Source organism: Podarcis filfolensis (genome assembly GCF_964270895.1).
Source record: "Podarcis filfolensis genome assembly, chromosome: 2".
NCBI classification, from domain to species: domain Eukaryota; kingdom Metazoa; phylum Chordata; class Lepidosauria; order Squamata; family Lacertidae; genus Podarcis; species Podarcis filfolensis.
Window position 1 is genome coordinate 79,364,079 of NC_139605.1, and position 144,179 is coordinate 79,508,257.

Consider the following 144,179-nt stretch of genomic DNA (forward strand, 5'->3'; position numbering starts at 1 on the left):
GTCTATTAAGGGACCACAGAACGGTGACTTGAGCTATAGCCATGCCTCTCACAACTCACACAGTTGGTCTCCCTTCTCATCACTTCCATATTTTATTTTTACTGTTACAGGGCTTTTAAAAACAAGATTCTTTCAAGAACGTTATAGCTAATGATAACAGGAAGCAATAAAATTTCATTTAGTGGTTGGAGCCAAATTCATGTCTGGGGTTTGGGTGCTTATAAACTTGCGTGCTTTTAAACACCTAATTAAAACTATCATAAAAAGCTTACAATTAGTAATTTTACTCTCAATCAGCCATCTGAAAAAGCAGATTTTAGATCCTGGCCAAATCACCATAAATGTTCTGTGAATGATCCTTAATGATTCCTTAATTTCAAATAGAAAGAAAGAGAGGGAGGGAGAGAGAGAGAAAGAAAGAGACAGAGAGACAGAGAGAGAGACAGAAAGAGTTCCAGGTCACCATGACTACTGTTATGTTTAGTAATATGCAACTTCTTCTTGTTGTTGTTCTTTCTTGGATTTTCTTCAAATTGTTCATAGTAGCATAACATATTCAATGTTGCCTTGACCTAGTGCTAATCAGTATCTGCTTTTAAATCTAGGCCATGGATGAAAGCCTCAAGTCCAGGGATAAAATGTGCCCCTCTCAGGCCCTCAGGATTTTCTCCAGGCCATACCTATTCCAAGGCCACACCCCCTTTCCCCAGGCCACATCCTTCAGTGTCTTGTTCTGTACCCTTTCTGGGTGCTTTTGCTTGGCTGGAATGTGCCCTTGAACTGTGTTAATGTCTCTTGCTTGCCTAAATGCAGGACACAGAGGTAGGAGTAGAAACTTCTATCTTTAACTGTACAAATGTCTCAATCACACGTGTTGCTCCACCCACTCTGGCCCTGCCGATCACACGTATGTGGCCCCTGAAAGGTTGCCCATGAGGGGATATGCTGCACAGACTGAAAATATTACCCATCCCTAATCTAGGCGGACAATTCATTTCCCTGCACTGGGTGGCATCATTCTGAGTTTGAGTTTCTCACAATTACTGTCACCCACAAGCAAGATGGCATCTACAGTTACTGCATTTTTACTTCCAAGTGATCTAACTGTTATAGGCTCAACATGCATGGCAGAGGGTGGGGGGTAGCATTGTGGTGACACTTTGCACCTTTGACTTACACATGTTCATTTCCAGGCCAGATTCAACTAACTGGTTCTGCTAGCAAAAGCCAGAACAAGGACTCTTGCTAAGACATTAGGGCTTTCACCCTCTCCTCCTTCATGCCCAAGTGCCTCCCACAAAGCCACTCTGGAGGGTTGGAAGATCCCACATTGTGCAGAGTGGAGAGATCATTCCATTGGGCAGACGGAAATGCTTGCACCAAAGAAATTATCTCCTTAGTGCTAAGAGGAACTTTACCCTCTGTAGCTTCAGTATCTGTAGAAGCAGTGCTATATGGTAATTCAACAGTTACAAATTTCCCCATGTCTACTGCGCATCAAATTTGATTTTTGTCTACCATGCATAGGTCTCCCAAGACACACCTGGAAGCCAAATTACAATTATCTTACAATAATCATAAACGTGTGAGCAGTTAAGAAAATGCAAGGAAATAAAGGCCCAACAGAAGACGAACTAGCAGAAGACTAAATACTGTATACAGTGGTACCTCGGGTTACATATGCTTCAGGTTACATAGGCTTCAGGTTACAGACTCCACTAACCCAGAAATAGTGCTTCAGGTTAAGAACTTTGCTTCAGGATAAGAACAGAAATCGTGCTCCGGCGGCGCAGCTGCAGGAGGCCCCATTAGCTAAAGTGGTGCTCAGGTTAAGAACAGTTTCAAGTTAAGAACGGATCTCCGGGACGAATTAAGTACTTAACCCGAGGCACCACTGTATTTCCAGGCCATTCTGGAAAACAAGATGTGAAACTGTCTGATGATCTAATCACTGCAGCCTTCCATGCCTTATGTACAAAAGAATATTGCTTCTTGAGATCATGATTAGTAGCATTTATTCTTGCGGAGATGTGGTGCTGAGATTTACTTCCTTCACCATTCATTCTTCAGAACTGTTCAAGGGACAGAAGCCCTGTCTTTGGTTGCATCTGTTCAACCTAAAAATATTTCCATTGCCTGGCAATAAAAACAGAATGGGCAGAGACAAAATCTTTTGCTCTCACTGTACCACAAATTTAAAACTGGTTCAGTTCTCTAATCCTAGGCAACCCTGAGAATTCACATTTTTGTGAGGGGTGTGGTCTAACAATCTTAATTAAAACAACAATGAGAAGAAGAACCCCAACCTTTTAAAAAAAAGTTAAAAGGCAATTAAAACAATTTTGAACATTTTAAACAATTTGAGAAAATTATATTATGGGATGGCCCTTGCCCTTGCCTCCTCCTGAAGCCAGTCATCCCCTTCAGGGGTGCCACTACCCCCAACAGCCCAAGTCTTGATGTAGCCTCCCTTCCCTGGTACATTGAGTCCAGGTGGGCTCTCAGTAAGTCATTCAGCAGGGTGCCAACCAAAGGTGCAAAAAGGCTGGCTTTCTCAAGAAAAGGAGGAATTCTGGAGGTAGGCCAGATTTACAGCTCACTTCCTCCACTGATGGTTTCTGGCTGCTGTGAAGCCTGAGAGCAGAGCGTCAGCTCATTCACTTTATTTGCAGGGAAACTGGACTAGTTGGCTCTAGTTCTGCTCACTGTTTCTGTGCGCTCTGGTTTTTGTCACAGTGTTCCATTGTTCCAGAAGCGGTTTAGTCATGCTGGCCACATGACCCAGAAAGCTGTCTGTGGACAACCACCGTCTCCCTCAGCCTGAAAGCGGAGATGAGCGCCGCAACCCCATAGCTGTTTTTGACTGGACTTAACCGTCCAGGGGTCCTTTACCTTTTTACCTTACTGTTTATATACGGCAAAGCAGTTCCTTGGACACTCATACCTGATGATAGTAAGTTCCATCCTTTCTATCCTCTTCCAAAATTCTTGCAGTGTTCCTTTTTCTAACTTTGCAAAAGGCACTTTATTGGCCACACAGCTCATAATTTTCAATATGCACTTAGCAATTTATTCAGGGAAGATTGGTATTTAAAAATTCAATCAATCTGTCAAGTCTTATACTGTTGTTAGAAGATTCCTTAATGAGTGATATGGTATACTGATCTGAAAAGTAATCCTTTAAGTCAATTATTAATATAGCTCTCACTGTCTCCTCAGTTTGCAAAGGGTCAAATCAATATTTTATTTAGAACTTTTAAAATATAAATCATGCTCTTTTAAAATTGATTTTTGGAACCAAGGTGGGGATTGGCTCTAATTTGCATTGATTAGGGCATGGTGTCATTCCTTTGGTTTAATCCTAATTTATATTGAGAGATAAGAAGAATTACGTGATTTAATTTAATGGAGGGGGGACATCTAATAGTTATGAAACAAATATGCATGCAACTCGTCTCTACATATGTGTTGCTTTCTCTTCAAGAGAAATAACTGTAGGAAGAAACAAAAGTATAATTTGCATATGAATAAAGGGATATGTTTGATTTTTTAAAGGTTCCGGTTCTAAACACACATGCTAGGGAGTAAGTCTTGCGCCTAAAGACAGTGAGACTTACATGTCTAGTATTGTGCTATTAGTTATTCTCAGAAAGTCAATGACAACATGGTGATTTACTTTGTTTCAGATCCACCTCATACATATGAAAATGCCCCAAACAGCAAGACCGCAGGGGTTATTTCAGTCATTATATCTTAAAGATGTCTCTGCAGGAACAGTCATGGGGAAAATATTTTTATTCCCTCTACCTGGTGGTTGTGGGCCTCTACACCCTGATTCTATGCATATTTATTTGTACTTAAATTCCATTTAAATTCATGGTACTTACTCTCAAATTCTTGTGTGTAGGCTTGCAGTCATTACTGAGCAGACCTTTTATTCATTTCCCTTTGAAAGAATGCAGTGTATATGGCTTCCTTGCAAAATCTAAATTCTGCACAACAAAGGTCTTCTCTTCAACCAACCCAACACAAGCACAATGGTGTGATATGATACTCAAAAACATAATAATCCAGTACAGTATAAGTAATTATTACTATAAACATATTGTTCTAACAATTGCTTATGCTGGATCATCCTGTTTCTGAGTCCAGTAATAGTATCATTTTTAAAATATTAGGGTTTTGTGTCTGTGTTGCGTTTATTTGCAAAAGACCCATCAGTGATAATAGCCTCTTCAAAAAATAGGTAACACAGGAGGCTCATAAAAAATTTTAAGTTGTGGTTGCTACTGTTTCTAAAGCAAACTTTATTTACCCCCCATGGTTGCTTTACAATGATGCCCAACAGCTATCTGTTTAAGGATCTTTCAACACTTACCATTTTTTGTGGTATAGTTGCTAATTTTTTGGCATGCTGCTTTACAGTATGATTATTTAGCTAATATTCCAGGAAAATGTCCTTTAAAAATGCTTTTTCTTCACACACAAAATTGACCTTTGTGAAAGATTCAGAATTGATCCTCAATAGTTTAATTTGTGTTGCATGTGTACAAGCACCATCCTGCTTTCATTCAAATCCCTTTTCCATATTCATAAAGCTGGCTAAACTGTTAAAGCAAAATTAGTCAAACAAATCTGGGTACTGTAGTTTAAGGATTGCTGGGATTTGTAACTCAGTGTGGGGTAAACTACAGTGCCCAGAATTCTTTGAGTAAAAGAATGTGATTCAAAAGTGCTTTAAAGGTACACAGCGTACATGGCCTGAATGTTTATTTTGGCTTTTAGTATGAGCTGAGCGGTAGAAATTTGAAACACCAAGGCACTCAATAAAAACCATCATACAGGAGTTTGAAACAGCTCAGGTACTAAATCTTAGGGCACTGCAATGTCAGCAACAAATCAACTGTATCTAACTCTTGAGAACCTTCTGAATTGAGAGTTTGGGGAACTAAGTGTGCTGGGGGTGGGGTGAGGCAGAACTTTCTGCTGAAATGGTTGCTTGCTCGTGACCAAATACTGTTTTGTTTTTGTTTGTTTGTTTAAAAAAAAGATGGAATCCAACTATACTGTTTGAGAATGTGAGATTAAATTGGGGAGAAGGGAAGAGAGAGGATGTGGATAGTGAGCAAGGAAACCATGGCAAAGGAACACAATCCCTGTGGGTGGTATGTTACACAATTTAGGCACAACTCATTCTGAAGGAAATCAGCCCTGAGTGCTCCCTGAAAGGACAGATCCTGAAGCAGAGGCTCCAATACTTTGGCCACCTCATGAGAAGCGAAGACTCCCTGGAAAAGACCCTGATGTTGGGAAAGATCGGGGGGGCACAAGAAGAAGGGGATGACAGAGGACGAGATGGCTGGACAGTGTTCTCGAAGCTACCAACATGAATCTGACCAGACTGCGGGAGGCAGTGAAAGACAGGCGTGCCTGGCATGCCCTTCAGTCAACAAAGACTCCCAAAGTTCCCTATGTAGAATAACCATGACAAAAAGCAAGACACAGGGTTACAGCCTAAAAGACGGTTGCCATATTTTGAAGAGCAAAAAAGAGGATGCTATAATAACTCTTATTTTAAATACCCCTACTATATGAAGGCTATAGAAGCTGTGATTTATTGCTGAGGGAGACAGGAGAAGAGAAGAGGAAAGCAAGTCTTCAACCACCAGTTATGTCTACAGGTATGTCTCATCCAGAAAGTATAGCAAATTTTGGCAAATTTTAAAAAATCCACCCGGACAGAAAAGTTACCCCTAAAAAAGAGGATGTGTCCTGGAAAAAGAAGGCACATGGCAACCCTAGGCCCTAAAAGACACAGCAGCAGATGGTGTAGTTTGGGCAGCAGTGCTCTGACCTCCAGCTGATCTTGTCACTGCTCCTTACTGGGAGATAGAGAGGGAGGGACAAGGTGACAGTGAGGCTGGTGTTGTGTGAGGTAAACCACCAGAGACTCTCTGCTGGAGATCCAAGTTGCATACACCTACAAGCCACATCCCCACTCCTTCAGGTGTGCATTCATAGGAAGTGTGTGGAAACCATTTCACATTTCTACCAAATGTAGAGGTTCCAGGGACATGAAGGGATCCCAACCACAGAAAGGCTTCTAAGTGTGTCCAGCCAAATGTAGCTAGAAGTCTTGGTCTGAGGTAGAGCCAGACATGTGTGTGATATTGCGGGTGAGGCTTGCATGTGCACCCCCTTTCCAGCTTAAGCACTCGTACGTGTACTCAAATGACTGAAAAGGGCTAACACTGGCACAAAATGAATATGGAATACTAGCAGCAATAACTTTATTGGGAGATTGACAGGTTGGGTCCTTCCAAATGTCGTTCTTCGTTGACCATTGGTTATGTTGGCTGAGGCTGATGGGAATTAGAATTCAACAACATCTGGAAGGCCACAAAGTTGCTCAAACCTGCTTATATATCTCTGCTAACCAAAACCTCCCACTCTTTAAATATTACCATTCTAGCGCTCTTTTCAGCAGCAGTATATCCAGCTGGAGCTAAAATCAATGTCCCATTATGGTAAGAGCACCCCCCATCATGGAGCCAAGGATTTTAAACTACCTTAGGCCTTCTGAAGTTCCTGGTTGCCCGATGAGCTAAGGAGATAGGCTCTAATTGTTCTGCTCCACTTGATAAAGAAGTGTTCTATCAAGATAAAGTTTGCTGTAAAAGGAATTATCTCAAAATAAAATTAAATATGATAAAAACTCAATTTACCTTGATACAATTTATCAGTGACTCAGTGATAAGGACAGCAATATCAGGAGAGGAATGTAATGAGCTTTGGGGAGTGCTGCATTACAGATAACTCAGTTTGGGGGCAGTGCCTTTGTGTACTGTAGGTACTCAGTGAAACCCCAGATGTTGGCTGAAATAGCTGTTAGTGTGGCGGCATGTGGGCAGAAGAGTGGTATCACACTAAGCAGCCACCTAGAGATCACTTTGAAAAATTGCTGTCTTTGGAAATTCCAGAATAGCGCTTGTACATTTTCTACTTCTTTTAAGGTTTAGTTCACTCCCACTTCAACTCAAAAATAAAACGCAGTAGGAAGGGGATCCTCCCCAGCAAGGCTTATTTGTGAATATGAATGGTTGCTGCACAAGAGCCCTACCAGATTCCTTTCTTTCACAGCTCCTGTACATTTCAATTGGATTCACACAGAGGAACATCCCATGAGATTATTCCTATGTCTTCTTTTATTTCAAATAAATAATAATATTAGAAAAACCCAGTGTAGCTCAGTGGGGACTGAGCATGCTCAGTGGTCATGGAAAGCTGTCTGACTATGGTCAAATTGGGGATGGAGGGGTGGGGAAGGCCATGGAAAACTGAGGAGGGGAATGGAATAAGTGATTGGAATCCTGACCAGGAGCACTCCAAATGTTGCTGCAGGTTCCACTGGTACTTCTTGTACTGGGAAACGGATGGCACTATGGTCTAAATAACTGAGCCTCTTGGGCTTGCCAATCAAAAGATCAGTGATTTGAATCCCCACGACGGGTTGAGTGCCTGTTGCTCTGTCCCAGCTTCTGCCAACCTAGCAGTTCAAAAGCATACCAGTGCAAGTAGATAAATAGGTACCGCTGTAGTGGGAAGGTAAACGGAGTTTCCTTGCACTCTGGTTTCCATCACAGTGTCCCGTTGCGCCATGAGTAGTTTAGTCATGCTGGCCATGTAACCCAGAAAGTTGTCTGTGGACAAATGCCAGCTCCCTTGTCCTGAAAAGTGAGATGAGCGCCACAACCCCATAGTCACCTTTGACTGGACTTAACCATCGGGCTCCTTTACTGGGATGCTCCTGTAGAGATATTATGGGGGTATTCAACTAGGTTGACTGAAGAAGACTGATTGCCGAAGAATTGATGCTTTTGAATTATGGTGCTGGAGAAGACTCTTGGGAGTCACATGGACTGCAAAAAGATCAAACCTATCCATTCTTAAGGAAATGAATCCTGAGTGCTCACTGGAAGGACAGATCCTGAAGCTGAGGCTCCGATACAGTACTTTGGCCACCTCATGAGAAGAAAAGACTCCCTGATGTTGGGAAAGATTGACGGCACAAGGAGAAGGGGACGACAGAGGATGAGATGGTTGGACAGTGTTCTTGAAGCTACCAGCATGAGTTTGACCAAACTGCAGGAAGCAGTGGAAGACAGGAGTGCCTGGCGTGCTCTCGTCCATGGGGTCACGAAGAGTCGGACACGACTAAACGACTAAACAACAACATTCAACTAGGTTTTACACAGAGCAAACCCAGTGAAATTAACAACCATAACAAAGGTAGATGTTTTCACCTCAGTGGGTCTACCACCCAATGGCACTGCCACGTAGATCTCCCATCATCTGAAACATGTCCTAAAAGAGACCCTGGTATATAATCTCTTCATAAGGGAGATGCTGATTACACAGTGAATAAATGAGCTGCTCCTGCCTCCTCCTCTGGTGGTTCTTTGAGCATCCAAACCTTAGAAAGCATCTTAGAAAGCATTGTACAGGCTGCAGTCTTCTACCCATGTACCTGGGAGTAAGCCCCATTGAACTCGTTGGGAATTTTTTCTGAATGGACTTTTAGAAGTGATACGCACTTGAATAAAATGAACATTTTAAAGTTTAGATCGGGGAGGGGAACTTCAGGATCAGAGGCCCAATTAGCCCTCCAGGCCTCTTCATCTGGCTCCCAAGACTCTCTCTCAGGTTACATTCCCTCTTCAGCTGCTGCTTCACACTCTACTGGAGTGATTTTACTTGGCTAGAATGTGTCCTTGAATTCTGAAAATGCTTCTTGCTTGCCTAGATGGGGGAATAGAGAGGGACATGTGAGTTTGTATAGAAACTGGCCTACTATACACAGGTAAAATTTGCATGTGCTGCTTTGCTCACTCTTGACTATGGCATGTGGCCCCCAGATGGGGTTACCCACAGACAATGTGGCCCTTGGTCTGAAAAGTGTCCGCCCCCCCAGCCCTAGCTTAGATGAATTCAGTTCTCCCTCCATTTTCAAATGTTTTGGAAAAATAAAACTTAATTTTAACAACAAGGGGGGGGGAGACCCAAACCTCAGCCCAATGAAACAGGTGCTAATAATTCTAATTCCATCAAAAACAGACTTGTCAAATTTTTCATTAACTTAATCAATATTTGATTATACAAAAATGGCTTCTTGCGCGTCATTTGCTTTTCCCGCAGGATTAAAGCAGGCAGGGGCTGCGGAGTGTTTGCGAGGCTAGTTTCTTGGCACAGGAAAGTCATCTACTTATCAAATTAATGAGTATGTGGGAGAGTTTCCTGAATGGGTAAAGTGGATGAATAATGAATCTTCTCCCATGGCAAAAAAAATGAAGAAGAAATCGCAATAAATCAGTTACAGAATTATGTCTGAATGTAGAACAATAAAAAATTAAGGGAACTGGGAGGCTAAAGAAAAACAAATTACAAAATCCTAACCAGTTAAGCTATGTAATTGCTTTTGTTACAGCACTACTTTTCTGTAATAGAAATCATCATTACACTCTGTAAAAGAATGCAGGGTAGTCTGCATTAAATATGATCATGGAGATGGTCTTTTACTGATGTTCCTGATTTCCCCCACTGTGGGTGGGGAAGCTTTCTTACTCATTGCCCCTAAAGACTGTATTATATGGTGAATATTTATTAAAATAGAATAAACAATGCCATAAGCATGCATAGTGTTGTTGTTTTCTTTGTAGCTCAATATTTCCACTTTTTCATAGTCTAAGGAACATGCATTCCTTGGTTATTACTACTGCACACTGTCCAAGAGATGTGAATATTATATGACAGAAGGCTGTGCTTCTCTAAGCTTCCTCATAGCTGTTAAAGCATAAGCCTTCAGTATTCAAGGGCCAAGTCATGCATTATGTTTGTAGTTGGGGGGCCATCTCTGACAAAGCCATTCCTGCTTGTAGGTTGGGGTGGGTATTTGCCTCCATCCCACGCCTCCTTGCTAAGGTGGACTGGGAGAAGCTCACCTCTGATTGGAGGGGGTTGGAGTGAAGAGCCACATGGGCTGCAAAGCCCAATAGGAGAGGGGTTGGAGTCAGCCTTTTTATGCTGTCTCTGCCCAAAACTAAAGCTTTGTCTCTCACACAACTGTGCTCATTCTTCCTCTAAAGCAGGGGTCAGCAACCTTTTTCAGCCGTGGGCCGGTCGACCGTCCCTCAGACCATGTGGTGGGCCAGATTATATTTTGGGGAAAAAAATGAACAAATTCCTATGCCCCACAAATAACCCAGAGATGCATTTTAAATAAAAGCACACATTCTACTCATGTAAAAACACGCTGATTCCCAGACCATCTGTGGGCCGGATTGAGAAGGCGATTGGGCCGCATCCGGCCCACGGGCCTTAGGTTGCCCACCCCTGCTCTAAAGCAACGTGGTCTGGGCTAGTCACCTTTTATGGGTCTCGTGTTTTTAAATCTGCTTTTAACTCCAGGGATGTGGCAAGTTCTGGCTTGCTGTAGTTTTTTCCCTTCACTTTTAATGATATACTATAAACATATTATATTTCTTCCCTCTCGCTCTGGTTAATGGTTATTGAATAGATATGCAAAATGAAAGTCAAAATTTAATGCAATCAAGTGTGTCCTAATATTCAGTTCTTTTGTCGCATACATTAATTATTAATTATTGCAACATTTCCCCTAAAATAGAGATCACCGGGGGCAGGGCGGGAAGAGTGATTTGCCCAGATCTTTCATTCAGTGTTCAGAAATGTTGTTTATAGAGCTGGTTTCATTAACATTTTTTTCTCTTCATATTGTGTCAACGGCAGTCATTTTTATGCAGCGAATTGCTATGTTGACTGTGCTGCTGTTCCCACATGTGACATCGTCAGATGGATGAGGCACTTATGAAAATGGCATTTTAAGCTTTGGGAGATTGGTGTATCCAGCTCTGCGGTATATGATTTCTAGAAGTAATGTCAGGCAAACTTGGCAAAAGATGTGCATAACTTTAGCAGAGAGATTGTGACTGCAATCCCATACTTACCTGAAAGTAAGCTCATTGAGCTCAGTGGGACTTAACCTCTGAGCAGACATGCTTAGGGGTTCACTTAAAGTGACCTTAGTAGAAAATACCTGCTGCTTAATTCCCCTCCCCCCAGCATAAATGGAATTGTTGCAGTGTGGAATCGTTGCTGGGCTGTAGGGAGCCAAAGGGAATCTTTGGAGTGCTGAATCTTCACCCACCCACCCCTATGATATCTGATAAGGAAGGAAGGCTGGTTTATTTATACCAAAGCTGCAGAGAATAATGCCTGAGAAAATATGGAATGTTTGTTCTGTGGGGTTTTGCTTGGGACTTGCTCTTGCTGACCACGGTGACCACAGACACCTCATGATTCCACACTTGAGCTCCCTGCTGATGCAAGCCATCAGTGCCAGTTCTGATTTAAAGTGTCCTGGGCTTACCCTGATAGGGCAATCTAAACTAACACACAAACAAAAGCCCCACACAGTTGTGTTACATAAATTCACCATACGTAATCACAATCCAACCAAACCGATGAGGGACGGGCACATTCCCCTCAGCAAAAATCAAAGAGGTTGTTAATAGAAGATGGCTCTTTCCCCTCGAAGCTCAGTTCCAAACTTTAGACCCTGTCACGCCTTCAATGACATAAATGAGCCCATGAAGCCCAGTGAAACATTTCCTACTGCCCCCTTCCCACTTACTTGGTAGGGGTGACAACGAGAAGAGGTGTGGCTGGAGGACTTTCTATGGGTCACCATACCATACATGTGGTGCAAAGATCCCTAGGAAGTGTAATTTCCTGGGTACTCACCAGTCACACTTGGGGACTCAGACACCCAGGAGAATTACATTCACCAGAGTCCCCCTTAGTGCCTTGGACATTTACAGCATTCAGGAGAGACCTTTCCCAGCACCCGTCCAAATGCAAGTGAGGGTGGGGGAATGGCATCTGTGGTAGCTGTGCCCCTGGATATAAGGTCAGTGAATTAGATGCAAGCCAGACTTCAAATTTGGAATTTGGAATGGCTTGTAATTGGTTCCTTTTCCCGCCAGGTGGGGAGAATTGACCATTAGAAGGCTCCATGTTTCCTAATTTCAGCGCCATCACTTTTTGAAATCTCTTCCTGCATTGAAATCAGCTCTTGCCCCCCCCCTCTCCCCACTGACATTTGGCTCCTCCTCTTCTGATGTTTGAAACTTTTGTTGAAATATGTACCTTTGGCTCTGTTATCATCACAGTTCACGAGCTGTTTTCGATAATAAAAAAAACATTCCACACACACATAAATCCCCATGTTTTGCTCACACCCACATAGATATATAATATTCCAAGAGAAGTGTGCTGAAGCGAAGGCTGATGCTGATTACTAGGAGGGCAGGAGGGAGGGGAAGTAAAGTGATCCCAATAAAAAGCAATAGTACAGAACTAAAAAGCATAAATACAGACAGGAATCAATGAATATTTGGCAAGCCATTTTCTTTCTTAAATAGGTGACAGAATGCATTACAGAAGTATTTTCTCTCTCTGCCTCCGCTGAAGTGTACTAAAAGCCTACCTTATTGGCGCTAACCCAATAAGCTTATTTTTATAGAGGGAAAGATAGACATAAATCTAGAATAATTCATTGGGAGTTCTTTCTCAGAACCTTTAAAACAGAGAAGCAATGTTTCTTTTTGGTTTGGTTTCTCTCTCCCTCTCCCTCTCCCTCTCCCTCTCCCTTTCCCTCTCTCACACACTCACACAGCCGTATTAGTGGGGGAGTTTTCCTTTAGCCAAGAGCAGTGATGGCTGAACGAAACTCTCATGTACAGGGGCAGTCTACCTCTAAATGCCAGGTTCCCAGGGACAAATAGCAGGAAGACTATCACATTCATGTTCTGGCTGTTATTAAGACACAATGGTGAACTAGAAATATATTGATTTGACCAAGCAAGTCTTGCAACCTTGTTTCAATTGAACTATCTCATAATCTAGGATAAGTAGCCTAGTTTGGCAATGCTGGTGCCTGCATGATGTCAAAGGGTGTGTGTGTGTGTGTGTTATTCACTGTTTATCCTCATTTGCCCTTTGCATTCTGCTTTCCAATGGATATTTTCCTTTCAGCAGGAGAGGGAGAAGGACACAGACATGCCCAATAAAGAGATAACTTGTCATTCCATCTCATCTGTGGCCATTCATCCAACAAAATGTCTCTTGCACGTGAATGGAGGCAATTGGTGTATTATTCAACACTATGTACAGCATCTGCCCCTGTGCCATTTATGTCTTCCCTGTTTTTGAAACTGTCCCAATCCTGGTTGCATGGAATTGCAGGGCTGAGCAGCAGTCGGGAGAAGATCTTGCTCCCTTCCCATCTGTTCCAATTGTTTTCAAGTACTTCAAGGCAAATGGCAATAGGCCTGTGCAAAGAGTTCAAATCAGAGCCAACATGAGTGCCAGCAGAATTGTGCTGGCAAGAACTAGAAGGATGGTGGTTGCCCTCTCTAGAGTAGATTCCCAGTAGATTTTGGCAAAGTTGTTTTGTCTAAATCCATGCCCAGCAAGCTGCTTGGCTATTGTTTTGGTTCCATTCAACTATGATTGAGAATGTCCTTGCACAATAAGGAGTTATGAAAGGGCAGGGGAAGACTTTGGATAATCCTTCATGAAACATGTCTTTGCTTTTAAATGAAGAACAAGGTTTTAGAACACAGCATGCATGACATCTAAAAAAATTAAAACGCAGCACTGCACGTTTAGGTGCAAATTCTGAGCAATCTCGTTAATGGCTTCTAATTTTACTATGCTCTAGTAATTTGGCTTCTCCCAAACAGGATCCACATTGTGTAGACAAACACACACATTGCTTATGAGAGCCTGGGTGATGTAGTGGGTGGAATGGAAAGCATCCACTGAGGAAATTTGGGTTCAAGTCCCTGTTCAGCTATGATGGTTACTGGGTGTCCTTGGGCCAGCCATGATCACCAATGGCCCATTTGATTAAATGTTCTGATAAGGGATGAGGAACAGTATTGTGGAGAGGGGATTGGGCGCATGGTCCTCTAACCCAGATGACTTCAATCCTGCTTTCTATAGGGGAACTTGGTCACAGAGCTAATCTAGCTGCATCTCTACCTACCCCACAGCTAATGTCACATGTGAAGTCACAATGTGTGGCAGTTGGGAATGGTTTGGGGGGAAATGGTCTTGTGGGCCAAATTGGTATCCATGCTGGGCCAAATTAGGCCCGTGGATTGGAGGTTCCTCACCTTGGTTGTCATCCATAGATCAAGGCTAGGGAATCTATGGCCAAGATGTTGTTGAACTACAGCTCCTATCATCACTGACCATCAGCCATGCTGCCTGGGGCTGCTGAGAGTTTGAGAAAAACAACATCTTGAGGGCTGCTGGTTCCCTAGCCTGGTACAGATCATGCTTGTGCACTTTGGGCTCATTATGGAAACATAATTACTCATGTGATCAGGGTTGCCACTTACACATTGCCCCAAAGAAGAAATCAATCACCAAAGATAGATGGTGAAAGAGTATACAGCAGGCATAGGCAAACTCGGCCCTCCAGATGTTTTGAGACTATAACTCCCATCACCCCTAGCTAACAGAACCAGTGGTCAGGGCTGATGGGAATTGTAGTCTCAAAACATCTGGAGGGCCGAGTTTTCCTATGCCTGTTATACAGCAAAACTCATCATAATGGAATAGGCTGTGGCCATGGGACCGGTGTGCTTGCTTACTTTGCTTCCTAGATGCTGTTGATGTGAAACTCCAAGTCCCTTCTCTCTTTCTCTTTACACCAGATTTCGTTCAAACAGCCCTTGAAACAAAGTGTCTCTGTTAAGTAGGGCACATGATCAGGCTAACATGAAGCCATTGGGATGGTGTAGCCATGTTGGACGGAGAGAGCAACTTTGACCAAATGTGTCTATGACATACCTTTTAGTCTAAGGGGATGTTCACAAGTTACATTAGATGATGGCATGGACTATGTGCACAAACAATTAAGTTGTACACACATTTAGTAATTCACATGTAATGTTTAATGGGTGGTACTCTCTGTACCTGTATACACAACAGTTCAACTGAACAAGTCAAAGAGTGTACACTCTTCCACACAAACATTTGTACATGTGTAGAGACAGCTTCTTATCTGTGTTCAGTATAATGTGTGAACAAGCTCTAAATTACCTAAGAGGAGGATAAAATACAGATAACCCGTATGTAAGTCACCTTGTGCTCTTCGGAGAAAGGATGGGATGCAAATCTGAAATAGATAGATAGATAGATAGATGACAGATAGATGATAGATAGATAGATAGATAGATAGATAGATAGATAGATAGATAGATAGATGATATAGATAGATAGATAGATAGATAGATAGATAGATAGATAGATGGATAGATAGATGATAGATAGATGATAGATAGATGATAGATAGATAGATGATAGATAGATAGATGATAGATAGATGATAGATAGATAGATAATGTTTTCTGTGTTGATTTTTATTGTACAAGATGCTTTACAATGCTTATTTTTTTATTCTTTGGGCTGAGAGACAATGACTTGCCTTAAACCACCACATAAGATTGGCTGCTGAATCCCCTCACTGAAATGAAGATGTTTACTTGTATTGTATTGTATTGTATTGTATTGTATTGTATTGTATTGTATTGTGGACATGTATTGTGGCTCAGCTGTTGGTTTCTCGAAACCAATGCCTCTCGAAAAGGCCTCATCACCTTCGACATCTTTTTCATTCATTCACATCTGTTGTCAGGTTCTTTGCCAAGCAAGCGAGGGAATGCAAAATGTCACCATGACTTGTATTGTAAAGGCACTTCAACACATGAAGCTTCTGGGATGAAAGCATCCAAAATGCTAAGTCAAGGCTTAATGCTCACCAAGGCCATAGTACTCTGTGATGTCTTAAGCCTGAGGCAGTTATTTCAGTTGGTACAGTTATGGCAGTTATTAACAGCCTGCCTCAGAGTTAGTCCATCTATAACACTTTTTGTCTTAGATACAAATCTCTGTAATATGTATTAGTACCATAAGTAACACCTGGCTTGAATATTTAATCAAACAAGTGCAAGCACACTGAGCAAAAATGATTTACCATATTTTTCACCCCTTAGGGCACACCGGCCCATAGGACACACCTAGTTTTTTTTGGGGGGGGGGGAATAAAGGAAACAATTTTTTCCTTTATTTCTCCCCCAAAACCAGGTCGGGGAATCCAAACCAGGTCGGGGATCAGCGGGATGGCGGCGCTCCGCCACCCCACTGTCCCCCGAGCTTGTGGGGCTGGCGCTGGGGAGAAGCGCGTTTCTCCCTAGCGCCAGCCTCCAAACCAGGTCGGGGGACAGCGGGGATGGCAGCGCTGCACCTCCCTGCTGTCCCCCGAGCTTGTGGGGCTGCCCGATATCTGCCCGAAGCCCGGGGCACGCTGTGCAGCACGCCCAAGGCTTCGGGATGCAGGCTGCTATCCGCAAGCCTTGGGAGCCCAACGGGAACTCCTGTGGAGCTCCCAAGGCTTGCGGAGAGCTTCCTGAAGCCTGGAGAGCGAGAGGGGTCGGTGCGCACCAACCCCTCTCGCTCTGCAGGCTTCAGCGAAAGCCTGCATTTGCCCCATAGGACACACACACATTTCCCCTTCATTTTTGGAGGGGGAAAAGTGCGTCCTATAGGGCGAAAAATACGGTATTTAAACTTACTGTCTTGCATAGTTTTTATAGGAGGGAAAAGGGAACTAATTAAAGAGTCAAATGACCTGGGTTCTGTTCTGCAGAACTCTGTAAATGGGAATGAGAGTTTAATTCCCACAAGGCCTAGGGCTGCTTGTCTGTAATCAAAATTTTAAACCTATACTGGCCAAAATGCTCAGCTCCTTCACCTGTACAATAGCCTCTCCTTTTCTTCTTCCCTATTCACCTTTGTGTCAGCCATTCACACAAATATATACTTAAGACTCAGTGGTGAACATCAGGCATGAATTGTGAAACTTATATTTATTTGGGGGCTGAGCTGATGGTCGCGATGATTTACTGGATTTTTTTTTAATCTGCCTTCCACCATAAGGTCCCAGGACAGGTAAAAGTACAATATAAAAATACAACATCAAAATCAGTTAAAACAATTTCAAATAAGAAAAGTGTGTGTGTGTGTGTGAAGGTGCCAGACATACCTCTGCAGGGAGGGATTCCACACCTTTAGGCAGTGATGGCCGAACTTGGCCCTCCAGCTGTTTTGGGACTACAATTCCCATCATCCCTGACCACTGGTCCTGTTAGCTAGTGGTGATGAGAGTTGTAGTCGCAAGACAGCTGGAGGGCCAAGTTTGGACATCACTGCCTTAAGGAATGCCCTCTCTCGGGCCACCCCATTCTCGTGTTCTGACGGTGGCAGAACCACCAAGATCTCAGCACCTAAGACAGTCTAGAGGTGGTCCTTCAGATGTATGGGACTTAAGTCATTTACGGCTTTAAGCACTAATGTTAACACTTCGAGCTGAGCCTAGAAATGAACAGACAGTCAAGTGCAGCTATTTTAAAATGGGGTCTGTATGAGTTCTAAATGAAACCTGGATTGATCTGGAAGCAAGATGAAGGCAGAAGCACACATTGGGCTTATCCACATTTACTGTTTGCCCCGCGGTTTCTAGGCACAGGCCCGAACTTTAAAGCTCTGTGTCTGAGTGCTCTTTAGAGCTGAAGCACAACAAATGAGAAATTGGGTTTTCTGTGCATTTCTGTTTGCTCCAATTCAGCGGTAAAGAGTGGGTTTTTGCAGGGAAAGCACCAGAGAGAGAAACACACACTCAGACACAGAGCTTTAAAATGCAGAGGAAAAGTAAGTGTAGATAAACCCATTATGGTAGTGTTGTGATTCCCTTTTGGGGTGGCACAGAAGAGAAGACTTAAACCTTTCCCTAGTGCAAATTTCCCACCAACCACCAGCTCTATTTACACTAGCTGAGATAAAATAATAATAATATAATAATAATTTATTATTTATACCCCATCCATCTGGCTGGGTTTCCCCAGCCACTCTATAAAAGCACTTGCAGGAGGAATTTTCAACAATAAAATGAGAGGAAAATTTTCAACAATAAAATGAGAGGAAAAGCCATTAGAGACCTCCTACACCAGTCACTCAATTCAAATTTCAGCCATAACAACTGTTTGTTTTATCTGCTCCCCCCTTCCCTTATTAAACAACCACATTATTCTGTCCCAAGTTGATGAGAAGACACAACCCTTTGACGTTCATAGAGCAATTCCTTAGTTTGATGTGCAAACATTTTTACGTTTCGCTCCTGTCTAATATGGCAACTCTTTTGGAAGTTCTTATGACATTCATCCTGCTCCCATACAATACTAAACCCATGAGCTCAAATGTAAACAATCAAAATCCATGGCCCTTTTCCCTTCCCAGAGAGCTTTGTACTTTAAAATCTCAAAAAACAGAAAGGGATAGAGAAAGAACAAAAACTATACTTTCCTTTTATCACAGGATTATCAAGGCTTGGCTTGTGGCTTTAGTGCATCTGAGATTGGCATCTTAATGCTAAGCAGGTAAGAATCAAGCTGTGTGGAGCATTCACATATTGGATTCAGCCAAGAGAGCCATATAGTTGTAGGTAAGCTATTGACTTTTAAATATCTCTTAATGTTACATTCATTTAGAAATGTGCTCTTAAGCAATTTCGCTGTAATCCACCAGGCCTTCTAATTTACACTTATCTGTATAGGTAAAGAGGTTTTGTTTGCATTTAGTAATGATTCAACCATTAGTTTGATTGAGCAATGGCTAGGTTTTAGTTCCTCCTGGCAGTTATTGGGCAATTCATTTGACCATTTCTGAAAGTGTGGCTATTACTCCAGCTTGTGCAAAGGTGATGATTGTGTGTCTTCTCGGAGGTGTACTGGAGGAGCAATCATTTCCTCCAAGGGTGCTGCATGGAACAACAGACAGAGAAAATGCCATGATTGAAAATCCAAGCTGCAGCAGAGTGGGAGATGAAGATTGGCAAGGTTTATGAGGCAACTGCATGCGATAGAGAGAGAGAGAGTCCAGGCAAGACGGCTTCACTGATCTCACTGATACCACTAATTGAAAGACTGCTGCTACCTAATTACTGGAGCCTTGGCAGGACCTTACATATCTAAACTGCCTTAAACGGGGATAGTGAGGCATCTGATCAAGGTCTGTATTTTAAAATGAGCTTAAAGATATATTTGCAAATGTTTGTATGTTTCATGCCAGGCAGAAACCAGCTGGCTAAGTACTTTGGCAGTTGTTTATCTTCTTGCTCTCCTGAACAAGGGCCCCCCTGATTTATAGCAGTAGCAGGAGACAAGTTTCTCAAAGCTGTAAAAGGGAAATACAGGCTGGGAGCAAATGTTACACTGACCCTACAAATTACAGAATACAATCAAGCTGCAAAAACACTAATTAAGAGTTGGTAAATAGTAAGATTTATTGTTTAACAGAAAATAATACCATGTGCCTCCCATCAGACTCTAGCCATATTTTCCTAAGGTTTAAGGTATACTGAGAGAGTTAAAGGGCAATAAATTTTGGGAAGAGCTAATGGGAAAAGCAGCTGACTGGGAAAGGGGGGTGTAAACTGAAGAGACTTCTTTTGAAGCTGTTTTTACTGAGTTCCTTTTTTACTTTGCAAAGTCCTTTTCTTCTAAAAAGCTATCTATGTTATGTATGAGATTTGTTGGCTTAATGTAATTATGCAAAGGATTTAGAAAGTAAGAAATGTTAGATTCTTATGTTAGATTCTTATTTCATTGATGGTGTGTGAGAATGTGAACCCAAGATCTCTGTTTAGATAGAATTTAATACCATGAGCCATTTGTTTTAGCCATTTGTTTTGGAATGCAGGGGCAACAGGGGCAAAAGGTGATCTGGTAATTAAGGTGCCTTGTCAAGGCAAATGTAAGATATATGGCTACTTGTCTGCCATTTATGGATAGAAGGAAATATAGCTCTTTGTCTCCCATAAAAGGTAATAGGAAATGGGTGTATCTTTTATGATTGGTTCTAGCAAACAGCCAATAGGAATTTCAACCAGGCTGATTGGACAGAGCAGCCAAAGGAGGAGCAAGGGGGCTGGGCTGAGGAAATATAAGTGCTGGCCATCAGGGCTGGAGTGGGCAGAGCTTTGGTAACCATATACCACTGTGTCTATCATTTATTTGTCTGACAAATAAATTATTATTTTAATTTCTCTATTGCTGCATTGAATATTTCATTCCAGCTAAGCGTTAACCACAAGCAGGGTGCTACAATAGGACACTGGTTCTTCCAGCTCAGTATTTTCTAAATGCTGACTGGCAGTGGCTCTTCGGGGTTTCAGAGAGAGGAATTTGCCATGACAGGTACATGACATCTGCAGCTGATGCAGATTGAACCAAAAGAATGGACTCCCCTGATTGGACTTGTGGGTGAGGCCCGCCCTGACTGGAGGGTCCAACATGGCTGGAGGTGGATGGCACCAGGTGGCCATTCCCTTCCCCAGCCATGCAAGACCAACCATGGCTGCACTGTGTGGCAAACACACCCTCCTCCCAAGCCCCAGGTGAGCGGCTATTCCTACTTGAAGATGCCTACTTGAGGAAGATGCCTACTTGAAGAACAGATGGTCCACCAATAGCTGCAGTCACTTCCTAATGATCCAGCCCCTGCGCTGCAGTGGATTGTTGAGACACTTCCTGTTTCAGTGGACTGAGTTGCAGATGACTATATTATATAGGATTCCAAGGTAATGTTCGCCTATAATATAGAGGACATTTTCAGGGTAGAAACAATATGCGGTACTTAACATTTCCCTGGGTGCTATTTTTCTTGGCAAACCCTTCTCTCTATTTCTGAGAGAAAAACAACCCAGGATAAGGTTTTTTGCAGAAGAAAAGCAATATATGAGAGAAGAGTTAACGAAACCCCTCCTGCCTACTACTTTTCCACTACGAACACCCTCTCCACTTTGCATTGGATATTCTGTGTTTTGTCACCAAGCATCTAATTCCAACCTTAATGGATATTTTTGAAAGTCAGTAAGTCACCCCAGGTGTTATATTGAGGAAATGTATGGAACTGTTGAAGGAATAGAGACACAGAGAAGCATGTGTACAAAAAAGGTTAATAAAGTAAGATATTTCTTTGCTTATCTTTATTATATTGTCAAGGTTTTATTTTGTAGGCTTACATGACTGGTATTACAACTATTCCTGTGACAATAGAAGGTGGTAAATTCAATAATGACTATTCTTCCTGAAATTGTTTTGCCCCAAACAGGAGATGTAGCATTTAAAGAGGAGCAGATACAAAACTGTGACTTCTATAGCGGCATTTGGAAAAGCAATTGCAAAGGCAGACAATGTGGAATGGAACAGAATGTGTATTATCTTTTAATAAGTTAGAATGGCATACGGACTCACTGAAATTTCTTTATACACCTGGAGTTTCATGGACGAAACAGACTGTTTGGTGAGCTATAGGTTTATATGTGCGCACCAAAGTCTACACTGGCAGTAAAGTTTGCGCTGGTGCACTATTTCCAAGGTGGTTGTCAGGAAGGAGGAAGACCATCTGTGACCACACAAAAAGACTAATATTCAAATAATAGGTACCTATCTTTTAGGAACATAAGAACCTGCCTTATATAGAGCTAGACAATTGGTCCATCTAACTCAGTATTATCTACTTTGCTCAGGACCACAATACCTCAAGGACTGCCTTTGCCCATATGAACCAACCTGGACACAGTGATCATAATCTGAGACCCTTATTCATGTGTCTCCTCTATGAGAGGTCCAGAGAGTGGCAATATGAGAATGGGCCTTTTCTGCCATGACTCCCCACTTGTGGGATGCTCTCCCCAGGGAGGCTCGCCTAGTACCTTCGTTACATATATTTAGGCAAAAACATTCCTCTTCTCCCAGGCCTTTGACTAATTAAGCAATCTATGGCCTTTTAAACTTGGCTAGCAGTGGTTCTTCACATTTCAGATTTTCAGATAAGGGGCATTCCCAGCCCTATCTGGAGATGCCAGGGACTGAACCAGAAATATTTTGTCTACAAAGCAGATGATGTACCACTCTTGGAAAGATAATGTTATAGAAGACTCTTTAACATTTTATATAAAAGCAGAGCTCCAATAATGCATCACACTTGCGCTTCCACCTTACCCTTCTGCCTTTACACTGCCACCCCAATATGAAGAACTAAAGCCCTTGGGAGACTAGCACATTGCTTAGCGGATCATAGCTATAACAGGCATGTCCAACTTTCAAGAGACTGCGGGACTTCCGGGTCAGCGCCATCGTTAATGGCGGATTCCCTCTGAGTCTCGGAGGGATCAGCTCCGCGGGATCGGGTCTTACCGCTGCGGCAAAGCGGGGGCCCTTTAAAAATCACAGGCGGGGGAAGCCTGTGAACGTGGGGACTTGGCGGGCACCATTTGCGCCCCCCCAATTTGCGAAGGGACCCTTTTAAGGGCTCCGGAGCGGGACGGGGTGAGCGACGCGGTGCTGAGAGTCAACTGCTTCTTCCGCAGAGTGAAGCCGCACAGCCGTTATCGGAGAGCGCTGACTTTTTCCTGGGACAATTGGACTTTGAAAGCAACTACCCGTGAGTAGGATTAAATTGGATTTAAAAGGAGAAAGAACAAGTTAATTCGACACCGAAGCGGGAAGGTATAAACAGGAAGTCTGCCTTCCTTTCTTATAAACAGATCAAAGCAAAGAGACTGTAAAGCGGAAACTTGGAAAGACGTTTGGAAAAAGACTTAAATCTTAACATCAGGAAAGCGGTCTCCCCTCTGGATTGCAGGAGGGGGGGGAAGGTTTGAGTTGTATTTACCTGCAAAAAAAGGGGAAAAGGAAGCTAAAATCCGCTGCCTAAAACCTGGGAACAGACTGCCCCTAGACAAGGAAAGCCGCTCAGTGGAAAGCCTATTGGTAAGCAGAGGACTTTTGACAGCTAGCTCTGCAAAAGAGATCGTGTTTCTGGACTTCTCCTGGTTTTAAAGTAACTGTCTAAGTGCACTGAAACTGTTGTTTTTAAGTGAATTGGGGGACTTATAAGGACTATCTTTGTTTTAAAAAGTTGCAAGCTTTGGCTGTTACTGTGTCCCCCTAGAGGAGGATTGACATTGTTACAATAACAACTGGGTTAGAGGAAAATTCCATTTCGAAACAAACTTTCAACTGTGGGATCGACCTTGAATTCTCATGAGAGTGTTATGGCAGATGGGAGAGGAAAGTTAGAGCTGGCGCAGGAAAAAACTACTAGGTCTGGCAGACACTATCGGACAGACACTGCGCAGCAGCGAAGGGCTTCAACATCTGGAGCATCTGGAACATCAGGGGCTGCTCCTCCACAGGTCAAACCAAAAGTTATGTCGTCCGAAGACATTTTGGCACATGCACTTGGAAAAATTAATGAATCTTTGGAAAATTTAGCTAAGCAGGTAGCTGAGACAAATAAACAAGTAGCTGAAGCATCAATTAAAATTCACCTGAATACTACAAGCATTAATAATTTGGGACAGAAGGTGAATACCAATACAGAGTCTATTGAAAAATTATTACAGGAATCTGCTTCGACCCGAAAGATAGCTGAAGAAGCAAAAGATATCGCAACTGCTACTCAAGAGAAGATACCACCAGTATATAAGCAATTGGAGGACCACGGTTTGACATCGTCTATGATTGAATTGAAAGAGAAACAAAGAAATTTAAGAATCAGGGCTGTACCAGAACGTGAGAAAGATAATCTGGCTGACTTTCTTATACAGGAATTTACAGATTTTTGGCAACAGGACTTGGGGAAGGAAGAATTTAAGATAGTGAATGCATTTAGACTTGGAAGAGGACAAAGGAGGAACAAGGTGAGGGACGCTTGATTACTCTTCGAACAAAAGAGGAGAGAGACAAAATTTTGAACCTGCACTATCAAAGGACTTTGGAAATTCATGACTCAAGTGTGGAGATATTTAAGGACATTCCAAAACATCTTTTGGACTTAAGGCTTAACTACGGAGACCTAGTTGCCCTGTTGAGAAGAAATAGAATTCTCTTTAGGTGGGAATTTCCTCAAGGCCTATCCTTTAAATACAAAGGAAGAAAGATAAAAATAAGATCAGTTAACGATAAAGACAGGTTTCTGAAAGATCACGAAGAAGATCTACAGAAAGAAGCGGAATCTGGAGAAGAGCCAAAAGCACTGGAAAAAGTAATACTAGACATAGCAAACATCTTTTGGATTGCATGGTCCAGAGAAAGAGACACCATCGACAGAACAAGAACAGACACTTGGTGCAGTCGGAGGCAAAGCGAAGTAACCCCATCATGGCTCTGCAACTTTTAAGTTGGAATTGTAACGGTCTTAACTCTCCTCAGAAGAGAAAAAGTGTTTTTCATTTACTAAAAAAGGAACAATTGGACTTGATTTGTCTACAAGAAACACATGTAACAAGGTTACACAGGAAACTACTTATTAATAAGAGATTGGGACAGGAGTTTATCTCATCTGACAAAGTTAAAAAAAGAGGAGTTGTGATATATGCAAAGGAGAGATTATTACCGAAATTATTCTTTAAAGATGAACAAGGAAGATTTCTGGCAATTGAAATTCAAGTTCAAGGAGAGAAATTTCTGATTGTAGGAATTTATGCACCGAATGAGGGGAAATCTGAATTCTTTAAAAAGTTGCATGAGACCTTATTGGATTATTTGGATTACAATCTGATTTTGATGGGGGACATGAATGGAGTAGTATCTACAAACATGGACAAGGCACAAAGACAGGTAGTTACCAAGGATGGTAGACTACCAAAAACATTTTTTGAGATAACAGACAATATGGACTTAGTGGATATTTGGAGAATAAAGAACCCCTTGGGAAGAGAGGGAACCTTCTTTTCTGAAGCCAAGATGACATGGACTAGAATTGACCAAATATGGGTAACTAGAGGAATGGCACCAAAGATAAAGAAAGTGGAAATCTGCCCAAAAACTTGCTCCGACCATAACGCTGTAAGGATGGAGATGAAGCAAATATCAACTGGCTCCTTCAGATGGAGGATGAATGACACCTTATTTAGAGATGAAGAAGTGTATAAAAAGGCCCAAAAAACTTTGAGAGATTATTTTGAAATAAATATGAATACCAATGTAGAAAAAAGAGTAATCTGGGACGCAAGCCAAGCTGTTATGAGAGGGTTTTTGATACAACAGAATGCAATAAAGAAGAGAAGTCAAAATGAGAAGAAAGATAAAATTTTGGAGAAAATAAAAGAAAGTGAGAAGAAATTGAGAGCAAAACCAAAGTCGCAGGAGATTTTGAGAGAAATAAAATTATATCAAGTACAATATATGGAAATGATGAATCAGGAAATAGAATGGAAAATTAAACAAATGAGACAAAAAACATTTGAATCAGCTAACAAATGTGGGAAATTGCTGGCTTGGCAAATGAAAAAAAGACAAAAATTAAATACTATTACAAACTTAGAAGTGGAAGGAAAGAACATACATAACCCAATTGAGATTAGAAACTGTTTCCAGAGGTATTTTAAACAATTATACACACAAGGGCTACAGAAAGAAATGGACATAGACCGATTTTTGAAGACAAATGGATTACAAAAAATCTCTCAAGAAAGTAAATTAATGTTGAACTATAAAATATCTGAACAGGAAGTAGAAGGTGCCATTCAAAATATGCAATTGGGCAAATCTCCAGGACCGGATGGGCTGACTTCTAGATATTATAGATCTTTGAAAGAGTGGCTATTACAACCTTTGAAGGAAGTCTGCAATGAAATTCTGGAAGGGAAAAGGGCACCAGAGTCGTGGAAAGAGGTGTATATTACACTTATACCGAAAACAGAGACTGAAAAGACTCAGCTTAAGAACTACCGCCCTATATCGTTACTTAATGTGGATTACAAAATTTTTGTTGACATTTTGGCCAAGAGATTGAAAAAAGTATTGATCGAAGAGATTCATAAAGACCAAGCGGGCTTTCTCCCGGGAAGACACTTGTCTGATAATTTGAGGAACATAATTGATATCTTGGAAAAACTAGAAGTGAATATAAACACTAAAGCAGTTCTGATATTTGTGGACGCGGAGAAAGCTTTTGACAACATCTCTTGGAGTTTTATGAAGAAGAACCTACAGGGGATGGGGGTAGGCCAAGGTTTTGAAAATGGTATAGGTGCAATATACTCTGAACAAAAGGCTAAATTAATTGTAAATAATGTGGTGACGGAAGAATTTAAGATAGAAAAAGGGACACGACAGTGGTGCCCAATCTCCCCATTGCTTTTTATATCGGTCCTGGAGGTTCTGCTGAATATGATTAGAAGGGACCAGTTGGTTAAAGGTATACAGGTCGGAGCCAAACAGTACAAACTGAGAGCATTTGCAGATGACTTAGTACTGACGTTACAGGAGCCAGAATCTAGTACTAAAAGGGTTTTAGAACTAATTCAAGAATTTGGTCAAGTGGCAGGATTTAAACTGAACAAGTTAAAAACTAAGGTTTTAGAGAAAAATTTAACACCGATTGAAAGAGAGAGGTTTCAGAATGAGATAGGCTTGACTGTGGTTAAGAAAGTGAAATACCTGGGGATTAATATTACAGCCAAAAATGGGAACTTGCTTAAAGATAATTATGAAAAATGTTGGACGGAAGTGAAAAAAGACTTAGAAATTTGGTCGAACTTGAAGCTTTCACTGTTGGGTCGTATTGCTGTGATAAAAATGAATGTATTGCCTAGAATGCTGTTTTTGTTTCAAACATTGCAAATTGTGGACAAGATGGACTGTTTCAAGAAGTGGCAGAGAGATATTTCTAGATTTGTCTGGCAGGGCAAGAAGCCCAGAATAAAATTTAAGATATTAACTGATGCAAAGGTAAGGGGTGGATTTGCCCTGCCAGACTTTAAACTTTACTATGAATCAGCAGCCTTTTGCTGGTTGAAAGAATGGCTGCTTCTGGAAAACACAGACATTTTGGACTTAGAAGGTTTTAACAATGTATTTGGATGGCATGCATATCTGTGGTAAGACAAGGTCAAAGCGCATAAAGTATTTAAAAACCATATCGTCAGGAAAGCATTATTTAACGTTTGGATAAGATATAAGGACTTATTGGAAAATAAAACCCCAAGGTGGCTGTCACCAATGGAAGCAAAAGCCCAGAAAAAGCTCAATATGGAGGCCAAATGGCCGAAATATTCGGAAATTTTGGAACAAGAGGGAGATAGACTGAAACTGCAGAGTTTTGAGAAACTAAAAAACAAAGTGCGAGATTGGCTTCATTATTATCAGATAATGGAGGCATATAATTTGGACAAGAAAATTGGCTTCCAGGTGGAAAAATCAAAATTAGAAACAGAACTGTTAGAACCCAAAACTAAGATTTTGTCAAAGATGTATAACTTGCTGTTGAAATGGAATACTCAGGATGAAACGGTGAAATCTGCTATGATTAAATGGGCACAAGATGTTGGACATAACATTATGTTTGCTGACTGGGAACAGTTATGGACTACAGGTATGAAGTTTACGGCATGCAATGCCTTAAGAGAGAATATTATGAAGATGATATACAGGTGGTACATGACCCCAGTCAAGCTTGCAAAAATCTATCATTTGCCCGATAATAAATGTTGGAAATGTAAAGAAACTGAAGGTACATTCTTTCACCTTTGGTGGACGTGCCCAAGGATTAAGGCTTTCTGGGAAATGATCTATAATTAAATGAAAAAGGTATTTAAATATACCTTCCTGAAGAAACCAGAGGCCTTTCTTCTCGGTATTGTCGGCCAATTGGTGCCAAAGAAGGACAGAACTTTTTTTATGTACGCTACAACAGCAGCAAGAATACTCATTGCAAAGTATTGGAAGACACAAGATCTACCCACTTTGGAAGAATGGCAGACGAAGGTGATGGACTATATGGGATTGGCAGAAATGACTGGCAGAATCCGAGACCAGGGAGAAGAGTCGGTGGAAGAAGATTGGAAGGAATTCAAAGACTATCTACAGAAATATTGTAAAATTAATGAATGTTAGAATGATGTTGGATAGAAATTAAGTGGTTTCCAGCTGTAATGCTTTAAGAGAATATGAAAAAAGGGTTATAAATAGGTAAAAATCTAATGGTAAGGATTTGCTGAACCAACAATTTGAAGTGGAATACAAAAAAGGGAGGTATGAGGAGGTCCGGGAAACAAGCTAAAGGAAAATAAGCAATGGAAAATCTGTGTGTTTTTAACTATTTTTATTTTGTATTTTTGTTATTTTTTTCATTTTTATTGTAATACTTTAAAAAATCTTAATAAATATCTTATAAAAAAACAACAACTTTCAAGAGACTGCGATCTACTCCCACTATAAAAAAAGTTGGCAGTAATCTACCCCGCGATCATGATCAACCTGTTGGACATCCCTGCCCTATAATAGTACTAAGAGGATTTTCCATAGCACAATTCCCTGTGTTTCCTATCAGGCCACTATGCTTAGTTCTTCCCTTTTGGAGCTGATCCACTGATACACAAGGGACTAAGTGGAGCATATTAACTGTGGGCAGCTGTCTGAATTTGTCCCCACTGAGTTCATTGTGACATGCTCCAGGTTAATGTATAAAGGATTGCAGCCTTCGTCAAGAAATGTCTGGAAAACATATTTTCTCCTTCTTGTCTCAATGATCTGGTTGTGACATCACATTACATGACCAAGCCCCAGGCTGATGCAGTCCCACTTTCCCTTCTCCAGCATATAAGGAGTGGATCAGAATGTATCACTGTCATTTTCAGTTAAGTACAGTTTAATATTTTGTCTGAAACCTTGTTGGCTTGTTTCAGTAAGCTATAGTTAAGAGCAGCGATGTAAGAAGGCATTGTTTTACATTTTGCCCTGTATTCATCACACACAGCACTGCTTCTGCTCTGCTACAGAGCATCTTCCGCCCAACACTACAGCATTCATTTTACTGTCTGCTGTGGTGAGATAATGGGAATTACATAAATTATACTGCCATCATGTTATTCTACCCTATTCATTTTGATGCAAAGGAGACACAATGCAAATGGCAGTGGGAGAGGTAATCAGTTATGTATCATTTGCACACCAAAAGCAAATACTGATCAAATTCACTGGATTGATTTTTGTTCTGGGTATGGGATGAATAAGAGAACATCAACAATTTCTGTTCCCATTTCTGTTTTCGTCCATATTCTCCAACATTCCTGGTTAATCTAACCACAGTTTCCTCAGCTTTTCACATAATGATAAACTGCAGTTAATTAAAAACAAAAGAAAATATGTAAAAGCTTCTCATCTCTTCCTTGTGTCCACACTGGAGGATGCTGGTGGGCCTTTGCTCATGCACATCAGGCTAAAATATAAAACTCTGTCCAAACACAACCAATGAATGGTATGCCAAATTAATTTCTGATTTCCAGCCTTAAACTATTTAACAAAGCAAACAGATGTATTCTTATATAAAATTCTTAATTGTAACCTGGTGCTCTCACTATCTGAAGGGATGTGATCATTTGATTCAACATGAAAATGTGACTATTAATCAATAAAGATTCTAAGCAAAGATATGTGTACCTGGGTGCTTAACTAGATTAGTTTGCAAACCCAAGGCAGATCTTCTCCATCTTCTTTATTAACAGTAAGGGTAAAGGGAACCCTGACTGTTAAGCCCAGTTGTGGATGACTCTGGGGTTGCGGCGCTCATCTTGCTTTACTGGCTGAGGGAGCCGGCGTTTGTCTGCAGACAGCTTCTGGATCATGTGGCCAGCATGACTAAGCCGCTTCTGGTGAACCATAGCAGCTCACGGAAACACCGTTTACCTTCCCACCGGAGCGGTACCTATTTATCTACTTGCACTTTGACGTGCTTTCAAACTGCTAGGTTGGCAGGAGCAGGGACTGAGCAACAGGAGCTCATCCCATCGCAGGGATTCAAACCGCCAACCTTCTGATCAGCAAGCCCTAGGCTCTGTGGTTTAGACCACAGCGCCACCCGCTTTATTAATACCTGAAGGCAAATCATACTCCAGAGTCTGGGTGAAGAAAGCAAAATTTGTACAATATGCGGCAAATATCATTTATCCAGGGATCTTAAATTTGTCTGCATTTTATGCAGTGATACATTCGTGAGTTTTTTAAAGCCATTTGCAGAATTAAAGTAATTTCTGTAAGTGAGTCATGTGCAAAGAGGCAAGAACAGACAATGTGGCTCCCTCCAGATGATGGGATTTGGAATCCAACAACATCCCTGACCACTGGGCAGCACCAACAACTTTTGGAGGACAACATGCTGGCTGCCTCTGCACTACAGAAAGTATAGGAGAACAAGATATATACTGCAGCATAAACATTCAGTCAAATTAGGCAAAGAACAAGCGTCAAGTATTTCTTTGGTGTTTACCAGCAAAGTGAGGAACCTTGTAAGTAAGACTTTCACAGCAGGTATCCACACTAGGTGTGCTTGTCCATATAACCTCAGAGCAATTCTTGTGGCATCAAGTGCATCTTCCAAGAAGCAAACAGCTGCTCCTTTGTATGTCATAAAAGGAACTAGTTGAGTAGGCGGTAGATTTCTCCTTGACCTCTACAAAACTATTAAAAATAAAAATAAAAATCAGGAGTTGGGTTACATAAGAGGTCAAGAGTTCATTTCTTCTTATTTTATTATTAGTAATTTATCGTTCAAAGGGCAATGGGCCTCAGCAGAAATTAAAACTTTAGTTGGACACATCTCTGAAGGACCAGATGGAATTACCATTTTAAGTGGAAGCAAATAAGATGAGAGGCAGACATAAGAAGTCCGTTCATTACAGTCTCAGTGATTAAGGAAGCGAGACTTTCACCAGAAGAAAGAGCTTTGATGACTGAAGCCCTTATTCATCTACGTCATTGTGTAATTTAAGCTGTAAGCTTGCATCAATCTGTTATACAACAGGCACTTATGAAAAGACTTGCTCCAGAGTCCACCGGCTCCCAAGCCATTTTAAAGAGTTACTAAAAGGCTTCACACCAGGAAAAAAAATGTTCCTATATTTTCCAAGACTGAAGGACTGTGCTAGGACATGTATTAATTTTGCACAAGAAAGAAATCATTTAAAATTTACTCTTGCCTTCAGCAATAATTAATGATGAAGTAACTATTAATGGGACCTTTGTGGAGTATATATCCCACCTGTGATTTCTAAATTCCGTATTAAGTGTAATGTCTTAAAGGAAACTCATATTCTGAAAGGCAACTGGAAATTTTTGTTGGAAAAGCAGAAACATGGGGATATTTCTGCTTTGAACTATATGGTTAGCAAAGATTCTTCATAACATACTAGGAGAGAAGAGTAGCACGAGCTGCTTTTATGCCCATATGAGTTTTAGCTGATCTAATAACCATTCCCTTAACTTCAAGGTACCCCAAATCTGTGACTCTATTTTCTTCTCCATATCCAAACTCATCTCCACCTTTCATAGGGGACTTTATGTTATCCCCAAAGGACCAGAGATGCTGATGGAGACGGGTTTGAATGAAAACTTGGGGACTCATAAAAGCTCACTTCAAGTGAGAAGAGAAATTTTAAAGCCCACAAAGTATTCTCCAGCATGGTTCAAAATCTGAGCAGGAGAAGAATTACTAACCCCAGACATCTGCTAGTCTGCTTAAAAGTCTTCCCTGCTAGTCCCTGACTCCCCAAACACTTCCCTTTACTTTCCTGTCAAGCAGTAGCAGCAGGGAAAGTGGAGGAAGGATACTTCCCCCCTTCTCTTCCTCCTCCATGTCACCATGATGTGCTAACTTCTCAGTAGTGAGCAATGGGTTCCTGAATCAGTCAGAATGCTATCTCCTAAAATGAGTTATTTGGGGATACTGAGTTCATGAATTAGCCTCAAAGCTCACACCATTCTGAGCTTCAGGCCTTGGCCTGCTCCAGATACATGGTGAGGCCTGGAGGCCTTACAGATCCCTCTGCCATCTTCATTATACCAAAACCTATTTTCCAAAAACAGCAACTCAGAAAGAATGGAAGCACTTCTCCATGGGCCTTTATTAGTAAAGGTAAAGGGACCCCTGACCATTAGGTCCAGTCGTGGCCGACTCTGGGGTTGCGGCGCTCATCTCGCTTTATTGGCTGAGGGAGCCGGTGTACAGCTTCCGGGTCATGAGGCCAGCATGACTAAGCTGCTTCTGGAGAACCAGAGCAGCGCACGGAAATGCCGTTTACCTTCCCGCCATAGCGGTACCTATTTATCTACTTGCACTTTGACATGCTTTCAAACTGCTAGGTTGGCAGGAGCAGGGACCGAGCAACAGGAGCTCACCCCGTCGTGGGGATTCGAACCTCCGCCCTTCTGATCAGCAAGTCCTAGGCTCTGTGGTTTAACCCACAGCGCCACCTGCGTCCCATGGGCCTTTATTAAGTGTTTCTAATTTTCTCAACAGGTTTTGTGTAGACACAACCAGCTACCCCTCACTGTGAGTTGGAAAGGCAAAGTACTGGAGGGGTTAGAAAATGGGAAGTTTTAACATGAACTAATTCCAACTCTTGTTTCATTTCAAAATGTTAATGAAGTTATAGTATCTAATCCTGAACAGCAAGTAAAGACTATCAAGAGTATCTTATCCAAAGTACTTCCTATATTATAAGCACTCACCTGTTCAATACTCCCACGTCCTCCAATCAAGTATCACTGTAGGGAGTAATCAACACAGCTCAAGTTAATTTAGGACATTTTATCCATACAGTATTAATTGCCACTACAAACAGATTAGAGATAGCTACTTGATAAAACTCATAGATCACTTTGTTTCAAGATTAGGGGCATGCATGTGTTCTGCCCAGGGAATAGAAATTACCCTTTCTTTGCCCTTATACATAGCACACAAATTACTCTTCATGAAAAAGATACACTCTGCTCTATTTTACATTGATTTATGGCTCTCTCTGCTTGGATTTCGTTTTAAAAATGACTTATCTCTAGAATTATTTTTGGACAAGAGAAATCCTTGTTGGAGACCTGGAGCTTTTGATGCATGGGTTAGCATCCAAATGAATGACCCCATTTAATGAAAACTTACCGAGAAATGCTGTGGAAGGGTTCTTCTACAACTTGTGTTATCTAAAAAGTTTGTGAAAAGATAGGTAGTAAGAATTAGTAAAAACCGCAGGAACAAAATGCAAACTCTCCTACCTCTCAGCTGAGAACAGGAAGTTCTGGGTTCTAGCTCTTTAGCTGAGGGTAGTCCTCCCTGAGCTGCTGCTCTCCAAATGTTCTTGAACTGCAACTCTAATCTGCCCCAATGGTCAAGGATGATGGGAGTTGTAGTCCAACAACAACATGGCACCGGATCAGGGAAGGCTGGTCTTGGGACTCAAAGTTAAGGTGTATAAGGGAGGGATTGAAAAGGATGAAGAAAGAAACAGCAGTGTGATCACAGTGACTGGAAAGGACAGCAGCTCAGTGCAATACATGCATTGTTTACAGGGAGACCCAGGTTCAATCCCTGTCAATGCAAATTAAAAAGATTTCAGGTAGCAGGAGCTGGTACTAGTCAGATTAGACAATAGTGGTCTAGATCAGAAATGGAGAACATGTGGCCCTCCAGATGTTGTTGTGCTGCAACTCTCATAATTTCTGACAATGTTAGCTGAAACTGGAAGGAGCTGGAGTCCAAGAGCATCTGAAGGACTACAGGTCCCCCACATCTGAGCTAGATGGAGAAATGGTCCGTCTGGCTTAGCACAAGTAAGGTTCATGGGCCCAGACAGATAGTTTCTCTTGGTGGGCCAGACAGTGAGGCAGGCATACATTCCTAACTTAAAGTTCTCTCTCTCTCTCTCTCTCTCTCTCTCTCTCTCTCACACACACACACACACACACACACACACACACACACACAAAGACAAGAGTGGAGTGCGCTTCGTTACGTGAATGGATTTTTAAAAATAGATTCATCCCATTCTGTCAGAGAAGCCACATATACTGGTCCCAGAACTAAAAGGATATTTCATCTGTAAAATGCAGAGCTAAAAAGGATGAAAGAAAGATCTAACAGGATATTTCATGTGTGTTAGTGGTTAATTTTAACATTTTAGCTGCTGCTGTTAGTGTACCTGGGCTATTTTTTAATTGGTGGGTTTTGTTTGCTTTAGTAGACATAGGTTGTATATGTGTAAATAATATGGTAATAAAGGCATCACAGACCCTGCAGTGCCTCATTGTCCAAAAGGGAACACAGTCCCTGGTAAGTGCTCCTGCTATACCTGAAATTCCACACTGCTCAGAGATTGGGGTGGCATGTAAAAATACGTTTTAAATGCCACTCCCCTGAGGGAGAGGTTCCTGTCTGTGTCCAAACCAAGGTAGGGATTTATTTTTCCTTCAAGAAGGAGGTCACAGCCAGGAGAGGGGAGACATCAATTGGGGCCATTCAAGTATTCCTTTTGAATGCTTCAAACATTCCTCAGGGTTTTTCAGATGTACAGCAGGATTAGTTAAAGGGCACCACTGATTTTCAGGATGACCACCAAACGATTCAGCCATCTCTGAAAACAGTAGAGGTGATTCTCTGCAGACTACTGTTTAGGAATCACTACCCCATACAGATGTGCCAACACTGATGGGATGCTATGATTCTATACATGACTGTGGCCTGATGGGAAGTCTTGCTTCTAAGCTTCGCTTCTGCATATGATGCTGCACAAACCGTTCTAAGCTGAAACATTCCTAGAATGTTCAGTTCACATTGAGTTCGTACCTGACCTGTTCTTAATGCATAGTTGACCACATCTACGGATGAATGCTATATCAATCACTAGTAAAAGTTTAATAAGGAGGTTTTCATGCCTGTCTAGTTCTGTGCTCCCTTTCCCAGCCTTTAATCTATCGGTGATTAATGCCTATATGCAACCTTTTGCTTTGTACTTGTGTTAACCAATCAGCAATAAGCACATATGTGGCAATGCTGTAATATTCAATAAAAGAGGCTCCTCGAGACTTGCTCGGGAGATGCCTCCCAGATGACACTCGCTACCTGTCTGTTGTTATTTCAACCCAACACAACACCTGTGTTTTGATCATGAGGCCTCTCGTTACAGCAGCACTTCCTCTTTTTCACAGCATCAGCATCTCTTAACAGCCCTTAGGTTACCATTGTAATTCCATAATACAGGCAATCACTGCTGAGAGCATCATACTAAATACAAAAAGGGAGAATAATTGATAGTATTTATTTGTTTGTAATAGCCATCTCCAACACAGTGGTATACTGATTAGAATGAGTTATGAGCTGCTCCTAAGTTGTCTGATTATTATTATTATTTCCTTTGAATTCCTCTCTGCGTACAAGTGCCTTGCGGCATCCTATCAGCAGGATCTAAAGCATGGCAGAGCTTCACTCCTTGCTTTCTGTGGCACTGCACACAGTCAAGTCTGCGGGGATTCTGTCGAGATAGATGTGATGAGTTTTTCTCAACAACAAAACAGAATTTAGCATTTTAAGGTGGCTTAGGCAGAGGAAGTAGAGAGCAACAGAGAAGCTGTGTGATGTAATGTTTAAAGAACTAGGGAGGGCTGGGTTCCAAAGCCATCAAGCTCATTGGGTCACCTTGGGCCAATCACTTTCTCTCATCCTAGCAAGATTATTGTGAGGATAAAAAGGTAAATTCCTGCCATCCTGAGATCCTTGTAGGAAGGCTGAGATAAAAAACTGTAATGAACAGAAATGTACCCATCTTCTCTTCCAGGAGATGCCCAGTAACAAAATTAATATTGTCGTAATATAAATGGCAGGGGCCTAGCTCTGCTAACTTCCATATTTTCAGAATAATCAAGTAGACTACAGACTAGGAACTAATAACCCCATTCTTTGTCTTGGACATTAGTTAGTAACTAGCACACAGCTATGTATCTTGTATTTGATCAGGAAAGCTATATTCACTTCAGCAGTTTGGGTCTGTGCAGAATCTGGTATGTCTAACACCATTAATTTGTGTTTAGGTGTGCCTAAATGAATAGGATCAAACGGTGAGTGGCTTTCCTCCCTCTCCTCTTTCAAGTTCCAGCATCTCAGTGGTCCATACATTTGTGGTGTGATGAGAGAGAAGACACATTTTTCTCTTGTTCCACACTGTGAGCAAAAATTATCACATTGCTAGTGCTGCATGATATAAGAGTCACTCCTGATTTGCATGAACTTTACCCCTTTGGGGATAAGGGATGGTTTGCATATGTCACCCACACTTTAAAAACAAACTGCAAACCAAATGAAACCTAATGTTTATTTCCCAGTTGGTGACTAGCCAATCCATAGAGTTTTATGAAAGTTATCATAGATGGAAGAAAATGCATTAATTATGTGATTCTGAGAACTCACCACCACCCCTCTCCTTGGAGAAAAGCTGAATCTAGTCCGCTAAGGAAACATACCGGCATACTGTAGAGACCAGCAAGGTCTAAATGGACCTTGGGTTTATTAGATCCGCAGTAAAAACCAATATAGCTTTGTGTTTCTATGATATAATGCTTAATAATTATTTGCTATTAAACAACACAAAATTCAAAATAATGCAAACAGAAGCTGTTGTTGTTTTAAAAAAGTAAGCACATCCTATATACTAAAAACTAATTTTCCAATCTTGGATCCTAATGATTGCATCACCCCCCCCCAACCCCACAAGTATTATCAGGCTTGGAGAAAACTCCAAGGTTAGCAGAAATACTCTCAGTCAAAAAATCCTTGGGAAGAGGGGACTTCCAAAGCAGCCCAATGAGGACTGTGTATGCTCAGTGGTCATGGAATGCAGCTAAGTACCTTATGGAACATAGGACACTGTCTCAGGCAGCATCAGACCATTGGTCCCACTAGCTCAGTAGTATTTACACTAAGTAGCAAAGGCTCTCTAAGGTTTCTGGCAGGAGATGGTTCAAGACCTGGAGAGACTGGGATTTGAATCTGAGAGCTTCTTCATGCAAAGCAGATGCACTAACATTCTGCTACATCCTTTTCCTCAAGAGCCCTGTCTTCTCTCACATCTGGCTGCCTTAGTTATAATTGTGTAGGAGGAATAAATGCTATACATTTTGGAGGAACTCACAATGAGAGCTAAAGTTTTCCCTGATATTACTTTCACCAGTAATTCATTGTAAAAAAAATATGTGGATGGAACTACCAGAAAAGGGATCCAAATATTTTAAACAAGCTCTTTCTTAGAGGGGCTTTGAAGAAATGCTTCACTGTCGCGTTCTATATGTATATATATTGCTGTGCACACTGTCAACAATTGATAAGCACTAACAATATAAATAATCATGTCTAGCCGAGTGTGAAAGTCACACATTTGAATATATGTTTGCATATGCATAGGGGATTTCTGGCTTTAACTCAATAGAGGGCAGAACAAAGTTTCAGAACTCATGGAGAGATTTGCAAATCTTTGAAACAGCTGCTTTGGAAAAGAATTCACCAGGAATTTTCCATTCATGTCAAGTGGTTAGATAGGGAGCACACACTTTGTGTAGTCATAATTTGCCAGTTTGTGTCACAAGATTCTGGAGTGTGCTGCAGTAGTTTCTGCTCATCTTGGTGCTAACAAGGAAGGCAAAACAAGAGGAAGGGAAACCAAATTAGCAGGAGTTTCATGCAGAATCAGTGGTGGCACCAGAAAAAAAAGGAGGTGGGGCTTAGAAGAGACAAAGTATATTTTTAGGTGGGTGAGCTGTGTCGCACACATTAAGATCTCTGAAAGAAAATAGCACTATATGTTAATGACAGAAGCCAGCAAATAGGGGCAAGCTCCTTGTTTGGGGGGCACTTGCCCCCTCTGCTTCCCCCTAGTGCTACTCATGTGTATAACCCCATTCTCTGGAGCCTGGCCAGGAGGATATGATGATCAATGGCATCAAAAGCCAATGAGAGATCAAGAAGTAGGAACGAGGTCACACAACCCCCATCTACTCTCTGCAAAGGTCATGGATCAGGGCAATGAACTCATTGAGATTAATTTTCATCTCAGCCAGTGGAAAGTGTTGTGATTAATATATGTCCCATGGGCTTTCCAGACAAAAATTGATCCAGAAAACCAGCCTCACATGAAGATTAAATTTGGGGACTGAACCTGGAACCTTCTGCATGTAAAGCGGAGGTTCTAACTGTTGAGTCACAGTTCTTAGTCCCCTTAGGTATGGATTGGATCCTAGAATCAGCACATAGCCACCAGTCATTGAGTTTTAATTCTAGTTTAGGATTCCTGTTAGCAGTTTCTTCCATTGGGAAAATCCTGTGTGACTATGAATTATGAATTCTCAAATGTGATTTTTCTCGAATGAGAGGGAAGGAAATTAGCAGAGTTTCCAGTCTGATTCAGTTTGTGGCTCCAAGGAAATAGCTGGGTGATCAGCATAGGTGGCACATTAGACATAGGGAAGAAGCAATGTTAAATATTACATCGACTTACTCCCCCTTTATACCTTCAAATGTTGTTTCCTGCATATTTATTTTTGTGCTGAACACCTGAAATGCCAAAACAGAGGAAGGAGCATGCTGCTGTACAAACAAGCTCTAGTTAGAGCTACTGAAAATAATGTAAATGGGCATATTCCAGAGAAAGTTAGGTATGGCTCCTGCTACTGTTACAATCCTGGTGGCTTCAACGGCAAGGATGAGAAAGATTTTTCCAAATATTCTAGCCACAACCAGAAGGATAGTGTTAATTCCATTCATGCTGGAAGACATAATTCTCTCCTCACCATGATTTGGTGAGGATGCCCTTTTGCACACCTGTGATTAAGAGAAGTAAAAAGAATAAAGCAGCTATATGGTATGCACTGAGTGTAATGTGTACTTGGGCAGCTAGACTTTCATACTGCTGCTAGTTATCAGATACTTTCCTTTTCTTTAGCATTTAGCAATCTCAGTGTCAAAACACAGCACTCATTGATTCATTCATTTTACTTGTATGCCACTTTTCCACACACAAATTCATGCTCAAAGCGGCTTACTGCAAAGAAACAAGGATGCATTTCAGAGAAACACCACAAAACCAGTTTCATAATAACATAGCAAAATAATAACATAGTACCAATTTCATAGCAAAGCAATACCATAACAACAATTTCATAATAAAGTAGCAAAGTGCTAACATAGTAATGATTTCATAACAACACAGTAACAATTTCATAATGTAGCAAAGCAATAGCATAGTAACATTTTCATAACATATTACCAACAATCAAGGAGTGGCAGATGAAGATGAAGGAGTATGCGGAGTTGGCCAAGCTGGCCGGTAGAATCTGGAACCAAGGCAACCAAAAATTTCAAAGAGACTGGAGTAAATTTATTTGTTATATGAATAATTATTGCAAAAATGTGAAGACACTAGCAGGATTGAAATAAATCCTGCAACGATAAACTGAGGAACTTTTCATGATCAGAGAAAAGGAGATTATGTCAAATTTATTAAGATCAGAAAACTATAATTTAAAGTGCGAGTGTGTTTATTTGATAATAGAAAACCAGAGGAAGGGATGGTGGGAAGTCTTACGCTCGGCAGAGCAAAGACTATATTGTTGGTTTGTTAATGTAATGTTTGAAATGTTTTATAAAAAATAAAATTATATATATATATATATATATATATATATATATATATATATATATAACACAATTTCACAACATTTGTGTTGTTTAGTCGTTTAGTCATGTCCGACTCTTGGACCAGAGCACGCCAGGCACTCCTGTCTTCCACTACCTCCGGCAGTTTGGTCAAACTCATGCTGGTAGCTTCAAGAACACTGTTCAGCCATCTCGTCCTCTGTCATCCCCTTCTCCTTGTGCCCTCCATCCTTCTCAACATCAGGGTCTTTTCCAGGGAGTCTTCTCTTCTCATGAGGTGGCCAAACTATTGGAGCCTCAGCTTCAGGCTCTGTCCTTCCAGTGAGCACTCAGGGCTGATTTCCTTCAGAATGGATAGGTTTGATCTTCTTAAAGTCCATGGGACTCTCAAGAGTCTCCTCCAGCACCATAATTCAAAAGCATCAATTCTTCGGCAATCAGCCTTCTTTATGGTCCATAGCAAAACACGAATATAATAACATACAAAAAATACATTTTTATTCTATAAATTTAACAAGATTATATCACAACATGCAGCATCCAATAGCAAAAATAACATGGGGGCATCAGCTTAGTCCCAGAAATACTCCTACTGAGATGTTACTCATAGTCCCTGTCTTGCATCAGAAACATCCCTTCCAATATGTTACTCAGAATGGCCAGCTTGGTGCTGCAGAGCCTCCCTCTCAGCATTTGTATTGCCATAGCCTATTTGCATGGAGCTGGAGAGGAGGGCAGGAGGGCAATGAGGTTGTGGTTGCATGGATGTCCCAGTGGTAGCACTGGATTGGCAATGCTAGTGTCAGGAAGGTGGTTCTGCCCCAGCATGGCAGCCATTATGGTCAAAACCTTACACCTATTTGCCAAGAATGCAAATAATGTTTACGATATGATTCAATAAATGTCTTACATCTCCTAAAGGACTCAAGCCTGGTAGCAGTAGACTATGCAAAAAAATTATATTAATCTAACAGCTAAACATGCAAAGGCCCAAACCAAGCAGCTTAACCCTGGCTCTTTAAAACCCATCAACATGCAAGGTTCTTGGAACATATCAAAACAAGTTACTTAGAACACAGCTTAAAACTCCATTACAAGAAAACTGGAAATTCAAAAGTGGGCGCATTCCAATAAGCTGCATAACCTGATCCTTGCTCAATACCATGTTGTCAATTTAATGGTAAACATAACGTATGAAAATGCAAACTGCAGTGGGCAAAACAACAAAGTAGCCATTGATGTGATGCCTGGAAGCCTGCCCTCTGCACATCCTTTAAACAGATCCGACTGATGTTATTTTAATGCATCTCTTGGCACAAGAGCTCCTCCTATTCAGACAGAAGCCTTTAAGCAAGAAGAAATACTTCTTGTTTCTTTTGCACCCACCTCTAAACAATTTCACAGGAAGGAAGGAGGAATACAACATGGCCATGTTCTTTTGCACCCACCTCTAAACAATTTCACAGGAAGGAAGGAGGAATACAACATGGCCATGTTTCAGGTCACCTTTGAGTGGTCTGTTAATTCACTGTATCCTAGAAATTCTTTTAAATGGTAAACCGCAGCACATGAAAAGCACTAACCTGATTAAACATTTCCTTGACAGTTATTTCCACTGGATCCAGGGAAATGTATGAAAAAAAGTGTGCCTCTTGCTATTAATTAACTTTGTAACAGCTGTACCAAGTGTATATAGCTAATCTACAATAATATAATGAAACAGCACTGTCATCTTCTTGATGCTAAACACAAATATTTAACTGCCTTCCGCTCCCTACCCCTACATTGTAGGCTAGCATAATGAGAGGCCTCTGACAGTCAAAGCAGTCTTAAAGAAACCCTTTTCAAATGGGTGGAGGTGACCAATTTTGAGCTGTGCATGCAGCCATTTCAGAACATGTGCTTATTCCCTGAAGCACTGTGATGTTTGAAGATAAGAACCTAGGACAGAAATCCCTGCTATGAATGGATGTGTGGAAAGTGGAGGTAATCAATCATATACTGTTGTTTGCTGGGTTTTGAGTGTGCATCCTGTTAATCTAATCTGCATTTCTTGTATTTGTGTTCTTTGTGTTGAAATTGTTTTATAGGTTGCATTGTATTTGTTCATTTCATTTATTTTGTAAAGTGTGCAAAGGAACTTGGTTGATGGGCAGTCTAGAAATGTAAGTCATCATCAAAATCATCCTCCCAGCCTGCAGTTGATGCCTATAGCAGCTAGTGCCAGAGGCATGAAAAATAAGTTTTGCAATGTTCGTTTGGACTAATGTTCAAGGGGATGCCCATCTAATGAGCAACCAGAACTTAAGTGCCCTCTTGCCAAATATAACAAACTTAAATTTTGTATAGTTTACTGCGGGCTATTCTTCTTTATACAGCTGCCCAAATCTGGTTAGCTTTCTTTTAAGGTCAATTTTATTAAAGGAGAGTAAAGCCTGGTGATTGGCATTGAGCAATATGGACAACTCATGATTTCCAATGGAAGGGGGAAAGAAGGGGAAGCCTTAAAGGTAAAGGTAAAGGGACCCCTGACCATTAGGACCAGTTGTGGCCGACTCTGGGGTTGCGGCGCTCATCTCGCTTTATTGGCCGAGGGAGCCGGCGTACAGCTTCCGGGTCATGTGGCCAGCATGACTAAACCACTTCTGGCGAACCAGAGCAGCGCACAGAAACGCCGTTTACCTTCCCGCCGGAGCGGTACCTATTTATCTACTTGCACTTTGACGTGCTTTTGAACTGCTAGGGTGGCAGGAGCAGGAACCGAGCAACGGGAGCTCACCCCGTCGCGGGGATTCAAACCACCGACCTTCTGAACAGCAAGTCCTAGGCTCTGTGGTTTAACCCACAGCGCCACCCGTGTCCCCTGGTAAGGGGAAGCCTTACCAGGAATTAAATCATTAATATATAAACTAAATAGAAAAGGCACCCCAATACAGCTTTGTTTCACTCCTCACTTGATAGGAATTTCCTGGGATAATGCCTCTTGCAGGCCAAATCTCACTTGCAAGGAATTCTCTTGGCATAGTACTGAATGAGCCAAAGTATTTATCGAGTAGTAAGTCCTGTTTCTTCCATGCATGTCACTCCCATGAAAGTAAACATATTTCAGCTTGGGTGGGTTCCATGGAAGGAAAAATACAAAACCAAATTCTCCATTTGTAGCCATTTCTTGACAACAGGACATTGCAGCAGTCCTACAGATTTTTGTTTTACAAAATAAATCCACATAAAATTTAAGAAGTTTTGGCAATGTCACCAGGAATGGAAGGTGCTGTTTCCCAACCCAGTGCTCATTGTTTCTCCAGGGAAGCTGAAATGGTGACCTTGGTACTTGCGTTATTTCATGAAATCCATCAGGCTGCCAAATGCAGTTAGTGAACAACCCTATCATCTCATAAGTCTTGTATGACTTGTGCAAAGTTTTGAGCCCCTATTCTCCATATTTGGAGAAAGCAATTATAGGACTGTCACGAGGATGTGAAGTGGTGCATGGAAAGAGAGAGGCTTCAAGCAGTTGGGTATTGCAGGCACGTCCTGGCTGGGATGTTTGAGAGTGCAGGTTTGATAATCCTGCTGTTCGTTTCAAGCTGAGTTTGCTTTTTGCTTATTTGTTATTAGCTGAGACTGCTATTTTTTTCTCCTGGCTATGGCTATCTGACCAGGAAAAGTGTGCAGAAGAAATTGATAGATTTGTAAGCAAGTGCAGTGGAAATCATAATAATCACTTGCAGATTGATGCAGGTTCTTCAAAAAGCGCTACTTCAAAAAGCAGTGATGAATGTCCAGGAAGAAAATGAAAGGTTTGCTGCAAGAAAATGTCTATTCAAGGGAGTTAAGGGAACAATTTTTTAAAAATGGGAACTTTCCTGCCTCAGTTCCCAAATGCTCAGAGACATAATGAAGCTTCTTAAGAGGCAACACTTCTTCATGTATTCATCAAACAACAATGTAGATGAGTGACTTGCAAACACTCGTATTATGGAAATGATGCGTTCAGCATTGAACCGTACCTTATATGTTTGACAAAACATAAAATGAAATGTATTTCCTATCTGAAGAATTAAGAAAACAGTGTTTCATGGAAATACTTTTTCTTCCAAATTCATTGCATAATATTTCCAAAGGATATATAAATTCAGTGCAGGCACACTGAACGCAATCCACTGACGATTAGTCGTGCTTCAAAAAATCAAGTATTCATTTCAGCCTCATTGATTGTGCCCTGTCCATTCATTTTTTTAAAAATAATAATCACCCAGTGAGAGATAATAGTAGCGCTAAACTAGAATTACTGTGTTTTACAAACATTTCTCCACCAGCACCATCTAAAAGCATTCACTTCCAACAGTTTGTGAGTGGTTGCTTTGAAGCTGTATGTTCAGGAAGTATTGCTCTCAATCTGGATGGATTTCATTCACACTCAGTTGAAATAAATTAATTTTTTTTAAAAATGCTCAGTAGCACCTTAGAGACCAACTAAGTTTGTTCGGGGTATAAGCTTTTGTGTGCATGCACACTTCTTCAGATACACTGAAACAGAAGTGTATATATATAGTGGGAGGGTGGGGGTTTTCTCAGAAGGGTAGTATAAGATGGGTGATCGACTCAATGGGTATGGTAAACCTGTTGATGACTGTCTAAAGCTATTTTTGGTCATCTGCATACTATCCCTTGCTTTTTCCTGTAGGACTCATTGCAGTCGTTAACAGTTGTCAACAGGTTTACCATACCCATGGAGCCAATCACCCATCTCCTACTACCCTTCTGAGAAAAACCCCACCCCACCCTCCCACTATATATAAGGGTCTGGTGACTTCTGTTTCAGTGTATCTGAAGAAGTGTGCATGCACATGAAAGCTTAAACCCAGAACAAAGTTAGTTGTTCTCTAAGGTGCTACTGGACATTTTTTTATTATTATTTATTTCAACTGTGTCAGACCAACACGGCTACCTACCTGAATCTATTCACACTCAGTGATATTGTGAGTAGACTTGAGCCAAACCATCATTGAGTTGGTACTCTGAGGTGAATTGGGGGAATATGGAGCACAAAATTATCCCCCTGCCTCACACCCTAAACTTGTCATTAATTTTCTTCTTCTGTGGCTGTTTAAAAACTTCATAGTCACAGAAAGAGCAAGCCTGGAGGCACTGCTCCACATCTCCACAGGGAGATACCACTGCAGCTTCAGAAATAAATTTGTCTCCTCCCAGTCAGCTAGCACATGCATTTTGATTGTGATTTGTTGCATAGAATATAGCTGTACAACTACCACAAGCTCCTAGTGGATGGGCATGCCAATGTGGAATGGGGGGTGGGGAGAGTGCTGGGCTTGAATGAAGCAGGCTAGGATTCAAATGGTTGATGAGCTATGACCTGTATCTCTTGGCTATTGTTTTGCTGGCATAACATGGTAGTTTCTACATGTGCCATCCAATCTCCTTCAAAGAAAGTGCATGGTGCAAATCTGATAAGCAATGGGTAATTGTCTTTAGTGGTGTGCAACACTACCCCTCACATATCCACTGCTGGAACTAATACATGCATGCATGTGACACAATGTGAGATCAACTGCAGTTACATTCCCAAGAAGACTGGCAAAGTAGGTGCTACTTGTCAAGGGTGTTCTTGTGCCGTGTGAGAACAAGTGACTAAAAATACTCAACGTACTTTGTTAATGTTGCTATCACCCTGTTCTTGCTAGAGCTTCAATGAAAGTGAAACTGATAAGTACATTTTCTAATCATAGGGTGTAAATGAGCATCCAGCTGAGAAGTTCCCATTTCGCGAGATGTGCTACATCTGTGGGAGCTGACTCAATTGCCAGAGACTCCCGTTTGCTAGGGATCCTAGAAGTTCATCCTGAGCTGAAGCTGAGTGCTGTTCATTCAGTCTCATCTATAAATTGTGATTCCCAGCACTAAAATAATCGTGCGAGAGCCCAACATTATGTTTAAGTAAATTAAACTTCAGCTATGTCAGATAAGTTTGAATTAAACTAATACCCATTGTCAAAAGTTTCCTTTTGCAGAGCTAATGTAAACTTGCTAAGAAGTTAGGAAGGCTCTCAAGCACAGCACATTATGTAGATAGGACGGATTCACTGCCATGGTGAGCATTTCAAAAGCAGAGATTTAACACTTTGCGACACACACTGGACTGGACTGGATGATGTTTCCCCCATCCCAGTGTGTGGAGGGTACATGTGAGTATGCTGGATGGGAGGAGAGGGTCATTGTGCTCATGAAAGTATCACCCAATACAGCATGTTGCCTTGAGAAACCTACAGCAGAAGTGGGATGCCCTTTTCAGCCTGAGAACTGCATTGCCTCTTGGGAAATCTTCCAGGAGCCACATGGAAGTGCTGGACAGGGCCAGAGGCAAAAGTGGGTGTATAATAGGCTGCACTGCAACGGATGATAAAGGTTCCTACACACATCTCTCTCCATCCAGAGAAGCAAGAGGTGCTGTCGCAAGGTAAGGCAAAGGCACCTGAAGAGGCTGCAGAGCATGGACCAGTGAGGGGTGGGGTCTCAGAAGAAGGGGTCCAGTCTGGAGATGAAGCACTGCCTGGGGAAAGGCCTGAAGGCCAGATAGTGAGGCCAGAACTGAGGATCCTACCCCTGACCTAGAGCAAAGAAGAAACTGAAATAGATGCAACATTTTAGCAATGGCTTTTTAGCTAAGGGTGGGACTTTTATCATTTAAATACAGTCATGCAGAATATTAAAATTGGGGTGTGGTGGTGGTACACTTTTCAGCACAAATGCTTCCATCTTACATCAACATTATGCTGCACTTAAGAGGCTACAGGTGAATTGGTTTGGCATGGTAATAATCATAAACATGATTTTATTATTTATATGCCACCCATACGACTGGGTTGCCCCAGCCACTCTGGGCTGCTTCCAGCAAAATATAAAAACACAATAAAACATCAACATTAAAAACTTCCCTGAATAAAGCTGCCTTCAGATGTCTTCTAAAAGTTATATAGTTGTTTATCTGTTTGGCATCTGATGAGAGTGTGTTCCACAGAGCGGGTGCCATTACTGAGAAGACCCTCTGCCTGATTCCCTGTAACTTCACTTCTCGCAGTGCAGGAACCACTGGACCTCAGTGTCTGGGCTGAATGATGGAGGTGGAAACACAGAGGTTGCTATGGACCAAGGCCTAGCAGTCACCATCTACAGCTGCTGCATTATTTTGTTCAAACTGGCCCAAGAATATACAAGGACATCAAAAGGTAAAGGGGCCCTTGACTGTTAAGTCCAGTCGCGAACGACTCTGGGGTTGTGGCACTCATCTCGCTTTACTGGCCGAGGGAGCTGGCGTTTGTCCACAGACAGTTTTTCTGGGTCATGTGGCCAGCATGACTAAGCTGCTTCTGATGAACCAGAGCAGTGCACGGAAACACCGTTTACCTTCCCGCCGGAGTGGCACCTATTTATCTACTTGCACTTTGACATGCTTTTGAACTGCTAGGTTGGCAAGAGCTGGGACCGAACAACGGGAGCTCACCCCATCGCGGGGATTCGAACCGCCAACCTTCTGATCGGCAAGCCCTAGGCTCTATGGTTTAGACCACAGTGCCACCATGCATATGGTGCTGTCTCAAACTGTCCTGTATGGACTTCAGCAGGTTGCTTGCCATGTTCCTTTCAGAAACAATAAGGCCAAATGATACAGCGTTGCATGGCGCTCACTGGTTTATACTTCTTTGCTAAAATATGACTGCTCTCTGATGCCGAAAAGGCTTTCTGCTGCCAAGTCTATCATCAAATTAAGATGTAAGGATATTGCTGCTTTATTCAACTGGATGAGCCAGGCCTGGCCCTATACTTAGTCACTATGAATTGAGATGCCTCAGGCTAAAAGCTTTGGGCACCAGTGCTTGCTAAAGAGTAAACTGCCAGTAGTAGTTGTTGTTGCTGGGAGAGAAGTGGGAATTAGGATTTTAAACCTCAGTCCTGAAATGCCTTGTGATGTGGCATCTATTCCAGGGGTAGTCAACCTTTTTATACCTACCGCCCACTAATGCATCTTTCTTGATGGTAAAATTTCCTTACCACCCACCAGTGCTCGATGGAAGGAGGATTCAGCTTGTGTCGTAGAACCCCCTACCCCCCACCTAGAATCCCGAAATGCCCACTAGTGGGCAGTAGGGACCAGGTTGACAACCCCTGATCTATTCAATCTGCAACAATGTCTTCACAGCATGCACAGAAAGAACTTTTGTGGTATGCAGAGCTACTCATGAAACATGACTTAGCATCTGTAGTGGGAAGTGGTTTTGGTTTCTTTGGCTCTTTTGCCCTGATGAGCTTCTGTTTTGTTTTTTCCTGTGTGAGATAAGTTGCTTATTTGTTATCTGTGAATTTGAGCCAACTGAGTGTCTTGTTATCCTTTGGGCAGGAGCTCAAACGTTCATTGCAGGGCAAAATGAGAAAGGCTGCAATCAGATACATACTTAAGGAGGAATGTGCAGGCAGGCATAGGATTGCAATGAAATTCTTGTTTCAAAAGAGAAAGCCTTCACTGTCCTGTTCCTGGCATAATTGTGCTCCTGCTGCATGAAAATGATACCATTAATTACAAAATAGGTGGCAAATTCTGCCGGCCAAATAAAACCTCTCTCTCCCTCTCCCTCTATCCTCTACTCCTGCAGTGTTTTGCATAATTGTTATTCCTTTGACAAATTACTATAAACACATTTACAAAGATTTGCTGTTGTTTGTTTGTCTTTATGGCCAGTTAAAAGAAAACCTACTCTCAATGCTTACGTGATTTCTGACCATCAACTGTGCACATACAGTGACTCACTCCAGACCTCAGGAGTCTCCCCAGGTCAGCTCTCACCACCCTGGCCTGCCCCATCTGTTAGTGGTTTTTCCTGGCGGAGATGCTTCCAATGCCTCTTGTTTGCCCAGATGGCGGATGGAGTGCGTGTGTGCGCACGCACGCACGCACGCACACACACACACACACAAGCTGAGTCACATCAGTAGTCCTGCTCATGTGCCTCTCCCATCATTGGCATACAGCCCCTCAAATGTTACCCAAAAGGGAATACAGCCCTCTTAAGAAAGATTCCCCAGCCCAGGGCTGTATGCTCTCTGTATGAGGAGTTGCTTCTGATCTGTTATTATTTTTTTTAAAAAAAAATAATCCTATTTCTGGCGTGACAAATTGACCTGGCTGCTCAGCCATGCTCATGCTTGAGCTATTTTGATATGAGATCATACCTCAGCCATTGGACTCTTTTATCAGGCCCTGTCCAAGTGAACTGATCTCTGATCAGTCATTTGACTGATTAATTCATTGTTAGCATTGTCCAATCAGCTGTTCCACCTTCTGTGCTTGTCACTTTTGGATAAGCTGTTTGTGCAATTAGTAGTCCTTTTTACAGCCGTTTTACCAGGCTAACTGCTCAGCCATCACCCTTGATTGGCTCCTGTCAGAATATAATTGATTGCCCTTTCCCATTCTTTATTCTTACAGTACATTCTCTCTCGCCACCCTGCTCCCTCTCGCTTGCAGTCTAGCTCTACTGCATTCTAATCAGGACCTTTGGCTGCTTTATTCTCAGGTCTAAAAAATTAAGCTTCTTTCTTTGGTTCTTTTGCTCTTTCTTTGCTCTCTTTTTTTGTACGTGAGGTAAGTTGCTTATCTATTAAAAACAATGTGCAATTCATAAAGGATGTATTTCCATACAGTATAGAAAAGGTCAGAAAACAGCAACAAATTCAATCACATTTAAAATCTGAAACTCAAGTGTGTTAAAAGCTCTTTGTAAATAAAAAACTTTTAACTTGACAGCAAAACAAATAAATAGGGAAGCTCAGTATATTTAGCAATGTAGCCCGTCTTGTCTGTCTAACCTGTTAACCTTTTCATGCAGTCAGATTATTCTTTAATGATACCAAAACAAACCTTTTGTCAACAATGTTAATGTCATTCTCTCTCTCTCTCTCTCTCTCACTCACTCACACACACACACATCATCATCATCATCTTCAGAATCTGTGCACTGTACTACATATGCATTCACCAGGTGGCTTGTGATAATTCTACTAAATAATTCTATGTTAATAAACTATCAGCCTCTAAAACTGCACCTAAGTGGCTCTTAAAGTTCAAAGCAAAGTCATTGAGCAGATGTTCCATGTACACAGAACTGGGCCCAGAGAAGTGTGAGAAGAGTTCTGTCAGGGAACTGCCATCGGAGCCAAGAGTGGAGGTAAGGCTCCCCAACGATGCAGGAGAAGGGACCAGCAGGGAGAGAGAGAACACTTCCTTTGGGGAAGGAAATCGGCGTGACACCAGGAAGAAAGGGGAGCAGGGAAGGACTTCGGAGAGATGGCTCCAAGACTCTTCCACAGAGACCAGCGGGGAGAGCCCAGGACCTCCGCTGGCCACGCCCACTCTGCGCAGAAGACTTCCACGCAGGGAAGCTAGGCAGAGACTTGGCATCAAGCAGCTTTTATGTTGGAAGAAGTTCAGGAAACACCCACTGACGGATTCTGCCAGTGACTGAGACAGCCACGGAGAAAGGGCTGTCCAGCCAGGGAAAGGTTTAGCCAGACAACGTTGCCTAGAGCAGCAGCCCACTTACGCACGAGCAACCCCAATTCCCTTTACAAGTTCTATTTGTACAAGAGCATTTTCCCAGTCCTTACTCCCCACAGAAGCCTTCTTGCCTCCCCCTCCCCACATTTTATCAGGAAGGTCAGGGGAGAAAGAAAAGCACTGGACGTGGGATTCACTGGTGAACTGGTAGAATTTGAGAGTCTCCATTTTCTTTGAAGATGTGGGGATTCCCTTCCAGATCCAGAGTGTGTGGCTGGGCCTTGGCTTCTCTTCCTGAGCAGGCTGGTTGGAGAAGGGCGCTTGGGTTGACAAGCAGGATCTGACCTTCCGAAATCCCAAGGGTTAGGAAGAAGGGTGGGGATACTGCCAGGCAATTGTCCAGAATGGAGAGTCACTGGAGACAGGGAACAGCCTTTGGCTGTTCCAGAGAGGGTGTCAATCAGGTCTCCTTCAGTGCTGAGGGCCACTGCAGGACCCTATTCCTCTTCTTCTGAAAAAGTCTGGAGACTAAGCACTGGCAGGACCTGACACTTAGGCAATATTCAAAGGAATTTTGGTTCAGATAAGGAGGCAGTGACTTTTCTGAACACACACACACACACACCATTCTGAAACTTAGAAACTTCACAAGTTAAGACTGACTCCCATCAGTTCATCAATTAAAATCTTAGTTGAACTGGTTGAAGAATAACAAATCCATCAGTTGAATGAATGAATGAATGAATGAATGAATAAAATAAACTGCAGTCCTATATGAGTGGTATTCAGTTGTGGTGCCCCACAGACCATCTGTGTGATGTTGGATCTTGTCCTAGGTATTTGCATAGACCTATGTATGGTAAACTTACCGGTAAGTCTTTATTCAAAAGCTCCCATACATACAGGTCTGATTAATACTCTCACCACTCAAATATTGCAGCTTTTCAATTGCCTTTATGTGCTTTGCTTTCTGTTTATTTCTATTGCTTTTGATGCTTTTCTTAACTTTTACATCTCCGGTTTCAACCTTCTTCCACCTTCTTCCATTGAGTGGTTCTTGGTATCTAATTGTTATATATCCTGCCTGAGCCTTCCTCAGACAAATCCCCCCCTCCCCACTTCTGGATATTGGTACTGCTGCTTCCTTCAATATCTTTGTTTCACATTTTCCAATGAATGAGCTTTCCCACTTCCTATTGCTGCAAGCTCAATTGCCCTTTTAGTCCAATCTCCTGCTGGCTAATCACTTGAGGGCTTTTTCTCTCTGCAATCCTGTTATTATCTGATCAGTTACATCAATCCACCAGTTTTGCTACTAGATTATTGTAGTTCCTGCTGTCTAGTCATTCTATTGAACTTGAATCAATTCCAGTTCTCTTCTTAAATAATCAAACCAAGATAGCAGCAAATATTTCAATCTGACTGAATTTCTGGCAACAGTATTAGACTGCAAAGCATTTAACAGACACCATTTTTGTTGAGCCAACATAATTTATTTAAATGCTTAAAGACACAGATATTGAATAAAGTTTCTAATTTTGGTAAATAAATTGAAAGGCGGCTATAACACAATTTCTGCCGAATAAAAAAACTGGACTTAATAGTTTGCAGATAAAATACATAATGGGTAATTCTATAGTGAATGATGTAACATTTGTCAGCTTCTTTACATAATATTTTGTGTTTTAGCTAATATCACTTAACTCTAATTTATATTAAACCACTGTATTTTTCGCTCCATAAGACACACCGGACCATAAGACGTACCTAGTTTTTAGAGGAGAAAAACAAGAAAAACACTATTCTGAAAGAGGGAGAGCTCACATTTGTGCGTGCCTGTGGCAGGCGGCTGCCTTGCCTCGCCTCCAAGATGACGCCAGAACTGGAGCAAAAAGAGGAGGAGGAGACGCTGGGGCAGGAGCCGTGTAAGCGGCTCTCCCTTTGCTTGAATTACACACGTGTAAAGCAAGATCTGTGCAGAGCGTGTCAGCAGCTCTTGCTCTGCTGGCTTCACAATGAGCCGGATTGCAATCACAAGTGTAGGGTGGGTCTTAAAACATACATTGCAGGGGTCAGAGGCCAGGGCAGAAGCGAAGACACTTGATTCAGGCAGTGGATCTGAGCCTCTCCCCTCCCCTGTCTTTGTACTGCTGCCAGCCCCAGTGAGGCATCGCCCACATTCCTCACACAGCCTCATTGCTGTGTTGTGGTGGCAGCCGGCACAGGGAGAGGTGTGGGTACCATTGCGGTGATGGAGCTGGAAGCAGTGCAGGGGCAGGAACAGGGTGGGGACCTGGACCTGTGTGGTGGGGTGGGTGTTGTGGGGTGGAGGTGGCAGCACTGGGGAGGGGGTGGTGCTGGGGTTTGATCCTGCTGCAAGTCACCTGCACAAAGTCACTTTCCAACGGGGCTGCCATCCGTCCCTCCTCCCACCTTGCTGTAAAGCCAGCAAGCGAGAGCTGCGCAGAGCATTTCAGCGGCAGCGGCTCTTGCTGGCTTTACAATGAGCTGGAAGGAGGGATGGCCAGCAGCCCCGTCCATCCCTCCTCCCGCCTTACTGTAAAGCCAGCGAGCGATGGACGGGAGCCATGGCTCTGGCTGTGGAGGCAACCCTCAGCTCATGACTGCAGCAGCAGCCGAGGGATCCCTCTGCCATCCGCTGCATTCGCTCCATAAGATGCACAGATATTTCCTCTTACTTTTTAGGAGGAAAAAAGTGTGTCTTATAGAGTGAAAAACACAGTATTTGTTTTTAACTGTCTTGATCTTTCTTTTACATGTTGGCCTGTTTCTTTCTTATTTTTTAAATATATTTTTATTAAAGATTTCTTGGTTTACAAACGTATGCACAATGTCTCTTTTTTCAAATTACGTTTTCTACAGATTAGTTTCCTTTGTTGAGACATTAGTATTACATTAGGAAGAAAAGCGGGAAAGAGGTGGAGGGGGGCATGGTGAGTGGGGTGGGATCGGATAGCAATGCTGAGATAAGGCAAGTAACCTTCAGCTCTATTCTGAGCCTGAGGTGATTCCTCCTCCCCCATTAGGGGTGAGGAACCTCTGGTTTGTTAGACATTTTTGGCCCACCAAGACTCTCCCCTTTGGCAAATGAGGCAGTTTTGGGAAAGCCATGTCCACTCACCCTACACCTGATGTCATAAGGTAAGGGTGGGGCTTGACTGAAAGGGTGGGACTTGTCCCAAGCACCTTTGTGCAATCCCTGACAACCAGCTAGCTCCTCCCTCCATCTCTTCCAAATGTCTGAGGTACAAAACACAGAAGTTGATTATTTATGGAACAATGGAACAATCATTCATAACTGTTATGTACTAAGCTTAGATCCTGGAACAATAGGCAGGTAGGATCTTAGAACGCTTGCAGGAGAAGACCAATCACGCTTCAGGAGAAAGTTAATCAGCCTATTAGGCTGGTAGGATCGTAGAATGCAACAACTGATTGGCCTGCAGGAGAAGACCAATCAGGCTCCAGGAGGGAAGCAGAATCAGCCAATCAGATGGGACTCATTGTGCAAATGATGTATATAAAAGCCTGAGGTTGGGGGGGGGGAATTCAATCACTGTTTTACAAGCTACAATAAAGAGCATGAAATTACTGCAGGAGTATATTTTAATAACGAAAGTTTATCTTTTAGTAGGTTTAGGTTGCTTTCATTCAAATTTATCACAGTGACCATGATTTCCAAACAAGGAACCCCTGAATAAGGAAGAATAGTCTCTTATCAGGAGACTACTTTAAAATAGATGGCTTTCTCTCCTTGTTAAGCTTGCTATTTCAGACTGCAAGTGACTAATACTGTAGGTTCTTATATAATAAGCCTTTGATGATGGCAGGAAGCATGCCTATTCTTTTCCCTTTCGGGGGGTATTTTATTCATAACAAGTACCATTTAATTACAGCAGTTAAAATGAGATTTATTTAGAAAGCAAAGCTTATTTTCAGACATTTTACAAAGGCCTGCTTCACGCAGCATGGTAAGTCGAACTATGGTAATTTTGAGAGATGAGCTTTCTCATACTAGTTGCAGATTGTGGTTGGTGATGAGACAGCTTAGCTAAGAGCCTGGCTTTTGATGACATGCTAAACCAAACTTGGCTCAGATCTGTTCAGCAGAGGAACAAAAATAGGACTAGAGAGAAGCAGAGCACCCATTAGCAGCTCCCCAATAACCAGCATAATTGCATGGTCCCAGTAAGCTATAGACTGGGTTGTGATGCTTAACATATCATGTAGCTATTCATTTTACAAGGAAATTCTTGTCTCAACAACGAATCATTCAGCTGTGTTTTGAAATCATAATTTCTTTCTTTAGAATGGATTGTTAATTTCATTTTCCTCTTTCCCTACATTTTATTGACTCCTTTTACTATTTTCTCCACCCCCCAAAATAATAGCTGCTTCCATCAAAAAAAATTTCCATTGATCTTTCATACACTACATGATTTTTTTTCCTTAAAAAAAATAAAAATACTCTTTCATTGTAGAGGGTAAAAGTTTTTTGTATGCTAGCTATTCTGAAACTGATTTGACCAAAGAAAAAAGGAAAGAAATAAATATGCACATATGCCACACTGCTAGTCATTCCGCTCACAGGGGACAGTTGCAAAGAACATGATTTGAGCATCTGCTGTTAACAGACAAACACAAATAACAACAAAGGACAGTACTTGTAGATGTGTTGAGGGTGGGGGAACCCATCAAATGACTCAATCATATATATTTTGTACATGATCTGAGGTCACATCTCCACCATACATTTGATGCACTATGATTCCACTTGAAATAATCATTTTTTGTTGTTTAGTCGTTTAGTCGTGTCCGACTCTTCGTGACCCCATGGACCAGAGCACGCCAGGCACTCCTGTCTTCCACTGCCTCCCACAGTTTGGTCAAACTCATGCTGGTAGCTTTGAGAACACTGTCCAACCATCTCGTCCTCTGTCGTTCCCTTCTCCTTGTGCCCTCCATCTTTCCCAACATCAGGGTCTTTTCCAGGGAGTCTTCTCTTCTCATGAGGTGGCCAAAATATTGGAGCCTCAGCTTCACGATCTGTCCTTCCAGTGAGCACTCAGGGCTGACTTCCTTAAGAATAGATAGATTTGATCTTCTTGCAGTACATGGGACTCTCAAGAGTCTCCTCCAGCACCATAATTCAAAAGCATCAATTCTTCAGCGATCAGCCTTCTTTATGGTCCAGCTTTCACTTCCATACATCACTACTGGGAAAACCATAGCCTTTATTATCATAACTTCCCCCAAAGAATCCTGGGAACTAAGGCTTGTTAAGATGTTGAGAGCTGAGAAGGACTGACTGTTAAACCACTCTGGAAACTGTAGTTCTGTGAGGTGAATAAGGGGTCCCTTAACAACACCCTTAACAACCTGCACTTCTCAGGGTTCTTTGGCTCTTAAAGTGGTATAGGTAGTGGGTGGCACTGGGATCTAAACCACTGAGCCTCTTGGGCTTGCCGATCGGAAAGTTAGCAGTTCGAATTCCCATGATGGGATGAGCTCTCGTTGCTCTGCCTCAGCTTCTTCCAACCTAGCAGTTCAAAAGCACGTCAATTGCAAGTAGATAAATAGGTTTCCATGCACTCTGGCACTAAGCATGGTGTCCCGTTGTGCCAGAAGTGGTTTAGTCATGCTGTCCACATGACCCAGAAATCTGTTTGCACTCCATAGTCAAGTTTGACTGGAGTTAACCATCCAAGGATCCTTTACCTTTTTTTTAGTAGTGCTTTAAGTGTATGGTATGGAAATGTTCTTTCTTGTTGCTTGTGATGGTTTTATAATGCTTGTTTTTTAATGCTCAGTTCATGTTCTGCGCAACTGGCACCTATGCACAGAGGCATTATTTGTTTTAAAGGCCCGCAGTCGCCTAATGATGCTTTCAGAATTGGGTGTGGTTGTGACCTGAGTTCATTGCTTGTAACTGGAAGCTGTCTAGTGCCTACTTCCTTAGGCGGTCAAGGAGAATGGGTACAAAGCACAATTGACGCATGGGCAAAATGTGCTGATTACATAAATGTTTGCTTTATCACAGTTTGGGAATGGTAAGTCAGAAACATACCACATAGCAGTGAAAAGGATGCTTTTTTGTGAGTATCATCATCTCTGTTACTGCAAAGATTGCTGTTGATGGGGAATGATATAGCAAGGAGAGTGGCTGCCAAAACATTTTCAGCAAAATGTCACCCAATCCTGATAACAGATTTCAGCGAACAGTGATGATGAACATTCAAAAGGCTGCCACTGCAGAGCTCAAACGTTTTACTAAATATTTGCAGCCTCAAAATTAATTAGGAGTTCCAGCATTTTGTGTGTGTTTTTGCTATGTAGAATGGTGCAGGCATTTTACCACAAACCATCTGCCTCTGGTAGAGTGCGGAGCAGGTCTTTGGAAATTTGGCTTCAAATTTGTACTCAGCCGTCGCAAGATGGCTTTGGGTGATCAATCACCACCTTTCCGTTTCCCTTTCGTATCGTAATATTGTAATATCAGTGAGTGCTATGAGGATTGGAGGTATAAAGAATTGTCACCTGCCCTGAACTTGCAATCAACAGCTAGCAGGTTATACAGTTATATGATTTGCTACTCATTATACTTAAGGTCTGCACTTTGCTGTAGTGTTCTTTGATCCAAGAATACTAATTGCATTACACTTTGGCTGGTAGATTGAATGAAAATTGCCTTTTCAAATTCTTTTAGTGGGAAAAGTTGTAGGTCAATAAAAGAGAAGGTGATTTGTATGCAAAATGTCCCTGATACAAACCCTCATATCTGCAGGTGGGGTTGACAAAGCCCCTTACCCAAACTCTGAGAGTCACTGCTAGTGTACACCAGGCATGGCCAAACTTGGCCCTCCAGCTGTTTTGGGACTACAGCTCCCATCATTCCTAGCTAACAGGACCAGTGGACAGGGATGATGGGAATTGTAGTCCCCAAACAGCTGGAGGGTCAAGTTTGGCCATATGTAAACCAAAGGTAGCCAAGGGGGTGGCCTCCAGTTATTGCTGGGGTGACTGGGGCTGATGGAAGTTGTAGTCCAAAATCATATAGAGACAACCATATTGACTGCCATGAATTGTATCCAACATAGCATTCCACAAATGTTCTGTCAGCTCAGGGATCTCTGCTTGTGCAACAGAACATTCTTCCCCCTCTCTTCCTCCTGCTTGTCCCCTAAATCTATTCTCGGTGTTCCCACAATCCTCTGGGGCAAACTAGGAGAGAACATGTGACCCATTGGCGCACGAGAAGTTCCGCTGCACATGCAGAAATCCTTGTGCTCTTGAAACAGTAGTTGCATACCCTCCAACATTTCTCCAATGAAAATAGGGGTGTCCTATTCCATTATGATTTATTATTACTATTATTTGTAAGATAATTGTAAGAGTTGCAAGGGACCCTAAGGGTCATCTGGTTCAACCCCATAGCTCTGGAGTTATGCCATAACTCTGGGTTTAAGATTATTTATTAATTGTGTTACGGAAACTGGAAATTTTTGATAAGCAGTGTCAGGGCCATTTGTTTAATCCCAAAGGACTGAATGCTCAAAAGTTGCTACGTTGCTCATTAAAGATGATTTAAAAAAGTGAAACAGAACTCTACCACTTTCTCTGGCAAATTGTTTATAATATAATCTCTATTAGGAGACAAAAAGTTAACACAATTTCAGAATCCAGGCTTCCTTTTTAGAAAACTCATTTATTCAAAGCTAGGCTTTTAATTAGTGCTCCAGATACAATCCTTAGTTGCTAGATTAATTGCAGAAAGCCTGCTCATTGTTTCAAATCCCCAGAGATATTTTTAAATCTAGTGGGCAGTAAGACTGCCATCTGTTTTGTTGGCTGATGGCTGCTTCTTACTGGAATAATTAAAACTCAGAATATCCCATTTAGAGACATGGGTTTTTCTTCTGATCTGCCATTCATGCCTTCCACCAACTTTTTTTGCCACCACACCTGCACCAGCTGGCTAAATAATATGAACAAACTGCCTCCCTATCTGGTTCAAAGAGCAGTAGCAATGAATGGCATGGAAATTACAGCTGTGCATCTTTGAGTTAGAGAATTGCTTTGGAAAGGATGTTCTTTAAATTGAGAGCCTTTAAATAACACTAGTCTTCAATTTCCTTGTGTTGCTGTAAATATACACTAGCCAGAATTTGCTGCCCTACTTCATTTCTTAGGTTCTCTGGACTCACTGAAGATAACTAAATACTATCCTCCGGGTGTGTGTGCGTGTGTGTATAGATATATACAATTTTATATTTGGAACTGAGCTGAACAGTCTCTATTAAGCAACTATGCCGAGAAAAGAAAGGCTAATTGAAGATTAGTTAGCCACCTCTTTCTTTCTTTTTCAAAATATCTCTCTTCACTGCTTTAAAAATGTACATAAATATGAGGCTGCTCAAGCCTTCATATTTTGCACTAGCTACAGCTTCTGAGTTAATCTCAAGGGTAGCCCCACACAGAGTGCACTGCAGGAATCCAGTTTAGAGGTTACCAGTGCATGAATGATAGCAGTCAGAATATCTTGGTCCAGAAATGGCTACAGCTGTCTTACCAGCTGATTCTGGTAAAAAGTACTCACAGCCAATGAGGTCACCTGGGCCTTTGGTAATAGATGGATCCAGGAGCACTGCTGGACTACAAACCTGTCCCTTCAGTGGGAATATAGCCCAATACAAAGTAGACGGTTGATTAGTTAGCTGGACCTGGGAACTGCTCATTCACAGTGCCTCCATCTTGCTAGGATTCAGAGTCAGTTTATTAGCACTCATCCATCCCATCACCAAGTCTAGGCACAATATTGTTTATGTAAAATTATATTAAACTATATAATTTAAGATATTAAAATTTCCCCCATTTCTAAATGAATTATGTAGGTAACCAGAACCAGGAACTGAATACCAGTAATTTTTTGTGCATTGGGAACATCACAGGGTGAAAAGTAACTTGGGAACATAATCCAGCAGTCAAACAGCAGGCGTACGGTAAGGTGTACACCATCACTTCATTGCTCAAAATGAAAGTTTCTCTCAACAGCAAAAAACTGACAGGGTGCCATTGTACATGTAGTTTGCTCCTTATATACATTCTTGTACATAGACAAACAACATGCTGGTTTAACACCAAAGCAGAAAAGCTTGTTTATGAGAAGTTATGACAAACTTTTGTTCTATCAGTGGTCTTTTTATACTATTTTCAACAGTTAAAAGAAAATAGTTGGCTATTCAACCAAGAATGTATTACCCTTCCCTTTTTTTACATGTTGCCTTTTCAAAGCTATTTGTGTGATATTAATGTTTTCCAAGGTATCCCCTGTGAACAAGAGATTCCACATTAAACAGAATGATTCTATATGAGCAAATGCAAACTGTATGTCCTTTTTGCCTAAAATGCTTTTACTGAGGTAGACCTGGAGGATGTAGCTTAGCAAACTGTGGGTGGTTGAAAGGATGGCAGAGAGTTTTTGAATAACACAGTATTTTGTTCTGAACTGGATGTTGATATCAAGCCAGCAGAGCCAGTCCCAGCTCTTAGGACAGAGGAATTTAGCCACCCTCCAGGTGCCCGGCTTGAATCCTTGTGACCTCCTGTCTGCGACTCCCGGCAGGATCAAGCGAGGTCTCCAATCGGCGATTCTTCCCAACGTGAAAGAAGAACACACCATTCCTCCCCCTCCTCTCCCAGGGAGGGGAAAGAGACAGACAGAAATATATCTACATGTCTTTATTTCTGTCGTTCCAGCAGTACAGAGAAAACATGTCTGTACCCTCTGATACCCAGCTGCAGAGAGAGAAAAACTCCACCCATGTACTTCCAGTACAGGGTCATGTGACACTCTGAGCTAACATCCGGTGCTCAGTGCACATAATAGACTGTCCTTTGTTGCCACGGTACAGTCCCATAACATCAACATCCTGTTTGGCTTTCCAGCCATCTGGAGCACTCAGCAGCATTGCTCCTTTTTCGTAACAACCTCCCCCAAAAGAATCAATGCATGTTGCGGCAAGCAAAGCGTGATCCAGAGAAGAAAACAAACAGTTGTTATACACATAACACTCCCCTGTTGTTTCAGTTCCACCCTTGGAACTACCCGCCACTGGTTTCCCCAGTGTACCTCTCTGGTTGTCTGGCTTCCAAGGAATGAGTGCATCTGCATTACCTTGGCTAGCAACTCTCTGTTGTGTCTTTGTCTCTGACTTAGACACAGCTCCAACCTGTCCTCGGTTGTGTACAACAGCAACACATGCAACAGCTAAATTAGCATACTCTTCTGAGTACCTTTTGGGTGGTTCACCCTTTGTGACTCTCTCAGACCTGCGTATGAGGTGCTGATCATCTCTGCTCACTGGTTCAGTCTCCGGACTCTTAGGAGAACCAGTTCCAACAGTAAACAGTGGTTCATCCTTCACCTGTGAAGGTCTATCCAATGTGTGAGATTTCCTCTCAATGACTGTGACAACTGAGCTCTCTGAGCTATCACTGTCACTCTCAGTACCACTGTACTCTGTGAAATCATCATCATCATCTGAATCGTCCTCTGTGGGAAATGTGTGCACTATGACTCTCTCCTTTTCAGGAGCACTCTCTAGAAATTTTGTAAGAATCACCTGACCAGATTCAGACAAAATTACTCTGTAGAGACCCTTTTCATATCCCACAAAAATGCCTCTGGCATTCTTTACTCCACCTGGAGCTTCTGTCCTCACATGAGACCCAAAAACCTTGAAATGGGCAACAGAAGGTTTTCTCTGGAACAGTTTCTCAAAAGGAGAACTTCCCAACTCTTTCGAAACCTTTCTCACCCACGCATAACTAAACGACATGAGTGACTCCGCCCAGTACTCATGTGGCAGATGTGAACTAAGCAATTGCGCATTCATCCCCTTTTGCAATTCTTTGTTCACTTTTACACAGACACCCCTGTTCCACGCTTCCGCTGAAACAGCAATCTTGTGTCTGATCCCCTTCTTCTGCAGGAACCTCTGGAAATCCTGTAAAAGAAAAATCTGCTTCTCATCTGTCAAAAGACAATTAATGTTAGCATCATGCACATCCTTAACCTTGTCACAAAACTCCTGAAACCTTTCCAAGGCTTCCTGTGGCTTTCTCAACACATAAACCCAGACATAGTTAGAGAAATGATCCACACACACAAGATAATATCTTGCATTGCCTCTAGATGGTTCTAGAGGACCAATCACATCAGCATACACCCGCTGAAACGCTCTGTCGACCCTGGCCACCTTCTTGGCGCTTGTTTTGGTCACACCTGCAAGAGAAATCATGTTAGACTCAGAATTACATTCCATGTAATCACTTTGGTCAAAGTCCAACAAATACAGTCCACCTTTCTGTCTGGCAGAAAGATATAACTCTCCATCTTTGAAGATCTTGCAGCTCTTATCATCATAGGACAGTTTCAGTCCTTTCTTTGCAATCTGCGAAACACTCAGCAGATTGAACTTCAATTCAGGAACCAAGTAAACATTGTTTATAGTCAGGTTCAGACTCTTAAGATACACAGTTCCAACCCCGGTCGCTTCCAGCTTCTGACCGTTGGCTTGTTCCACAGCGAAGCTTTGCTTCTTAAACGTCGAAAAGAGCGCCTTGTGTGGGGACATATGAAAATTACAGCCCGTATCGATTACAAAAGAGTGTCCAACATCTGGCGTGGTTCCTTTCGCCATCAGGGCCTTTGCAGGTTTCACCGAAGACTTGGTATGACCTTTGCCTGCTGCCTCAGGCTTTGCTGAGCGGCCCTTCGCTCCTGTTGGCTGGCGTGGCTTCTTGCAGCTCCGCTGACGATGCCCAGCCTGTCCGCAATTGTAACATCGGACAACGTTCAAAGCTACAGCATCCTCTCCAGTAGCAACATCAGTGGGGGAATTAGAACTCCGTTCTTCCCTCCCCCTGTCCTTGGCATCCATTTTGAATCCAAGTCTCAGCTCTCCACTCTCGAGCTAGTAAAATCCCAAAAGCTCCTTTTGAGCTGTCTTTCTGCCTCTCTCTCAGGCAGGCAATCTCCAAGCTGTCTCAAAGTCAAAACAACTTTCGCTTTCCCGGCTCTGACTGAGCCAGCCCCAGGTGTCAGTAGTTTTCCACTTTCCTGACTGTCGTTGCTTAGCAACTGTGCATACTTCTTCGTTATCTCACCACAAAAATCTGTGGTATGCAAGCCTTTACTCTCAGAGCTGTTTTTCCGAACGCAGCTCTCTCGTGAACCAGAGAATAAATCAATCTGCATTCACACTTTTAGCCCGATATTCAGCATACCTTTTTGGGGCTCCGTTGCTTTGAAAACACCCCCTCTTGGTGTCCTTCCGTCTGTTCAGCTTCTGGCTGCAATGCAGACGTTATCTTCTTTCCTTGGTGCAGAGGATGGCACACGATCCATCAACCTCTCACCTCTCATGCTGATTCCCATGGATCAGATAACCAGCAGCGTATGCTACCATATGTTGATATCAAGCCAGCAGAGCCAGTCCCAGCTCTTAGGACAGAGGAATTTAGCCACCCTCCAGGTGCCCGGCTTGAATCCTTGTGACCTCCTGTCTGCGACTCCCGGCAGGATCAAGCGAGGTCTCCAATCGGCGATTCTTCCCAACGTGAAAGAAGAACACACCATTCCTCCCCCTCCTCTCCCAGGGAGGGGAAAGAGACAGACAGAAATATATCTACATGTCTTTATTTCTGTTGTTCCAGCAGTACAGAGAAAACATGTCTGTACCCTCTGATACCCAGCTGCAGAGAGAGAAAAACTCCACCCATGTACTTCCAGTACAGGGTCATGTGACACTCTGAGCTAACATCCGGTGCTCAGTGCACATAATAGACTGTCCTTTGTTGCCACGGTACAGTCCCATAACATCAACATCCTGTTTGGCTTTCCAGCCATCTGGAGCACTCAGCAGCATTGCTCCTTTTTCGTAACACTTTTTAGAAATCAGATACCAAATGCGTAAAGCCATTGGGGTTAAAAGGGGAGCACACTGTTTCTTTGCCTGAGCATTACCAGGGCTGGCCCAGGAGATTTTGCTACCTGAGGCAGATGAGATCCTTCCCCCTGCCAATTCCATGAACAGAAGCTGACTAATCTGGCAGATGAAGCAATTTTTATAAATATTTTTTGTGGGGGAAGAAAACTTTTGATAAATTGTGATACAGATTTCAGTACAGTGGTACCTCGGGTCACATACGCTTCAGGTTACATACGCTTCAGGTTACAGACTCCGCTAACCCAGAAATATTACCTTGGGTTAAGAACTTTGCTTCAGGGTAAGAACAGAAATTGTGCTCCAGTGGTGCAACGGCAGCAGGAGGCCCCATTAGCTAAAATGGTGCTTCAGGTTAAGAACAGTTTCAGGTCAAGAACGAACCTCCGGAACGAATTAAGTACTTAACCCGAGGTACCACTGTACAGCACCAGTTTTCCCTGTCAACTACTCATTTTGTGTCATTTCTTCTGGATTAGAACTGTGGGTGACCTAAGGCTATCAGGAAATCACAAACTGAACAGAAGGCCATTACACATGTCCACAAGGCCAGTCCAATTGGGTCATGTGACATCATCTTCAAAAGCAAATAAAGCCAATTGTGGGTGGTGGGGATGGTCTCTGAATCAATCAAATGGGGCACAGAAGGAATCAAGACACACCATGAAGGACAAAGAATGTTTTCAGTAAAATGGAAGGATCAAAACAATTTGTTTCAGTACACTGAAGTGCTCATCCATCACTTAGATGCCCATCCATGAGGCATGGGGAGAAAGTCAGAGGAGCTTCCTGGATATTTCCTTTGTGGTGTCAAATTGACATTTTGTAACTATTTCCCCAGACTGTATTGATCCAAGGAATTGAGTGACTCTCTCCTCAGAGCACCATAAATAAACTTATTATTGCTTTTCAAAAATGCCGTATTCAAACCAATACTATTGGTACTTCCATTCAGTTCCAGTATTTGAAATTCTCTTTTTTCACTATCAGTACCATGGATAATGTTTCACACAGCCTGTTCCAGGCTAATGCATCAACATTTCTTTCTATTCTTTTTCTTTTTCTTTTTAAAAAAACCCTATTTGTACAAAATGAAATTTCCCAAGTGGACCCAAATACACTTCTTGGTTGTTTGAAACTGTATACCTAGTGTGCTCTCAAGTCAATGTTTTATGCATAGCCAGGAAAGTGCTGATTAAGCATTCCTTTGTATAAACAGGAAAACAGCTCAGGCAAGATGTATTTTCATGCCTCATTAAAAATGTATCTTAATACAAATGGCAGGCACATTTTAAGAAAACTGAGGGAACGTTTAGCTTTATTTTATGTTTTTCTACTATGAAAGAGAATTGAGGATGTAAATCTTCCATGTTTCCTTCAGGTCTGTGTGCTTCCTTTCCTCTTTCCACATTCCTCTTCCCTATAAATAATAATAATAATTTTTTATTTATATCCCACCCTTCCCGGTTCAGAAAACCGGGCTCAGGGCGGCCAACAACAAATTTAAAACACTTAATTGTGATACAACAAAAAACAGCATAAAATACAGTATAAAAGCATGAATAACAATAAATTCAAAGTTCAAAAATCAATTTGGGGGCAAATCCATCCAATAAACATTAGATGGTCACCAGGGCTAGCTGGCTAAATTAGTCCTATTTGGGCCAGAGAGGAGGCCAGGGAAGAATTAGCTGTGGGGTCCCAGAGCGGGTAATCTTCATAAAAAGGGGAGAGGGGAATAAAAGATCAGGCTAAGTTCAAATTGAAAGCCAGGCGGAATAGCTCTGTCTTACAGGCCCTGTGGAAGGAGGTTAAATCCTGCAGGGCCCTAGTCTCATAGGACAGAGCATTCCACCAGGTCGGAGCCGTCACTGAGAAGGCCCTGGCCCTGGTGGAGGGTAGTGTGACTTCCTTAGGGCCCGGGACCTCTAAACTATGGTTATTCATGGACCTTAATGTCCTCTGTGGGGCATACCTAGAGAGGCGGTCCTGTAAATATGAGGACACTAAGCCACAAAGGGCTTAGATGTCCTCTGTCTTTCTCCTTAAACTCACTGCTAGAAATATCTTTGAACTTTCTTAATTTTAACACAGAAGTGTGTTGACAAGGCCTCTTAGCAATTTTCCATGGAAAATTATCTGTGCCTCTGATTTTTAATAAATATTTGCCAAATACTTGCTGTGGGTCATTCCTAAGATAGCAGTCCTATGCACAGTGTTATATAGGAAGCAGTGTTTCCAAAGTCATCCAGGACATAGTCCATTAAGGATTTAAAAATGCACAATGAGCATCTCAAATGAGATCCAAAATGCAGTAGATGTGACAAATGGGTGTTGTCCTAGTGCCTACTTGATGAAAAACTTGAACTCTGTTAGGTTTTCTGCCAGAACGTTAAATGCTCAGATTAGTGCAGTACATAAGCAAAGAAAGGGTCAAATGTTCAGCAAGTGGCTAAGCAGGTTATGACATGGATCTGACAAGTGACACAACTCCCAAGTTTCTGTGGTGTTTGTTTGCATTGGGCAAACTCCTCCAGATGGGTGGGGCTTGAGCTGTGTTTTGCACCAGTGTTGGTGTCTCTTTGTCCTAGGCGATGGAGAAGGTGGCAGCTCGGATCTAGCCAGAGTGTATCATGTCTCCAGTGTGGGCAGAGGCTCATCTGTAGGAACTGATGGAAGGACAGGTGTTGACAATGCAGGAGGCAGTGCTGAGGCTGGAGGCATGATTGGTATGGGGTGACTTGGAGCTAGGATGGCAGGTGGGACTGGCAAGGGACAAAGGGATGGCAAGCCACTGGGTCCCGGTGTTAGAATTCCTGCTCCATGATTGCAGTCATGGGATTGTTGTCTTTCACATGACATGGTATGTTTTGACTCCACAAAGTGGGAAGTGACAGAGACAGGATGTTTGTGTTACTGTGTTCTGTGAAGTGGGACTGTTGTCCTTTGTTCTTTTTCTCTTTGCTGTCTGATGCTAGAGAGAGAGGGAGCCATGTTGCAGTACTCCATGTGTGTTTATATGTAAATAAAGTAGATTAGCCAAAATGCTGAATTGCTGAGGTCTGTCACGTGAACTGCGCAGACTTTGCAGATCCCTAAGTGTGCCAGTGTCTGTTGGCATCGGTCGCTGCACTGTTCGGGCTGCAGAAAGCTTTTGAAGCTCCTGAACGATTGACCAAGAGGGAGAGAACATGCCAGTTGGGCATGTGTCTCTGCCAGGGTCCTACTCGAGTGTAGGACAAGCTCCTGACACCCTCCACATGATCAGATTCCTCACCTGCTGTGCCTCCCTCAGATAGCTCTAATGGTTCTCAGGTTCTCCTATCCCAATCCACTGAGTTCCCCTGCCTCCTGGATCACCAGCCAGTAACCCACTGAGCTCCTCTCATCTTGAACTGACATCTCCTCAGGGCTCATGGCAAATGCAGCAATCGTCCACCCCAAACGATGCTGTACTGTATGGACACGGCTTCCCCACCTTCATTCTTTAGAACCTTTGATCACCACAAATTTAAAAAGGTAAGATTTCTTGAAATGGTTGATTTCTTCAACCATCACCACCCCAAATGCCATCAAATACTTCCACCGAATCCACACTTTTGCAGGGGATGAATGCTCATGCAGATGTGGCCAGGGAATATATCTGGCACACTGTGAGCCCTAACAGCACCACCCATACACACAAGGGAAATATTAGAGGCTCGCAGGAAGCCCAAGTACAGCGGGGGAAGGGGACTAAGAGAAGGCCAAACACAGCTCTGGGAGGAGTGAGCATGTTCAGTGGACACAGAATAGCAACTGATTGCTGAGGGAGAATGGAGTAGACTGTCTGGAAGAGACTCTCTGGCTAGAACCCTGAACAGGAGCATTTCAAATAAAAAGTTTAATTAAGTTTAACTAATTAGGTTAATAAATGTGAATAGTTTGACTTTAACAAAAAACATAAAACTTTGTTTCCAGGTTCCCATGAAAGGATATTTTAGAGGCTCGTTTGAGATTGAAAACCCTCGTATAAAATCACACTGTAAATTACTGACAAAACTAGCCAAGCCCCCCCCCCCAACCCTTTGGCTTGAGTTTTAACCACAAAAGTCTATTTCCCCTTGTTATTTGGGAGTGTTCTATTGAGCAACGATTATCTATACAGCTCAGCAAGCTAACTCTGATAACACTTGGTACAAGAGACTTCATTGTGTTGGTGTTTGAATAGAATCATCCCGGAGAGAGGAAAAGATAGCCAATAGGGGGAAAATAATAATGTATAGATAGGATGTATAGAATAATGTGTGTGTGCGTGTGTGTAACACAAGGCAAAAAGGGACAAGAGACTGTTGCTTGAAGAGATGAAATGATTCTGTATCTCTGTGCATTTTGAAAACCACGAAAACAACTGTGTTCAAATGCAGCACAGTCCTGAATTTTTACCTGACATCTTTGTAACATGTAAAACAAAAAAAGATACTTTCCCTCTCAAAATTAAGCATCACCTGTGTGTGTCCCATATGAAAAACTGTATAGGCATGAATATAAAGAACAACATCTAGAGGCAATGTGGTGTCATAGTTAAGGTGCCAGACTTAAGACCTGGAAAAAACAGGGTTCAAATCCCCTCTTGGCCATGAAGCTCACTATGTGACCTTTCCTCAGTGTCACGCTATTCAGTCTTCAAGATGCTTTTATGTCTGTATTCAAAATACAGTGGTACCTCGGGTTACATAAGCTTCAGGTTACATACGCTTCAGGTAACAGACTCCGCTAACCCAGAAATAGTGCTTCAGGTTAAGAATTTTGCTTCAGGATGAGAACAGAAATTGTGCTCCGGCGGCGCAGCAGCAGCAGGAGGCCCCATTAGCTAAAGTGGTGCTTCAGGTTAAGAACAGTTTCAGGTTAAGTACGGACCTCCGGAACGAATTAATTACTTAACCCAAGGTACCACTGTATGGAAGGAAAGGTATAGATAGTGAAATTTCTCAGCTACTTGAATGATCCACAACATCAGGATATGTTTTCAAATGCCTGACATGATGTCGAAACTCCTTTCTGATCAAAAATTCACCACAGAATATCACTTCAATTTAGACTTGCAGAAGAATTTGTACAAATTCTGCCACTGATATGTTGCTCCATTCAAAATGCACATGGCACCTAATTCTTACATAAATCTTTGCAATTTCATCTTCTGGTGAGATGGGCCATGAAGCTTCATTGATGCTACTCTCTGGTGATTAGTGCTGTCTTTACAGCCATTCTTATTTAACAGGGGTGGCTAACCCTGGCCCAAGGGGTCAATTCAGATCCCCAAGCATAGCTGTAAACTATCCCCTTTTCTTGCATGGAATCCTATTCGGAATAAGGGGATTTCCCTTTAAAAAGGGAAAAGTTGACAGCTATGTCCCCAGGCAAATTTGGCTGCCCCCCAGACCCCACTGGTTTTCATAGCAAAAGGGGGGGGGATTATATATACTAAATTATACATAGTGTTGTAGATGGCCCAGCCAGAACCCTGATTTGGATGCAAATTATCCCTTCCTTAGTTATCAACAGTGTTATTTTTCTGGGAAAACAGGTGCCAGAACTCTTCTTTGTTCTCTTAGAATGGCAATGGAGCCCACCTGAGAGGTGCCAGAACTGAGTTCTGGTGGGTTCCAGCTGAAAAAAAGCCCTGATTATCATACTGTTCGAGGAGTCTGGAGGGGTGATGTATGCATATGGGTGTTTGCAAGAGTGTGGGTGGTCACACTGGCTTGTGACCCCTAGAAAGTGAGTAAAGGGTGATTGAAACCCTTGGGCCAGACCCTTTTTGCCACCTCCATAGTACATCACACTGGGAAGCAACACAATTCTAGCAGAAATTCTTGATCTATTATAAATCTCCCACCATTCAGCTTCATCGAATGACCCTGGGTTCTAGTACTACGACAGCAGGTGAAAAACCTCACTGTATACACTTTCTCAGCACTGTGCATAATGATGCACCACTAATACGGCCGAAGGTTGCCATTTTTTGTTTTTAAAAATGCTATGGAAAGCCACGGAAGAAGGCTCTCCTTGCCTTGTGATCAATGTCCACAAACAAAGTTGGCAGTAAGAGCAGGGAACGTTTACTGCATAAAATGGGGATGTAGACTTTCAAAGCAAAGACGAATCCAGCTGTTTTACGGGACATTTGTCTTGTGCTTGCTAGGTTAGCTTACGATGCAGATAAGCCAACCAAACAAATTACCCCCAGTTTAAGTCCTGTCTGACAAAAGGGAAAGAGATGAGGAGATGATTAAAAGGAATGGTCCACAAGATTAAAACAATTTCATTTCTTCTGCTTCTCAGCGTAGCACCAGTGCCAGCTTTGCTCCATACATCACATAGCAGGAGGTAGACAGCAGCTTCGGGGGGGGGGGTGGAGAGTACCTTCTTGGATGAAACAACCTCATTATTTTATGGCAGAGCTTGATCTTCCTCAGCGCTCCCTATTCATTAGCTCAAGAGCATGAAAAAATAGTCCATGGCAGGTTTTATAAAAAAGAAAGAAAGATTCAAACTTTGGTGGGTAGGTAAAGGAACACCTTTTTTAAAAACCTTAATTTCCATTTCGCTCTTTCTTCCCAATTAGTTAGCAGTTATGTGATTTTTAATTTTATTGCCACTAAACAAATGTTAAACAAATACACAACACCTCAATTACCATGGAAATGAATAACAGAGTTTTATTTGGGTGAGCATCGTTCTCTGCTAATAGCAAATGGAGCCGTAGGGTTTTACCAAGATATTCCTCCTGATCTGTAATCGTCAGATGGACAGGGATTTTATTTCAATATTTGTTTATCAGTGGTAACCCAGGTTGATGATGATGGTGCTGATTTGGTCAGAAGAGAGACAGAGTAGTGGTGCTTAAATCACATGCATAATTTGTGGTAATTATTCTTAAGGAACATATGTCACTGCCTTATATTTTAATTTGACTGCTGGGGAAAACTACCACTCAGTTGCAGCACAAAGACTTTGCATAGGCAAGGTGTCAGGAACAGCTAATGGGCTTTGAAAGGAGCTTTAAAAGAGGATGGGGAAAATTTGGAGAATAAGACTATCAGTGCCTACTAGCCACAATGGCCATGTTCTACCTCCACTCCCAATGTGTTAGGCACAGAGCCAAACAGCAGCGTTTCCTAATGTTCTGCATTTGCTCTCACAGCCATTCCCCTTAAGATAACAATAATAAAAATAAATTTAAAGGGACAATGGTGATCTTCCACCACCATATTTGTTATGGCCAATATTGATGCCCCCAAATAAACACACAGGGTGGGGAAAAACTGCTTTAAGGATTAGGACTACATTGTCCTTTCCTTCAACTTTGCCACTTTGGTCATGAAGTCCTTTCAAGAAAGAGTCTAACTGACTGTGCAGTCTAAGGCAGGCTCTTATCTTCAAATGCGGCTTCAACACTCTGACACCCAAAGAGAGATAATTCCTATCGGTACAGAAGCAGTTTCTAGAGGAAAAAAAGGGCAGACAAAAAATAACAAAGTGCAAGCTTATTTTGCCAAAATTGACTTTCTGCACTGATTGGCTAAGGTGCTATTGCTAGCAGAGTCCCATAAAGTTACCTAAGTTCCAAAAACACTTTGTCTCAGGTTATTTCAAAATGGAGTCAGTCACGTACTGGCTTGGCTCTGAGGTTCAACCATGTGCCTTATTTTGCTTTTGGGGAAATGAAGAAACAAAAGAAAGAGCAACAGATGGGATTAGTACTTTTTTTAGGATGTTTCATATCCACTGGTAACAGAAACAGACTTTCACACTGACCACATCCCTGGTCAGTCACAGCAGGCAAAAAGCAGGCATGGGGAAACTAATCAGTGAAGATTGTGACAATACGATGCAAATCAGTCTACTGTAAAGCGGGGGGGGGGGGGGCTAATCTGTCATCTCTCATATATTGTTGGACTACAACTACAATCAACCCTGATTATTGCACAGGTTGGCTGATGGGAGTTGCAGTATGTGGAGAATCTGATTCCACCCAAATTTGTGGTCATCCCACCCCATTGCTACCACATTTTGGTGACCCCACCTGTCCTTCATTAACTATTTATTTTGCTATTATTTATGGAGGGGTGTCTTGTAAAGCAGTGTTTGCATCTTTCCTAAAGCTATAACCTTTCACTTATCCTTAAAATCCTTTTCCTGCTGCCCCTATGAATCTAGATGCCAGATCTAGATTGAATCTAGATGGCTGGGAGCTGGGGGCACTGTTATACAGTGGTTTCGCTCCTTCCTCCTGGGCCGTGTTCAGAAAGTGGGGGGGGTGAGTGCTCAGACCCCTGGGCCCTCACTTGTGGGGTGCCTCAGGGTTCCGTCCTCTCCCCCATGCTTTTTAACATCTATATGAAGCCGCTGGGAGAGATCATCAGGGGGTTTGGACTGGGTGTCCATCAATATGCAGATGATACCCAGCTCTACCTCTCTTTCAAATCAGAACCAGTGAAGACGTTGAAGGTCCTGTGTGAGTGTCTGGAGGCGGCTGGAGGATGGATGGCGGCTAATGGATTGAAGTTGAATCCTGACAAGACAGAAGTACTGTTTTTGGGGGACAGGGGGCGGGCTGGTGTGGAGGACTCCCTGGTCCTGAATAGGGTAACTGTGCCCCTGAAGGACCAGGTGCGCAGCCTGGGAGTCATTTTGGACTCACAGCTGTCCATGGAGGCACAGGTCAATTCTGTATCCAGGGCAGCTGTCTACCAACTCCACCTGGTACGCAGGCTGAGACCCTACCTGCCCGCGGACTGTCTCGCCAGAGTGGTGCATGCTCTAGTTATCTCCCGCTTGGACTACTGCAATGCGCTCTACGTGGGGCTACATTTGAAGGCGACTCGGAAACTACAACTAATCCAGAATGCGGCAGCTAGATTGGTGACTGGGGGTGGCCGCCGAGACCACATAACACCGGTCTTGAAAGACCTACATTGGTTCCCAGTACGTTTCCGAGCACAATTCAAAGTGCTGGTGTTGACCTTTAAAGCCCTAAACGGCCTCGGCCCAGTATACCTGAAGGAGCGTCTCCACCCCCATCGTTCTGCCCGGACGCTGAGGTCCAGCGCCGAGGGCCTTCTGGTGGTTCCCTCATTGCGAGAAGCAAAGCTACAGGGAACCAGGCAGAGGGCCTTCTCGGTAGTGGCGCCTGCCCTGTGGAATGCCCTCCCATCAGATGTCAAAGTGATAAATAACTACCTGACATTCAGAAGACATCTTAAGGCAGCCCTGTTCAGGGAAGTTTTTTATCTGTGATATTTTAGTGTATTTTTGGTTTCTATGGAAGCTGCCCAGAGTGGCTGGGGAAACCCAGCCAGATGGGTGGGGTACAAATAATAAATTATTATTATTATTATTATTATTATTATTATTATTATCAATTTTATGCCTCAATTTACCTACTTGGAGCTATGGATAAGCATGGGGCAAAACACTTTGACTCCACTTTGAAGTGAGAACAAAATCAATTATATTTTATTTTAAAATAACTGTTTTTATAAACAGATGGTGACGTTTGATTGTTGACTTTCACTTAGTTACCACTGAACTTCACTTGGTGACTGTTGATAATTGTTACACTTTGAGGTAACTGTTTCTTTTAAGGAGATGTGAGAGAGTCAGTTCCTCAGTCAATTTAAACCCTATAGACAATTTCCCTCAACCACTTCTACCAGGGAACACTCATCAAGTAGGTTCTGAGGACTCAGTGTGCAGCCTTCACGGTTGAATTTCTCATGCTTCTAGAAGGACTTCTGCTGTGGTCTTCACTCTAGTCCAGTAAGCTCTGTTGGCTCAGGCAATCAGCAACCCCACTGTCTTTTGGCTGAATAGCTCTCTTGAAGGCTACCTCTTGGGACACCCATGCTTCTGCACAGACCACACGGCTGGTGGAAGTGTGGGGAGTGGGATTAAAGCGGGCTTCCTGAAGGGGGCTGTGGGAGGCAGAGAGATCTCCATGTTTGTATTAAAAGGAAGGGGTGCGGATATCATAGTGATAAAGCCACTCCCAAATTTAGGAGGGGGGGTGTTGCGGGCTCATGACCCCGCCCACACGCACTCTCGCGGGGCTGGTGCCAGCCCCGCGGGAACCAGGGATTCCCTTTTATTATTCATCTCCTGCAGCCTCAGCCAATCGGCTGGCAGCAGGGGCGGGCCGACCTAGGGGCACTTAAGGTCGGGGCAGCCCTTGGCTCGCCCCTTTTCCTCCTTCGCAGCAGCTGTGTTTTCCCACCCACCCGCCCTTTAGGTTTAGCATTCAGACTTTGCTATGGGCTTTGGCTGGTCGCCGCAAGGGGCCTGGTAGGAGTTTTTCCATTTGGCTAATTGGCTGGAATTTTGAAGCCACTTGGTTTTTTCGCCTACCTCGTAGCAAACGTCACAACTTCTTGGTCTTGGCGGTTAGGCATTGGCCGGGGTATTGTTATGCAAATGAGATCGGGGGGGAGGAACGCCATCACCTCCCCCACTTCTTGAAGGGTAGTTCGTTAAAGGACTCCGAGGGGCGTCGCCTCGTCCGAAACCTACGGAGGCTAGGGCCTAAAGCGCGCTCCCGAGCGGTAACCCCTCGGGGAGCGCCTAGGGATGTGCATCTCGGGGGCTCCCCCTGCTGGTGTTTAACCCTTCCCGGTTAGAACCGGATAGTCTGTTAGGGCCAATGCCTAAGCCAATACCGCTCTTTCCTGTAATCAATAAAGTTGTGGCCATTTTTCGCCCATTAACCTAAATTCTGGTGTCCTGTGTCTTTATTTACTCCATCTGTGGGAGGGGGAGGGAATAGCCACGCAACAGAGGGAGCTGGCAGGAGGGGTGGTGTGAGCTAGGATTATGCTGGCTTTCTTGATGCAGCGGGAAGAGAAGAAGAGGAGGGGTGGGAATGGGACTGAAGATAAAAACAGAAATAGAAAGGGAACTGCAAAATAAGAAGGAGTGGGTGCTTCAGAATTGGGGGAAGGTGAAAAGGGAGCTTAGGTGTTGCAACGTGTGAGATGAGAAATATCCAGGAACTTACGATGTCTATGTGCATGGGAAGATGGCATAAAAAGATGGGGGAGGAACATGCATAGAAATTGGGGTGAAACTGAATACGAGGGTGCAAGGGGGCTGCAGAATAGAAGCGAGAAGGAGTTTCAGAAATGGAGTTGGAAAGGCAAAAAGGAGGCTTAGTAGTGGGAAGGGAAAGGCTTATGATGTTACTATAGGGCAGGCACCCCGAAACTCACCCCTCCAGATGTTTTGGGACTACAACTCCCATCATCCCTAGCTAACAGGACCAGTGGTCAGGGATGATGGGACTTGTAGTCCCAAAACATCCGGATGGCCGAGTTTGGGGGTGCCTGCTATAGGGAGACTGGGGAGCAGGTAGAGTTGGACAACAGCCGAAGCAAGGGTGCAGCCCTTAGTATCCAATCTGATTTGCAATTTCGCTTTTTTCTTTCCAAGAAACATATATTGGACAGGAAGCATCTTTTGACAAACTTCAAGAAGAAAATGGGTAATTGGGAAAATAGGGAGTTGGTTTTGAAAACTCTCATATAACCTTGTTAATTTTTGACTTTCCTTTGGAGAAAAGTAGTCCAATTAAATCAGGACTCCCTGCTGTAATATATCAGAGTTAGTTAAATTTTTAAAATAAAAGGAAAACCTACATTATGTAGAAGTCTGACATTTAATTCTGGTTAAACAAAGTAACTTGCTGAATGGTAGCCACATAACGGCCTAACAGCATTTGTGGGAAATGGTTTGACAGGCACCGGCTCTTTCCAAATACACTACAGAGAAAATGTGCCTACAAGAAAAACATGTGGATGCCTGTGGAGGTGACAAATAGTTTTGCAAGGGACATTAATCAAACGAAATTTAAAAGACATTTGCTTCTGGCCTTAAACTCTTTGGTCTGGAACGAATTGCATTGGAAATCACTCAGAATGAAGCCTTGAACTGATAGGGACTGTGTGTGAATACACATCCCTTTCACTGCAGGAATTGGATTCACCATTTATAATTCCAAACATCTGGATTAATGTGATTTCAATTGGCCTTTCCTGGGGAAATTTACCAACGATTGCAAAGTTGCTTCACAAGAATGAGAGATGATAAATAGGTTTTTCTAAACACTCCTAGTTATTGAGAACCTCAAATGGGAGCTTTTGTTGCCATGGGGTAAATTTAGTGCATCAATATTCCATTCATAACAACAGCAACATTGATCCAAGCCCAGAGTCAGTGAAACATAGTCTCAAAAATCTACAATAATAAATATTTTTTCCCCAAAAATTAGCTATCAATCAAATCCCGGACTTTGAAATTTTGTTTTCTAATGTTATTAACTTAGCAGTGTCTCTGAGAATAATTAGCTGACTTAATTAATAATTAAGGAACAAGTGGCAGATTTGGTTAACTTTTAAAAAGACAATTTTCATGACATCTTGAAATGGAAACATCCTTTTGCCCAAAAGCCTGCTGTCTTAACTAGAAATGGAAGGATCTGCCTATGTCAGTTCTGTTTCTCATTTCCCTCCCAAACTTAAATTATGTTGTCCACATTTCTGCAGCAATTTGCAAAACAAACAAACAAACAAACAAACAAACAAACGTCAGGAAAATTCTTCAGCATTTTAGTGTGAACTTCTCTTAATAAATGCATTTTTATGCAGTTTTGCCAAATTGTACACATTTTTGCAAGCAGTTTCTCCTAATAGAATGCATTTTTGCTTGTTATTTTCACTGATATATATATATTTAGGGGACGCGGGTGGCGCTGTGGGTTAAACTACAGAGCCTAGGACTTGCTGATCAGAAGATCAGTGGTTCGAATCCCCACGATGGGGTGAGCTCCCGTTGCTCGGTCCCAGCTCCTGCCAACCTAGCAGTTCAAAAGCACGTCAAAGTGCAAGTAGATAAATAGGTACCGCTCCGGCAGGAAGTTAAACGGTGTTTCCGTGTGCTGCTCTGGTTCGCCACATGAATCGGCCACATGAACCGGAAGCTGTACGCCGGCTCCCTCGGCCAATAAAGCGAGATGAGCGCCACAACCCCAGAGTCGGCCATGCCTGGACCTAATGGTCAGGGGTCCCTTTACCTTTACTTTATACATTTTAATGCACACTTTCCCTCTAATATAAACATTTTTGTTCAGTATAAGCATTTGTTGTTCAGTTGGAGAACTGTGTCACAAAATTCAGATTGTGAGTTTTAAAGGACAGCTATGTTTCAGTTTGCATATTGTTTGGGAAAATGCAAATTTGATAATGCATATAACTTTATATTTAACTTTATATTGTCCCTGCATGTTTAAGGGAACTTTGAGACCCCTGACAGCAGGCAGGGCAGGATGGTGATCCCTGCGTGGGGGTGCCTGGTTCATGCCCCCTTAAAATCATGTACCTGGAACTACAGTCCCCCTGCCCCCCCCCCAAGCAATGCTTCTGTCTTCTATGTTGCCCTGTTGTTCCTCCAGGTCTCCAGATTTTATGAGGACCCTGGGAGCCTACAGTACCAAACCAAATTCTGCAAAAAAAGGCCTCCTTTTCCCCTTATTCCCGCTAGTTATGTATTAGATTTTAATAAAATTTGAAGGGGAAGACTTTAACTAGTTGGTTTGTATAAAGATGTGATTCTAAACCAGGTCATTTTAAAGGGATGGGTAATATAACTGATTTGCCCCCCAAAAGAAGTCCAATAAAATATTTAAAATCCATTTATACCTGTTGTTGTTTTAAAAATCATTGCTTTCTATCCATCCTGTCTGCTGAAGTGTCACTGTGTCTAAAAGAGGAAAGAAAAGCATCTATCTTCTTTTAAAATATTTATCTCATAAATGTATTTTTCTTTTTATGCTTCCTATGTCTTCCTGACCTTACCATATTTTGTTATATATATTTAATTGACTTGTCTGTAGACCTGAGTGCAAAGGTATTTAATCATGAATATGAAAGATTACCCACTTGAAAACTACATGAGAATGCAATTAAAACCAACTTCACTTTTCAGTTTCCACCTCTTGTCAAAATGAACTGGTTTCATATTCTATCCGTTCTCAAAAGAGAGGCAACATTTCCATTGACTCAAATGGGTCTGGCTGCATCTAGGGCACAATTATCCCAATAATCACCTAATACATTCTGGATTGCAGCCATAAACCAAAATATGGACTAGATTTATGATAGCAAAATAGCATTTATATATACCTTATATCATATTTAGTTTTATGAGGGTGTGTAAAAAGCTGCTAAAGTCTTTTTAAGCTTGAAGACATTTTTGTGTGGACTACATTTAGTTGATGATGAAATTGGTACAGTTTACCACATTTATTATCTGCTGCCTTCTTGTTTAGAGAATTAGTGCTGAAAGGCTCAGAGTTGAATGGCAGTTTCATATTTCCATCAGTCTTCAACAGATCTTTTCACACAACCCAGAGTTCTGTGTACCAGAGCCTTCATAGACCGATGAATGTAAATACTTTTATAACAGGCTTGCACAAATTGCAACACTCCACCAGCTACACATCCTGGTTATGCTTGACAATCTCACTTCCCATCTTTACAGTTTTAGGCAAGTGGCAAAACAGGATTCTTGTCCAGCTCTGATGGCTTGGGATACAGGACTGGCAGGCTGTGTTCATCATGCTGGGGCACAAGTTCCATAGGCCTGGTTTAATCATTCACATATTCAGAAGCTAGGTGCAAAAGAATGGGAGTGAATAAGATTTTTACAATTGTGTTCTAGGCCCACAAAGTACATGGCAGGGTTGGGGTATTATAGCAGAGAGATGTCCCCAAGAAAAGCAAATGCTCATTAGCTTTTCATAGTTTTTGAAACTGCTGCCAAAAATGAATACATATTATTAATGCAAATAGAAAGAAAATTATGTTTCTAAAAAATCTATTCCAGAGGTAAAGCTGATGGTCAGGACACTGAAAGTCAAACTGTCTTAGGTACCTTTTAAAACTAAGCTGTAGTATCAGAAAGACCACTTTCCCATCGGTTCATAGCAGAAGAGAAATTTTTTACAAGGTACCTCACTTATGATATATGAAAGGAAACCCAGTGTTAATTTTCCTGTCAAAATAATCAATGACTTTGAAAGAGCAGCCAAGCAGTCAATAGAGAAGTCAGAATATTTTACTTGTGTCTTCAGTGTTCAGTTTTCAACTAGGCAATCAAATGTGAAGGCCACAGAAAAATAATGAGAATAGTTGGCCTGGTAAAATAATAACAGAAGAGCAAGATGCTTAGTCATATCTGTTGTTGCAATGCTTTTTAGATGACCCGATTACAGATTTGGTTTTTGATACTCGCACCTGTTTCTGAAGAATTAAAGTTTAAAGCGTGGTGCTCCACTCAGAAATTACACAAGCTTTCCCACCTGAAATTATTCGTCAGTCTAAATCACACGTCATCCTTAAAAAATAAAAAGGCACTGGAATATCAGTGACTGCAAAATCTCATCAAGTGGCTTTTACAGAGGAAAGCCAAATGAAACAATATATAAACATATTGGAAATATGACTTGTTGATCCAGTAAAACAAATTGAGATTGTGGCCTATATATTAGAGCAAGCTACCTGCAAAACCTTAAACATGATCCAAGCTAATGCAAATCTTTAAACCCAGAGAAGAATTAGTTATGAAAGATTAATTGGAATGCAGCAGAGACCAATTGTATTGCACCAAATGACTCTTTAATCCTTGGCATATGGAAGTACATTAGTCACAGAGAAGGTTTTAAATGTTTTTAAAAATACGAGGCAAATAATATATAAGAGCTGTAAGTTTCGACTGGAAATGAATGATCACGCTCAAGAACTTGTGTCTACATGGTAACAGTAGGCACTTATACTCTTGGCTTACTTTACTCTTTGTGTCCTGACTTCAGATCTACTCCAGGTAGAGATGGCCTGATAGCAGTCTGCCAGAACGACTCCTCCATCATTATGATTTTAAAAAAGGAATTGGGGGGGGGGATATTTTTTCAGCCTGAGGGCCACATTCCCTTCTGTGCAAGCTTTCAGGGGCCACATGCGGGTGGTGGACAGGACCAGAGGCCAAGCGGGTGGAGTGATTAATGTAAATTTTACCTTTTAATAGCAGGTTAGTTTGTATACACATACACATACACACACCCCTCTCTATCCTCCATCCAGGCAAACAAAAGTTCAAGGACACATTCCAGCCAGGAAAACACTCTCATGGTGTGGAACAGTGCTGGCAAGGTAGAAGACCTAGAGGCAGAAGTGCATCCTGAGGAGCAGACAGAGAGGGCTGGGTGGCTGCTTTGGGCTGCCGTCCTGAGGTTTCCCCTTCCTGCTTTAAAAGTCCTAACACTGTATGAATGATCCTTTACCTTGAAACCAATGCAATGAGGCCTAGCTGAGATTTCAGCCTGAATCTTAATCAGACAAATTTCAATATTATTTAGCTACATTTCACAGGAAAGAGAGCAGAGCGAATATTATTTTAAAAATGAAAGAAGAGTGTAATGAATATTTTCCAGCATTTAAACACTTAGGCTGCAGTCTTATGCACACCCTTAGCATTTAACCCACTGGGATTTATTTGTTATAGAACTGTTTTAACAAAAAACAGCTGCCATGTCTTGTTATAGGACAAGAAAAGCTGTCATGGCAGTACATGGCTGCATGGCTGACCTGGCTTCCAAACGCTGCACACCAACTGATACAACAACAATGGAGCCAGTTCAACACTCTTAATGCTGTGCCCACACTGTGCTGAGCTCCCTGTTGCCCCCTTCCTCTCAGTAACTGGTAGTGACATGTTGGGAAGCTAGGTTTGCAACAAAGTCCCACCCACAGCACCACCACACCAGCTGCTAAGGATATGGTGGCTGTTCACTGAGGTACTTCTATCAAGCAAAGTGATATGATATTAGCCTGGTGAAATATTCTGGTAATTATGGGAGAGACCCATTGCAGAAGAACTTTGTATTTCAGGGAAATAGCTTAAGTGGTCTGTACCATTATTCCTCCTTGCTTATTGGCTATACCTTTTAGGACTGTTTTTTGTTTGTTTGATTGTCTTGATTTACTGTTCGTGTTTCATGGATAAGTGTTGGGAGGATGTTGGCCTACCTGACAGGTGATGTAATATCCCTCACTCCATCCCAAGAATGATTTGTGGAGCAGGTGGGAGGAATTTAGGTATCAGGACAGCAAGTAGTCACTAAGGGTCTGAAAGATATAAATCTCTCAGATGGCGTCTGACTTTCAGACTTCACTGAAGCCCCAGACTGACAGTGTTCTGTGTGCTGGTCAGCTGGAGTCATTCTGTTGCTATTCCCTGGAGCTCCTGATAATCAAATGGGGGAAGTATCTTATCTTGCTTATGTTATGTTATTCTACTTAATGACTGTATCCCTGCTTTGCATTCTGTATTACTTAATAGAAGCACTGAACTTCTCTCCACTGGTGGTGCCATTGCTGCTGAATCCAAAAGATCTCTTGCATTTGGCAAAACCCTAATGGAGCATGCATAAATTGTTAAATTGCAAGTCTTCTCGGATCTGTTGGAAGGAAAGATTCAGCTGGAGTAGTTGCCCACAAAAAAAATAGTAAGCAAATAATTTCAGAAAATAGATGGAGGTTTAACAAAACTTGTGTAAACTAAAGCAAGAGATGAGCAAGGATGAAAGAGAAGATAATTGTATATAGTTATGGATTTCTTTTTCCAGAGCCTTGTCCTCCTGCTGATAGGAACGGCTGAGCTGTCAAACTTGCCTCCACAGGGAAAAGAGCAGAATGAGTCAGAATCAAGCAGCCAGCTATGAGAGAACATAACTGTCTGGTATTGTCCTCTGGGCCCTTTAGAGCAATCATGGAGGCTTATCCTTTCCATCTTCATTTTTAGAAGTGCTGGCCCCTTTACAGAAAACTTAAGGCTCTAAAGCTTCAAGACTGCAGCAGCACAAAAGAAGGGCTCAGCCATGGCTGTCTATCTCTCTCCCCCTCTCCTTTCTTACATAATTGATTGTCTTGATAACAATGTAAATATTCTCTTTGAAATACTAACCTTATTGGCTATGCTAAAACAGAGTGATTATGCCCTTCGCTGTCAAAATGTAAGGAGGAAAGCATGGGTTGTCACCAGAGCATTGACAAAGAGATGGCCCAGAGCTTGAACAGCATGTGCAAATATTCTACAGGAGTCTATAGGTGTGCACGTGCTCCTGTTTGACCACTGACACATGGGGGCACTGATCTAGTTTCTACCTTGCGTGGCTGAGATGAAAAACAACATATATCCTAGGAAGAACATACACTGAAGCTGTCCTCTTTAACTACATCATGGAGAGTTTGGGATGTAAGCGGTGAAACTGTGTAAGCTCGCAAAAATATATCACTTGCCCGATAATAAATGCTGGAAATGTAAGGAAGTGGAAGGTACATTTTTTCACCTATGGTGGACGTGCCCAAAGATCAAGGCCTTCTGGGAAATGATTTATAATGAAATGAAAAAGATATTTAAGTATACTTTCCTGAAAAAACCAGAGGCTTTTCTCTTGGGTATAGTCGGCCATTTGGTGCCAAAGAAGGACAGAACCTTTTTTATGTATGCTACAACGGCAGCAAGAATACTTATAGCAAAGCACTGGAAGACTCAAGATTTACCCACTCTGGAAGAATGGCAGATGAAGTTGATTGACTGTATGGGACTGGAAGAAATGACCGGCAGAATCCGCGACCAGGGAGAAAAGTCAGCAGAAGAAGATTGGAAGAAATTTAAGGAATATCTACAGAAATATTATAAAATTAATGAACTTTGAAAAGATGTTGGTTTGAACTTTGGTGGTCTCCAGCTGTTATGATAAAGATAATGGGGATTATAATTGTTTTTGTTACTAAATTTAAAAAAGTTGAGTGGAAAATAAGGTGATATTCTAAAAGGAATGTTAAGAGATTAGGATTTGCTGAACTAACAAATTGAACTAGAGAACAAGAAGGGGAGGTATGAGGAAGTCAAAGAAACATGTGACTGAAAACTGTTATTGAAACTGAATTGTTTTTAATATTTTTCTTTTTCTTTTTCTTTTTGTCTTTATATAAAATTGGAAAATTTAATAAATATTCATTTTAAAAAAAAGTTTTAGATGATTTGGAAGAGTGTGTCCGACCCATGTTTGACACTTGCACCAAACTTGTCTCCTTTTCTTCTAGAAAAGCAATAGTACATATTGGTGGACCTGTCCCAAAGTAGGTCATCCCAGTGTATCCATTTCACAGGCAAGGTGCTATAAATATAAAACATACAATTTTGGTTGAATAGTCCTCAGCTGAAATAAAGTAGCCATGCTCCCTGAAATCATAGAAACATAGAATTGTAGGGTTTGAAGGGACCCCAGAGGCCATCTAGTCCAACCCCCTTCCATGTAGGAATTGCCATTAAATAATCCCTGATAGATGGCCATCCAACCTCTACTAAAAAACCTCCTATGAAGGAGAATTTGCCACCTTCAGAGGTCATCTGCTTCACTGTTGAACAGCTCCTCCCATGCTGTGTGCCTACAGGAACATTTTGTTCCTGGCTCAGTTATTTCTCTTTTATATGTTGCAAAATATTCATTTCAGAGATGAACTACCTGCCATTTATGTATTTCCTCAGGGTTCTGCCCAAGCTCGCATTGCTCAGCAACCTCACCAAAAACCTGCCCCACCAGCCAGCCAGCTACCCTCTAGACCTCACCTCCACATACTAACCCATTAGACTAGGGATGGGGAAACTTTTTGGGTCCCTCCCTATGGGCCAACTGCAATGTTACATAACTGTTGATGTTGTAATCATGTGCTACCACATGGTGTCACATGATTGACAGGTGGGTTCCACCTGTTCAAATCCCAGCCTCTGTGACTGAAATGCAGAGTGTGAGAAGGGTTGCAAAGCCTGGCCTGTGCTGATCCTCTCAAGTTTGTGCAGTCTTCCTCCCGTTTTTACTTTACCCACCAATGTATAAATATAAAACCTCATTTAACTGACTGCTGTTTTCTTGTATTCTAATCTGGGCAGGCCTTTAAACATTGCATCTCAGACCATGGCTCAATCTTTTCAGCTGTATTACAGTACAAATCTGCTTTGACTCTGAATTTTGCTGCTCCACTTGTGGGTGGCAAAAATTGGGCAGGGCTATTTCATGGATTCTGAAAGTTGTCTGTGATTTATTTCATTTCATTTTTATAAACGGTAGGACATGGCTTGTGTAGTCCCTCAGTGGCACCATCAGAAATGTCAAGTTGCAAGTCTGTAAAAGTCAAACCTTTTGGCATCCCAGGTTTGTTGGCATAGAATGGAGTTCATAAGAAGGGAGGGCAATGGACTCTGCATATATTAGAAGGATGTGCTGTGTTTATTTGTGTGAGTGTGTTGATGTTCCAGGAAGAGTTCTAACACTACCAGGTTTGAGCCTTCCCTTTTCTTCACCCTGCCTCCCCAAAATCTGGAAGATCCCTGTGAAATTTAACACATTGACAACTGCATCTTTTCACAACTCAGCGTGATGAATGAGACAACCCTGACAGTGATGGTAAGTTATTAATGTGCTGTAAGTGAAGGTTTAAACTATTTTAAGAGTGATTCTCTTTGAGCGCTGCATTGTACTTTGAGTACAATGCAGCTATTTTCAAGGAGCACCTGATTTTTATTCCACTTAGCATCTTTATTAGATTTGAAATTGTTTTCATATATGTTATGGTTTTTCGTGATTTTTAATATATGCAGTTGTTTTAACTGTTGTTATATATGGAATTGTTTATATATATATTATTATTATTTTGTGAAGTTGCTTTGGGATACTTCATAGGAAGTGGTCTATAAATGAAATGAAATAAATTCCTGCCTTCTATCACATTATCTGTCATATTTGGTGAGCCATTGCTCATCCCATGAATTTCTCAAACTTCTCCCATGCACCTACTGGTGTTGTTTCTAATCAGCTTCTTCTCTGTATATTACCAAATTTAATGTTGTTGAAATATGTACCCAGCATTAAAATAAGCATGTGCCAAGGATTTCCATATGGTATGCCTGTTGTGCATACTACTGAAATTAATGCACAAAACTAACTTGGGTCCATTAATTTCAGTGTGTCTACTCTTGGTAGAATATAGTTGGTTTAGTGTTCAGCCTGAAAGCTATGGTACAGAGATGGACAAATAATGGTGGGTGAGCATTTATCCCCACAAAAAATAATGACAACAGGTTGCAAACTGTCTCATGAGTGCAGCTACAGAGTCAGACCATAGCTTCATTCTGCAAACCAGGCATAGGCAAACTCGGCCCGCCAGATGTTTTAGCCTACAACTCTCATCATTCCTAGCTAACAGGACCAGTGGTCAGGGATGATGGGAATTGTAGTTTCAAAACATCTGGAGGGCCGAGTTTGCCTATGCCTGCTGTAAACTAAAAAAAGAAAATAAAAGCTGAATACTCCCCCATCCAATAGTGTGATTCTCCCCTCCCCCAGGTTATTTTGGCTGAGGCCAGAGCTCATGATGCAAAAACCCATGCTCATGCTTGCTCCAATATTCAGCACATGTTTTCAGCTGTCATAATACATAAACAAAGGCCCATTTGGCATGATGCTTGGGTGACATTTATTCCTTCCTTGTCGCTCTGTCAAGTTGATCACAGATATCATTGCCATGGAGAGACATAACACACATTTTTTTAAAAAAGCCAGGAGGCTCATTGTGAAAGGGCATGGGCGGATTTATTTGTTTGAGCTTTGAAGGTACCTCTGGCGTGATTGGCTGGTCCTCTGTGAACATACATCAACCACTGCTCGAAGAGAAGCTGCTGGTGTCCCTTCAGCAGCCATTTTACACACAATGCAAATATAGCAGCTCTGCAGCCCAATCCTGTGATCTCCCCTCTCTGATCATTTTCTTCTTCTTCTTCTGCGCAATACTCAGCTCTGCTGTAAGGATCAAACATCATCTCCAGATCAAGGCCAAGGAAGGCAGCTGTGAACTAAGATGCACAAACTCTCTACATATGCTTACCTCAGCAAACGTTCAGTGTGATCTTTTCACATCAGGACTTGCTGTTGCCCAGCGTGAGCACAAATGCCAGCAATAAAGATCTCTCCTGCTTCCCTCCAATTGGGAGGTCAAGGTCACCTTAATGTTTCTGTTTGCTTACACGGGTACTGAAGGATCTCAGGCCACTCAAGCCTTACAACAGAAACCCACATCAATTTGTAAATGTCAACCAATTACACAGTCGCCCCAGAAGCACGTTAACTGAAGAAGTTCCCAAATGAAGCCTCAGGAAATCCTCTCGCTTTGATTACTCAAGGTCTCAATTTGAGATACCAATAGTCTTTTTTTTATTGCTAAAACAATATATGGGTGATGCAAGCACACTTATTCAAAATCCCTGGGCAGAAACAGAGCTCTCTCTGCATACATCATTGCGTTGTCATGCCATTCCGTTATTCCCTTAACACAGAAGCGCACATTTCATGAAACCCAGATATGACATTTAGGACAAATTTCTCTTTACCCTCCAGAGCTGCAGGGCTTCTGCAGCAACTCCTGGCATGAGATGAATGAGATGGATGCCTTGGCAGCGGAGACAATCACTAATGGAAAAACCTGTATTCAAACGGTGTAGTGTGGAAGCATCTAAACTGAGCCAATTTAAGCTGAAAAATGAATTCTCAGCCATGTATGTCTGCTCAGACTTTGGCCACACTGAGTTCAGTGGGACATGGCCTCAGCCAGCATAGCCCTCCCAACTCTTAAATGTTAGATTACATTTTGTTCTGATAGGAACTTGCATGGGTCAGGCACTCCCGCTCCTGATGTATAACTCCCAGACAGGATATTTGTTATTGTTGTTTAGTCGTTTAGTCGTCTCCAACTCTTCGTGACCCCATGGACCAGAGCACGCCAGGCACTCCTGTCTTCCACTGCCTCCCGCAGTTTGGTCAAACTCATGCTGGTAGCTTCGAGAACACTGTCCAACCATCTCGTCCTCTGTCGTCCCCTTCTCCTTGTGCCCTCCATCTTTCCCAACATCAGGGTCTTTTTCAGGGAGTCTTCTCTTCTCATGAGGTGGCCAAAGTATTGGAGCCTCAGCTTCAGGATCTGTCCTTCCAGTGAGCACTCAGGGCTGATTTCCTTAAGAATGGATAGGGTTGATCTTCTTGCAGTCCATGGGACTCTCAAGAGTCTCCTCCAGCACCACAATTCAAAAGCATCAATTCTTCGGCGATCAGCCTTCTTTATGGTCCAGCTCTAACTTCCATACATCACTACTGGGAAAACCATAGCTTTTACTATATGGACGGCAAGGTGATGTCTCTACTTTTTAAGATGCTGTCTAGGTTTGTCATCGCTTTTTCCCCAAGAAGCAGGCGTCTTTTAATTTCGTGACTGCTGTTACCATCTGCAGTGATCATGGAGCCCAAGAAAGTAAAATCTCTCACTGCCTCCATTTCTTCCCCTTCTACTTGCCAGGAGGTGATGGGACCAGTGGCCATGATCTTAGTGTAGGACAACATTACGCTGGGTCAAATCAGACCACAGATTTATTGGTTACAAATGTAGAGGTTTTACCTGCTGGGGTATCCCTTTTCAGGGTCAGCCCAGGGCAAAAGGGTGCTAGGACAAGTAGGAAAGCCTTCACGGGACTGCTGCCTTGAGGAATGCTATGGCCTTTGCCCCTGCCTGGGTGTCTGGACAGGAGCAACTTTAATGGGATACTCCTGCAGTCTGGAAGGGCAGGCAGAAACTCCACCAAAGACTAAAAATTATCCAAAGCCTAAACTGCAAATGTTGTGACAATTGCTATGAGGTAGGCAAAACCAAGGGACAAAACCAATTAGTCTGGATATATTAGGCATTCACTATTAGATTAAATTCCTTGCTTCCAAGAAGCTCATTGTGGCACTCCTGGCTCTTCCTCTCACCATGTTCTCTTTACATCAACCCTCTAGTTAGGCTGAGAGACAGCAATTGACCCAGGATCTCTCCATGAGTTTCATGGCAAATTAAATCCTGGTCTCCTGGGTCCTAATCCACTTAAAAGCTCTCCACCTTATTGCACATTCTATTAAAAATATGTAGAAGTCAACAAGCTGGGGGAGGGGAACAATATCTTCCCATTGGTCTGGAAATTTATGTTAGCACCTTTAAATCTAACTAAGGAAGGAAACATATGAGCAATAGTAAATAATTTCTGAAGTGCCCCATCTTCCACACAGGAGTGATTTAGGATGTTCAATATCTGTGCATCTTCGCCAGCTGTTGCTCATAATTTCTGGCACAGTGCAAAAACTTATGGCAGCAGTCGCAGTTCTCTCACCACACTGGTTGCAAACTGAAAGAACTGTGTCTCTGCATAAACTTATAGTGGGTGACACATGAACCAGTACGACAGCACAAACTGTTAAAAACAGCTAAACATCTGAGCAACTAAAGGCAGGACTTAAGTTCTGCCCCAGCTAACACACAGTGAATTGGTAATAAAAGCCATCTTGGCTATGAGTCCTGGAAGACCTGCTCACTGCCTTGAAGGCCGTTTCCCATCTGGCCTGGGAGGATAGCTACAGAAGCTGAGGCTGCTGAAGAGGCCAGAGGCCATCTTGGCTGTCGCTTATTGCAGATCCACGTTGTTGAGCCTGAATTTCCATAGCCACCGCCCACCACAAACCACCATTGACAGAATTAGCAGCAGCAGCAGATAGGTTCTATGCTTATGATATTATTTTATTTTCTTGTTAAGTAGGTTACTTTGAATACATACTTTATATTTGACTTCAATAATATTGTGTTCTGGATTGTTTTATTTGATGTTTTAATGTGTTGTAAACCACTTTGGAAGTGAGAGCTGGACCATCAAGAAGGCTGATCGCCGAAGAACTGATGCTTTTGAATTATGGTGCTGGAGGAGACTCTTGAGAATCCCATGGACTGCAAGAAGATCAAACGTATCCATTCTTAAGGAAATCAGCCCTGAGTGCTCACTGGAAGGACAGATCCTGAAGCTGAGGCTCCAGTACTTTGGCCACCTCATGAGAAGAGAAGACTCCCTGGAAAACACCCTGATGTTGGGAAAGATGGAGGGCACAAGGAGAAGGGGACGACAGAGAACGAGATAGTTGGACAGTGTTCTCAAAGCTACAAACATGAGCCTGACCAAACTGCGGGAGGCAGTAGCAGACAGGAGTGCCTGGCGTTCTCTGGTCCATGGGGTCACAAAGAGTCGGACACGACTAAACGACTAAACAACAACAAAACCACTTTGAGAGTTTTTTTTGTAAAAGTATAAAGTGGTATTAAAATAAAATAAAATACAAAACAAAAAACATAGCCCTGAATGAGATTGGTGCAGCCTGTTATGATCCCTGGCCTGCCATTGTCCCCATTCTTTTAGACAGGGACAGGGGACAATGCCAGCCTGTTGCAGAGATTTATTCTGATTGGAATTTTGTAAAAGGGGGGGGGGAATGTCACGGACATTTTTAATTACATGTTAAATAACAGGTATTTTAAGATATAATAATTTACTATTAAAATACGTTTCAATGTGTTATTTATTTAAATAAATAAAATGAGGATTAACAACACCAGTTTGCATGGTTAAAGTGGCCTTTTGAGTTCACACACAGAGGGAGTGAAAAAAGCCATGGTCTACTCAAAACTTGGTAGATACCAACCTTACAACCAGTCTAGGAGGTGAATTGGCTGTCAGCTTCCTCCTGCTCCTCAGCCTCAGCATTGCCCTTTGTAGAACTCAGCAGGGAAGAGGTTGGGAGCAAGACTAGAATTTGTTGGGTCTGGCTGTCATTGGCTTTGGCACTCTCTACTGTTGGGCTCCCTGCCTCCCTCCCTACTAGTTCCAATGGGCACCAACCTCCACCAGGTGTAGAGGATGTCCAAAATGACAAGAGCATGATGTAGGCTGTTATTGTCCCCCTTCTTACAAACATTTCCACTCTGACAAAGTTGAGCAAGCACAGAGCTTGCTTTTTATGTGCCTGGGGATGTTTCGCCATCACACTATTATTTTCTGTCTCTTCTTCATTTTGTCTGTATAAAAGATACATATTTAGGGAAGTCATTGAAAGTCTTTCCCTATTAAGTTTACCCCTCGTTGTCAGTGTTGCCAATATGCTTGGTGCCAGCCCATGTCCAAAACGATCTGCTGAGTTCAGTTTGTATTTCAGCCAGGAATGTCACATCGTGTGAAATGTGGGGGAGGAAAAGTCCACAAAATGCTGGTGTCAGAAAAGCCGGGGGGGGGGGAGGACTGTGAAACTGCAGAGACCTCTGGGGGGGGGGGACTTTCCTGTTCTATAAAGGGGGGGATTACAGACAGTCATTATGAATCCCCAAGGAGGTACCATGCAAAACTAAAATTACTCAGAGCATTGCCTCATTATGAAAATCAGATTTTGAATAGGCATGATCTTGGATATTTTCAGTGACAGATCATCTAGAAATGAGCTTGATGGTGCTGGCACTATTTTACTCAAGTGGTACATTCGTTTGCAAAAATAATCAATAATAGTTAGATGCAGTGGAGCAAAGCAAGCCAGGTGATACATAAGTAACTAATTTTTAACTCCTTGTTTTGCACAAATCTCATTGATTGCCCTTGACTAGGGACTATCTAACCAAGCAACCTTTTGTTTCAACCTTCTTCAGTTGAACCAATTCTGCTTTAGAACAGAATCATTGCTTTTGAATGCATAACGAGCACTGCTGGATCAGACCAGAGGCTCATCCACTCTACATCCAGCATCCCATTTTCACAGTGGCCAACCAGATGCCCATGGGAAGCCCACAAGCTGGACGTGAGTGCGAAACCACTCTCCCCACTTTCATTCTCCAGAAACTGGTATTCAGAGCCACAGTAGTAGCTAATGCCCATTGGGACTGGTAGGATGAAAGAATGGAAGCCATTAGGAGGTGAAGCCTGAGCCAATGACAGGCAGAGCTCAATTACAGAGCTTCTGAAGTTAGTTCCTGAGTCTTACATAGATGTAGATGTAGATGGATTTGTAGAATTTGAGGGGGAAAGGGTACCAGAATGAGTTGCACCTAAAACATACACAGCATGAGAAAAATACATTGTGTGGTTTCTGGCCTATCCTTTGAGTAAATGGCTACAGCAGATCCAATATACCAATCATTGCTCCATATATATTGCTTGCAAAGATTTCAGTTCATAAACCCTGCAATGTTTTTGCCATAGGCAATGATGGAAGAAAGTTTATGTTCTTAATTCTTAGCCTTGAAAAGTCATTCAGGCAAAAAATAAAGTTTTTGCTGATTAGTGGGCAGGATAAAGTGAAGAAATTGAATTCTAGTATCACACTAACTTGGTATCATTGCTTTTTAATTTTGTTAACTTTTGAGATCAGGCAGAATCAATATGTGCCTTTGAACCTGAAGAATGGCTAGGAACAAGAATCAAGAGTTTCAGACAATGTACCCAATTAGCTTTATCTTGGGTTTAATACATTTATGAAGGATTTGGAATGGAGTTTTATCCAATGTTTCAGTGGCACTCTACCAAGCTTAGGAAAGAACTTTCCTTTAGGATCTGCTCTGCATCAGCAATAGCCGAAGTTGGAAGTAGGACAAGAGAAAGGTCACATTCATACCATTCATTTAAAGCAGTATCATACCTCTTTAAACAGACATAGTTCCCCCCCAAGAATTATAGGAAGTGAAGTTTGTCAGCGGTGCTGAGAGTTGTAGGAGATCCATATTCCCTCAAAATGAAAGTCTCTTTGGGGGTCTAGTAAAAAAAAGATGGTTCAATTTCACATCATTTATTAATAAAGATGGATATTTTATCCAGCTTATGCTGAAGTATGAGCTAGATGAAAATACAGTCAAGACGATACAGCACACCCATGCTCTTTTATTATATCTTAAATTTTATTCTTATTATATCTCTATTTAGATGGTCTTCACATAATAAGAAAGCAAGGGAATTAAGAGTAACATTTTTGTTTGACCCACCTTGCATTCAACAGATTGGTAATTACTGTGGTATTTTCTTTTCCAAATATCTACAAGTATTTGTTCAACCTCAATAAAATTCTGCTATACTCATGTTCCATGTCTGCATTGGTGCTGCAGTGTGCTCCCCCACCCCTGGTATCTCTGTTTTCTCTTTCTTATTTTCCTTCTGCAGTTTTTTTTTTTTCATTTTCTTGTAATTTTAAAACTTCAATAGAAATTATATGGAAAATAAGAATAATAGTGTTTTAAATGTATGGTGTGTATGTGGCCAAAGAGGAGTCACATGTCATATGTTCCAACTATCCCTATTTATAAGGGGCAATCTCTGTTTCATAGTGTAGTTCACCTAATCCCATCCATGCAATGAAAGAAGGGATAAATGGGTTGTACTGGCAGCCAAACTCCTCTGACATTTGTGTGTTCTGAGAGAGCAAGGAGGAGTTCAACCTGTGTGTGCATAGAACATAGATGAGGAGGGATCCCAGCCCAATCAAATTCCTTCCTGATGTGGAAGAGCTCTATGCATGTGCATTGAAACATGCAAAGAACTCTACCCCATGTGCTTTGAGCAGGCAGGTGTCTGAGGATGTGGGGGTTGCCCATGTTGCCTCACAACTCACTCTATACCACCTTTCAGATACTGTATGTGGAAGTGACCTTGTGTTTGGCAAATCGGTATCCTCGTTTTGCACCCACTTTCTTTCCTTTCCTTTTGGAAAGTGCTTGATTAAAAAGAAAACATAAATGTAAGTTGCTAGAGTTGCCATTCTTGGGAGTTCAGCCCCTCTTTAGCAATTAGATCTCCGAAGACAACACAACTTGTCTTTACTGCACCTGTGAACGCACTTGCACAACCTGTAATTTCGCACTCTAAAGCTGAGGCAGTTGATACTGATATGATAATAATGTAGTATGCTTTCTTTCCTAACAGACATTTAACCCAAAGAACACCTTCTTGGCTTTTAAATCAGTGGAGGACAGGCTTTTGGAGTAAATGAATACAAAAAATGGGTACAGTGTATCCTTCAAGAAAGCGTAGTCATGGCAGTAAGAGTTATAGGGCATTCACAGTGATTTCTAGTATGAGGTTGGAAGGCCATCTGTCATGGATGCTTTAGTTCAGATTCCTGCATTGCAGGGGGTTGGACCAGGTGATCCTTGGATCCCTTCATGGGACATGATTCCAGAAAATTGCAACACGGATCTTCTCAGCCAATTATTTCAAAAGACGTGCAGTCCATTCACATGCATACATACTGAGAAGTAAACCCAGCTGAATACAGTATGGCCCTACTGAAATGGACGGAACTTGAAAGTGCTTAATATTTGCTTGATCCCGTCTACAAATTCTCATCCAATGCACCAACAGAAGAGCAGATCCAGTCTTTGAACACTCAGTTTGAGGGGATAGAAAACCTGTGCACAATCCAATACTGAAATGCCAAGTCTCCATCCTCTGACATCTCATTCATTCTCCAGGAGATTCTGAGAGCACATCAGCAAATTATTTTAGTACCACAGAATTCATTTCAACCCTAAAGACTTTTCAGGTAGTTAGCTATTTCCTGACCAATTCCTTACCAGTCTGAACTCCAATAGCAACCCCTCACCACCAGTCACATGACATATGCAAGCTGGGACACAGGCCACATCCACATGAGCCATTTAAAGCGCTATTATACCATGGCTTCCCTCAAAGAAACTGCTTTAACTGTTTAGTGTGGATTTGACTACAGTTCCCTTTTCAGGAGAAGGGGCAAAAACAGGAATTAAGCAGTTCTGCCTTTCTTTGTCATACCTTAAAATTTCACATTAATTACTGAACAGTGAGCCTATCATTTCCTTCCTCTTCTTCTGAACATATCTGAAAAAGATGCTTTTGTTGCTCTCAGCATGATCCTGATTAGCTTTCCTGACATGGTCCCAGAAGTCTGCGCTGCTCATCTATATTGGACTTTGGCAAATTCTCCTTCCTTCCTTTTCTTAAATGTGTGTGTGTTTGTAGTTCCTTGTTACGCCTGTTGTGCAGTCATACTGGCTTTGAAAAAGTCTCCTATTTTTCTTTCTCCTTGGAATTGTTTGCAATTGTGCCTTTACTAACTTTAGAATTGCCAAACTATTGCTAAGACAATAGCTACAGATACATTGTTCTTTCCATAATTGCAGGCCAATACAAGTTCATCGATTCAGGAGGACTGCAGTACACCAGCTCAACGCAAAGCTTGATATCTGGCAGAAAAGAGTTTCAATTTCCACTCAGTCATTTTCAGAAATATAGTGTTTCAACAGTACAGACTGGCAGCCCTTTCTGGGCTGCAAGTAATCTGTGGATTTTAACCAACAAATATGCCAGTTCCTAATTTTATCTTCCCACTGAAGGCTCATCTAATTTCACCCCATTTGACCGGCCCTTTTTGTGTGTGTCTTTAAATAATCTAATGGAGACTTTCTACACTTATCAGGAGGGTATCTGAGGAGCCTACTTTGGCCTTTGGCCTTGCCCGCCACTGTCATGTGGCCCCTGGAAGGTTACCTAGAAAAGAATGTGGCCCTCAGGTTGCAAAAGTTCCCCCACTCCTAATGTAAGGACTATAACTTGTCTGCTTTTTGTAAGTACAGGGATTTTTTTTTTATCCCATTGCATTGTTCTTGTAGTGGGTGGGGAGAAGAATGCATAATATAAAAATTTATAGCACAAATGAATATTATTTTCAAAACAGCAACAACGCTAAAACAGAATGGAGATGCGGAAGATTTTTCCCTCATGGGGTGAGCTAGCATTTCTCCCATCTTCACACCATAGTTGAAAGACATACAATAATGATTCACTCATCAGTCTTGCCATCTGGGATGCCTTCATATAGATACACACAAATCTCAGTGTGAATGCACATGGACACCATAACCAGCAACTTCTCTGATCCTGAGCTGGACAAATGTATTGGCAAGGCAGCTATGGCAATGGCAATACTAAGATGAAGGTCCCCCAGGCTTGTGTGTTGAACACACTGCTTTATGGCAGTGAGTCATGGACAACTTACAACCGTCAGGAGCGATGCCTCGACTCCTTCCATATGCACTGTGTCAGGAAGATTTTGGGCACCACACAGCAGGACGGAGTCTCAAAGAAAGATGTACTTTTCCAAGCCCACATCACCAGCAAGTTCACACTTTGTCTCAGTGACATCTATGCTGGCTTCTTCATATACACAGAATAGAAGATGGCAGGATCCCTAAGGATGTGATTTATAGGGAGCTGGCTTCAGGTACCAGGCCTGCTGGCGCACTAACTCTATGTTATAAAGATGTCTGCAAGTATGACATGAAGATGCTGGAAGAGTTGTAGAAACATGCAAAAGGTTGGACTCAAGGAGTCCATTTACAATTCAAGTTCTAATCTATTTCCAAAGAGTATAATACCAAGCTGATATTTCTACCGTATGCTATTTGTGTTAATCATTTTTTGTTTGTTTGTAAAATTTGATATAACTATGTGTGTTTATGTGTTTCTCTTATACTTTTCTTCTTGACTCCAGTTTTGGCGGCAAGAAAGATCTTGTTTCAGTTTTCTCTGGTTTCAGAAGGCCATTTTCTATTTTATCAAGTGAAGCTTATGGGAACACCAATTAGAGCCAATTATAACTTCATTTACCTTTAACCCACAGTGCAGTGACCTTTGTATTTAACCCAATTGGAATGCTGCCATGCTAGAGTTAATTGTTAAATTTGCTGATCCATGGTAGGAAAGGGTCGGAGTAATGCCCATTTAGAAAACAGTGGATTGTAATTGAACACCTCCTCTTCCCAAGGGGCAAAAGCCAGTGATCCTTTCAAAATTTTGCAGTTCAGCTGCCTTGTTAAAGAAAAACAAATGTGAACCTTTATCTACAGTATATACCTTTCCCCCTTATATTTGTGCAGTTGTACATTATCACTGAAGCTCCCTTGGCAAATAGAGCACCTGCAGATCAAGCTCCTCAAAAACGGGACGTGGGTAGCGCTGTGGGTTAAACCACAGAGCCTAGGATTTGCTGATCAGAAGGTCAGCGGTTCAAATCCCTGCGACGGGGTGAGCCCCCGTTGCTCGGTCCCTGCTCCTGCCAACCTAGCAGTTCGAAAGCACATCAAAGTGCCAGTAGATAAATAGGTACCGCTCCAGCGGGAAGGTAAACAGCATTTCCGTGCGCTGCTCTGGTTCGCCAGAAGTGGCTTAGTCATGCTGGCCACATGACCCAGAAGCTGTACGCCGGCTGCCTCGGCCAATAAAGCGAGATGAGCGCCGCAACCCCAGAGTCGGTCACGACTGGACCTAATGGTTAGGGGTCCCTTTACCTTTACCTTTACATTATCACTGAAGCTCCCTTGGCAAATAGAGCACCTGCAGATTGAGCTCCTCAAAACAGTGCAATCCTATGCTCCTACAAGTGACTTTAAGTGTGCATAGGATTGCAACCAAAGAGTCCCAACAGGCAAAGGTAGAACTGCTCATGAATGGGCAACTTTCCAGGTTTTCTTTAAATATTTCCTATTGGATTCACTAGGCTGCAGAACAAAGATACTAAGTAGAACCACTAGTGCTATATACTGACCTCTAAACATCCATAGAGTTCATATTTCCTTACTGCTGTAAAGCTGCATATATCAGGATATGTGGATGACTTGCACTTCCACTGCAATGTACAAAGTGAGAACCAACGGATATTACCCATGGAAAGATGTGTGAGCTTTAGTCTACAAATTGATTTCAAACATATCCTCAATGTGGAAATTTTTTATTTCACCATTACGAAGAAGCTCTTTTGCCAGTTCTTATAACTGTTATAAGTTACACATATAACACATGTGCAAGTCCTGTGAGTAAAATCAGTGAACAAATATAATATAATATTTTTTATTTATATTCTGTGCAGTACTCATGTTACATGTATGGTGTTCATTTACACAGATACTGCTTTGAGGCCTTTTGCGTGGACAGGCGGAGTCCCCAGCTCCCGAGCGCCCCCCCGTCATGTGGAATAACGACTCAAGACAACGTGCTATGGGATTAAATTGGCCACAACTTTATTAAATTTCAAATGTGGGTAGACCTTGGCACAGGCATTGGGCGTTCTCCCTCCCCAGTCCCCAGCCGGGGACCTAGGGAGCATCAGGGTTATGCAGTGTTTGTGTGGGGGATGGGCTGGCTCTGGAGAACATATGTTCAAGCAGAGATAGCCGCCCCCATTACGCCGCCGCCGCAGGGGAGAGCAATGATGACCTTTCGGCGTACAGTCAAAGCCTCCCTTCAGAAACCCCTTTAACGGGGAACCCTGGTATCGCTGCTGCAAAGAGGAAGATGGACAAAAGGATTCCGCCCAAGGCCTGATACCGCCAAAGTTGTGACATTTTTGCTACAGGAAAGGCGAAACCTGCCAATGCAGGGAAATTCCTTTCCGGCCCTTTGACAGCGACCTTAACGTAGCAGCGCCCGCATACCTGTGAAGAAAAGTTAACCTGCAAAACCTGTGAAGAAAAGTTAACCTGCAAAATAAGGCATTAACTGAGGGTGGGTAGGGTGGGAGAAGCTCTGGAGCCAAGTGAGGATTCCCAGGTAAGATCCTCCCTCTATTGTGTGGGCAGGTAATCCCTCCCCTACCTGGCCTGATCTCCTTGGCAACGTTTCCCCCAGGTGGGATTGGACAACTGACTGGGTTAGGCGGAGACCTCCAGGTATCCCACCTGAGGGAAGGCAAAGCCAAGCCTATGCTGATGGAGCCGCTCCAGATCCAGGGGCTACGCGCGTCCACGTAAAGGTCGCCCCCCGTTTTATGCGGGGAGCGGTCATTACAATCATGCAGTGTATAAATTTTAGGAAATAATGGAAAAGTTACTGAAGTTTGAGTACATCAGCTTGTTGGTTGCTTACACTATAGGGGCTGTTATGACCCTCTACTAACACATTGTTAGTAGCTGGCAGGCTGCCAATCCCTGCTGAGATAGGGCCAGTGTTGTGATTCGCTAATTGCAGCATTAAGGCGACCTATTGCAGACAGTGTATGTGTTTTGCCTGGGCCGGCTTAAGGTACACAAACTGGGCCAAGTTCCCATTTGTCATTCTTGGTCTTCTTGTTCCTGATGTTCCAATAAATCTTTTCTGAGCTGAATCTCGGTCTTGGGTCATGCCTGAACCCACCTACACTTCACAGGCAACTCCCCATTTACATGGGGATTATGTTATGGACCCCCACACACATCAGTGAAATGACATAAAATGGGGAGTTGCCTGTGGGAAGAAGCTTTCCCACACCTCAACTGAGGAAGGTGTGCTTTCCCTTGGGGCTTGGCTGACCAGGCACTCTCCATTTCTGGGTAACATTTCCGGGTCATGTGCCCGGTCATGTGCAAATAGAATGTACATAAATGGGGAGTTGCCTGTAAACTGGTGGTATTAGGGCTATGTAGGGAGTGAATTAATTTGTTAATCATATAAGCTTCAGGAGTTTGGTGTGGAGATCACCTTCCTGTCTTTTCTGTACACATTTCCCCATCCTCTCTGTTTACATTCCCACCCTTCCACCTTTATCTTCATCAATCTACCATCATCTCACACCCGCCCCCCCCAAGTTTCTCTCGCTTTTCCATTATAATTTGCATGGTTGCACCCCAGAAGTTTAAAATGGCTCCTGAATGGAAATGTACACAGAGTCTCTTTTTAAAATGCCTCTTGAGTATTTTTAAACATTCCCTGAATTGCAGTGCACCTGCTAGATAATGATGGCACTTGCTGCATTGGTCTATTTATAAATATTGGTGGTGGCAATGAATTAAGCTACTCCTGACTATGTCCACAGGAGGACTGAGTGGCAGAAAAATTACATTGGAGAAATGTTTCCGACATTGCTACAACATTTTCTGAGCAGCCTACCATTTTAAGCAATTTTAAAGACCCTCTCTATTTATAGATTTAAGGAGAAAAAGATAGCACCCATGCCAGTTAGGCAATTAAAAGGTGTTGCGGGTAGAGCAAAATTGACACAGTTACCAAGGGAACAGGTTTTTATTGTCACATGCTTATGTCTGGATAAGCGTTTGGAAAAGGGATTCCTCACAAGCAGGAAGCTAGGTAGGAACTTTGCTGAGCGGGTGAACAGGAAACAATACTTAACTCAGGAAGCAGTCATAGACTCATAGAATTGTATCTCTCACATAATCATCACCCCAGTAAAAGTAAGATAGTGCTATATAAACAAGGCTTCAGATTGTGATAGTACCAGGCTAAAACAAAAACCAAAAGATTAGAGACCACACTTGGAAAATTATCACACATTTCTTATGACTTAAAAGAATTTTCAAGTTGCAAAGCATCATACGTACAAAATATAGTTGCTGGCTTAGACTCCATCTGCACTATACACTTGAAGCAGTATTATACCACTTTAAACAGTCATGGCATCCTGCAAAGAATCATGGGAGCAGCAGTTTGTTAAGGGTTCTGCAAGTTGTTAAAAGACCCCCATTATCCCCACAGACCTACAATTTCTAGAGTTCCCTGGGAAGAGGGACTTATTGTTAAACCACTCTGAGAACGGCAGCTCTGTGAGGAGAACAGATGCCTTGTCTCCTCCACTCATCTCTGCAAAGAACCTGCTCCATAGAGATTGTTCCTTCCCTATTTCACTTCCTTGTTGGGGTTTGATTCAGGGAACCTAAGGCCAAAGTACACAAAGACAGTCCTCTGTTTGAAAGTCTACTTGACAGGCTGCCTGGTCCAACTAGCAGGAGCCTTAAAGTTGTCCCTCAACATTTAGCACCAGGACAGCAGATTTCCATTGACTCTCATAACAGAAAGTAACTGCAGCCTATCTGAACAACAATCATTTTGCTGGTTATAGAATAAAAGTCCAATATGAGCAATATGAAGCCTATGTTCATTTTAACAAGCAAAATATCCTTTACAAAATCACTGGCCCATAGGTTCTGGATGGAATCACCAGTTTAGAATGGGGAACAGGAATACAGCGACTTGCTATTTTGTTGTAAGGTTCTGGTGTCACTTGTCATCCCCGACAGCAGCAAAGGAGAAAGGATCAGAGTAATATTGGACTATATCCAGCACTGTCCTTCCACCGCTCTTTGATCCAGTGAAGGGTTTTGTGAATGCAGCAGGATGAGAGAACGACTTTTGCCAATTTCCCCCTTTCCTCTGCAACTCCTATGTGGAAACAGATGAGGGAGGAGAATAGGGTTGCTGAAGAAGGAAGGGGGAAACATCACAAATCATCGAACCTCGCTTCCAAACACTGAGCATTACCAAGACGCAGAGGGGTGCAAAGTGTTAGTTTCTGTTTCCTCACTGTTCAGCTGCTTGCAGTCACAGGACTGTTTACATTCCACAGAGTCCAGATACTGTTGGATTCTCACGGGAAAGGGAGATGGGATGTGACGTTACTGGTTTCCTGTTTCCTTTGTTCTGTTTTTCCTTTGTTCAGTTGCTCTCTGCTTCTCATAGACAGAAGATGTATTTTTCTTTGCTCTCTGTATAGCTTAGTAATAAAGTATAGCAATGTAGCCCATACCTATTTCATCCTTCCGTTGTGGACTTTGTTGTTTTAATGCTCTGCTGGGAGGGCTCGGAGGAAGATGAGTCTTATCAGCTCAGAGGAACGGAGCTGAAATCCCAATACAAAGTTCAGTGTGCTGCTGGCACAAAAGAGACAATGTGCTGCTCCTTTGTCCCACTCAGCTCCCTGCACCTTCCACCTTCCCCTCTCCGTAAACAGCAGTGACACTTGCCAACAGGAAAAGAGACACACTACTCTGCCTTGCCTGTGCCACCCCATTGGCACGTCTGTTAAAGGATGTGTACAAAAAATGGAAAAGGGGGGAAACCACCAAAGAGGAATTCAAACAAATAGCCAGCACGTGTAGACACAAAGTCAGAAAAGCTGAAGCACAGAATGAACTCAGGCTTGCTAGAGAGGTTAAAAGCAACAAAAAAGGCTTTTATGGGTATGTTCGTAGCAAAAGGAAGAACAAAGAAACAGTGGGGTCACTCAGAGGAGAAGATGGTGAAATGCAAACAGGGAACACAGAAAGGGCTGAACTCCTCAATGCCTTCTTTGCCTCAGTCTTCTCCGATAAAGAAAACAATGCCCGACCTGAAGAATTTGGAGCAAATGATTCAGCAGAGGAAACACAGCCCAGAATAACTAAGGAGATAGTACAAGAATACTTGGCTAGTCTAGATGTATTCAAGTCTCCAGGGCCAGATGAACTGCATCCAAGAGTATTAAAAGAACTGGCAGATGTGATTTCAGAACCACTGGCAGTCATCTTTGAGAATTCATGGAGAACAGGCGAAGTCCCGGCAGACTGGAGGAGGGCAAATGTTGTCCCTATTTTCAAAAAGGGGAAAAGAGAGGACCCAAATAATTACCGCCCAGTCAGTCTGACATCAATACCAGGGAAGATTCTGGAGCAGATCATTAAGCAAACAGTCTGTGAGCGCCTAGAAAGGAATGCTGTGATCACCAATAGTCAGCATGGATTTCTGAAAAATAAGTCATGCCAGACTAACCTGATCTCGTTTTTTGACAGAATTACAAGCCTGGTAGATGAAGGGAACACAGTGGATGTAGCCTACCTTGATTTCAGCAAGGCATTTGACAAGGTGCCCCATGATATTCTTGTAAAGAAGCTGGTAAAATGCGGTCTTGACTATGCTACCACTCAGTGGATTTGTAACTGGCTGACTGACCGAACCCAAAGGGTGCTCATCAATGGTTCCTCTTCATCCTGGAGAAGAGTGACTAGTGGGGTGCCACAGGGTTCTGTCTTGGGCCCGGTCTTATTCAACATCTTTATCAACGACTTGGATGATGGACTCAAGGGCATCCTGATCAAATTTGCAGATGACACCAAACTGGGAGGGGTGGCTAACACCCCAGAGGACAGGATCACACTTCAAAACGACCTTGACAGATTAGAGAACTGGGCCAAAACAAACAAGATGAATTTTAACAGGGAGAAATGTAAAGTATTGCACTTGGGCAAAAAAAATGAGAGGCACAAATACAAGATGGGTGAGACCTGGCTTGAGAGCAGTACATGTGAAAAGGATCTAGGAGTCTTGGTTGACCACAAACTTGACATGAGCCAACAGTGTGACGCGGCAGCTAAAAAAGCCAATGCAATTCTGGGCTGCATCAATAGGAGTATAGCATCTAGATCAAGGGAAGTAATAGTGCCACTGTATTCTGCTCTGGTCAGACCTCACCTGGAGTACTGTGTCCAGTTCTGGGCACCACAGTTCAAGAAGGACACTGACAAACTGGAACGTGTCCAGAGGAGGGCAACCAAAATGGTCAAAGGCCTGGAAATGATGCCTTATGAGGAACGGCTAAGGGAGCTGGGCATGTTTAGCCTGGAGAAGAGGAGGTTAAGGGGTGATATGATAGCCATGTTCAAATATATAAAAGGATGTCACATAGAGGAGGGAGAAAGGTTGTTTTCTGCTGCTCCAGAGAAGCGGACACGGAGCAATGGATCCAAACTACAAGAAAGAAGATTCCACCTAAACATTAGGAAGAACTTCCTGACAGTAAGAGCTGTTCGACAGTGGAATTTGCTGCCAAGGAGTGTGGTGGAGTCTCCTTCTTTGGAGGTCTTTAAGCAGAGGCTTGACAACCATATGTCAGGAGTGCTCTGATGGTGTTTCCTGCTTGGCAGGGGGTTGGACTCGATGGCCCTTGTGGTCTCTTCCAACTCTATGATTCATACAGAGGGAGAACAGGGGCCTTAAAGTTTCCTGTTAACAGCACCTGGACTGCAGACTGAACTGGCTCGCAGGTCACCAGGCTACAGCCTCTGCCAGTATGGTGAGATGCATTGTAGTTCTTCTCTTTTTAAATTATAGCGGTTATTTGTAAATTTGCATCCATCTGGATAAATCAGCACATACGAGCTGTCATTCTGTGCCCACTTTTGTTCTCTTTTTTTTGACAGCGTGCAAGTGGCCACCCTAACAACTGTTGATTAGGGACTCTGAAGTATAGCACCCACAAATAAGTGGTGGATCTGCTGCAAAGTCACAATACAGAAACGTTTGGAAATTCTCCAATTACCTGTGGAAGACTCCTACACAAGATAAAAATGTACGCTGCTTTTTTCTTCAAACGGCTGTCATTGTTTCATAGATGTGGGTGTGAAGCCTGTAAACAAACACTGTGTAAGGAGCTGGTTTAAAGGGTTTTTTTGTTTCTTTTTAACATACAGAGCATGATTAAAAGATAAATGTTATTCCTCATTATAAGGAAGAACTAAACTGTAAAGTCCTTCAAAAGCCTAGAAGCAACCAAAAAGCTGTTTTACATAGCACGACCCACAAAGTTAATAAACTATAACATCAATACATTTTTATGTTATGTTATGTAAGGAGAAGGATGAAACAGTTGCATGCTCATAGTGTAGGCAGATCAGGAGAAATTGGATGCTTGCTCAGTTATTAATTCCTCATTCAGGAAAGTCAGGTTGCTGGATTGCCTTAAAACTGTAGCAGCTAGTTACCAATTGGTCTCTTCCCAACCTTCCATTCCTGGAAAAGATGATTGAACAAGCTTGTACTAACACCAGGCACTCTAGAATACCCATCAGCTTTCTAGGCTACTGTCACTCTGGGCTCTAGCCTGAGTATGTATTAATTAATTAATGCCCCACACTTCTTCCTATAGAAGCCCAGCAACTAACAAGTGGAAAAGCAATAAAAACAATCCCAGAGACTGTACTTGTGGTATTTGTATGCGATTGTCAACCAGACTTCTGCAGTAAAAATAATCCCTCCTGTTTTCAATCTGCAGGGAAAGAATTGCTGATGTAACCAAAATAGCACCGTCCATGAACAAGAGAGAAGTATCTGCAGATTCGGGGGAATATCAAGGTCAGCTGGAATTCATAATATTATAAAAAAACCTCTCCCAAGTTTAGCAAGAATGCCTCCCCTATAATGGACACCTGAAATGGATACCTCACTCTGCTTCCCAAAGTGAAACTCCTCCAGTTTCAATACCTGAAGTGGGTACCTCAGTTTGTTGCAGGATCATGATCTGGGCCCATGGGGCAGGGCTGTGGTTATCTTCCATTCAGCCTTGGTAGAGGCAATAGTGAGATACAGAGCATGTCAGGGGGAAGTGATGAAAGCAGCTTTTCTGTTTTGCACTGACAATGCTGGATTCCCATTGACCATGGATCGTTCTCTCCTGGGAACCTCTTCACTCAGCCCCACAGTGCTGCTGTGGAGAACACACCAGAGGGAAACAGAATGGTGGCATCTCAACAGGGCAGCAGGTGAGCATCACTTGGCTGCCCTGCATGCACAGGCCACATGGATGTGAGCTGCAGGAGGACCATGGGCAGCCAGGATGCCTCCCTTGTCCCAGGAAGAAGGCACCTGTCCTGGACAGGCATGGGTAGAAATGTGGCTCAAGAAGGTAAGTCTTGGCAGATGATATGGCACACCCAACACATTACATTGAATTGTGGATTGTCACAGCATTAAGCACCCAGGCCAAGAGTAAATGAAACAAACACACAGCAACAGCAGCAGCAACAACAACACCAGCCAATATGAGGTATCCTGAAATCTACTGCAGCAATGGTGTTTGTGTGTGTGTAATTTTTTTGAATAAAATAAAAAGAAATTGAAAGTTGATTTCCTAAAAATGAAATAAAGGTCTGCTGCTTTTCATTATCCTAACACAGGCTTCCTCAAACTCAGCCCTCCAGATGTTTTTGGCCTACAACTTCCATGATCCCTAGCTAGCAAGACCAGTGGTCAGGGATGATGGGAATTGTAGTCTCAAAACATCTGGAGGGCTGAGTTTGAGGAAGCCTGTCCTAACACAAATAAAAAATTAAATATTGTGACCCTAATTAATAACTAGGCCGGGTGCCCCAGAGTCCCCTGATTTCCACGCCTATGTGCTGGTGGAAAATAAATGTCAAAATAAGGAGAAAGAGAAGAAGATGAGAGCCTGTTCATGGACCCAGCCAATCATAGGCATGATTACTTGACTGTATGTTTCTTGGTGCACAGCTTAGGTCTAGAGATATCATTCACTTTAACAACATATGCACACGGGCACAGTTTGGTGTGAAACATTTTGCTGTAGGCCTCACATGTTGACCGGTAACATGCTACTGGATCTTGTGATTTCCCCCCTCCTCCTTTTCCTTTGAAATCAATAATCCTGATTATGATTAATCAGAAGAAGTTAGACGCATATAGGTACTCAGGGACTACACAAGTGATTCTGTTTTTTCTTGATGAGGTGATCTGAAAGTATAGTAAAGGGCAGTTTGTAATCATACATCTTTTTCTGGAAGTTTTTATGTTCCTTTCTGTTCCCTTTGATCTTGAGAAAACTATCTTTTACAAATGCCTAGCAAAACTGTACATGCATGGCAAACAAACCTAGGATCACTGCAAAAGACATAGATGCACACAAATATGTGCACTTGTGCATTATTTAATTTCTAAAATATACTGAAGAGCGAATTGCCCAGTTGGTCCATATTATTTAGACCCCTGCTCAGTATGAATGTCACATAGTGTGTTTGTGGCACATCAGAAGAGACAAGAGAAAGAAAAATGAAAAATGAAAATATGCCTAGTGAGGTGTGAAAGTGAGGCAAAGGCCAGCTCAAACTAATGGATTAATCACAGGATTTATTAAAGTTTGTGAAGAGAATAAATAAATATTCATCAGGAATGTTGATTTGCAGCATTAAAAAGGAGCAAATCAAGCCTATTATATTATTGAACTCAAAATATAAATGACATGAATGATTTGTAAGAGGAGTGCTATATCATACTTTGGTGAAGTTTAGTAGTTTGTTTGTTTGTTTGTTTTTAACACATTGGAATGCCAACAGGGTAGAGTGAAGGTGTAACAATTATCTGTGGAAAGAATGCTGCAAACCACTTGGGAGATGCAAATTCATTCTCTGCCAAATTCGTGCTTAAGCCTTCTCAGCACTACTGATTTGTGTCAACTCTGGAGATTTTCAGGAATCCGGATTCATTTGGATCTTTCCTTCACATCTGAGGGTCTTTTTTATTCCCCCCTTTTTCGTATTATGTGTAAAATTTACACATCTGGAAAAGGGTCCCTAAATATCCCCTTGAGCATTCTACTCCTCTGAGATCAAACAAAGTCTTCTCCCTCTTCCTTGCTGCACATGGACCAGCCAAGAAGGGCCAACCTGTTCTGGAAAGGGCGTCTGTTTAGGATGGCCACATGCTGTATATCACAGATGACAGGCTTCTGATTTGAAGGGCTGTCAGTCCTCTGTTCGAATGAGTCTTCTGTTTGATGGGCTACCTAGTCTAAGTCGGATTTGAAGAAAAAGATTCCTCGGAAAGGAGAACAGGGGCTTTAAAGCTGACAATGAACATTAGCAGACTGATCAAGCACCCAGGCTGAGCTAGTGAGATGTATTGTGGCTATATGTAAATTATAGCAATTATTTCTAAATTTGCACCTCTAGTACATAAAAATTACCACATGCAAATGTGTCTTTTGCCCTTTTTGTTGATGTGTAAGTGGCCACCCTACTTCAGATGCTCCTGTACACGTTTGGCAAATCCCACACATCCAAGATGCTTAGGCTTTGTAGGAAGTCCAATGGCCACATGGGATGATCAAGTATTCAGGATGCATACACAGCAGCACCCAAGACCTTGGTGGGCTTTGCATCAATCCCTCTCCCTGTTTCCTCCCCATTCCCAATCAGCAGAGTCATTCAGAGGATGGACATGCATAGTACTTGATGCTGGATGGAACAAAACTAAACTTCAAGGTCTTCTGTCTGTAACCTGTATATAAGGAATGCCAGAATTCTTAAAGGCATCTTCACGTGGACCATTACAAGATTGATATAAGAATTCCACCTCGTGGATATTGCTAACGTAAGAACTAAATAGATTGTATCTCCTGGTCAATCTGCTGGACTCTAATTTCTTATAATATGTTTTGTTTATATGATAAGTGGGACTAAAGAACCACATATTTTGATATAATATGGTGAATCGTATTTTTAAAAAAATTAAAAAGAATTTCTAAAAAAGAATTTATATAGTTACATACAGCCTGTCATGTTGTGTGTGTTGTTCAGTTTTGCATTTACGTGCCAAAGAGTTTGGTAGTGTTTTGGGTGGAACAAAATGACTGCAGTTCCTGCAAATCATGGATGCAGAATGAGTTTGCACAAGTACCTCTTCAACCATCAAGGGATATGCAAATCATGAAAGTTCATCTCATTCCATGTACGGATCTCACTTGCTGGCTCAGTATGCATTGACTTTTCTCTTACACACACACAAACACACCTAATTCCACAAAAGAAGCAAATACTGTGTGGAAAGAACAAATAAGGGACAACTACATCGTGGTCATGCAATGTTTTTGTTGTTGGGAGAATAATTACCAAGGCCATAATTATGACAATGCACCTGATAAATGCTTACATTCTATTTGGTCAAAGACCCTGTGGGTGAGCCTCTCTTGTAAGATCTACACTCCCCAACTGCCTTCTTCCACATTGCCTAGGCATTGGCCACAAAAGAATAACAGATGTACTAGAAGGGAAAGTTGAGTGTGGAGCAGCTGGCTCATCTCATGCTCAGGGTGCCACATATTTTATGACCTTAGACTCAGTTGCCACCTGTCAAATATTTTCACTGGTCTCTTTCAACTAGAGTCAGTGCTACCAATTTCTCAAAGATCATGGCACTATCTGGACGAACATTGAGCCTGCATTACTCACCATGAGTTTGATTTATATTTTGATGGCAAAACAACTATTGGCCCAATCTAGAGTAATTGATCTTTAAAGTGCATCATTTGTCATCGTCATTTCTTTGGCAAAAGTAGTGTCAAGTATAAAGAATAGTGTCGCACCCTTTGAAAGTCTGCAAGCCTATATCCATTTCCCTGGGAATAAGTCCCACTGAATATAGTGGGGCTTACTTCTGAGTTGACATGCATAGAATTGTGCTATAAATTGCACAAAATGCCTCCATGCAGCAGGCATTAAAAATAACCAAGGCCATGGTACAAAAATTAAGGGGAATGGTCATTAATTATAGAGAAATTTGAAGCCTTCTATTTGGTTAGAGAGATTGTTTTTTCTTCAGGACATTATGCTATCATTGTTTTGCTTTGTTTTTGAGCCGAAGTCTCCAAAATGCTGTTGACTGTGACTGCTGCTAGGGAGAGTAGCAGTCATAGTCATCAATATTCTACAGACTAGTATTCTACAGAACATCAATATTCTGCAGACTGGTATTTTCACATGAAAGTACTTTTGTGCCGTTCTGATGATTGGACTTTGATGCAAGAAGCTACTACCATAATAAATTTGTTAGTTCTTAAGGTGCTGCAAAACTGTTTCTGCCATGAAAGCTGGGGACTCTCTACAGCAGTCTGCAATGTGTTGAGTAAACACATGGGGAGAAGCAGCAGTGAACATGCTAGCTCTGTCCCCCATTGTTGTTGCTTCCAACTTGTGAATGGTGAGCTTCTGAAGTGGGAGACTTCTGGCCCCATAGAGGCTCCCCATGTGTTTTAAAACCCTGATTGTTGCAAACTTCGAAAATTTGTGGAGACCATCCACAGTTCAGAAGGTTCCCTACTTCAGAAGTTCACCTTCCAGAATTTGGTGGGTGATGGGAACTGCAATGGGTAGCCAAGGTGATCCTTCTGTCTTCTACTATTTGAACTTCTGACCAAAACCATTCTCTGCTGGTTGAGCTTAGTGTTGTAAGCAGTCTCCGGACTTGGGTCTCCAGGTCTTAAAGCTCTAGCTGGTTGATATTGGGGAAGCTGCTCCTCTCAGTACTTGGATTCTGAACCTTTGATATCCATCACACAAGTATCAACCCTCAGCTGGGCCCAGTAGCAGATGGGCAGCCAGTGGACAATGGATATGGCAAGGATACACCTGTGTTACGATTGGATTGTTGTTGCAAATGGCCAAGCTGTTCTGCTTTAACTGGAACAGTCAGTGGCGTAGCGTAGGGGGTGCAGGGGGGGCCGGCCGCACCGGGCGCAACATCTGGGGGGTAGGGTTAGGGGGCGCAAATCCACGGGTTAGGGGGCACAAATTACTTGCCTTGCCCCGGGTGCTGACAACCCACGCTACGCCACTGGGAACAGTCCTTATTTCTTTCCTCAATAATCCCAGCAGATGAAAGAAAAGCCTGCTTTTGTTCAAAGTAAAGGTCAAACAGAGACTGAAGAGCTGGTGACAGATTTCTAGATTCTAGTCTAGTTTGGTTTTGAAAATAAAAAATGGCTTATTTTACTCTCAGGGCCAAATCAGACCAGAAGCTAATAATTCATGGTCAGAACTCCAAAGTCTCATCCCATTGGACTTTCATTCTGAAGCAGACTGTATTTATCCTCATTACCACATTAGAGCCATTTAGTGTGCTTGCGTGAAAAGCTCAATAGATCCACAGGGGAATTCACCCCATCACCACACACGTGGTAACATCCTAGGCAAAAAACAGAGCCATTGAAAAACTTCCTCCATTGCTTCCACAGCAAAAATGACCCCCTATTTACCATATCCCCCTCAACTTTCAAACTCAGTGGGTGGAGGCAGACAAAGATCAGACTCACTGATTAGATTCATTTCCCCACCTTTATTTCATTTGGAGGGCTGGTTCAAATACAATTAAAATATAAAAACTGAGAGCACAAGCAGGCTGAGCAGGTCTCTTCCCCCACTATATCATAGAATCATAGAATTGGAAGGGGCCATATGGGTCATGTAGTCCAAGCCCCTGCAATGCAGGAATCTTTTGATTAACATGGGGTTCGAACCCCTGACCCTGATATTAAGAGTCTCATGCTCCACCAACTGAGCTATCTTGGAAGTATGTGTTAGCATATGCAAATCAGTGCCCTCTTTCTTGGGTGATGTGTTTCCTCTATCTCGGTAATGCCTAAGTAGCCACCCTGAGCACCTGAGGAGAAACTAAATAAACATCAAACAAACGAACTAACAAATAAAACCCTCCCTCCTCCTATGATCCCAAATGTATGGAAGTTGGTTGTCGTCACCCAGAGATGAATGTGAAGGGGAAGCACTCTGTACATATTCAGACACTACAGCAACAAATCGCAGAACCAACTGGCACCTGAGAATTTCATATGTCATTTTTTCAAGAAATCAGCTCTTTCTGGTGATAAGGGAATCAGCCCCTCCCAATGGTTCAGTTTAGTTATTCTGACAGCTCTCAGCAGAAATCACCTCTTCTGGCAGACACTTAAGGAGGTTCCCTGCAGAAAATGGCAATGTTGCTGGCACCCTGTATTTGCTGCTGGTTTTTCTTTTGTTTTTGAGGCATACACTGCTCAACTCACTGCTTTAATTCCCCCACATTTCTTTTTTTTGAAAAAATATTTTTCTTTTCTTTTCTTTTTGATATTCTTGCCTCTCCTGGGCTGGTGTCTCTTTTCTTGTCTTGCTAACAGTATAAAGTGTGCTTTGTTTTTGCAGATCAATATGTTTTTGCTTTGGATGATAAAAGCGCCATCTCATTTGATTACATTTCCTTTGTAAAATCTTCCTCCAGTCTGGGAATAATGCCCATATGCTATTTGCAAAGCAGAGCTGTGCCACAGTGCTCATTTTAGGGAAAAGGCAGCAGAAATGGTGCCAGAAGAAAGCCACACTGATATGCTCAGAGTAGCCAAATGGTTGCCCATTCATCCTTGGTCTACTGTGCCCCTTCCCATGACACACAAACAGGAGCACCACTCATTGTGGTAGCAATTTGTTCGGCGCTTTGAGACAAGGGATGCTGAAGCTATCCAGCGCCAGATGTGGAAAAGAGCTTCAGGAACTCATAACAGCCTGCCTTAAAGGAAAGGTGAGGATTTAATCCCCCATATTCTTCTACTCCATGGATTGAAGTTCACGTGGGAGAGAAATTGCTGGTTTCCCCGGCTGACAAATGGTTTCCATGGCCTGAGCAAAACTTTTGTCAGCCCAGGATCATGGGGCTTTGACAGCTAAAGCCACATCATCTGGGCTGCCAAAGTCCCCCAAAGCCTCTTAAAATTGGCCCTGTGGAATAGAATAGGCCTAGGTAACTCCATTACATTATACACGGCCTATTTCAAAGGATGCATGGGTGAAATTCCTTTCGATCTACTTGATAATGAAGAATCCCATTCTACCTATGTTCCTACTGTTCTCTTGCTTTTCCCCTGAGGACTATTTTCTCCATAGGAAAAAGACACTGTAGATGTTCAGTTGGAGGATAAGGCCAAAGGCTGACCCCTTGGGTTCATCCATGTCAGGGGTGGCCTTTGATATCTACCTCCTGATTTGGTCCCTGCAGCATATTTTTCTCACCTCTGTGGACACTAATGGCTCAATCAGTTGCTATCAGAGATAGAAAAAGGATTCTGAGACTGTCATTAATTTTTTGAAACCTCTTACTAGCTTAGAAATATTCCCCAAATTCTTTCACTTTTTCAAAGAAGAGCTTAGGTAATTGCAAAGTAAGTCCAAGGAGAACTTTTGGATGCTGACCCATCTCTGTTTAAGGTTATTCATAATGATGACTCCTGCCAATATTTATCTCTCATCTACTGATGCTTTCATACTCACAGTGTCATAGTGAACACCTTTCTTTGTGTGATTCTGTTACTTATTAATGCTCTAACCTCTCGCTTTTTGTTTGCATGAAAACGATAAAAAAATAATGAAGAACCACACTCTACTGTATGTTCACATCTAGGGTGGGTGTCAAGTTCCACCCCTACCAGAATCAGCTTCAGTTTTTGGATAGCATGTTTTGCTGCTGAGTGGGGCTTAGCAGGAGCTGCAGCAGCGTCTTGAGCATGTCTTGGAATGTGCAATAGTTATGGTTGGGGCCAAATTATAAGGTGAATTTGCATGATTTTACACCTCCCTGATTTGAACCACACTGCCAACAGAGCACAACTAGTTAGATCAGGACCCTCAGAAAAATCTCATATCACTCTTTTTCTGTACTCTTACTTTTCCATACACTATATATTTTTAGTGTTTCTCAAAGGCTGTTCACACATTACACTGGACATGGGTACCACTTGTGTGAACGAGTGCACACTTGTTCATCTGTGTACACAGGTACACTGACTGTACACTTCTTGACTATTACATGTGAATTTCAGGATGGATATACAGCTTATCTATTTGAGTACACAAGTACAGGGAATGTACACCCACTGAATGTAATGTATGGATACCCCTTTCTCTACTCTAGTCCATGGTATCTGCAAGAATGACTATGCGCATTAGTTTTGCTGTTGCTGTTCAAATAGAGCATGCCTTCAGAGAGGTGGAGAATAGCACTCAGGTGATCCAATCCTTGCTATATGAGCCATATTCTTAGCCGAGGACCACACAATGAATGAAAAAGCCTTTTCCAGAGCAGAGTTGCTGAGTTTCACCAATTTCTAAATGATGTAGTTTGCACCATAATTATGTATCAGAGAGACTGGACTTAATTATACATTATACTCTTAGCAGGCAGGCAAGTTCCATGGGATCAGTGCCACCACTTTATGAGCTGGGGTTCACATTCTTGGATGACGCTTCACACAGCTGAGCCTAGCAAATGGTGTGTTTTCAACAAATAACTCTTTCACAAAGAATGACACACTGCTGTTTTTCTCTGCACATCAAGCCTTCACAACTTATGACCCACCCAGATCAACATAACACATTGGGCTATTGTTTTGAAGAAGGAAACGTTTTGCAAATGGCTTCTCTTCACTCTCACATGCTACTAACCAAGGTTTCTTGGCCCTGAAAATTTATGCTATGGTGGCAAATGGTGGGAGAAGATCAAGGATTCTAGGAATTCAGTTATTGACAGCACTTACTTACCTAGCAACCACAGCATATGTTAGCCTCTAAATCCAGATCCTGTTTTCCTCTGTGATCTTTGTGTGCATATCCTGTCATTTGACAGTCGTAAATCTACTCGATTCCAAGGACATATATCTGCGTAACTTCTGACAGCTTGTCACCTAGAACAATCATGCCACTTTTTATCACAGGGCTTCAGACAAGCGACTTTGCCTGGCTGACCTTGACTTCTGTTTGCACTTAGGAAAGGTTTAGAGAAGTGCAGTGTTTGGCTATTATATATAAAGTAGCATGAAATGGAAGAAAAACAAGCTTGGTATGAATTTTATGGCAGCATTGTCAAAGCTGTTTAAGCAAGTTATATGGTTGGCCTGTCCTGGAGCATTTTTCCTCCTCAGTTATCATCAGGCTTCTCCCAATAAATATATATTCATAGTATAAGTGTTATTAGTTCCACCAGTTTGAAAAGTAGAAAATATGAAGCTTGTAGGTTATGACAGAAAATAATTCCCTAGTACCGTGATTAGGGTAATAAGAGGAAAATGGCAGAGAGGACATGAGAGCAATACTACCCAGTAACCCTCAGTTCAGGGGAATTATATATATATTCATATATATTCATATATATATTCATAAAACTAGGATACCCATTGTGGCCTAACTGGAGTGGGGGAATGGAGTGGGGAGTGAAGCCCAGAAAAAGAAAGGGAAGGGGAAATAGGCTGTAAATTTAAATATGAACACTGCTTATTAAAGTCAGAGAGAGATTATTCATTCATCTCCCTGTTAAATGAGAACTGTAAAATTCTCATTGGCTTTAGTATACTGTACTAGGACTTTTTTTATTTAAAAAAATGGATAGATATTTGTTCTGGAAGAAATACTGACATGCAGTAATTAGGTTCTGTGCCAGGTTGTAATTTGACATCCAAATATTGTGGCATTTCATAGAAAGGAAAAAATCTGAAACTTTGAATTGGCAGAGAAAAACACAATCCCACACTTCCCATTGAAGCAGTTCACTTTTTTAATTAAATTGGATGACTGAGCTGAAAACAATAAGGTACATTCCAGTGCAAACCATTGCAGCCAACTCCTAGTGGCTGATGTCCCTCTAGCCGCCCCCCAAATAAAATACTTAGGGAGCTGTCCCCCCCCCCAGTTGATGGGCATTGCCATTCAAATGGTGTGTGTGTGCTGTGTCTTGGGCTTACCAATATTTTATTCAAGTTGGTGCCCCTGATACAAACAAATGTCAAGCATTACACACATAGCAAAGAGAAATGAAATGCACAAGTATAAGAGGAGTGATAACTGGCAAGGCAAAAGGATGAAACTCAAAGAGTATGCGTGAGACTTTTTTCTTTCTTTCAAAAGCCCTTAATGCAAAGCTGAATTTGAGCCAGGCTTCAGAAGAGCTTAGCTCCAGCACCCATTTTCAATGCTAGTACTCAACCCCCAAAGACATGGCCTGGGATGTTAAGGCATGTATATTTTCTGATAAGCAGAATAATCTCCTAACTCCTCCTAGCATCTTTTCCTTCCAGGCTTCTATTTTTAAAATGTACAAACGCCGGCAAAATTCTCCAGAGCCTGGCTTGGATGAGAACTTTGGGGGCTTGTGAAAGCCCAGCTCAAATGAGAAGTAGGCTTTTAAAGCCTCCTAAATTCTTAGTCAATGAAGATCAAAGCAATTCCTCCCCATCATCATTCATCCCTCCTAGCCTTCATTGTCCCCATCCCAGCTATTCCGGCCCAATGTATTTGGTCTCTTCCCTTCAGGTAGCTTGCAAGGGAGGTAAGTGGAGCACAATCAGCATTTGCGTGGGAAAGGGGGAGGATTTCCCCCTATTTCTCTCCTTTTCTGGGTAGCAACATGGCACGATAAGGGGCCCTAGTTCTGTACTTCTTTTGAGGATTTCTTCCCCGTGCAATTTGCATGTGAGGAAAAGGGGGGAAATATATTGGGGCATGGGCTAGGAAGGTTTTGGGGGATGGGAAGGTCTGGTAGAATGTGTTTTTCTCCAAGCGCTAGACTAGCTCAGAAAAACAACAACACTGGACTTTTCTGATTTTATCAGGAACATATCTGTGCTGATCTGAACACAGCTGTGGAAAACTCGCCCATCTCTCTGTCTGTCTGTCTGTCTGTCTGTCTCTCTCTCTCTCTCTCTGTGTGTGTGTGTGTGTGTGTGTGTGGTCTAACCAGTGCTTTTTTTCTAAAAAAATGTTTAGGGGTACTCTCATTTTGACTGAAGAATATCACCATTTTGTAGTTCAAATTGGGAAAAATAAATACAGTAAATGGACAAAAGTACAAAGATTCACAAAATGTTTAGGGGTATGCGTATCCCTGCGTACCCCCAGAAAAAAGCACTGGGTCTAATCTTGTTACAGCTTGTGGTTTGTGAGAAGAGAACTTAATCACAGGCCTTGGCTCAGACAACATGCTAAACCAAACCTTGGCTTAGGTCAACGCAGGTCAACTGGGAAGAAGCAAAGTGGTTAGGAAATCCTCTTTGGCTGCTTGCACATTCTCAGAGTTTTATGAACCAAGCCTGAGTGTGGCTTCTAAAAGGCTTCAGCTCCAATACGTTTTTCTTGCCCGCTTTTCCAAAACTGCATACTACATTCAAATATATTTAAGATAGCAACATTCATTTCACATGCTTTCATCTAGCTGCTAACATACCTGTAACTTCCCTGCTTCAGTGCCTACTTGACACCAGCTTTTATAGACAAAATCCAACACTAAATGTCAGTGAGCACACTGAAGATAACTGCTGGGAACAGTCTGGTAAAAGGCTATTGCCCTCCTTGTTTCTGAATCAATTGACCGTAGCAATTCAGCAGCAGTCAAGGACAGTTAGAGGTCACAATGACATAAGGCAGGCAGTTCTTCAATATTGCTAACAAAAGTTTAATTTTAACTTCTTTGAACTCTGATTGCAAAGGTGAAATTTTATTGGCATTTCACACTAAATAAAGAAGTATGACTAATCTCTCACCTACTTCCAGTGTGTCTTCCTTAATTTATACTTACTGAAACAGAAAACAGCCTTTTAAACTATAGAAAATTTGGTGACTAGAAGCATGAGGTCTGCATCATTGAAAATGGACCTACTTCTTCATCAAAAATAAATCCCATGCCTCTGCTGATGACCCAAATGTGCTCCACAAACAGGTCATTATCCTTACAAAAACAAGTTATGATTACCTTGTATTCTGAAAACATGCATTCTTTTTTCCTGTCAAATTTCCTTTTCAGATCAATTTGCAGAATCACTTAGGTACTAGATATAAATCCATACTAATAAGTAATGTTAGCTAATGTAGTCAACAGTAGATTTCATTCCCCCTTCCCCACCCTTTGTTCCTCTAATGCATTAACACCATATTTTAAAGGAAATGTATAACAATTAAAATGTAATTATCCAATGAAAAGAACAGCATCAACAAATTATCTGAATAAACAAAGCTTGTAACCAACTATGTTCTGCTCAGAGTTGACTCACTGAAGAAGAAGAAGAAGAGGAGGAGGAGGAGTTTGGATTTGATATCCCACTTTATCACTACCCTAGGGAGTCTCAAAGCGGCTAACATTCTCCTTTCCCTTCCTCCCCCACAACAAACACTCTGTGAGGTGAGTGGGGCTGAGAGACTTCAGAAAAGTGTGACTAGCCCAAGGTCACCCAGCAGCTACATGTGGAGGAGCGGGGATGCGAACCTGGTTCACCAGATGACGAGTCTACCGCTCTTAACCACTATACCACGCTGGCTCACTATTGAAGTGACTGGTGCTAAATTAGTCGTGTCCATTCAAAACGATGTGTTTGCTCTAACATTGGATACAACCAAAATGCTGGATATAGCTCCAAATCCCCAGAATGGCTACCATCTTGGACATCATAGGTTAAAGAAAAATGTGAAAGAGGAGAGAAAAAGAAAAGGAAGAAAGAAAAGGAGGAGTGGGGAGTGGGAATATGTTGCATATGAGTGAACTGGATGTGGAAATAACATGGTTGCCAAACATATCCCCCCCCCCCCGTATATCCCTTTCTATTATAGCATTTTTTATATTAAAAAAGATGCAACTAGAACAGTTTAAAATTTGCAAAACATCACAATTTGTGTATAAGAATGACATAGAGAAATGTATCATCACATATTATCCTTGATAATGTTATAAAACACAACTTCCTTTCCCTTTTTCTCTCTCTTCTTTCCCGTGCTCCTTTCCTCCTAATTCCATTTCAGCTTATGCCCTTCTAAACTGTCCATAACATTAGATTTATCATTTAAATAAAAACAGTAAAAAAATATTTGGCAAACAAATAGCATCCAATGCATTTCTGTCTTTCAGTAATAAATGGCTGCCATCTTTACACAAAGGGCCATGCAGCATTAACTTTTGCGGAATTAGCCCTTCATACATTAATTTGAAACTAATAAATGATAACCCTCTGAGCCCATCCACTAGCAGAATGGACTTCCACTCACGCAATAGGACTTCTTCCTTACCTCGTCCTATAGCCTCCTACTTGCCCACCAAATCTGTTTTGTTAAGGTTGGGGGACTCTATGAAAGAGATCTGAAGGGTGGGACAGTGGTCTGGCGATGGAGGAGAGGAAGTGGAAATTCACTTGCAAAACATTGGCTATCATCCACTGTTTCTATCTAGGTACTCAATGGTTGCTGATATCTATCACAAGGATGTAAGTATAATTCTCTAGAGCAATAGCTTTTGGGAACTTGCAATCCTCTTCCAACAACAAGAGCTAATGAGGTTAGCACCAAGGACAGGTATATTTTGTCCCAAATATTCTAGCACCAAATTCACTGGCTGAAACTGGCTGTTAATGGTGAGGGTAGTTTCCTGAGGAAAGGTGCTGAAGGCTTTAGAGCTTCTCTTTCTTTCATATATTATTTGTTACGAGAGCACAGTTTTCGTCTTTTTCCCCCCCTGAGAGTGAGGCAATATACAGCTAAGCATATTTGGAGGATAAAGGAGGATGGACAATTTTATGAGATAAAAGGAAGGCAGAGAGAGAAAGATAGTTAATAAGAGAGGGTGAAGAAGATAAAATACAGAAAGTCACCTTACAGATAAAAGATTTGAATATATTACTCTTCTTGCTCTGAATTCAGCCATGTTTACAAGAAAGGCATCAATCCCCTGCTCCCTATATTATTCATCACAATTCTGGAATTATATCAGAGACTGTAGTTTTCTCATTACTTTATATTAGAGGTGTACTTATAGCATTAGATGGTAGATGAACACATAAGAATGGAGTCCAATGAAATGAATGAACTCAAACAGGGCAAAGGATAGACCATAGATTTAGGAACTATAATGTGATATAGTAAGGATTGGTTCCATATCATAAGGATGGTGTGGTTTACATATGCCATGTTCACATCCCACCCCTCTTTGATAGCATTAAGACTGGGCTGATCACATGTGGCAGAATGAGGTGAGATGCAAGTGATAGAATTATGGGTGCCAAATGTACTATACTACATTTTACTACTTTAGACTAAAGATGTGTGGGGTGTCACATTTTAGATGATCTTTGGCATTGACCAAATAACCCACCAGCTAGGTAGATTTTTACACAGGGATAATTCAAAATGGCATTCCTTCCACAAGAAGCGGTACAATGCCTTTTCTGTTCTCAGAATTCTGCAGCCTTATTCTGCAGATCAGGCCACCCTGAGATGACCTAGGAGGCACATGCTTTGTTGTTCTAATGATACTTGGGGTGAGCAAGAACTGAATAACAATCTCTAAAAGTGATCTGGTGGGTTCAAGGAAGGTTCTGGAGGGGTTGTTGTGGGAGTTAGTGGTATACTAGTTCTCAGTTGCTTGGCAAGAGGAACAGGAGTCATTGAAGAGTGTCACATCTGAAGGAATGGTCTTGTGAAGGAGGAATTCAACATTTTTCTGTCTCTGCTGTTGAGTGTCCACCCTTTCTCAATCAATGGATTTAATCTGCCTTGTGACTTTAAGTTGTCATTGGTAGGATACCTGTTGTTTTCTAATTATATTTTGAGAAAATCATTATTGATATTCCCAGAGCCTGTGAACTCTGATCATAGTGCACAGTTATAACTCTTATTCGCGGGGAGCTAATCCTATGAGGCTTGATTAACTCTCGCATAGCTTTCCTCATGGAAAGTGTTTTTGCAGCATGCAAGGGCTTAGGAGTAGAAAGCAGATTCACAATATGATAAAGGAAGGGATTTAAAAAGAAGGGTCTCTGACTTCTTTGGTTTGCTTCGCTTGCACCACTCTGTTACTCAGCATAAATGGGGGAGGGCCATAGCTCAATGGTAGAGCAGTTGCTTTGCATACAGACTGTCCCAGGCTTAATTCCTGGCATCTTTAGGGAGGTATGGAAGACTTGCCTGAAATCCTGGAGATTCAGTGTCAGTCAGTGTGGACAATATTGGATTAGGTGGGCCAGTGATGGGACACAGTCTGAGGCAGCTTCCTATGTTCCCATGTACATGGATGGTAGTGGTAATAAAGGCAAACTATTTGGGTTGTTGTATTTTATCTCTTTCTGAGCCTAGTCTTACAAATTGGGCCTGAGGGTATATTTGTTCTTTCAGCAGCTCTTGTGGAAAACATCATCAAAGTGGTTTTGTGTTTGAAGAACTTTGAAAAGCACTGTAGGGATCTTGGGCAAGGTCTTGGAATCTCTAGGGAAAGCAAAACAAAAGAAGTCGGTTAGTGTCAAGGAGCTGTTAGGCAAGCACAGGTCATCCACGGGGCAGGAAAGACCATGAGGCAATTCGCTTTTATTCACAGAAAGTAACAACACAGCAAGAGGTCCTCTAGGTTGTCCCATCTAGCTGGAGACATTGCTGAAGCTGACCACTGGCCCTGCATTTTCCCTCTAGCCTCTCACTCCCTTCCAAGCCTATCTGGGCCTGTCTGGCCCATTGCTCAGCAACGTGCAGGACTCACCTGAAGTGGGGTGTCAGGGGAAGAGAAGAGCCAGAAGGATTGGGACTGTACTTCTGCTGGGTAGAGAGGCCACCTCTGACTCCTCTCTGTCTTAGTCTGGGCTCAACCTGAGACTCTAAGCCTCAAGGCCTGTCCTGGGTGGGTCTCCTTCTTCTGACCCCCCCATTGATCGCTCAAATCTCCTGCTACTAGCACCTCCCAGCTCATCCTTTCCTCAGACTGCTGCCCAGTGTCATGCTGCCATGATCCGGGGTCTAAGTCTTCTTCTTCTGTGTCCCTGGGGGGCTCTGGGGCAGGTGGCGGCCACCACTCTTCCTCATCCAGCCACTTCCTGACAGGTGGTGACTTGACTGCTGCCAAAAATAATCCTGCAGCTCTGACTCGTTGCAGCCATAGCATGTGAAAGTAGCAACCACAAGGAACAGCCTATTGATGTGTGGTGCTGGTATGTGAACTAACCATGCAATCCCCATGGGTCTACTTGGTTGTGACTTAGGTGCATTATGGTTGCGACCCAGACCAAATGGAATTGAGGTTTGGTGGCAGACATATTGCCAAACTATCATAAACTGAGCCTTTGATGCATCCTCCTTAACACTGATTACGCCAGCTTCCTGTCACTATTCCTCGATTTGTGCCATGAAATCAAAGCTAATAAATCCAGGGGTTCTGTTTCACTAAATGCATTCATTCGGGATGATTTCAGAATCTATACACCCAAAGCAAATCTGTTGAAACGTCCCATATTCTAATCTGTTAAAATCTCAATTAATGGCACCACTGAGGCATGTCTCTGATCCAGAAAGCAAGTGTATAAGCCCCCGCCCCCACCATGGTATCATACTCTGTGCCTCTGTGCAGCAGGGGTTGTTGTTGTTGTTTTTAACCTTATCAGCAAAGGAGCTCAATTGAAGCAGAATGTTTCATTTGGAAGAAAATAAATAAATAAATAAATAAATAAACGTGCACCTACCTTCTTTACAGTCTAAGCAACACCTCCGTTCAATTTTCAGACTCGTTTTCAAGGTGACTATTCCCTGTATCTTTCTTTCATAGGCTACTGCTCTTTTTTTGCGTCGATGCCAAAGAATTTATTTTGTCTAGAAGACAACACTGGAATTTTAAAGCCGTAATGAGACTGCAGAGGTTTTTCTAATCGGACTCATTAACTACATTTCAAATTGAAAGGAAATTCTTTTGCTTTGGGGGAAGGTCACTTGTACATTTATTTCACACACACACACACACACAATCAGATATCTCGTTATCCAGTGGAAAGTCTTGTGGTGAAATGCAACTGCAATTTACAACTGGGCTATTTGCACTAGGACAGTTAAAGCAGTGTTAATGTTTCATTAACTAGCTCTTACATTCCAGACTGAGATGGGTTGTAATTTAGCTTAAGCAACATGGGAAGTAGAAGTTGGTGCTCAGAGCACCATTTCCAAGGCATGAGTTTTCAGTCATTTCTTCCTTTCTTCCTTGGCTGAAATGCCGTGACTTTCTACAACAGGGGTGGAACTTTATCAAACACATTGTGTATCAGGGATAACTAACGTGGTGCCCTCTAAATGTCAGTGGGACTGCAGTTCCCTTCAGGCCCAGTCAGCATCGCCAGTGGTCCAGGATGATGGCAGTTGTAGTTTGAAAACATCTGAAGGGCACTGTATTGGCTTCTGCTGCTCTACAGCATGATTACACCATGTTTTCCCACATAGGTTCCCTGCTAGACATTTTAGCAGAGCAGCTAAACCTAAAATTGTGTACTTTGGGCTAGAAGTATGATGTATGGCACACATATTGGGCCAAACACACAGATGGAGAACCCAACAAGCAGTGTCTCCTTGGAGCAGGAGAGTGAAAACCGTGTACACCTGTCTTTAGGTTTTGTGCCCATTCCATGGTTCATTGGTTCAAGGGGCCTGCAACGAGCCTTCCAGCCTGCAGAGACACTGCTATCTTCACACTACAGCCTCCAAGTCACCAAGAGTCATCCCTTTACAGAGCTGGACTGGGGGGTTGGCAGGGACCAGCTGCTTTTTTGTTTGAATCTATAACTTTATTCGAACCACTGCCCCGGGTCTCTGCCTGGACCTGCCCCCTTGCTTCTTTCAAGATCTTGTGTTCTCCTCAAGTAAAGCTTCTTATTTCACTTCATTACTGATTTCTACTTTTTACATTTTATTTTTATAAGTAGAAAGAAAAGCAATGAGAACAAACGCAGCATTAAAAAGTCTCTCTCCCACACACAAAGAGGCACATGAATTCACAGTCCCTGTCAAAATGCAGAGTTGGGAACTGGAATTTACTCTAACTGGGCCACTGCATCTGAGAAAGGAAAGTCATCATCTTACCCGGTTCATTGCTAGCCTTGTTTTCCCTGAAGGAGGCATTTATTGAGCTAATGCATGTTTCCAAACATGCCTTTCCTTGGTTGCTTTCTGTTGGGACTCTTCTCCCCTCCCCCCACTCACTTTTGCATCTTGGCCACCAGTCGAAGTTGCCGAAACAAAATGCATGAAGCTTTGTTTTCCCTTTTGCCTCAGTTAAAGGCGTAGCTGCTTCATAGAGACCTCAGTTATCCATTTTGGGTAAGACATTGCTTGTTCTTGGGCAGAGGGAAGAATCTCAGAAGCAAAGCTAGATACTGCTCGAGCCAATGAGGATTCCAGGTACTTTCTGTGTGAGTCTTTCCAGAAGTCAGCTCCACTTCACTGTGGGGAGGAGTTGCAGTGGACCACGTGGCCACCCACTCTCCCCCGGGGGTGGGGGGCGAAGTCCCACGTTGCCCGGGGGATCCCAGCCACGTCAGTGACCGGCCAGCCAATCCGCTGGCTGGTGGGGGCGTGGCCGGGACCATTTAAGCAGAGGCGCGAGCCAGAGGACTTCCTCTTGGCTTGCTTCCTCAATCTCCCGTCCTCCCTCCCTATTTTGCCGGTTTTAGTAATTGGCCTTGCTATGGACCATGGTTGGTCGCCGTTGATGCGCCTGGTAGGAATTTTTCCACTTGGCAAAATTGGCACAGGCCATTTGGTTTTTGCCTACCTCGTAGCAATCGTCACAACTTTGTTAGGTTGGTGGTTAGGCATTGTTTGACCTTATGAGGGGGGAGGGGAGGTGTAGCCATCACCTGCCCCTCCAAGTTTAAGAGTATTCTGTTAAAGGAATCCGGGTGTGTGGATCTTGTCCAAAGCCCGGGGCAGAGCCAGGGCCATGACACGACCCCGACGGGAACATCCGGGGTAGCTCGAGTTGGTCTGCATCGACGGGACTCCCCCTTCTGGTGGTTTACCCTTACACAACGGGCAGGAGTCAGATATAGTCGGGTCCATTCAATGCCTAAGCCAATACCGCTCACATTTTGTAATCAATAAAGTGGTGGCCAAAATTTGCCCAGTAACATTAACCTAATATGTGTCCTTGAGTGTGTGTTATTCTTCAACGAGGGGGTGGTTTCCGGGTCTCGACACACAACTAGTTTTTGCCAGGCTCTTCAAAGAGGCTACAAGTAAAGAATGAAGTTAAGGTGCACTGGACCCTCCCATTTCTTTCTTAGACCTGAGCCAAATGCCAGCAGAAAGCCCATTGCATGATGGGGTGGGGTGGGGTGGGGAGGGAGAGGTGCCTTTCACTTCCTGCAACCTATATTGCATAATTTGTGTAATGCTCATTACCATGAGTACCCTAGAAAACATTTCCCATTTGATGTGAACAGTAGGAAGCTGGCTGAAAGCTAGCAATTAATTAGTGAAACACCATATGCTAATAGACATACAGCAGATGTGTGTACATGGGAGACCTCAATATAAAATTCCGCAATTGCAATTCAGGCAAGCAGAGAAACAAATTGTTGTGTCCAGAGAGTCTTTAGAAGGTAACGTGACTGCTTTTGCTCTCAGTTCTCAGGTGCGTTAAACCTTGGCGCTACATTCCAAAGTCAAACCAGATACCATGATGGCAGATTGGCAGCTGAGGGTTATATATTTGTATGTTATGATTTGCAGTTCCTCCATTAATAAATTGCATTTGTTTTTTTGTCAGTTACACTCATATCCCACAACTCTTTCCTAAGAAGTAACGAAAAGGAAGACGTGAAACTGAAATGGGTCAAAGTACACCATAGGAGAAGGCCTTTCTCTCCCTCCTTCTGAAGAGAAATAGGAGGGGAGAGCCCAGAGACTATAGGGTCAAGGCAACCCATGGAATGACTCCTCTGCTATGTCAAACTGTTTATGATGAACGCAAACTTACCACATTCACACTTTCCATAACAATATGGCAACCTTCAAAAATTGCACTACTTTTAATTTTGCAGTGTAGTTTTCCAGCCATGTGGTGCTTTTCCTTTTCATAGTGGGCCAAGGGACAGCTCCCCCCCTTTTTTTTTACACAAGAGTTTCCTTACCAGGCTGTGGCCAATTGAGTTTCTCTCCTATTAGGTTCAGTGGGTCTTAAACCCTGGGAAGCTAACACTTTTGTGGACTACAACTCCCATCACCTCTGTCTGGGGAATATGGGCAGGGAGCTGGAGCCCACGACATTTGGAAAACAGTATGCTCACTACCTATGCCTTGCACTGATAAGAAATGAAAACCTCTAATCACATTTGCATCTTTAAATCTGTATATTAACCCAAGAGTTGTATATATTATAATTAGCTGCATGTACATAAGGGGAAAAGAAGTGGAAATGTTATGAAAATGTTCATAATTCTGGATTTGATAGTGTAGTTCTTCAAAATATAATCTGTCTGTCTGTCTCTATCTCTCTGTTAATCCATAGCACATTTTGCTACAGATTTTGCCATTGGAAATGGTATTATGCTGGAAATTGCTGGGCAACCCATGTGAATTTTGGTGAATTTCCTTAAAAATAGCTTAACAACTTTGGGCAAAAAAAGCTCAACCACTGGATTTTCACTTTTTGAAATATGGCAACCCTAATACATTGTGCTGTGTGTTGATGACAAAATTTCCTTACCTGTGCTTTGTCAAGACATGAATTTCGTTCTTCATTTAACACATGAACATTGACTTTATAAGGCTATGGTGGGGAGTAGTGGATTTGGCACAGTAATGTAGGACTGAAAATATTTATTTCTAACATTAATACCCCATCAGTAAAGTCAATAGTATCTTCTTGTAGCAGCTTGCAAATACAGTAGGATATAAAAAGCAAACATGCAACACAAAACAAATCAAGACAACAATAAGAAAACACTAAAAAATTCAAATACTAATAATAGCCTTTTCACCAAGCTTCCTATAAAAAGTACAAACAGAACTATTTATCAAAACTATGTTTGCTGCATACCTCCTTAATAAATTACCCACATAGATTTTTAATGCACAAATTGACTGAGCACAAACTTTTGCAATTTTAAAACTGTTTATAATATATAAAAAGAACCAGCCCTCCTGCTGTAGCAATCTGTCATAGAAAGGAATGAGAATGAACCTGTAACTGCTTGTGATATAAGATTCAGAGAAGTGCATAGTAAGTAGTGTAATGCCAAGAACAAACCAGCAGAGGTCATCAAATCAGGAATAAATGAATGTAGGCAATGGGAGGAAAGAGAAAGTGGCAGACAGACAGACAGACAGACAGACCAACAGACAGACAGAGGGGGTTAGACAGGGAGACAGAGAATTAAAAAAAAAATTAGTTGGGCATTCAGAAAGATGTTACTGTGAAGTCAGAGTCAAGAGAGCACCAAAGCCAATCAACAATTTGCACGCGGCCAACTCAAGTCTAGCTAAATGGGACTGCAAGTCTCCGAGAGGTCAAAAATAAAAGGCAAACAATACAAAATTACATCAGCTGCAGTGGCCAAAATCATCCATTAATAAGATCTGATTAATTGATTTGCCAGACTGGAGAACAATTCTGCTAGAACCTCCTGAAAATCAAACAACCATACAACATCAAAGCGAGTTTTACAAATAGAGTAATGATATGGGTCAAATAAGCCCTTTGTTTGCATTAAGGAAAAGAATTGCTTACGCATTCATTATTTAATTGAGCATCTACTGGAAACTGTTCAATTAACTCTGGCTTTTATCCTAAATGGAAACATTAATGAACAAGAGGGTTTGTTTTTGTTTTTGTCTGGTAGCCGATGCAGGTTGTTCTAGGAAGACCTGATCACCCACCAATAGGCAGAGGGGGGTAGCTGCCTCAGGCAGGACATGCTGTGAGGGCAGTGGCAGCTTCCGGAGACACACCCACTCCACGAAAAGTATTTTAATGTTAAGAGGGGGATTCGCCTAATGAAGCCTTTCAGCAGAATCCCTGTGTCTTCCACTCTAAATGTTGTTCAAAGAAATTTAGCACTTTCTAAAACAGAAAGTTATTCAAGTGAGCAATTAGTACCGCTTTTACCTTACTGGAGCCCTAACATTTCCACTGGCATTCACAGTTCCCATCTGGGCCTTCAGCTGGGTCATAAGGTCCCCTTGTTTCCAGGGGGCATGCTTGCCATTTGTTTTAGTCTCTTTGGTGCGCCAAACAATACATTTTGGAGAGGGCAGTGTGAGTGGCACTCAGGTAGCTTACTGGTAGAAGCAGAGGAGCAAAGGGACCCATGTCCTCATACTGAAGTAAGAAGCTAAGTGAAGTGAAAATGGTACCTTTAGTGGTCAGGAAGTTTGGGGTTTAACTAGAGAGGGATTTCACCATTACTTTAGATTTGTGTTTTTTAAGTGCCCTGGCATTGCCTATTTTGAACTAAGATTCAACAGGCAGTACGCTCAGCCTCCAAACCAGGAAGGGGCAGACAAGGAGTGCCATGTTGGCCTTTGCCTCAGGCAACAAAATGTCTTGAGCTGGCCCAGTGCCAGGTTTATGTATAAGCTAAACAAGCTATGGGACGCGGGTGGTGCTGTGGGTTAAACCACAGAGCCTAGGACTTGCTGATCAGAAGGTCGGCGGTTCGAATCCCCATGACGGGGTGAACTCCCGTTCCTCGGTCCCAGCTCCTGCCCACCTAGAAGTTCGAAAGCACGTCAAAGTGCAAGTAGATAAATAGGTACTGCTCCGGCGGGAAGGTAAATGGTGTTTCCGTGCGCTGCTCTGGTTCGCCAGAAGTGGCTTTGTCATGCTGGTCACATGACCCGGAAGCTGTACGCCAGCTCCCTTGGCCAATAAAGCGAGATGAGCACCGCAACCCCAGAGTCAGTCACGACTGGACCTAATGGTCAGGGGTCCCTTTACCTTTTAAACAAGGTATAGCTTAGGGCCCCACTCTCGTGGCGCCCACCCCCCAATTGAAGGGGAAAAAACTGGATGTACATTTCCAAAATGTAAGATAAAAAACAAATAAAATAAAACCTACACACAGCAACAGTGTTTTGTGTTGTGTAGGCTCCTATGATGTAAATAATGGGCCCCGTCTGCTATCCTGCTCCCTAAAATATCACTGGTTTGCTCATTTCTATATCTAGGGTGCCTACATTCTGCATGGACTGGTTGCATGGCAACATGTGCAAATGGCTTTAGATACCTGTTAGGTCCATAGATTACCATATAGCATACATTCAACACAAAAAACAGTGACAATTTGTTGTTGACAAAGGACAGCTGGACATATAAAGGGCTTCATTACCTTCAATAGCTTAGGGCCTCATCAAACCGAAATCCGGCCCTGAGCTAGCCCTATAAACACCTCTTACTGCCACATGTGTGACAAGCAATAGTAGAATACAAAGCAGTTCCTTAGTCCTGAAAGGATGTGCTATACCATCATGCACCAAAGAGGTCTGTTGTTCAGTCATGCTTGGTGGGGCAGTGAAGGCAGGGTGTTTTGGGCTCCCGGCTACCAAAGGAGTAATCACTGCTGCTACTTACTGGGGGGTGGGGGCACGACACAGGGAGCTCCGTGTAAGCATAGGTGGTGGCATCAGATCAGTGCTCCTGATGTTGTAATGGCGATGCACTGCTTTGCGCTCTCCCGTGCCACCACCCAGGAAGTGGTGCTGCCTGTTCAGAAGCCAGGTGCACAACACCATCCCTCCTTTGCTGACCCCACAACCACTGCTGCTATTAATAATCACCAAAGTGATAATGTTATATTGGAGCTATAGCCACAGCTACTGTTGTGAAACTATCATGAGGTGGCACCCTGTTCTCTGTCAGAGAAGGAGATCTAAAAGAGGCCTTTGATTTGTATATTGGAAGTGCAGCCATGTTAACAAGAACACAAGCTTAAGCTCTTTGTTTGGTGTTGCTCATAAAAGTTTTGACAGTGTTTTACATAAATGTTTTGTCCTACTTTGCCAGAAGGCTGATGACTGAATGAGGCACTTGCCAATTAGAGAGAACCACAAGGCAGGCAGATTTTCTTGTGAAGACTTGTGCTATTCCCTTTCATTAAGGGGGGGGGGGGAACCCCTGACAAGATGTACAAGTGAAATCTTTTTTAAAAATACCAACAGGCTGATGTGGGAGAAAGTGGTTTACTTCTAAGGTTATATGTATGAGGGATGTTTTCATACATGATACAAAGGCTTGATTTTACACATTATTATTTCCCTGAAGAAACAGGAATTACTTCCTCATTACCACTACAGTCTAACCTTGGCCCAGCACTTGGAGCCTAAAAACCAAACAAACATAATAATAGGAGAAGTCGGGATACTCCTTGTGGGAGGGAAACTGTGGATTCTGTTTTCCTAAGGTCTAGGAAATACAGCCACTCCTGTAAGGTCTGTAAAATTTAAAAGTGATTATATGTAGCTTGTCAAATGTGTTTGATGCTGCATCTCTTTTTCCTTCTATTAAAGGTTATGCTATATTAATTTTTTTAAAAAAACACCAACACCACCAACTTTGAGTTTGGCTGTGCTGGAGGAAGGATGGAACAAGGTTTTTGTTTTGTTTTTTTTACATTTCTCCTTCCTCCCTTTAATCTTCTGTGTTCCCTGAAAAGCAGTTCCTGGGGACTGAGAGATGTCCCAGAAAAACACACCCACATGTCCACAAATGGAAAAGCCATGGGGGGGGGCAGGACAAGGGTCCAAAATGCATCTAATCCTCAATAACACAATAACACAGCATAACACAAGCTGACAGGAAGTTTAAAGATGGAAACATGGAAACTGTATCATGTCGGTGCAAATACTGGTTCATATGGCCCTCCTTAAGCCCTAACCAGTCTGCTCCAGTCTTGACTGAACATGGTGGTTGTAGATGTACCCTGTGCTATTCTTCTAGAAAAAGAGGTGCCAGAACTGAGTTCTGGTGAGTTCTGGCTAAAAAAAGGCCCTGGACTTACCTGTTTGCTTTTCAGGTTCCTTTTTTAATAGAGGGACCTCTTGCTCTGAAGTGGTGCTTAAATTTTGTTTACTTGCTCCCAACAGTGTATTTAACTTTGTGACTATGCTGCTGGTTATGTTCTGCTTATTTAAATTGTGTTTTTAACTAATTATCAGAGATGCCTATAGGGCCAGTTTATCACCCCTTGTGGTTTTATAATTCCAAACAAATAAATAAGAAGGAGCCCTGCTGCTTCCCAGGCTGCACAGCACACATTTCAGTGGGTTGTCCCACAACAGATGCAGCACTGCTTCAGGCCCACGGCTAAGTGCACCAATAGCAAACTACTTGGTTAATAGCAAGAAGTGGGAAGGGTACTGCACCTCCTCCCTGTTCTTTCCCTTACTGTTTAATTTCATGCCAGCACTGGTCTCCAAACTAGTGCCAAACTGGTGTGCTGGTTTTGTGCCGTTTTTTGTCACAAACCCCACTTAATCCAAAAGCACTTCTCTACCTTACTAACCCCAATGCTGAGCATTTATGGTCCAGAACTGGCACTGAAAACCAGCCACATTGTAGGTACATGTGCTCTTTAACATTACCCCTTCGCTCTTGATTGCTGTGAACTTTGTGATCAACCCACCTGAACTGTGAGCCTTTGTCTATTTGGCCATTCAATTCTCTTGACTGTTTCTTGTATATACAGTCATACCTCTGCTTACATATCCCTCTGGATACATAATCTTCAGGTTGTGAACATGGCAACCCCAGAAGTGTATACTTCTGGGTTTCGCCGCACGCACATGCACAGAAGCGCGCAATTGCGCCGCGTGCGTGTGCAGAAGGGCCCCTCCAGTTATGAAGTTTTCAGGATGCGGCCGGGTCTCCAGAACAGATTCCATTTGTAACTGGATGTACCACTGTATTTTACATGAATATTGTTACCTCTCCTGAACTAAAATATTCTCTTACATATTTATGGAGATTTGAAGTTACAGATAGCTCTGTGCTATACCTAGCATTTGGGGTTGGTGCAAGGCAACTGGAACACATCCACAGTTCCCAGGGAGCAGTGAATAATGTGCAGAGGTGCGAAACTCTGTGTTTGTGCCAACATTACAAATCTGGGGAGAACTCTCAGAAAGGTGACACAAGTGCTTGTGTTTGTGTGAAAGCTTGCTGGGAAAGCTTTCCATCAAATCACTTCCAAACCGAGTCAAGAAGGGCTGGCTCATTACGCGTCTGGACAAGTGGCCTGACATCAAGATGTTACACCATGCTCTCTCTGCATGACTTCATAGACAGCTCCCTCCTGTCTATTAACTGTCGACTGTAGGTTTCGACTCCCCCTGGTGGCAAGCATTCTCCATGATAGCATGATTATTTCTGCAACTTTCATTGCCAACTTGAATCCCTAGAAACATGGGCTAAAGGTTTTGTTGTTTTAAGAACATTTGAATGGTTGTCACAATTTTAGATTTCGTTCTGAAGTGCATAATGTTGTTATAAAAAGGGGAAATTTGTTTTTCCTTCTTAAGTTGTGTTTCCTTTTTCCAAATGGAACAGATTTGTTGGATACAGTTCGTCAGGCTAGGCTACTGTCATATTTGCTGGGCAGCGATGTACCCAGTTAATAGGAAGAATCAGCTGTACTAGAGAGTATAGTGAGGTAAATGAGGACCCAGGGAAAGTCATATTCCCCTTGGTGTGTGAAGCAGCATTGATGCAGTCTATTTGTGCAGCTGGCAAAGGAGATGATTGGATGTAGACAAATATTATGTAGGCTGGGGGTAACATGGTTCAAGATGACAAGTGCAACAATGAACCTTTCCCTTGGTCCTTGGGTTGAAAAAATTATCCACCAACCCTGGCTTAAATGGAGCTTCCAGAGCAGCATGCCAGGGAATTCTAGTTGTCAGGGAACAGCAACAGAGCACGGGCTATTGCCTTTGAGCATGGCTTGGGGGCTTCCCAGAGGCATCTGAATGGCTACTGGATATCTTTGTGGAAGCTTGATGATGAAGCAGATGAAGCTTGCATCTATACTTCCACTGATCCAAGTCACTGCAAGACACAGAAGATGATTCTCACATATCACATAGGGTTCTTATCAAACGATAGATTAATAAAACCTATTGGCTCCTGCTGCACTTTACTGTTTCCAGGTAGATCTGTGGTTGGCCTGACACAATGTGGGCCAGCCATAACTGTCATGCCAGATGTGTGCCTTCGGGCATTTTAAAGAGATGTCTAAAAATATCTAACATAAGCTGCACAGTGATTATACAGGTTCAGTGTCATCGTTTGTCCACCGGAATGAATATTAATAGCTAGATTCTTGTAACCTGGTTTCACGTAAGCATGGAAACAACTCGCGGTGTCCCTGATACCTGCCAATTGAGCAATAACTGTTGTTAGAGCATTGCTGCAAAACCATCAGATACTTAACTTGGAAAAGTGCTAGGAACATCTGCCTCTGAGATTGCAGCTTTAGGAAGGAGGGATTTATGAGTCCATTGACGTCCAGTCCATCCCAGTTCTGCAAGGGGCCAGGGCTAAGTCAGTCTTGGCCCATTTCCATGCTAATTTTAAAGGAAAGGTAGTTAAAAATCTGCATGGAAACATGAAGGTAAAAAAAAAGACTTGAGAGGTAGTCTGAGGGCAGCAGTGCCTCTTCTGTTCGTCTAAAGATACTTCATTTTGTTAAATTGTTAAAATTGGTAAAACAGCCACCAAGGCCTGCATGGGGCTCCTTGAGTACTATGTAGCAGCCTCCCTCCACCCTCAGAGAAAGATAGACTTGTTGTTCTATGACTCTTGGGGGGAAATGGTACCCAGAAAACGTCACTGTCCTCATCTAAAACCTGTGAATCAGGGACCATTTTTGTCATATGCTTTATGTAAGTACATCAGCAATGGCCACCACCACAAATCACTACTGTACCAGCTATTCCCACTAGATGCAGAAGAATTACAGTGGTACCTCGGGTTACATACACATCAGGTTACATACACTTCAGGTTACAGACTCCGCTAACCCAGAAATAGTGCTTCAGGTTAAGAACTTTGCTTCAGGATGAGAACAGAAATCATGCTCCGGCGGCAGCGGGAGGCCCAATTAGCTAAAGTGGTGCTTCAGGTTAAGAACAGTTTCAGGTTAAGTATGGACCTCCGGAATGAATTAAGTACTTAACCTGAGGTACCACTGAATGTGCCCACGCACTCAAAAAGTTCAGCAATGAGTAAATTCAAGCTGCCCAGCATATGAATTTATTGAATCTCAATAGATAGGTGGTAGATGATAGATGATAGATATAGATAGATAGATAGATAGATAGATAGATAGATAGATGATAGATAGATAGATAGATAGATGATAGATAGATGATAGATGATAGATGATAGATGATAGATAGATATAGATGATAGATAGATAGATGATAGACAGATAGATCACGTGCTAGTCATATAAAGAATATGTACAAGAGAAAGAAAATAGCTACTGTTCCTTTATACAGGACAGCTTATCAGTGTATATTTACATGGTAAAGAAAAGAACAACATTCAGAAGCAGAACAACCATGAAGCAAAATGAGTCAGCATTAGCCAAAGGGAGAAAGACGTAGCTCTGTTGATGAGAATAAAATTATTGATGACTCAGAAATGCCTGAGAAAAGTAAATTCTTGCTGAAAATGTTCTTTCAATAGGAAAAGGGGGCAATTAAAATAACAGTATTAATGAATAGGGGTTTGAATGCAGATCTAGATAAAGCTTAATATAATTTCATTTAGCTCAGAAGACTACAGTTTCAAAATGAATTAAAAGACTTCATTTAAAAATGAAGTCTAATAATAGCTCTAATAATTAGGCTGTGAAATTCTCACTGATCAAAAATGAATGCAGGGAGGGCAGCCTATTTATATACGGAACCTTTGCAAATAGTTTGAATGTTTATCTGTATTTAGTAAATGCAGTTTGAGCATCATTTGCATGAGCATGTTAGCTGGGCTGCTTCCACGGCAATTGTATATCTCAATATATTATTTATTATTCTCAACACAAAGCATATTGGATTCCTACATTGCAGGCAGTTACTTCCAGTGGTTTAAATGAGAGATTTGATTTAACAGTGGTTCTGTAATAATAAGGTTAATTCTTTTAACATTTATTTCCACTTTGAATATGATAGTTTGATGGCCATTGGTGTTATTCAAAACTTACGTGGCACAAATGTATCACTGCCCCTTTAAGGAAGTGGGTGAAGGTTGACCCAGCTGATATAAATAGTGACCTAGGTTGAGTTTTTTCCCCTCCTCTGGTCAAGGAAGATAGAATTTTGCGCCTTTTGTGAGTACACTGCAGCTCAGTTGGAAACCAGTAAGTGTAAGTAACTTTGTTTTGATATTTTAATGTCATATAGTATGCGATAAAGCTGGGATTATGTGTATTTTATAGGAAGTAATTTTCCTAAAAAAAGATTAATCAAGTTGGAAAATTTGCAACGTCCTTAAGGCTAGTAAATGTTACAATTCAAGGTGGAATCTGTTCAGAATAACACCCCACTATACACATACTCTTGAGAGTCCCATGGACTGCAAGAAGATCAAACCTATCCATTCTGAAGGAAATCAGCCCTGAGTGCTCACTGGAAGGACAGATCGTGAAGCTGAGGCTCCAATACTTTGGCCACCTCATGAGAAGAGAAGACTCCCTGGAAAAGACCCTGGTGCTGGGAAAGATGGAGGGCACAAGGAGAAGGGGACGACAGAGGACGAGATGGTTGGAGAGTGTTCTCGAAGCTACCAGCATGAGTTTGACTAAATTGTGGGAGGCAGTGGAAGACAGGAGTGCCTGGCGTGCTCTGGTCCTTGGGGTCACGAAGAGTCAGACACGACTAAACGACTAAACAACAACAACAACAACACATACCAAGGAATTAGAAGTTATCAGTTATCCTGGGAACTTGAGAAAATGCCCTTTGTAGAAACAGGTGTTTTACTGGTAATCTATAATGTTTATTTATTTTTGTATGTGGGTGACATTTGAATATAATTTGGGTCTTCTATTTGTTGTGCAGACTGTATTTGTCTAGTGTACCAGATTTGAAAAAGCTTGTAGTCAGGAAGTCTTGGATATAAAATTTGCTCCACTTCTTGCCTCTGTTTGGATTTTGAATCTCAGGTTTTCATTTTTAACGCTGCCATCATGAGGGCTGGAAGCCTACTTTCGTCAGGGAGAAATACCTGTGGTTTTTAATAAGAGAAAATGGGCTAGATCCAGAAATGCATTATATTTGGAAAAACTGCTATGCAAAAATGTGGTATACAGTGGTACCTTGGGTTACATACGCTTCAGGTTATATACGCTTCAGGTTACAGACTCCACTAACCCAGAAATAGTGCTTCAGGTTAAGAACTTTGCTTCAGGATGAGAACAGAAATCGTGCTCCAGCGGCGCGGCAGCAGCAGGAGGCCCCATTAGCTAAAGTTAAGAACAGTTTCAGGTTAAGTACGGACCTCCGGAATGAATTAAGTACTTAACCCGAGGTACCACTGTATTAGGAGAATGAGGAGTTCCTTTGTTATTTCAAACTGATGTTAAAATGTGGAGAACTGGAAAAATGAGGAACTAAAGTTGACATATTATTTGGTAGCTTAACAGACACTGGATAAATCTGTTTTTGCTACATACCTGGTAGGCCAAAATACAAATATGGGTGACAGCATTTTATTTGCCTTGGTGGACCACAAGTGAGGAATGTCTGGCTCTGGGAATGTGTGAAACTATAACGGATGAAAAATTAAAATGGAATAGTGTTGTGATAATGATAACAGTGTTTGGAGACTACAGTTTTAAAAAAATCAGAATGCACTGACAGAATTAGCATTGCTCTACTTAGCACTGAGTAAATAATATATATGTTACAGTAAGAATACTGACATGTGATGGCTGTTACCCATTCGTCCAGAATGTACTAGTCTCACTTTGTCAGGAAAAGATCCTGAATTTTGACTTTATATTTTTGAAGTTTCATCTGTAAAGTAGCAAGAATTGATAACAGTGCTACATCTAATACTGTTCAATAAAGCACTGCAGTCGCTTTACAGAGACACTTGACAATAATCTCAGTATTGCACAGTGCACTGTAGGAAGAGTTTAAGGTACATTGTGGCACTTTATCCTCCAAATGGTAGATTTCTGATGAAGGTCTGTCCTCATTAATCACTGAGGACTTCAAAGAGGCAATGACTAGGCAGAAAAAACTCTTCCAAATGAAACGGGTTAGATGGGGAGGAAAACTCAAATATGTTGACTGAGAAACTTTATCTACAAAGGAGTTTTCTAATGAATATTAAAATGGCCCTAACGGTCAGTGGAGTGACTTTTTACAGTCTCCTGATGGAGTGAAACTGGGCAAGGGATCAACCAGGAATTGCAAGCTAGCAGAGCTTTTTAGCAAAAACCAGTAGGTCAGATTTGATTAATCTGCATTGTCTACCTTCAGCTTCACAACATGCTGAACCTTTCTGCAACCTAATTCCACACAACAGCACTGCCAACCCCCCTCCCCTCTCCTTTCCCTGATCAGCTGCTGGGCTCAAAGCGATCTGGCGGCAATGGGTCTTCATGGTCATGGCTTCAACCATGCAGGGTACTGATGCACACTGTGCCAACGTATACCGCACCAGTGCAGAGGGACGGGGCTAAGCAATGGCTATTTAAGCTCACTCCACCTCCCAGGCTGACCTCTTTAGTTCTTCTTGGTGCCTGCCCACTCTACCTTGCATGCAGTGCAGGGTCATCTGACCACCTCTGGGAGCCCAGAATGACCTCTGGCCTAAAAGAATTAGCCCATTCTTTTTGGGTGGTTGGCTTCGCCCCCCCCCCCCGCCCCTTGGCCTCATGTGCACTGTTTCACTCAGTGTTGATTTGACTATTTGGTATTGTTAATTTGGTTTCTAGTCTGTCAGGTTGGCTTTGCTTCCCAGGTTAATTTGGCCATGTTTTAAAGTGACACCTGAGGCGTACCTTTTGGGTTTGTGGGACCTGTTGTCAGAGTAAGGCTCACCTATGGTGCTGACTTGTGGCTCAGTTGTGGAACCCCAACAGGGGGTGAGTCAGGAAGGTGGTGGGACTGACAGAAGTGTGTGGAGATTGAGCCATGCCCTTTTACGTGGCAAGGTGGGTCTCGTCCGATTTGTTAACAGGTTCCCACACAGTCACACTGCAGTTAATTTACATGAATTTAAATAAACATGGCCCTATGTGTTACCTAAACATCTGTGTCACACCTCTTTATTTCATGGCTGTGGTTACAAAAATGCTTTCTCTCCTCTGCAAAATAAAAGAGAAGCTACAGTTCTGAAAGATTGCTTCTGGATGTATGGTGATAGTCAAGAACTTTAAAAGGAAAAAAGCCAGTGATATTTTAATTGGTATCTCTCCACAATTACTACTTCTCCTTCAAGTTGTTTTGTTCCACACAGTTGTACTTTCTATTGCCTCTGACAATAATTAATGCTTCTCAAATGGTGGCATTTATTAGCCCTATGTTATACCAAATCCATTCTCGCTACCCGGGATTGGAGATGCCTGGCTGCCTGGCACTCTGACAAATATCAATGTTCATGGATGGTTAAATAGCCAATGAACTATTCGTACACTCCATGTGGAACATACTGTATTTGTGAGTGCTTATCTAAATAAATGTATTTGCCTTTCATGTAAAACAGATTGTAGGCTGGCTCAGCAACAGGGAAAGAAGAGTCTGTAGCTGTTCTCTTTGTATCCAAATTCACAAAGTCCTAATTTTTTGTGCATCCCTAAATCAGATCTCTGGAAAGAAGCAACTGCCTTCTCCCGCTTTATGATAATATGTGGAAAGGGATCAGCATTTAGCATCTCTAAGGTTGCAGGTGGCACTGTGGGTTAAACCACAGAGCCTAGGACTTGCCAATCAGAAGGTTGGCGGTTCGAATCCCCGCGACGGGGTGAGCTCCCGTTGCTCAGTCCCTGCTCCTGCCAACCTAGTTTGAAAGCACGTCAAAGTGCAAGTAGATAAATAGGTACCGCTTCCGGCAGGAAGGTAAACGGCATTTCCGTGCGCTGCTCTGGTTTGCCAGAAGTGGCTTAGTCATGCTGGCCACATGACCTGGAAGCTGTACGCCGGCTCCCTCGGCCAATAAAGTGAGATGAACGCCACAACCAGAGAGTCGGTCACGACTGGACCTAATGGTCAGGGGTCCCTTTACCTTTACCTTTAAGGTTGCAGGGGCACCAGCAATAGTTAAATCTGTGTTAGCACCACACTTGTCAATTCTTACTCCAGTACTGTTTTCCAAGTCAATGCAGTGGCAGTTCGAAAGCATACCTGTGAGAGTAGATAGGTACCGCTGTGGCGGGAAGGCAAACAGTGTTTCCGTGTGCTCTGGCACTTAGAACTGTGTCCAGTTGCACCAGAAGCGGTTTAGTGATGCTGGCCACACGACCTGGAAAGCTGTCTGCAGACAAATGCCAGATCCCTTGGCCTGAAGCGTGATGAGCTCCGCACCCCATAGTTGCCTTTGACTGGCCTTAACCATCCAGGGCTCCTTTACCTTTACCTAGTAGTTAATTACTCCTGCTTGCCAACAAAGAAGGACTTCTTGCTTTCACTCTTCCCTCCTCACAGCTGCCTGTGCTGGCCTTTGGGGAAAGGCAAGCACGACATGCTTACACACTGTGGAAAGAGAAGGGTAGGATGCCAGGGTTGTCATCCAGGATAGGCAGCTCTGGGGATTAGCCTTGGTATTCTTCTCTCTTGTGCGATTTAACTGAAGCACAGAAGCGCCTCCCAGGAGAATGCAGGGAGTGATCACAGTGGTAACCTGTCTTAGCAGCTGGAAGCCGAAGATAGCCTGCTGCCTTCCACCAGCAAAGCTCGATTCCCTTTCAATACGCAGCGCTGGTCCCAGCCAGCAATACGTTATCTGAGCCAGCGATTTGCCTCTCTTTTCATCCTTGAATGTAGCATTCAAGAGGGAGGCCATTCTCCTGTTTTTGCTAAAAGATACCATTATGATTTTGCTACAAGGGCAGACAACTACAAGTGATCTGTCAGGGCACACGCTTCCCTCCACCTGTAGAGGAGGTTCACGCCTCTCATTCATAGCATCACTTTATATCATTTTCTTCATATGTGCACAGATGTCCATGCACACGTGGATCCATCGCATTTTGGGGTCTGGAGCTCAGAGTCACAGTGCACAAGTTGCACTCGTACCAAGGAGAATTAGGCAGCAAACCAAAGCTAAGAATAAAATGCCTTACAAAACCAGAAAATATTATCAATGGACAAGTCGCTGTAAAAGCAAACTATTAACAATATAAGCAGTATTTAAATCGGACCAGGAGCAATGAATTAACGTCAGGAGGCCATAGACAAAAGAAGGCGCTGATTCCAAATAGGTTTGAGAGGGGAGATAGAACACAAAGAGCTCTGGCAAGCAACGACATGCCTACCTTGCTTGAGAATTAGAGAGACAGAAAGAGAAATGGAGTAGAAAAGAGGGAAACAAGAGTGTGGGTATTATACTTCCTAGAGCAATGAGGATCCATCTGATTTGGTTCAGACTGATTTGAAGTTTCTTTGATCCGATTCAGTTCAGGCCTTTGTCAAACTGCTTGCACAGCCCTAGTATATATCCATTAGGAATGAGCTGACACCCTGCTCCCAACTGGATTTGGGGGACGAATCTGACCCAGATCTGTGGCCCAAACTGTATGGAGGGACTTGCACAGTGTTTAATGAGGATTTTAAATCTTAGTTAAATATATGTTTGGAAAGGGAGAAAGGAGGAGATGTAGGCAGGTTGCCTGTGTCTTTTTCTCTCTCCTCCACTCCTTGCTAATGGACAGTCACCATCACCCCTGCTGCTTGACAGTTCTGGATAGTGCTGGGTGGACTTGATCCAACTCAGAGCTGCCTGAACTTGCTCCAGCCAAATCCTGGGTCAACCCAATGATGTTTGAGATTTGGCCTCAGCCTGTGATTGGCCTCAGTGCCCCATACCCTGAGATTCTGCAGTTCTGTTTCTCTTTGTATGCTACTTTATAGGGGGTTTGGCTCTGAAAACCAACTACTAAACAATTGGACGGGTATATTCCCAGCTCTCAGCTGAAGGGTCTGCAATGAAGGATTGTGAACATGTTTTTAGCAGATTTGTGCTTGGTGCAGAGTTTGTAAGTGAATAAAGCTATTTCCCATTTATAGCATGCTCTCAGCGGTGGAAGAAAGCCCTGGTCTGCCTTGTGATGCTATCCAGAACCTGAGGTATGAGATCTGTTCTGGATGGCATTGTACAGTGATCAGCACAATAGCATCCGAACTGATTTGTAGCTAGGAGAGATTGCTGCCAAATAGTCACTGCTAGTTTTCCTGTGGGAAGTGCTTTGGCTTGTGTTTCACAGTAAATTGATCTCTACAGAACCATGAACTGCTGCAGCAGCAGTTTAAAATGCACCTGGGGATTATTTACTTGTGAACGCAGCCAAAAACTGGGGTGCTCCCTGCCTTAAATCTGGCATTAGTTGCCAGTGTCAACTCTTTTTTCCTAACTGTTCCCCATGATTCTGGTATTATTGTGATAATTAAATAGAATATTTCTTATTTAAATGATTTATATACCACTTCACTGCAATAGTCTCTAAGCAGTTTATAAAGATACAGTTCAAAAACTAAAAATAATAATTAAAACTATAAAATCAAACTTCAATTAAAATGCCAGCTGGATTTTTTTTAAAAAGTCTATGGTAAGTGCCAGATTGGGTTGGAATGGAACTCCACAAAATTAGGTCCACCATACTAAATGCATGGCACCTGGTGGACATAAGTCATGGGAGACCACTAATAGCAACTCCCCTGAAGTCGCAGGGCAGGGCTTTAAAGGGCAGGGCTTTAAAGGATCATAGGAGCCAACTCCTAGGGGCTGAAGGGTCTTCATTCCCCAAATAAAATATTTGAGGGGGACACCCAGATAATGGGCATTGCTATTCAAATGGTGTGCATGAACTACGTAATGTGATTGATTATGCGGGAGGGACTTTTCTGTTCTCCCCCTCCAACAATTGTGCATGTTGGAACCCCTGCAAAGAATTTGGCAGTCCTTGAGGTACCCTTGATCCAAATTGTGAAGGGCATTGTAAAGTAATACAAGAACCTTGGATGTGGCCCAGTAGCATATGAGTAGCCTGTGCAGGTTTTTGAGCGCCAGCAGGTGATAGGCTGTCCCCACCAACCACCTAGCTACAGCATTTTGAACCACCTGGAGCCTCCAGACAAGGCCAAGTGTAGCCCCACATGGAGCTCATTGCAATAACTTACTCTTGATGTTCCCAATGTATGGATCATTGTGGGAAACCATTTGTGTGTGTGTTAGGGGGGAGGAACTGATTAACCCATGGGTCATTAACCATGGGTGCATTTTTCAAGAGATAGCCACCCTCACCAACTGATGACCAAGGAGGCACTGAGAGGAGGGAGTCACAGGTGGGCCAGGGAAAGACCTCCGTGGTGCTGTGGCAATCGTAGGTGTCACATTGGGAAGCCCTGGGCCAACCCGTTCTCCTGCTCTGCTCCACACATTAGAGGCAAACGCAGAACTTTGAACCCCGTGTTTGCTGATGAACATCAAATTCCTGCCTTATATGTTAAGACAGTCTTCCTAAGATTAGGGCAGCCACAGTACTATTATTTTTAAATATCCCCACTTATTGAATTATTTGCTAGTAGACAAATATACTGATGCTGCATTCCTAACCAGAGGATAAGTCCTGCTGAACTTGGTAGACTGAATAAACATGCTTAGCCTTACACCAGCTTCCCCCTCAGGCTGCAGGATCCAGTACTTGCGCCGCTGGCAGAAGCAGGCAACACTTTGTGGAAGCTAATGTTGTTCTAAATTAATTTTTAATGTTTCTGAGATGCTGATGTAGAGACTGTTTATGTTTTTTATTGTGTATTTTTGTACAGTTTGACGGATAGGACTGAAGCTAGTTATGTTTTATGTATACATTTTTATCTACTATAATTTTGCATTGTTTAATTTTCTTTTTGACATCGGAGATGGATTTGTAATGGTGTATGGCTAAAGTCTATTATTAACTGTCCAAGGATTCAACAACTCTGGCAAAGTCACATTTGCAATAGTAGGAACAGATTATATGGCAGTATATATTAACATATAAATTAGTATATCTTCATAATTGACTGTATCATGGCTGCATTATATATGAAAGAACCCTCTTTCTGCCAAGTGAGGGTATGTGTTGCACAGGAATCGCCCACTCTGTACAACATTTGCAAAATGTTTTAACCTAAAATTTCCTGTTGGGTTGTGCACTGAGCTGCCTATGTACAAACAAAAGGAGGAAGCCAAATTTTTTGCCTTTTTTGCCCCCCTTCCACACTCTGCTCACAATTATCCAGAGCAGATATTCATTTGGCACAGGTAGGAGGAATCAGGAAAAAAATGAGCACTTTTTTCAGTGAGGGCATCCTGAGTAATGGGAACACTGGATCTAATCCAATAACATATGGAAAAGTGCCTGTTATAAGGACCACTGGAGTTTAAGACTGTCTCCTTTAATTGGGCTGGCAACTAATGTGAAGCCAGTGTGGTTTTCACAGCAATGGCAGAGTATGATTCAATCTCTGTGCCCCAACCAGGAAGTAGCAATCAAGAACCAGGCCCAGCTAAATTTCACAAGCCGTATTGAAAAGTATCAAAGACTGACCACATCAATCAATCCCATTGGTTTAGCTCAGTTGGAAGAGCTCAAGATTCTCAATCTCAGGGCTGTGGGTTTGAGCCTCACATTGGGCAAAAGATTCCTGCATTGCAGGGAGTTGGACTAGATGACCCTTGTGGTCTCTTCCAGCCCTATGATTTTATTATGGGCTCTGCTTTTATGATGGTTTATAAATTTAGTCTTACTTATTGCACACCTAACCTGCATTTCTTTTTATTTGTGCAAGGAACTCAAAGTAGAATAACCATGCTCTCCATTCTTGACCTCTCAACAACCCAGGTGTCTATGTTAGGCTGAAAGATCATGACAGGCCCAAGGTCATTTATTTCAATAACAGTGGTTTCCCTGATCCTAATCTGGTAGTCTCCTACATCACACTGGCTCAGCACAAACTGGGGAAACCCAGCTAGATGGGCGGGGTATAAATAAATTATTATTATTATTATTATTATTATTATTATTATTATTATTATTATTAAACTGCTTAGCTGGACAATGGCAACATTGACCCCACCCCAAACACCTTTTTTCTCAAGCAGCATAGTCAGATCAAGAAGCGTGTCCAGATTGCACACCTAATCCAATAGGGTCACATTTACTCCATAAATCACTTGTCCCAAAACAGTTGGATTCCCCACAAAACTCATTTCTGTCTTGTCTGGATTCAGCTTCAGCCTAATGATTCTCATCTATTTTAAATGAAATAATTACCTTCCATTGGCTGGACATGAATGTATTAGAAGTGCATCCTTAGCTGTTACATTTATTGTACAGTGTGGAAGTTATGCTGTGCCAAAGAAATGTTGCTGGTGGAAACTAGAGTCCAACAGCAACTTAGGCTGGTAAATGAGCTGGGCATCCATATGGTTAGCTCTTTGTAAGGTGAAGGTAACATGAGAACATAGGAAGCCAACTTATACAGTGGGGGTGTTCCAGGGACCAAATGTATCTCCTCAAGCTCCTCTCTCTCTCTCTCTCTCTCTCTCTCTGGTACTTGAGACTCTGTCTTGTTCACATCCCCTCTCCTGGTCACAGCTCTCTACCCAGACCACATGTCTCACTGACCCCACTCCATGCCCTCAAAGGCTTATGTCTGGCTGGAACGTGTCTTTGAATTATGACAATCTCTCTTGCTTGTTTGGAAGGTTGTAGGATAGGGAAATGTTTGTGCATGTAGAAACCTCTGGTTTTTGCATAGCTGGAATGTAGTCTACTATACAAACGTAAAGGCCACATCCATTTCTTTGCCCACTTTCACTTCTGGTCCCACCCATCATTGGCATATGACCCTTGGAAGATTTCCAAGTGTTTAATCCCTAGTCCAAAGTGTTAAGAGTTGCTGCAAGCAGAATCCCTGATCCAGACCTTGCGCAGAGTAGATATGAATTTGTTCTCCATCATAAGAATGAGTTTCAAAGCTTTGCAGGAAACGGTTTTAAATTAGTTACAAATAAACTGCAAAAATACGAAGTTAACACATTGCTCTTAAACAAGAAAGCAATGCAGTCCTGTCTTATTTAAGTCCTTAAAATGGTTCAGTGTCTTTCCTCTCTCTGATCCCAGAGAGAGATCCTATGAAAGCATCTTGCTTGATACTCAACATGGAGCCTAGTCTCTCCTCCAGCGTGCTGGGAGTTCTTTCTGCCAACACTCTGAGCTAGGTCTGTTCCCTGCCTAATGAAAACTTCTCTCCCTTTGTAAATGCTACCCTTTACAAAGTTTTTTTTTCCAAACTTCAGTGTGTACAAACATTACATTTTATGCATATTAAATTTATATCTTTAACACAAGGCAATAGGTTTGGGTTAGGAATCAAGTTATTCTCTCTGTCTGCCAGACAGAAGATGTAGTGGAATTTAGGGAACATAGCTTTTTGTTAACTCTAAATGAAGACATTAAATACAAGCGTGGGCCATACACTTTCTTTGGATTTCTGGATATAGGACAGAGGTGAAGGTAATGGCAACCAATGGATGCAATGTGAACCTTTGCTCCTCAGGGCGGGGGGGGGGGGCAGACAGAAAGAATGGGTAAAACAAAGAGACAAACATGCAAGTGTTGAGAATCCATAACTTTTTCATGTTTTCCTGTGGGTTGCTTTTTTCACATTTGTTTTCTACCAATCATCAATTCTACAATTCTGTGACCACTGTAATGGTGGCAGTGACGCTGAAAAGATGAAGGAAGTAAATCTCCAGGTGTACTTATGGAGATCCAAGTTGAAGAAAGCTCTTAAGCTTGAACATGCAGAGACAGTTCCAGAGACTATTCAAAAGCCTGGAAACATTAAATCCACAACTCTTGCTGAGGTACAGAGTTGTTAACTGAATGAATCTGATTTTAATTCAATAGCAAACACTGCTTCATTTGCATAATCTAGTCACAGTAAGCATGAGAGAGGTATGGGATTTGGTGCCAACAGGCCCTGACCTGGCAGGTGGGCTCACACGCTGAATAAGTTTTCATTTTACAGCTTGCTGCTCAGAAAAAATAGATATTTCACAAACATTAATAAAGGGCTGAGATTGGTCAATGGCTCTTCATTTGTAATCCAATTTTGAGCTGTATAACGAGAAAGATAAAAAATGCTTTGTGATCCTGAAAAGAACCCAACCTGCACCTGAATGAAGGAACAAAACACTGCGGAATGCCTGAATGAGCATGAATAAATTACATTGAATGTAATGTCTCATATTGTTATGCACCTGGTTGAATAGGAATCAACACCCCCTCCAAAAAAACCTAAACTAAGTTGGTAGAAATTAGAAAAGGTTCTCTAAAATAAGGGTAGAACCATATGTCTGTAGCTTTTCTATGATGCCTTTTGATGCCAGGATAGCAGAAGCTCAGTGTCAATGACAATTCGTAAGCAGCTGTTCTGGAGTGGGCTGGTAATATACAATTGATAACCCTGGCCATCCACAGTACATCTGTATGGAAAACATATTACAGTGGTACC

General features: G+C 42.3%; 6 long non-coding RNA genes across 11 annotated transcripts; 3 read left to right on the forward strand and 3 right to left on the reverse strand.

Moving 5' to 3' along the window:
* Nucleotides 1-13,206: 13,206 nt before the first annotated feature.
* On the reverse strand, nt 13,207-15,958 carry LOC310755173. Its single transcript, XR_014544208.1, has 2 exons — nt 15,747-15,958; nt 13,207-13,406 (listed from the first exon to the last, which is right to left on the reverse strand). It is a non-coding gene; the product is annotated as an uncharacterized lncRNA (long non-coding RNA).
* Nucleotides 15,955-22,316, forward strand: LOC310755154. Of its 5 annotated transcripts, none has more exons than XR_014544178.1 (4): nt 15,955-15,996; nt 18,520-18,646; nt 21,316-21,646; nt 22,029-22,316. It is a non-coding gene; the product is annotated as an uncharacterized lncRNA (long non-coding RNA). The 5 variants fall into 5 exon arrangements; XR_014544179.1 differs by lacking the exon at nt 15,955-15,996 and adding an exon at nt 16,695-17,097; XR_014544180.1 differs by lacking the exon at nt 15,955-15,996 and adding an exon at nt 17,165-17,448.
* Nucleotides 22,317-30,219: 7,903 nt separating this feature from the next.
* Nucleotides 30,220-99,184, reverse strand: LOC310755164. Of its 2 annotated transcripts, none has more exons than XR_014544198.1 (4): nt 98,646-99,184; nt 33,145-33,185; nt 32,721-32,756; nt 30,220-30,671 (listed from the first exon to the last, which is right to left on the reverse strand). It is a non-coding gene; the product is annotated as an uncharacterized lncRNA (long non-coding RNA). The 2 variants fall into 2 exon arrangements; XR_014544199.1 differs by lacking the exon at nt 98,646-99,184 and adding an exon at nt 46,172-46,362.
* On the forward strand, nt 38,794-41,693 carry LOC310755180. The gene is made up of 2 exons (XR_014544214.1): nt 38,794-39,367; nt 41,470-41,693. It is a non-coding gene; the product is annotated as an uncharacterized lncRNA (long non-coding RNA).
* LOC310755166 lies at nt 46,795-48,402 on the forward strand. Its single transcript, XR_014544201.1, has 2 exons — nt 46,795-46,925; nt 48,095-48,402. It is a non-coding gene; the product is annotated as an uncharacterized lncRNA (long non-coding RNA).
* Nucleotides 99,185-117,593: 18,409 nt separating the features above from the next.
* Nucleotides 117,594-125,975, reverse strand: LOC310752730. Its single transcript, XR_014543013.1, has 3 exons — nt 125,560-125,975; nt 120,152-120,278; nt 117,594-118,910 (listed from the first exon to the last, which is right to left on the reverse strand). It is a non-coding gene; the product is annotated as an uncharacterized lncRNA (long non-coding RNA).
* Between the last annotated feature and the right edge of the window lie 18,204 nt (nt 125,976-144,179).